Source organism: Mustela putorius, unplaced genomic scaffold, assembly GCF_011764305.1.
Source record: "Mustela putorius furo isolate JIRA1106 unplaced genomic scaffold, ASM1176430v1.1 tig00003863_pilon_pilon_pilon, whole genome shotgun sequence".
NCBI lineage: Eukaryota > Metazoa > Chordata > Mammalia > Carnivora > Mustelidae > Mustela > Mustela putorius.
The window spans coordinates 6,321,762-6,444,979 of NW_025422015.1; the positions used below are offsets into that span (position 1 = coordinate 6,321,762).

The 123,218-nt window shown below is 37.4% G+C and overlaps 1 protein-coding gene and 1 pseudogene across 6 annotated transcripts; one reads left to right on the forward strand and one right to left on the reverse strand.

Annotated features, from left to right (window-relative positions):
* Positions 1–9,246: 9,246 nt before the first annotated feature.
* On the reverse strand, positions 9,247–100,569 carry TAB2 (TGF-beta activated kinase 1 (MAP3K7) binding protein 2). Of its 6 annotated transcripts, none has more exons than XM_013056261.2 (8): positions 100,439–100,569; positions 75,265–75,413; positions 56,467–56,657; positions 44,326–45,841; positions 23,052–23,212; positions 22,753–22,846; positions 21,284–21,364; positions 9,247–11,274 (listed from the first exon to the last, which is right to left on the reverse strand). In XM_013056261.2, exons 3-8 carry the CDS (start codon positions 56,566–56,568, stop codon positions 11,132–11,134), a joined length of 2,097 nt encoding a protein of 698 aa, XP_012911715.1. In that variant the 5' UTR covers positions 56,569–56,657; positions 75,265–75,413; positions 100,439–100,569; the 3' UTR covers positions 9,247–11,131. The 6 variants fall into 6 exon arrangements, with proteins under 6 accessions (XP_012911715.1, XP_012911714.1, XP_004752830.1 ...); XM_013056260.2 differs by lacking the exon at positions 100,439–100,569 and adding an exon at positions 81,581–83,254; XM_004752773.3 differs by lacking the exon at positions 100,439–100,569 and adding an exon at positions 81,581–82,330 and having other exon boundaries at positions 44,341–45,841.
* On the forward strand, positions 60,929–61,319 carry LOC123387836 (annotated as a pseudogene).
* Positions 100,570–123,218: the final 22,649 nt, after the last annotated feature.

Here is a 123,218-nt window from a genome sequence, read left to right on the forward strand (position 1 = left end):
GAGCTCCTGAGGAGACCAAGATGACAACACAATGCTCCTCAACACAGACTGATCTCATGCACTTGTCTTAATTCCACAGTGTTACAGTTTGAGAAGAAAGCCGACCAAATATATTTGCCACCAGATATATAATGGTGAAAGAGAGGACTTGGTATATACACTACTAATAGGCAGTTGTAAGTCAAATATGAGTTAGCAGGAGTGTGGATAATGGAAATTCCCCAGTAGGATGACTTCTGGGAGTCTTTAGCTTTAGCTATGACAAGGTTTTACCTTATACCAGAAAATTACTAAGGAAGCATCTAGTTGGTCATTTGTTTTGTGTTTCTTCTTTTCCACTTACCTGACTTTCTCATGGTGTTCGTTCATCAGAGTGGCGGAAAGGTATTGGAATATATATCAGATGATTCCCCTTCCAAAGCTTCTTTTAAAACAAATTTATTATTTTAACTTATATACTATAAAATACACTCATATAAATTGTATGGTTTTTATGTAGCAAATGCATCCATTTTTTTAAAATCTAAATTTTGTTAGTTAAAATATAGTGCAAAATTGGTTTCTGGAGTAGAATTCAGGGATTCATCACTTACATGCAACACCCAGTGCTCATGACATCAAGTGCCCTCCGTAATCCCTGTCCCCCATCTAGTCCATCCCCAACCACTTCCCTCTATCGACCCTCAGTGTGTTCTCTATCATTAAGAGTCACTTACAGCTTGTTTCCCTCTTTCCTTTTTTTCTTTTCTCCCTTTCTATATGTTCATCTCCTTTTTTTCTTCCTTTCCTTTTTTAAAAAAAGATTTATCCATTCATTTCAGAGAGAGCGAGTACACAAGTAGGGGGAGGGGCAGAGGGAGAGGGGAGGCAGACCCCCCACTGAGTGTGGAACCCCATGCAGGCTTGACTGGAGAATCCAGAGATCATGACCTGAGCCCAAACCAAGAGTCGGATGCTTAACTGACTGAGGCACCCAGGAACCCCATGTTTTCTTTCTTAAATTCCACATACAAGTGAGATCAGATGGTATTTGTCTTTCCCTGACTGTCTTATTTCACTTAGCCTAATACCCTCTAGCTCCACCCATGTCATTGCAAACGGCAAGATGTCATTCTTTTTGATGGCTGAGTAATATTCCAGTACACAAACAAACACACACACACACACACCCCACGTCTTCTTTATACATTCGTCAGTCTATGGACCTCTGGGCTCTTTCCATAGTTCAGCTATTGTTGACAATGCTGCTATAAACATCGGGGTGCATGTACCCCTTTGAATCTGTATTTTTATGTCCTTTGGGTAAATACCCAGTAGTGCAATTGCTGGATCATAGGGTAGCTTTATTGAACCTCCAGGCTGTGCTCGAGAGTGGCAAAATGCATCCACTTTTAAAAATTAATTAACTAATTAATTAATTAATTTTTAGGGACAGCAAGAGCACATGAGAGTGGGCGGGGCAGGGGGGTAGGAGGAGAGGGAGAAAAATCCCAAGTAGGTTTCACACTCAGTGCAGAGCCTGACACATGGTTCGATCTCACGACCCTGAGATCATGATCTGAGCTGCCATCAAGAGTGGGATGCTTAACTGACTGAGCCACCCAGGCACCCTCAAAATCACCCATTTTTAAGTGCTCTGACAAACGCATACACCCATGGAGGCTTGCCGTCGTCAGGATGTGGAATGTACGTATCACCCCAAGAAAGTTCCCTTGTGCCCCTTTTCAGGGAATCCTGGCCCACTGCTTCTGCTGGCCCTATAGCTTCACTCTTTCTATAATGTTATATAAATGAAATCATGCAGATGTACTCCTGTGTCTGGCTTCTTTCACTCAGCATAAGGCATTGAGATTCACTGATATCATCGCACAGTACTTGTTGCTTTTTAATGCTGAGTATTTCCAACAGAGAGGCCGTAATCTGCTTGTCCCTTCACTTGTTCGTGGGTATGTGGGTTGTCTCCACCATTTGGCTGCTGTGAATTCAGCCGCTATCAACATTCATGGATTTACATTTTCATTTCTCTTGGGCCTGTTACCCAGATTATTTTCATGGCTCTTTTTACCTATCAAATCAAGTACAGTCTCGACCTTGTTTCACGGACTGGTTCAAATAACCTTTTGCTCCTGTGCTCCCCTCTCAGCCAAGTGAGATTACCTGCAGATCTCCTTGGAACCCCTGTGGTTTCTGGCTCTGCCTGGGCTCACTCTGTTTTCTGCACTGTGGAACATCTTCCCCTGCTCTCGATTCTCCCCTATCATCTGAGACCCCTCTCAGATGCCTCCCTTGCATAAATTGTCCGGGACTCCACCATTAGAAGTCATCTCTCACTCCACGGAGATTGGGCCCTCTGTGTTTATCCCTTGCCTTAATGTTCTGTAAGTCCCATGAAGTCCTATAAAGTCATCACAGTGAAAAATGCCCAGATGCATAGAGAAGGATTAATTTAGGATGGATTGTTAATACTGAGAGGGAAATTAATGCTTAATCTCAAACATTAGAAAAAATGGTTCTAGAAAAACCAAATTACCAAGTTCTAAGCCATTGCTCCTTGGGCAAAGACAGGGTGAGGTTCCCACAGCCTCTGGTCATGTTTCCAACAGATCCATACATGACCTTGCTTTATATGTGTTTCTGTTTAATACATATTATTGGTTCACCAACACTGAACTCACTGGCCACAGCACTAGGATTTTACCTGAGCAAAGTACGTTTTCTCTGGAAGACACACTTGCTCGGGGATCCTTTTCAACAGCTAAATCACCAACAAAAAGCGCTCCAGTGTGAAAAACGTGGCTCTGACCAGACCGTCAATATGCACCATTGTTTACAGCAGGAAAAGCTGAAGCAAGAAGGCAGAGCGTTGGCACTTGGTCTGACCTTGGCCAGGAGTGTGAGTGGCGGGGGACTCGGATGTGGCACTGCTTGGCACACGTCCAGTCAGGGCTGTAGCGAGCAGGCAAATTCCCAAGCACCGGACTCTAAGAATAGTGAGGATTGACTATGCATGCACACCTGTGTCCCCTTTGTAAGCCCCAAGGTGGCCAGTTTCCCTCCCGGGTTAGGTAACATGTGGCCGGCCGATGGCCGGAATGCACTACCGAGAAGCATTTGAGGGCAATAACAGAAAGATACAGTTACACTGGGTTACCGAACTTATAAGGCGAACTTGAAACTTACTGCGTGTCTGCCACATGCCATGTGCCACGTCCACGTTGGGGGCAGGGTGCACGATGATGAACACGGAACGAGACCTTGGCCTCACACATCAGGAAGAGATTAGGAAGATTGGCAAATGAGGGAGAAATGTAAAGTGTTTCTTGAAATAGGAAGATGATTCTGGAGCCCGAGAGCTGATCGCTCACTGTAGCCACCTTGGAATAAGTAGGAATAAACATCAGTTTGGTTAAAAGCAAGACTGGAGTGAGAGTGCCTGATGTGGAATTCTGGTCCCGAATTCTTACCCGCTGTGTGACCCTGGGCAAGCCGCTTACTCTCTCTGTGCTTCAGGTCCTCGCTTGTGAAACGGGGACACCAGAACATCTACCATCTGGGCTCTTCGGAGGGTCACCCTTGGGAGTGTGTCCCCTGTGGTAAGTGCGTGTTGGTAGTATCTAAAAAGATGCATGGCATCTGATTTATTTGCTGAAGAAGTAGATCCTGTCAGATCAACTTGATTATGTTTGTGAGAGAAGCGGAGAAGTGGAACGTGAGGTAGTTACTGCTATGTGGCTAGGAAAGCGCAGTTTGGCCACTCAAGGATGTGCCGAGAAGAGATGTTCTGACCCTACAAGAATGAACCGTGGTTGGTCCCAAGGCTGAGAATCAGCATGGCCATCCTGCTCAGCCCCTGCTGAGTGGCATACGAACCTACTGGAAAAAAATTGTCCAGAAATGAAGAGAAGAGTTGGTTTAGGATGGATTGTTACTGCTGAAAGAGAAATTAAAGTTAATAAAAGTTTAAGTTTATTTAGGTTTTTATAGAACTATTAGAAAAAATGGTTCTATAAAAACAACATAAAGTCAACAGTCAGGGGATACAACCACTGAATGATTGGAAATGGACAAGAGCAGAGAGCAGGGGGAATGACTGGAGAGGACCCTCCCAAGGTCAGCGAGGTTCCATGGAATCAGTCTGAAATGCGCAGGCAGGGTGCTGTGCTGAGTACCACAGTGGGAAACTTCCCACATGCCCCCCCAACACATACAGGAAAGCGCACATACTTTCCTGTATGTGTATTCACATACATACATGAAGCCCATTCTGTATGTGAATCAGGATGCCAAGGGGCCCACGTCCACCCTAATTCTTAAAACATGGTTAGAGGAAGGTCGCCCCTACCTGGACATGTCTGAGGAACGGCGGGAGGTAGTTATTCTGTCTAGAGAAGACAAAGCCGAAATGCTACTAAATTGCACTTTCTGGCAATGACGGGAAGAGTTTCTTTCTCGGTATCATGCCTGTAGAAAACTGAGAAGCTGGAATCAGTGAGAGTCATTACAGTAACAAAATCCATTTCCTTGTGGATGGATGAGTCTGTCAAAATGCTATGAAAATGAGAGCCTTGTACAATTCCAAGGGGGTCTCAAGATCTCTGCACTGCGGCAAATGTACATTCCACAGCACAGATGCTCAGAGGGAAAAAAAAATGACAGTTGGTCTAAAGTTTTCAGTGTTCCTGCTTATTCTTTATTTCACTTGCCTTAGAATGTGGGGGCCATTTGTTTCATGTAATGTGAACCCATTGCATTTAACTGTAGGTTATTGATGGTTATGAATGGTAGGAGAGAGGTTGTGGTGGAGGGAGAAATAAAAGTGGCAAAGTTCAGAAACTTTGCTATATGTTCCTGCCATTTGATATTCAATATACTTTGGGATGCTTCACAATCTTAACAGAAAACACCTATTATCATTCACTGCAATGAGGTTGCACGTCTTGCTTCTAAGTAGCCTTCTAAGATGTGTAGACTGTTCTATGATAAGGAGCTGGTTCTTCAGCATATGGGTTTGTGAAATAATTCTATTAAAAGCTGAAAAGGTACTCATCAGTAAGCTCCAAGCCAATTTGTGTAAAATGTGCGCTAGTCTCATGGTGTGCATGATACAGGCAGTCTTGGTGCCACATACCCAATTCACAAATACACTCTCTGCTAGTATTCCTTTAGTCAGAACGCTGCCTTCTCCCCGTTCTTGGGAAAGGGGAGAAGGTTATTACATCGTGTTCATTCAATTGTCTTTATTCCTTTTCTTCTTGACCAGTTTTCTAAGGAAAAAATACTCTTCCATGTCCCTCTGCTTCAGCTGTGATATTAAAAAAATTTCAGAGGTGCCTGGGTGGCTCAGTCAGTTAAGCGTCTGCCTTCAGCTCAGGTCCTGGGATCAAGCCCTGCAAAGGGTTTCCTGCTCAGCGGGGAGTCTGCTTCTCCCTCAGCCCCTCTCTCCCACTCATGCTCTCTCTCTCTCAAATAAATAAGGTCTTTTTTTTTTTTTTTAAATCTTCATGTCTAAAAACATGAAGCCACTCACAGATCTGGATCCAAGAAAAGAAAAAAATTTAAGCTTTGAAGTAAAATTGGATATACTGGAACCAGGAGCCTCCATTTCAAATGTCAATTCTGTATTTCCCAGAATATCTACAATGGTCCCTACTTCTCCACACTCTTGCAGAGCCACACAGAAGATAATTGAAACATCCTATTCATTAGTTACATGTACACATCCCAGTAGTATTGTGCTATATCCCAGCATTTCAAATGCAAAGCATTCCTGTTAGTTACTGGGCTGGGCTGGGAATCTTCAAATTATGATGTTGTTCCAATGGGAAAATACGTAAAAAGTTCAAGAGGGCCATGGCCATCCATTAACTTGGGAGTTCAATGTTAGAAATGGCCCTCAAGAATCATCATCACCATCAACAACGACGGACTTTTTACTCTGCATAGGGTTATCTACTGTGGAGACACAGAGGGGTGAGTATTAACACCTTCCCCGTCAGTGTATGAATGGACAGGTCAGAGCAGCAGTAAATGCCACGAGGGCACAAGGTCTAGCAAGTGCTGCAGAAAGGCACAGTTTGGGAATGCCTCCTAACCTGGACCCGTGTCCTGGTCCTTGAACGTTTAAACTTAAGCAGACAGAGGAAGAGGGATGGACAAAGGTACACAGTGGTGGGGATGTGCAGGATTAAGGGAAGAGACTAGGCCGATTTAGTTGGAAGAGTGTTCTGTTGGAAAGCAACAAACCATCCTGAAGACCTAGGCGACACGGGCTACAGAATCTTACAAGTAAGGCCTGGTCAGCAAAGGGGAGATGATGGGATCTCTCAACAGGAGAGCATGGGCATGGGGTTCTCTCTAATCCCGGCTGCCCCATGCCAGGACAGGGAAGAAGCCGAGGCGGGAAAACCAATGAGAGCAGTGTGAGAAAGGCGCTAAGCACCAAGAAATGATGGGTGGACTCACAGGTGGGCGCGAAAGTCCGTTTTCCCCATTAGAAGTCTCTGGAAAGCATTTCCATGGTGAAAATACTACAGTATTTGTTCATTGTGCTATGGGGATCAATAAACTTTTGTCGCATGTAGTTGGGGGTCAGAGGAAGGATGTATTCCTGCCCTAAGGGGGGGAAAGGGAAGTTAAAAGAAAGGGATTGGTAGAGAGGCTCGAATGAAGTTCACCTTGAGCCAATTTTAGGCTTAAAACAAATATGCAAATGTGCAAACACTGGAGTAAGTCCTTTGAAGAAATTATTTTCCTGGAGAAATAATTTGTTGTACTCCATCATAAAACATACATTCTTTAGATAGCTAGACATACAACAGAAAGATAAACACGTCTGATCTTCAGGCCAGCCCCTGGATAACTTTATAATCTTCGCCAAGCAACGTACCTTTTGACGTTAAAAGGCAAGAATTTAATCGTAGTGACGGAAATACCAAATTCTGGTCCATCGAGATGTCCCTAGACCAAGTTAGAGAACTAACAGCAAATTTACCGTTTCATTCACTGATACTGTTGAGAAAACTGCATCAAATCCCATTCATTCAAAAACATGGCTCGGTTTGAGGACAATGAACTTGCCAGTGAGAAGGGGTTGGCTCAGCTAGTTTCACATTCAGCGCCCCAGTGAGGCGGGTTGAACATAATTCATATAGTTCTCTTCATTTAACAGGGCTGAGAAATAAAAGCAAAGAACTATCTTAGGGTTACAGGGCCTATCTTGTCCTGATTCTTAAGAATTGAGTGGTCTCTCTAGGGAACCAGGTGCCACGGTGTTAGAAAGGCAAACACACTGAATATAGAACTGATGAATCACTGTATTAGACATCTGAAACTCATGGAACACTGTATGTTAATGCCACCGGAATTTAAAAAATTAATAAAAGAATGCTAATGCTTTCATAAACTTTCTAAATAACTAGGCAAGTTGGTGAACTATTACAATGTAACATGGCAGTTCTATTTTTGAACGTGTAATATAGGAAAAAATTTATAGTTGCAAAGACAACACATTTCCAAGCATTTTTGCATGATTACATTCCCTTAAAAACCAAAACCACCAAAACATACTGGGGTGGGGGTGGGGGTAGAAATCCCCCTTTAACAAACATAAAGCTACCAAATTCTGTTTTCTTTAAAAGTCTTTTCTTTCAAGTTGCCTTATTTTCAGATGGAAGTAATAATAGATTAAACTGCAGCCCTAAACCATTTCATCTTCAAATAATATGGCTATAATAATTGTGGTTTCTAAACACGAGCCAAAAATATGTTCATTTGTCACAGAGAAATATAAGTATTTTGTAACATTATGAGGGAAACTATGCTAACACCCAGCATGAAGATATTAAATCTGGGATGGCCCTTGGTGCCAGTACAGATCGAACAGCATTTTCTAAGGCAATACAGCCAACTTCAATTCCTCATTACCGGACATTATTATATCTTACACCATTCGCTTCTTAAACCCATCACTGCTCACTGAACTGCCCATCATTTAGCTGGGATAGAGGTAACTGATGAAATGTTGGTGAAGTCTTTTTATAATGCTTTGACTGAAATATGCTTGAAGTTAACAGCCTATAGTTTCAACTGTCCATGGATTTTTCTGCACAACTTCAATTCTCCAATATAAGGTCAATATTAGGTTGCAGATTGACCTAGATCAGTCATTTAAAAAAGTAACTGGAAATTATGGAGTGCCTGGATGGCTCAGTGGGTTAAAGCCTCTGCCTTCAGCTCAGGTCATGGTCCCAGGGTCCTGGGATCCAGCCTTGAGTTGGGCTCTCGGCTCGGCAGGGAGCCTGCTTCCTTCTCTCTCTCTGCCTACGTGTGATCTGTCAAATAAATTAAATCTTGAAAAAAAAAAAGTAACTGGAAATTATAACAGAAAAATTAGATTTCGTTATCTCCCACCAGAATCCGCAATTTAACATGCATCTTTGCGTGACGTGTCACTGTGATAGCACATATTGGCCCCTGTTCGGTTAATATAAAAGTTTCCTGAGACGTTCAGGTTACATGAACTAATTTCCCATCCCTTTAAATAGAGCGAATATCTGCACCCAAGGATTTTTAGTGATAAGAAACAGAAGTCCATCCTTCGATCTGAGGTTCTTGGACCCTGAAATTCTATTTTAGTGCAATGATTCCGGAAGGTGGTTTCCAGACCACCAGCCTCAAATTCCTTGGCAAATAATATTTCTGTTCCACCAAATTTAGAAGACCAATGGAGGCAAAGGAGGGCTTTCTACAGTTACGACAGAGAGAGGTCAGTGAATGCTACTTGGCCTTTTTCAAGCTCAGAAAAGCCAAGTGATGTTTTTGAAAACTCTTAATATAAAGGTTCTCTCCAAGAGGAGCACCACAGCACCTACACATTATGGAATAAATCAGATCTTAACTGAATGACTCCTCAGGCCAAATGGCCCAAGGTATCCCGGTTTCAATAAGATAAACTTAAAAAATTCAAAAAGAAACTAAAGGAAAAGTAGTAACTATGAAAAAGCAATATTCGTTGTTTTTTTGTTTTTGTTTTTTGGCTCAGTTGAAACGTGGTCACTCTCTTTCATTAGTTAAAAAGCTTGGGGGAACTGAGAACAACAATCCAAGAAAAGCAGCTGAATGCTAGGATGTCACAAGAAGACTCTAGAGGATGAGTTTTCTCTGATTTCAATAGCTATCAAGTGTTCTGCTGGGGTATAACTTGTCTTCTAGCCCACAAACTTTTAAAAACAAGTCACAAAATCCACATTAGAATATAAGTTTTTTTAATTTTTATAAATAACTTATCTGTTACAAAGATAGTTTACCCAGCTAAATCACAAAACCATCAACTCAAGATATCCAAATTACGTTTTATTAATAAAACAAGTAAAAACTGATTTATCAATCTTCACATAGAACTGCAGATGAAGCTGAAAAACAAGGCCTAGTTTTAAAACAAAATGCATCAAATGTAAGGGCTTTGGGTCTATGGTCTAATTAACTAGGATTGTCGTATTTCTTCCCATATACAAGATGCAAAGCCTGGAAGTCAAGGCTCTGTATAGATCACCTGTAATAATCCTGCTTATTGAAAAAAATATCCATTTGCAGACATTTACAATGGGTGACAGTCAACATTATCTCCTCCCTTTTGCTACGTTTCAGCACTTCCCTTAGCCCCATTCTAAGCACTGACATATAATTTCAGAATTCTGTTTTTAAAAGGCATACTGTTCTTTCTTTTTCTCGATTTCATATACATTCCCGATCATCTGAATATTTATTTTCCTTATAAAAATATATCATCAAAATAAAGAGATGCTTGAGGTTGCTTCAGTGTTCAAGTTTGCTTGTTTTTCTTTTTTCCAGCTTTCCTTCAGTTGTCCTAAATACGACTAGCCTCATTTCATAAATACACATGATACTGCCACCAAGTCAGGTTTAGAGACGGACTGCCCCGACGGGAAAGCGCTTCAACTTCTCCCGGCATCAGGGCGGTAGGTACCGCGGCTGTTGCTGGTTTTTGAGAACCGTACTTTCCCCATAGTGATCTCTTGCGGAGGCTCTGTGGGACACCAGGCAGACGAAGCAAGCTTAACCTCGGTGCTCTGTCAGTGGGTTAAAAATGCCTTTTGTGTCAAGCTTCCCTGTGGAAGGTCAGTGTGCTGCGCCCCCCACTGCTGAAGTCGGCAACGGAGCGGGACGGAGAGACCTACGGCCCGTAGCACTTGCTGCCGGTCAGCGTGCAGCGTCTGCACGTCTTCACAGAACATGGGCACTCAGGAGGGCGAAGTACAGAGTGAGCGGAGGAGAGTTCTTTTGGGCACAGTTTCATTAATGCTTTTTTATTTTAAGGCACTGCTTCTCTCAGGTAAGGCTTAAAAAGGGACATGATCGTGCTTAATCACTAACAGGAGAAAAGAAAATTAGTTAACAAAAGACTATTACGCTATACATATAGAAATATAAGAAAATAATAAGAAAAGAAATCACTTAAAGCAGACTCGAGAGATCTGTACAGTAGGAAAAGCTTTGGGACATTTCACTGCATGTTTGTACAGACAATGCAGGCTGCCTTCCTTTTCATCTTTAGCCCCCAGATGCTGGCTTCACAGAGTGGAGACGTCTTCAGGGAAGACAAGGACGAGGCCAAGAGTACCACAGATCAACGAAGTTCTTCCCCTATCCGCTGGCACCGTGCGGCAGCAAACAGTTTTGCAATAGTTAAACCTTGTTCCTTTTCTTCATGTTTGTAGTGTTTCACCGAAAGCTTTAAAAAAAAAAGCCATCGTTCTATTCCTTCCTCCTGTCAAAATTCAGTAGTGACATGAGGGGAAAAGGTACTGGGCACACCTGGGCATGAATATACTGAGAATCATCTTCAATGGGCTACTGGTAACACTGTACATGGTTAGGCAGCGGGCAACCGAGTCTCTCAGCAGATCCCCTTTCATGTGATGAATTTCAACTGCCCATGACATTAGACTGAGGTATTATTAGCTCTGTGGGTTGACATTTAACATTAGCACAACACCATCTCGTCACACCTTCAATTTGACAAAAATCCTACGTAGCAGTGAAACTTTTCCCCTGATGACAGACTAGTTTCTGGAACTTCTGATGTGGTTTTAGAGCTAAAGGGCCTTTTGGCTCAGAAATGCCTTGGCATCTCACACTGTTCACAGCGGATTAAGGCTGGATGGTTTAAAAAAGTACAGGCAGTACAATTCCACTGAGCCCCCTCATCATCTTCTGTGTCTTGAGTCTTTGGTGTTTTGATGGTGGTCCTTTGATCTGTACGGAGGCAAAAGAATTGTCTTAGAAGCAAACAACTGCAAAATTGTAAATTACTGGCAACTTGAAGCACCATTTGGACTGCACAGCACTAAGCAGCCTGTTGACCAATGAGTGTCTAGTCGGTCACTGACACCCACACCTGATCCGCACCCGCCCCCAGCAAGCTGGTGTTTCTCTGCTGGGGAACACAGACCAGACACGATGGGGTCACCTAACTGCTTCCTTCGGGGGGAAAAGAGCATCATTTTCTCCAATTGGTAGCAGGAGAAAAGGGAAATCAACTCATGGGAACCAACAGCAAAGATTCCCATAATGTCACCTTAGGACTGTGAAAAGGTGTCCTACCACCATACTGACAGTAAGTCTGGGTCTCATTAAAGTTAGATTTTCGTTCCCCACTGATGAAGAACATATTATTTCTGCTTTCTACCAGGAGTGGACATTTTTGTTAAATATTCTCTATTTGCTAAAAATGTAAGCTGTGAACAACACAAATAAAAATAGAAAGGTGAGCCAATTTCTGAAATTTTAACTCTATCTCAACAATAGATTTGGAGAAGTTTATCAGTGTAAAAATTCTACCTTTGTTTCTCATTTTATTTTAAAATCATATTCATTACAGAACAGTTAGAAAGAACCCTAGATTGAGGTTTGTGAGAATGGAGTTCTGCTCCTGACTCTGCTACTCACTTTCACACTTTTCTCTTCTGTGATCTTAGATAAACCACATACCCTTCAGGTCTAATTATTTCCCAGGAAGTAAAGCTACTGCAGCTTTAAGACGCTGAAGTTCCAGAGTGTTTGAAAGGATTAATGTATCTTAAATTTAAGGAATGATTACATTCCTCCAAGGTTGTATCTAAAATGAAATTACATTTATGAAACTGCTTTTTTGGAGGGAGGATCCCATTAGAAATTCAGGATATTATTCCTACAAATTAGTTTGGGGAGGTTTAAAGTAAAAGGAACATGCTCTGTTGGAGCTCTCAAGGTTTACAAGTAAAGACTCAAACTATGTTAAGGCACTGTATACTAATTTGCAAATTCCACCTACTCTACTGAGTTGGTAACTAAATTATATCTTTTCTGATAATTTAAAAGAAACTCACTGTATCTAGCAGGCAAAATAGAGGAAGTCAAGCTTTTATAACAAATGTAAAATAATTCAGAGATGTTTGGTATTCTGTCCCATTATTTTTTAAAAAAATGTGTATTTTAAAATTATTGGAAAGCGAGAGAAGGTAGACTCCCTGCTGAGTAGGAAACCCAACGTAGGGCTCAATCCCAGGACCTAATCCCCGGACCTAGAAATCAATGACCTGAAATGAAGGCGGATGCTTAACTGACTGAGCCATCCAGGCACCCTTCTGTCCCCCTTTAGCAGCATCTTATTTACTGATTAGTCTTAAGGAACACTTCATTGCAAAACTTTCAACTTTCGGCACTGCTCACAATTTTTAGGGATCATGACACTTTTTGCCACATTCAAGAGCAACTTGAGAATGCTATTTATAAAATAATTATTTTTTTGAGTAATATAATTGAGTAATAAGAAAATATCTAAGGCATATCTAAGTAAAAATATTGGAAAAATCGAGACTCTGACAATACTAGTTAATATTTCTTAAACCATATTAAAATAGTTAAAATTTTGTTTTGACTTTTTACCATATAAAATGTTTTTACACTTCATACCTGGGAAGCATTTTATGGACCGACCGTTTTAATTTGGGGCTCCATCCTACTTCCTAGAATTTTGGTCTCACTTAAGTGTTAGAAAATATTCCTACCTGGCACATTTAAAAAACTGTCTACCTTTTCTACTCAACTACAAAGGTTTTTAGGAAGGTGGACTATTTCTATTAATACTTTAATCTATTATTAAATATCAGCACCTTCTTCATTATTGAAGTAATATCCAGGGCAATCAATAGGGAACATATACTTTTTTTTTTTTTTAAATGAGAAATCTCCAATGGTTTTCTTATACCTGCACAATCTCATTTGCTGGTTAAACTTACAAATCTTTTTATTAGAGGTATCTGGAAACCAGAATTTAAGAGGAAGTTAGACTGCAAAGGTTGGCTTGTGATTTCCGCAGTAATTTTAGCTATTTTAAAAATACAAAACACTGCAGTGTAAAGCAGAAATGCACAATCAGTTCTAATTAAATAAATCTCTATAAATGAAACTAGTGATTCTTTATTTTAGTTGAAGGCAAAATGTTTGATTCTATATTTCTCCAAAATAGCATAAATAGATAGAAGCACACAAAAGCTTCTATCTTTTGTGGAAAAGCTTTTAATATATTTTTTTCTTCTTTTCCTTTTTTGGGTAATAATTACTATATTTCAAATTTGACATGTTATAAACTTCTTAAGTATAGTTGACATACAATGTTATATTAGTTTCAGGGGTACAGCAGAGTGATCCAACAATTTTATACACTATACGATGCTCACCATGATGTAGTTACCATCTGTCACTGTACAGAGTTATTACAATTTTATTGACTATATTCTTTCTCTATGCTGTACTTTTTAATCCCTGTGACTTAATCTATTTTATAACTGGAAGTGTGTACTATTTAATCCCTTTCACCTACTTTGCTCATCCCTCCCCACCCTACCCCAGTGACCATTAGATTGTTCTCTGTATTTATGAGTCTGAATCTAAAACAGATGTTGTTGTGTTGTTGCTGTTGATTTTCTGGATTACACATATAAGTGAACTTATATGGTATATTATCTCTGTCTTATTTCACTTAGCATAATACTGTCTAGGTTCATTCATGCTGTTGTGAATGGGAAGATTTCATTCTTCTTTATGGCTGAATAATATTCCACTGTGCACACGTGAGCACACACACACACACACCCACACACACACACCATCTTCTTTATTCATTCATCTATCAATGGACACTTAGGTTCCTTCCGTATTTTGGTTATTATAAATAATGCTGCAAAAAACATAGGCATGCATGTATCTTTTCAAGCTACTGTTTTCATTTTCTTTGGGTAAATATCCAGCAATGGAATTACTGCACTGCATGGGATTTCTAATTTTTGAGGAACTTCCATACTGTTTTCCACAGTAGCTACACAAATTTAAGTTCCCAGCAACACTGCACAAGGGCTCCCTTTTCTCTACATCCTCATCAGTACTTTGTTATTTCTTGTCTTTTTTTTTTAAATTGTTTAAAAATTTTTTTTTGTCTTTTTGATGTTAGCCGCTCCTGACTGATGTGAGGTGTTATCTCAGTGTACTTTTGATTGGCATTTCCCTTTATGATGGGTGATATGAGCATCTTTTCATGTGTCTGTTGGCCATCTGCATGTCTTTGTTGGAAAAATGTCTATTTAAATCCTCTGCCCATTTTAAAATTGGATTATTTGGGGGGTTTTTTGGTGTTGAGTTGTAGTAGTTCTTTATATATTTTAAATATTACTCTCTTATCAGATATATCATTTGTGAATATCTTCTCCCATTTAGTAGTTGCCTGTTTGTTTTGCAGGTGATTTTCTAGCTATGCAAAACCTTTTTAGTTTGACAACTTTTTTTTTTTGTTTTGTTTTGTTTTCCTTGCCTGAGGAGACATATCTAGAAAAATGTTGCTAAGGCCAATATACAAGATATTACTGCCTATGTTTTAAGAGTTTATGATTTCAGGTCTTACCTATAGGTCTTTAATCCATTTTGAGCTTATTTTTATATATGATATATGTGGTCCAGTTTCATTCTTTTGCACAAAGCAGTCTAATATTCTCAATTAATTGAAGAGATTGTCCCCCCCCCCCCCGACTTACTTTGTTGTAGATTAACTGATGATTTAAGTGTGGGTTTACTCCTGGGCACTCTATTCTGTTTCATTGGTCTATGTGTCTATTTTTGTGCTAGCACCATATCTTGAAATCTGGGATTGTGATACTTCCAGCTTTGTTCTTTCTCCAGGTTACTTTGGCTATTTGGGGTCTTTTGGGTTCCATACAAATTTTAGGCTTATTTGCTCTAGCTCTGTGAAAAATATCATTGGTATTTTGGTAGAGACTACACTGACTCTTGGTGTAGACTGCTTTGGTAGAAAATACATTTAACAGGGTCAGTTCTTCCAATTCATGAGCATGGTATATCTTTCCATTTGTTTGTGTTGTCTTCAATTTCTGTCATCAATGTCTTACAGTTTTCGGAGTACAGGTATTTTTTCCTCACTGGTTAAATTTATTTATAGGTATTTTAGTTTTCTTTGATGCAACTATGAATGGGATTGTTCTCTTAATTTCTCTTCTGCTACATTGTTGTTAGTGTATAGAAATGCAACAGATTTCTGCATATTAATTTTTATGTCCTGCAACTTTACTAAATTCATTTATTAGTTCTAATAGTTTTTTTGGTGGAGTCTTCTATATATAGTTATCATGTCATCTGCAAATAGTGACAATTTTACTCCTTCCTTATCAACTTGGATACTTTACTTTTTCTTTTCTGATTGCTGCAGCTAGGAACTTACAGTTGAATAAATGTTGAATAAAAATGGCAAAAGTGGGGATCCTTGTCTGCTTCCTGATTTTAGAGGAAAAGCTTTCAGTTTTTCACCAGTGATTATCATGTTAGCTACAGGTTTACCATATATGGCCTTTATTTTGTTGAGGTCTGTTCCCTACAAACCCACTTTGTTGAGTTTTTATCATGAAGTAATGTTGAGTTTTGTCAAATACTTTTTCTGCATCACTTTGTTAATGTGGTGGTGTATCATGCTGATTGCAGTCAAATGCTCTACCCCTGAGCTATACCCCCTGTATCATGCTGACTGATTTGGAGATATTAAACCATCCTCGCGTCCCTGAAATGAGTCCCACTTGATTGTGGCAGATGATCCTTTCCCTGTTTTGTTGAAATGCATTTGGTAATATTTTGTTGACGATTTTTTGCATCTATGTCCATCTGGGATTCTGGCCTATAATTCTCTTTTTTTGGTAGTATCTTTGTCGGTTTTGTTTATCAGGACAATGCTGGCCTCGCAGAATAAATATGGAAGTCTTCCTTCCTCTTTTATTTTTTGTAATAGCTTGAGAAGGATAGATACTAACTCTTCTTTAAATGTTGGCAGAATTCACCTGTGGAGCCATCTGTACTTTTGTTTGGTTTTTTTTTGATTCTGGATTCAATTTTGTTACTAGTAATCGGTCTGTTCAGATTTTCTATTTCTTCCTGATTTGGTCCTGGAACAGTGTTTATTTCTAGGAATTTATCCATTTCTTCTAGGTTGTTAAAATCTTGGCATAAAACTTTCTATAGTTATCCCTTATAATCCTTTGTATTTCTGTAGTATTGGTTATTATTTCTCCTGTTTCATCTTTTATTTTATTTATTTGAGCCCTCTCTTTTTTCCTGATGTGTCTGGTTAAAGGTTTATCAATTCTGTTTATGTTTCTGTTTTATGTTTATGTTTATGGTTTCATTGCTCTTTTCTATTCTTCTTAGCCCTATTTTTGTTTATTTCTACTCTGATCTTTACTATTTCCTTTCTTCTACTAACTTTGGGCTTTGCTTGTTCTTTTTCTAGTTCCTGTAGGTATAAAGTTAGATTGTCTGAGATTTTTCTTGTTTCTTGAGGTATGCCTCTATTACCATAAACCTCCCTCTTAGAACTGGTTTTGCTACATTCCAGAGAATGTGAACCTGTGCTTCCATTTTCATTTGTCTCCAGGTATTTTTTGATATCCTCTGTGATTTATTCACTGATGTACTGATTGTTAAATATGTTGTTCAGCCTCCACATATTTTTTCCCCCCAATTGTTCCCTTGTAATTGACTTCTAGTTTTATAGCACTGTGGTTGGAAAGATGCTTGACATGATTTCAGTCTTCTTAAGTTCATCAAGACCTGTTTTGTGGCCTAACATGTGAACTCTCCTGGAGAATGTTCCATGTGTACTTGACATTATATATTCTGTTGTTTTTGGATGAAATGCTCTTTATCTATCTGTTAAGTCCATGTGTTCTAATGGGTTGTTCATAAGACACTGTTTTCTTATTTTCTGTTTGGAAAACCTCTTCATTCATCAATGAGTGTACAGTTCAAGTTCCCTACTATTATTGTATCACTATCAATTTTTCTCTTTATGTCTGTTAATATTTGCTTCATATATGTAGGTGCTCCTTTGCTGGGTGCATAGAGATTTACAATTGTCATATCCTTTTGTTGATCTCCTTCCTTATCATTACATAATGCCCTCTTTTGTTTCATTACAGTCTTTGCTTTAAAGTCTACTTTGTCTGATGTAAATACTGCTACCCCAGTTTGTTTGCTTCAATCTGCATGGAGTATCTTTTTCCATCCCTTTTTTCCAGTATCTTTAGGTCTGAATTGAGTCTCTTGTAGGGAGCATATAGATGAGCCTTGTTATTTTACCATCCAGTCACCCTATCTCTATGACTGGAGGATTCAGACCATTTACATTTAAAGTAATTACTGATAGGTATGTACTTATTGCCATTTTGTTGTTTTCTGGTTGTTTCTGTAGTTCTTCTATGTTCCTTTCTTGTGTTGATGGCTTTCTTTAACGTTATGCTTGGATTCCTTTCTCTTTATTTTTTGTGTATCTATTGTAGGCTTTTGGTTGGTGGTTACCATGAAGTTTGTATGTAACATCCAAAGTATATAGCAGTCCCTATGAAGTAGATGATCACTGCAGTTCAAACATACTCTAAAAGTACTACATTTTTACTTTCTCCTCTGTGTTTTATGTAAATGTCCTATTTATGTCTTTTTATTTTGTGAGTCCCTTAATTTTTTTTAAGATATAGTTGAGTTTACCACTTTTGTCTTCATACTAAGCTTTATAAGCAATTGATCAACTATCTTTACTATATGTTTGGTCTCACCTGGAAAATTTTTTCATTTCATTATTTTCTTATTTCTAGTTATGGCCTTTTCTTGTCCCTTTAACATTTCTTATGAGGCTGGATTAGTGATGATGGACTCTAACTTTTGTTTATCTGGGAAACTCTAGCTTTCTAATTCTAAATGATAACCTTGCTGAACAGTATCTTGGTTGTAGGTTTTTTTCCTTTCAGAACTTTGAGTATATCATGCCACCCCCTCTGGCTGCAGCTTCTGTTGCAAAATCAGCTGATAGTCTTGTGGGGTTTTTCTTTATATAAAACTAGTTCCTGTTCTCTTCGACATTTTAAGTCTGTGTCTTGGTGTGAACTTCTTTGGGCTCATCTTTTTTGAGACTCTCTGTGCTTCCTGAACCTGGATTTATGTTTCCTTCCCCAGGTTAGGGAAGTTTTCAACTATCACCTCTTAAAATAAGTTTTCTGCCCCTTCCCCTCTCTCTCTCTCTCCTCCTTCTGGGACCTCAGTAATGTGAATGTTATTATTCTTGATGCCCCAGAGACTCTTAACCTGTCCTCGTTTGTTAACATTCTTTTTTCTTTTTGCTGTTCAGCTTGGGTGCTTTCGATTACCCTGGCTCTAGATAATTGATCGGTTCCTCTGCATCCTCTAATCTGCAGCTGATTCCCTCCAGTGTATTTTTTATTTCACTACTTGTATTCTTCAAATCTGATTCTTTTTATATTTTTTTATCTCTTTGTTGAAGTTCTCAGTGAACTCAACCACTCTTCTCTCAAGTTTGATGAGCATCTTTATGATCATTACTTTTAAATTCTTTATCAAGTAGATTGTTTATTTGTTTCATTTAGCTCCTTTTCTGAATTTGTTTGTAGGACATTCCTCTGTCTCATTTTGTTTGACTTTCTGTGTTTGTTTCTATGAATGAGGCAACGGAGCTACCTCTCCCAGTCAGGAAGGAGAGGCTCTGTGTAGGAAGGTCCCTGTATAGACTGCATGTGCCTGGCAGTTTTGGCTGGCGGGTGGTAGCTGTCGGAAGTGTGAGCTGAGTCTGATGGTACTCCATGAAGGGATGCCCTGGTAGGATGGCTGGAGCTGCACTGGGTATAGGCTGAGGGTGCACTAGTGTGCACTAGTGCACTGTGGGCCACCTTGGTGGGATGGCAAGAGCTCAGGTGGGCATGGGTACAAGGGGCTATTTTGGAAGGATGGCTGGAGCTAATGGGGCGGGGGTGGGGGGGAGAAAGAGGCATAAGTCCTGCTGAGAGGGTAGGCTGGCTACAGTGACTAGACTCTGCTCCCATTTATGTTATCAAGGAGGTGGGAGAAGGCAAACATGATGCTTGCTTGCACTTCTGACTCCAGAGTAAGTTCCAGCAGTTCTCCACCATTTGGTAGAAGCTCTAGAGTTGGTATATGGGTTTTCTTCACTAATACGTCTCCCTTTATTTTATTTTAAAAAAAAAAAATATATATATATATATTTATTTATTTGAGAGAAAGAGCACAAGTGGAGGTGGGGCAGAGGGAGAGGGAGAAGACTCCCCACTGAGCAGGGAGCCTGATGTGGGATCCTTAGACCCTAGGACCATGACTGAACTAAAGGCAGACACTTAACTGACTGTGCCACCCAGGTGCCCCTCTAGTTGCCCTTTAAATCACAGCTTTTTTTTGGTGTGTGTGGGGGGAAGGTGGGCAGATCTGTGCATGGGTCCCTCAGTGCTCTCTCTCTGACTGCAGTTCACAGTGTAGGGGTTGGGGTTCCCATGGTTACTGTGATTCCATCTCTTCTTCCAATGGCTATGTGGTCCTTCCACCCTTTATTATGCAGAAGCTGTTTAATCAGCCTTAGTTCTTCAGGAGGAACTGTTCTATATGGAGGTGTAGATATGGTATGTCCATGGGAAGAGGTGGGTTTAGGTTCTTCATATGACACCATCTTGGATCCCTCCCCTTGACATATTATAAATTTAAGGAAAGGCTTCCATCTGTGCTTTCTACTGTTCTAGCTTTCCTTACTTTTCATAACCATGAAAAACTTCACACTTATAAATAGAGCATAGTGAAATAAACCCTCATGTTCTTATCCTGCTTCAATTGTCAAGACCAATCTTATTTCATCTATTTTCCACGTATCCTCCATATACTTTTTCCTACACTCAACACGTAAGTAGTGGATTATGCCAAAGCAGAACAGGAAATCTTTTCATAAGAAAAAATCTAGTTAATTTTTGAGAGAGTGAAAAGATCATAAAGTAACTCTCATTCAGAGTCTGGAAATACCCACTTTGCCTATTTTAAGGAGCTAGGTTATGCCACTGTTCTCTTTATCCCTTTCTTCAATTAAAGTCCAACAGGCATTTAGTATTTTAACCACTGCTTACTGTGACAAAATAATCTTACTTTCGCTCTTCTGTAATAATAGTTCACTGCATTCCACCTATCTATGTTTAGAAATACTAAACAAACAAACAAACACACCATGAAGATACGGCTAATCCTAATTGAATTATATTTAAACAAAAATGAGGGAGTGGAGAGAACAGGATATTGAATGAGACTGCGAAAAGTCTTGTAACAAACCAAAGAGTTAGTAACATGCCTATTCTTTCTCATTTCTCTATTTTAATTCCTAGAGTAAAAAAATCCACACACATATTTTGACATACCTTCATTACATGTGTATACAAATCTGATTACCAATGATATAAAATGATAGTAGGTGATAATTTTCAATAATAATCATTCATTTGAAATTCAGAGTATTGTGATTATACAGAATTATGCATAAACAAAATACTCATGAAAAAAAAACTTCCCTAAAGTATTGTTCTCATCAGTTATCTAAAATTTTAAAGAGTACAAATTTTACTGATTTTTTTTTCCCCAAGACTTGCTATTTTAGGAGTATATAATGAATCCTAAGGACATGAATATTACTTTTAAAGAGCTAAGTACATTACACTTCTGCATGCTCCCCCATCCCCAACATGTAAATGAAAATAAGCAAGTATCTTCCTAATGAATTCATCCACGAATGCCAAAGTTTGAAGCACTTATAGAATGGAAGGCTGCTAAGAACAAAATTTTCTAAAATCTTGGATTTCAAAATGTAATGGTTTTCACACATAATGAATACACTAACCTTTGGGTTTTGGTGGCACAGGACCTACAAATCCAATATTGTCATAAAAGTTATGAATAGCGCTGGGATTAAAATGTGGTCCTGAAATATATAAAAAGTAAATGTATCAATGTTTATAGCTCAAAAATATTTAATTTTATTTTCCAAAAAAGCAAGTATTTTCTTTCTAAAAAACGTCACAGTATAAACAGAAGAAATGCTTTCATTTATTTTGCACCTCTAATCTCAAATTACATGTAAGGATGTCAAAACAGCCAAGGAAGGTATAATACAGTACTCACAACAGATGTTTAAGTGGTAAATGGGGGAAGAAGTCAAACTTAACTGTTAGTAAGACAGTAATAAAATTACAACTAGACCACTATTTTATGTGCCAAGTTAAAATAACTTACAATTTAACAATTTAAAATATAATTTCAAATGATCAAACATGATCTTAAGCAACTAAATAAATAGCTTGGCCCCAAATAAGTATTAAAAACCTTGCACTAATTAAATATAATGGTTCAGATGACAAAAGGAGTAAGTTAAGAACTATGGTTGCTAGATCAGCACTAAATTCCTTTTTCTCGCTTTTTAAACTACGGCATCTTCATAGAGTATTTCAAGATACATGACTTATGGAGGTTTTAAAAGAAAATACAACATTATCATCTTTCAACTTGATGGATTTTCAGCACACATTTAAAAAGAGTAACTAAGGACTTCTTTTTTGTTGGTTTCCTTCTCTTATCCTGTCTTTTCCATTTCATATATTTCTATTATTTCCCTAACTTCAGCTTTAGGTTTAAGTTATAAAATTTCCTGTTAGTTGCCTAAGGAACTGACTTAAATTGTCAATATTTTTTGCTATAATAACCAACTATTGCTTATCAGGAATAGCTCAAGTTTTCATAATAAGCTTTCATAATAAGCTATCCTTGTTCTAAAAATGTGTAAGCCACATTTTTATTCCCTTTTCTGTTTTGTCAATTAAGAAAGTGCCATTAGGGTGGAGATGCCTTTTTAACTATGTTCTTAAAAGCACGATTCTAAAAAAACGAAAAAAACAAAAAAAACCCAAAAAACATGATAAAGCATGATTCTCAAAAGATAAAAGGAAAAAAGGAAATAGGAAAAAGACACGAGTACCTATATTTTAACCTTATTAAATATTATAAAAATATTATAAATATTATACATTCTACTAATATTTAATAGCAATACTTTTGACAACATAGCCATAATCACTGTCTTCCCTTAACATGAGAATAGAGTAGGTTTGAATAATACAAATCTTATCAAATTATTCATAAGCCAAATACATAATTTATTCTGGAAGAAAAACAGAATAGTTTTTAGTACTATCTGGCTCCAAAGTCAAACCTGAGACAATTGAAGATTATAACTGCTAAGTTTGTATTCAGCCACAGGAAAAGAGTTGGCAAATTAATACAATGAATTTCAGTTGAATATGCACTGAACTTTACCTCGGGCTTGAAAAAGATCAATTTCTTTGGTTAAGCAGTCAATGTCAATCTGGAGTTGTCTATTACAACTTCTCAACTGCTGCATTTCTTCGAGCTGAAAAATAAGTCCGTGTGAGAAGGATCTGCATTGAATTCTCTTGTCATTAGTTAAGAGTGGAGTTTGGCAGGGGAGGGCGAGAGCAAAGAAACAAGTATGAATTGAGAGCACTTCTAAAAAAACCAGATCAGCTTTTTTACACCTATGGCAGATCGCAGATTCTCATGTTCAAGCACAGAGGTCACAAGAGTTACAGACTTACTGAAGGTATTTGGGATATGGAATTTGATCTTTTCAGGCGCCTTCTAGTTAGATTATTTTCCATTTCATTGACCTCAGATTTTAATTTATCCAGCTTTTTCTTTTGAATCTCAAGTTCTCTTTGAAGTCGTTCCATTCTGGCCTTCTGGTGTACCAACAGAGCTGCAACACATATTAGTAAACATGAGGACCCACCCACTTTAGTCAGTTAACCTTTAAGCTGCCTTGGGAAAACAAAACAAGTAAATATTTCTGCAACAAACAAGAGTATGCCAAGATACCTTAAAAAAACTATTCTGAGTTTAAATGTTTAAAATTTCAAAAATTTTAACCCGCAAATTATTTTAATTATTTAAGCAGACAAACATTACTACTTGTTTAAAATTTTTTTAAAAAAGTGTTTGGATAAACCCCCTTTCTGGCTAAGGATAGTACTTTTAGTAGCTATTACTTCTCTAAATGCTCCAGTCTAGTCAACTACTCTAGTAACTGCTATTTAATTAACATCTGACCCCCTGAAAGGTTAAGACCTTCAACTCTAAGAAGCCTGATGTGTTGGGACTCTGCTAAGGTATTCTAATATGAACACTTTGCAGACATTTTAAAAGGGAATGTGGGTTAAGCTAAATCCATTTTGATGTATGCAATAAATAAAACAAAGCAATTTCAATACATATAAATGTTATCATTAAATTGTTATTTTTTTTTTAAGAGAGAGTGCAACCATGTGAGCAAGGGTGGGGAATAGGGGACAAAGGGAGACAGATAATCTAAGTAGGTTCCACTATTCAGTGCAGAGCCTGATACGGGACTCAATCTCAAGACCCTAAGACCATGACCCTAGCTGAAATCAAGAGTTGGACACTTAACCAACTAAGCTACCAAGGCAGCTCCAAATTGAGACACATTAGTATTAAATTATTCAAGTCACAAAGTAAAAATGATACCACATAGAGAAATCACTCATATTTTGTGAAAATATTTTCCTAAGGTTTGTTTTTTTTTTTGAGAGAGAGAGTGTGCGTACAGGCACAGGTTAGGGAGGGGGCAGAGGGGGAGAGAGAATCTTAAGCAGGCTCCATGCTCTACACAGAGCATGACAAGGGGCTCGATCTCATGACCCTGAGGATCATGATCCAAGCTGAAATCAAGAGTTGGATACTTAACTGACACCCACGTTCCTTTATTTTCCTAAGATTTTTAAAGAAAGAAATTATGTAAATCAGACTTGTAGCATGAATGATAAACTGCATGGGAAACTTTCTTAAGTCATAAAAATCAGTGTATGTTCTTATGATTAATCCTTGGACAATGTAAGCCTCCTTTTTAGGGTACTGGACTGGAAGTAAAGATAACCTGTGGCCACTTTTGTAAAAAGTCAGCTTGGGATGATTCTATCATGAGAAAACAGGTGGATTTAGAAAAGTACAGTTAACAACCTTTAAAAAGGAAAATTATTAAAATGAAAAACTCAAGTAGATTAAACAGAAGATTAGATTAATGCTGAATAGTCATCTTCAATTAATCTCAAATTTTATGAATCTAAAAAATAAGAAAAAGACTATGGCACATTTGGGCTATTCAATCTAGCAGTGTATTCTAGAGCCAGAATTGGGGTATGGAAAGGGGGAGGCTATTAGGCTCAAGTACTTCAAAATTAACCTTAAATGGTAGGTAATCCCACCCCCCCCACCCCCGCCAAAATCTGACACTGTTCTAATCCATAGATGCTTCGTCTGTAATTCTCCTTTCTTATTTATTGGAAGAAATAAATACTTGGGCATAATGTTTCATGTTTTAAAAACCATGGCTGATTCTTTTTTGATAAACACTAAAACACTGTTAACCTTCCTCCCATTTTAATACATATTTTGTGACTTCAGGGAGGTGTTTTTGGAGATAAACATGTTCTTGGTTGAAAACTTGCTGTGTCTTTGTTACTTTCCTATCAAGCTTGTTTTGTCAGACTTTTATTCAAATTGGCTTATTTATGTGAACTGCAGTTTTATCCATCTATTTCCAAAATATAATTCTAAATAAGGGTTTGTTCATTCTCCTAAAAGAAGACGAGGGTGTAGGTTGTTATTTTTTGACTGGGACACAAAGAGAAGAAAAGCTGGAAGCAGGACTATAGTGAGAATGAAGGACAAGGCAAAGGAAGATGAGGAATAATATACTTTCCTTCATTTCTAAACTCCAACCATCTACTGATACTGTGTCTCAAGTGGCATTATTTAGAAATTTGTTCAAATTTGTCATTATTTATAAGTAGCATTTCTTAAAATTAATACTCAAAAATTTTTCCCTAATGACTAAATCCTTCAATTTCTCTAATGACTAAATGATGGTTTATATTTACGCTGAAATTATAAAACAAGATATATATTTGTGATACTCTTCAATATTATATTATGAGTGGGGATGAGAACAGATTTCCTAAGAAACTGAAACCCAACTTATAACACATTTGAGTGATCAAAATTTATATTGTAAGGGCAGAGAGTGAACCACAGGGTGAGAAATTATTATGACAATTTAACCCAGGCTAGTGATTTCTTTGGAGTGTCTGCTAGAAGCAAATGCAAACTGATTGTCAGCAATCCACTTCTACTACCAGTGAGCTATTACTAAGGGATCCATACGGAAAAATTGAAGAGAAGCTCTCAATAGAAAACTATGACCAAACAAGAAAATGATCTACCATGAGAATCAATGGCCCAGAAAGAGCCCCCACACTCAAAAGACAGGTTAAAGAATAGGAAAAGATATTTACAAATGATGTAAAGGGTTAGCATCCGAAAACTACAAAGAACTTATAAAACTCACCATCCCAAAACCAAATAATCTATCCAGTTAAGAAATGGGCAGAAGACATGAATAGACATTCTTCCAAAGACATCCAATGGGTAACAGATACACGAAAAGATGCTCAACGTCACTCACCATCAGGGAAATACAAATCAAAACCACAATGAGATATCACCCCACACATGTCAGAATGGCTAAAGTTAACAAGGGAAACAGATGTTGGGGAGGATGCAAAGAAAGGGGAACCCTCTTACACTCTGGTGGAAATGCAAACTGGTGTAGCCACTCTGGAAGACAGTGTGGAAGTTCCTTAAAAGGGGAGACTGCACTACTAGGTATTTACCCAAAGGATACAAAAATACAGATTCAAAGGGGGTATGTGCACCCTGATGTTTAAAGCAGCCTTATCAAGAATAGCCAAACTATGGAAAGAGCCCAAGTGTCCATCAACTAATGAATGGATAAAGAAGCTGTGGTGCACACGTACACACACACACACACACACACACACCCCACACACAATGGAATATTCCTCAGCCATAAAAAAGAATGAAATCTTGCTTTTACAACAATTTGGATAGAGCTAGGGTACATATGCTAAATAAAATAAGTCAGTCAGAGACCAGTATCTTATTTTACTTAAATGTGGGATATAGGAAACAAATAGATGAACATATGAGAGAAAGAAGTGGATAGCAAAAAAAGAAAGAGGGTGGCAAACCATAAGAGACCCTTAAACAGAGGGTCAGAGGGTCAGAGACCCACTTAAACAGAGAACAAACAGGCTTAATTGAGGTAGGTGGGGGATGAGCTAAGTGGGTGATGGGCATTAAGGAGGGCACTTGGGATGAGCACTGGGTCTTCTATGTAAGTGATGAACCACTAAATTCTACTCCTGAAACCAATATTACACTATGTGTTAAACTAACAGAATTTAAATAAAAATCTGGAAAGAAAAAAAAAAGGAAAAGTACCATAAACAACTCTAGAAATTAGAAATATAGTCAGTGAAATGAAAAAATCAAACAAATGAAACAGCAGATTAGACAAAGTAAAAGACAGTTAGTGACCTGGAAGATAAATCTAAGATCATTACCCAGACACAGAGATAAAGTGACAGCAAACATTAAAGGGGTTAAAAAATCTCATGTAAGTCTAAAAAGGAGTTCCAGAAGAAGATAACAGAAAGAATGGAGGAGAGGCAAAATTTAATGAAGAGATGCTTGCTGAAAATGTTCCAAAACTAAAGAAATAACAGAATCTAGAAGATAATGCAATAATTTGATCCTCTAGATTATCAGAGCATGGATGAATAAATACATTTTTAGATAAAGTTTAGGGGAATTTACCAACCACAGATTGCGGCTGAAAGAACTACTAATGTTTTTTGATAAGACGGAAATTAATACAAAAGGAAAGAACAGATGAATAAATTCAAATAAAGTTCTAACTCTAAAACAATGGAGAAGGACCATGGCAGTGGGTGGGGTAGCATAAATTGCTTAGAAAAAAATAAAACTAGAACATTAGAAAATAACAAGAAATTGGAAATGTGAAGACCAGACAAGCATTCTAAAGTCTTAAAAGTATTTAGGAATACTCTCAAATGTTGCTAAACCAAATACACATGTTGGGGCACCTGGCGGGCTCAGTAAGTAGAGCATGTGATTCTTGACCTTGGGGTCACTGACCTTAAGCCCCATATTGGGTGTGAAGCCTACTTAAAAAAAAATACACACACATGTTAACTAGCTAGGGATCATTAGTAGAGAAAGCTAAATAGAATGCAGTTTCTAAATTAAAAGACCAAATAAAAGGAGAAATTATTATTATTATCTGGTTAAACTTAGATGGCAGGAAAGAAGGAAAAAAGAAAAAAAAATAAAAAAATCATGACAAGAATAATTCCAAATATATCAGTAATCACAACTCTAATTTAATTAAATGTATTTGTTTAGATACAAGAGATCTGCACATTAGATTCTTTAAAATTTGGGTATATGCTGTTCATAAGAACACATTTAAAACAATTCATTCACACATTTAATATATTGAGAGTCTACTTATGAAATCAATGAACAGGAAAAATTCCTGCCCTTGTGGAGCTTACACTATAGAGGTAGGAGAGATGTGTGTGTGTGTGTGTGTGTGTGTGTGTGGTGTGTGTGTGTGCAAGAACAAGGCCCTAAAGAAGTGGTCAACAAACTGGACCAATGGACAAAAAACGGCCCACTGCCTGTTCTGCGGAAAAAAAGTTTTACCAGAGTACAGCCACGCTTACTTGTTTACTTACTGTCTGTAGCTGTTTTTGTGTTACAACAGCAGAAGTGAAGAGCTATGACAGAAATTGCACGGCTTGCAAAATCATACACAGTTTATTTACTATTTGGCCCTTTATCAGATCATGTGGAGACTTGATCATATTAGGAAGTTTGAGTAGAAGGGGACTCATCATAGCACAGAAAGGTCAGGAGTAAAAGGACTAAAGTAAAATAAATATTTTGTGCTTTGGGTACCACTCGAAGAGACACAAAATAAAAGGAGTCAATTGCTGGGGATATTCAAAGTCTGTGGTACGCTAAAGGCAACATCAACACCCAAACCCAGCTCCGCACCTCATTGAACTGACTCAGCCCTTTAATAACCCACAGAAAAGAGAGGTGTTCTTGTTTCTGGGTGTAAATACTACTTATCTAGTCTCTTCTCTCTCTCTTTTTTTTTTTACACACAACATTTGGCATTTAACAAGAAATTATGAGACACACAGAAAGCAAGAGAAAAACCCAACATCACCAAGAGATAAGGCAATCAACAGAACCACACTAAAAGATGACCCAGATGCTAGAACTACCTGATGGAATTTAAAAATAACTGTGATTAATATGTTAAAGGATCTAGTTAAAAAGGTGGACAACAGGCAAGAACGAAGAGATAATCTAAGAAATGTAAATTATAAAAAAAGGGCAAATGCTGGAAATTAAATATGGCATCAGAGAAAACAGATTCCTTCAACAGGGGCACCTGGGTGGCTCAGTCATTAAGCGTCTGTGTTAGGCTCCAGTCATGATCCCAAGGTTCTGGGACCAAGCCCCGCTACGGGCTCCTTCCTCAGTGGGAAGCCTGCTCTCCCCTCTCCTGCTGTCTCTCCCCTTTGTTGGGTTCCCCCTCCAGCTCTCTGTCAAATAAATAAAATCTTTAAAAAAAAGATTCCTTCAACAGACTTACCAGCACACTGGACACAGAAGAATCAGTGAACTTGAGAGACAGAAATTACCCAAACACAAATTAAAAATTGAAAAAAAGAACAAAGCATCCAAGAGATGCAGGAAATATCAAACAGTCTAATAATACACATATAATCAGTGAAAAACAAGTCTGAAGAAATATTTGAAGAGATAATGGGAAAATATCTTCTAAAATTAAGGAAAGACAACATATCACAGATTAAAGAAGCCCAGAGATCTCCAAGCAGTATTAAAACAAAACAAACCAGACATACCATAATCAAACTACTGAAAACCAAAGATATAGAGAAAATCTTGGCCAGTAGAGAAGTGTTTTTTTTTTTTCCCCTTAAGAGATTTATTTATTTACTTCGGAAAGATAGGGCATGTATGGGAGTGGAGGTTGGGGGAGCGGCAGAGGGAGAGAATTCTCGAGCAGACTCCCTGCTGAGCGCAAAGCCTGACAGGGAGCTTGATCCCCGGGCACCAAGATCCAAGATCATGAAGGGTACCAAGATCCAAGATCATGAAGTAGGCCAAAATCGAAAGCTAGTTGCCCTTGGTTGGGCAGGTGCCCCCACTAGAAAAGTTTTGAAAGTGACCAGATGAGTATAAAATCAAAATAAACCAAGTGTAGTAATACCCACTTCAGAAAAAAAAGAAGTTTTGAAAGTGACCAAATGAGTATAAAATCAAAATAACCCAAGTGTAGCAATACCCACTTCAGAAAAAAAAAAAAATTGACTTTAGGGCAAAGTATGCTATGAGATAAAGAGGTTTCTTAATGATAAAATTCGGGGAGGGGGGTAGCTAGCATCCAACTTTGTTTCGAAAACTTATAGAAGAACATTCAAATTTATTTTCCAACCAGTGTATCTCAGAACATACATTCCAGGACAGGGGCTGAACACTCTTCCAGTCAGAGAGAGCTCCATTAGTAATCCCCAATATGATAGTTTTTGTTTCTATCAAAATACAAAAGTAAACTACAGAGTTGAGAGCTAGACAGAAGACCAATGTTAGCAGGAGATACCCTTTAACAACAGCCAGAAATATGATTCAAAAAAGATTTAGAAAAATGAAGGAGCCAGAGCTGCTGAAGGTTGTGGGGGTATTTTGAAGTTAAAGAGTAAATTCTTCAGAATGTTTCTGAAATAGAAAAAAATATTACATTCATAAAGAGAGACGTTTTTACAATGGCTAATGACATGACTTGCCTTTGGGGAAAATGGCAAGATATATCCTATGATTAGCCTGAAGCCCTAAAGTAAAATATTGTGAATCCACAGTCTGAGAATTTATGAGAGATTTCTTTCCAGTGAAAACAAAAACTTAGAGCAGAGTTATAATGACTATATTACTTAGAAGTGACAAATGTAGATTATAGACTATTCGGGATTTCTTAAGTATGTCTGTCAATTATAAACAAAATAAAAAGTGCTCTGAAGATAGCAGGAGAGATATATGACTCTTTCTTAGCAATTCTTTCTTCTAAGGGCCTGGATTTTTATGTGTCTAGTTCACTTTCATTTGTTGCTTGGGATTTTTAGATAGAAATCTGGGAAAGATGAATGACAAAGAAAAGAGGGGTGTCAAGGTAAATCATGAAAATTCAGCTAAAGCCAATGAACTCCTGTTCTCTAGTTGTGGTCTGTCTCCTAATTTTAACTTCTACCATATAAACCATTATACAGTACATATACATTAAGAGCCGTTATCAGACTCGTAATGAAGAAAATTAATTACAGTCATTTAAAAAAAATTATTTGAAAGACTGAGTGAGAGAAAGCATGAGTTGGGGAGCAGGAGAGCCAGGTTGGGCAGAGGGAGAGGGAGAGGGATAAGCAGACCAGGGAGCTTGATATGGGGCTGGATCCCAGGACCTTGAGATAGTCACCTGATCTGAAGGCAGATGCTTAACCAACTGAGTCACCTGGGCGCCCCAATTACAGTATTTTTATAAATAAGACCCTTTTGGTCTGAATCAGGCTCTACCTAAGGAAGTTAGCTTTCACAGTCCTTCATTCTTATATATAAACCAACAGCCATGGATCACCACATATTTCAGTAACATTTGACATGTAAAAGACCTAGATAAAGAGAAAGATTAAACCCAGATTAAGCAGAGATAATTCAGGAGCTAGACAAAAACTTAAATCCTAATTAGCATCATTAAGTGATCTGTGATATTCACATACCCATAAAACAATCTGCTGTGAGAAAAGAATTAGATAACTAGCTCTTAGAAATTAAAAACAGCATTTGCCGAAATGAAAATGTCCTATCTGGGTTGGAACAAAAATTAAGGAAGTATACTCAATTACAGAACAGGAAAGATAAGGAGGTAGAATATTTGAGGACTAACGATGAGAAAGAGAAGGCTGTCTAGGAAGTCAAATTGTTGTATAAGAGAAGTTCTAGAAAGAAACAGTGGAAACAGGAATCAGGAGGGGATTTTCAGAACTGAAAGAAAACACTAGCCTTCAAACTGAAGGAGTTCACTGAATGTGGAACAAGGATAATTTAAAGATAAACCTAAACCCAGATACATAATTGTGTCTATATATATTAGATACATATTTATATTTTATAACTATATTTATAAGATACTATAGTATACTATAGGTATACAGATACTATAACTATACTATATTTATAAGATACTATAAAATATATATAAATGTATATAAGCATGCATACCTTGGTAAAATAATATCCAGTCATACATGAGTAGTTACTATAATAAGGCATTGGTAAAGACTGTGCTTTAGTTTTATCTGTGACGTTTGCATTGTAACAGTATTTCATTCAGCCAAAAACACATTAATTACATTTTTACTATTCTGGAATCTGAGATTTTCTGGATTGGATGTGGAGCCCAGTGCAGGGCTTGAATTTATAACCCTGAGCTGAAGACCTGGACTGAAGAGTCAGATGCTTAACCAACCGAGCCACCCAGGCACCCCCAAGATAATTTTAATAGTTAAGGAATTTAAGTCAATTTCTATACTCCTTGTTCAAAGGACATTACCATGAGTAAAATGTCAAGGAAGGAAACAAAGTTAAACTAGTTCAAGAGCTTAAATATTATTACTTTGTATTTATAAATCAATATCCCACTATAGGAGAAACTTGCTTTTTTTGTTAGTTCATTTCATTTTACACTTGGAAAAATGCAGCATTTTTGAGTTTTCATTATTAAGTACATGTCTCAACTAAACCTCAAGCTCCTTGAGAGTAAACACTGAATTCAGTTTTGTACCACGGGGTATCTATATTAAACCTTGACAACTGTAGGCACTTGATAAATATCTGTTAACTGTAAAATAATGACAATTTGACTTTCAATGAATGACAGAGTAAAATACTAATTTTTGGTCTAAGAGATAGAAATATTAATAAAATAAAAACATGAAATTTATTTTAGAGTTTCCTTGAATGTTTATCTTTAGTATTTATCACAGTGCAACTGAATACATTTTGAAATATGGCAAGACTTCTAGGTTGCTCACAATGCGGAAAGGTAGCTTTTTTTATATGCTAGTTCTACCAAGAAAATAAAATAACTTATGTATTTAACATCTTGATCACACATTGACTTTGTTTTCTAAACCTATAATCTGATATATATATATAGTTATATATATATAACTATTTGAAACACAAAAAAAGGGGAAGATAAGTAACAGAGAAAAAAAATTCAGTACCTTTTGAAATCCTCTTTCAGTCAAAATTACATTTTAGTAGATAAAGGTAATTTAAGTATGCAACTCCCTCTTGTGGTTGTTAAAATAACTATTAGTTAATTCAAATACTAGGGCCCGTAAGCCACCCCTCTAGGCATCTCTTTTAAGCAGCAGTTTTAGAAAGCTTAGTCTTTACCCAGCTTTTGTCAACTTTCAGGGAGCGATGGAAACAATTTCTTACTCAACTTTATTTGTAATTAGAAAAACACACCTCAAGTTTCAGATGATGTTAGCTTTACTAATTTTAGGTATTTAATATTGTAAATAACATAATTTCTCCAAAAGTAAAAAAAAAGGGGGGGTATGCAGTGCACATATTAAAAGAATCCCTTTGCCACTGGAAAATATAACAGGTATTTATGGATACAAAGATCTTGGGCTTATTATAAAAGAGAGAGAGAGAGGAGAGAGAGAAATTTGCCATTGGAAACACAATAGATATTTACAATAGATATTTATTCCTAATGTCTTTTATACTTTTGTCTGTCATAATGATTTTATATGCCTAAACCAGGTACATGCCTAAGTGACTGTACCAAGCAAGGTACAATGTCAGCTTCTAAAATAAATCAAGACTTTTCTAGACTCTAACTGTTGACAGCAGGGGTATTCGTTTTATATGCTAATGTGTAATTATTATCACTTGTTTAGTGATGGAGTCACAAAGGATTCAAAGATGGCAATTACTCATTAAAATAAACATCTTGATGTTTTCATCTACTTTCCCATTTTTAAGGAGACTCTGAAATCAGATCTTTCAACAGTGCTGCAACTAGGCCTGTAATCTGGGTAACAGAAATAACAAAACTATGAGGAATGATGCTTAAGTCCTGTAATTATTTTTAAGAATCTTAAATTACTTATACTTCATATTAATAATAGAGGAGTATGAGATTTCTGCTTGATAACACTTTTTTGGCCTAATTTGTACATAAGTAAGATTCTAATGCAATCTTACAGCATTAAGATACAGATACTATCTAAAATTTTTGTTTTAGAGAAAAATAAAACCAGGCCTTAGAGAAGCCAAAAGAGCCTCCAAGAAATACAAATGGATGAACCATTAAAGAAACTGGGGACATTTACAGTTTAAAAAGGCTTACCCTTTTAAAGAGGGAATATGAAATATGAAAATAACTATTTTCAAGTTTTTGAAGGGTTGCCACAGGTAAGAGAAATGAGGCCAATTCTATATAGTTTCAAAGACTATCACTATAATTTATGAGAAGGTATGTGCAAGATTTCTGATCTTTTGAAATACTGGAATGTTGTGAAGGGCTAGTTTCTTTCTTTCTTTCTTTTTTTTTCCCAAGATTTTATTTATTTATTTGACAGAGATCACAAGTAGGCAGAGAGAGAGGGAGGAAGCAGACTCCCTGCTGAGCAGAGAGCCCCATGGCCCAATCCCAGGACCCTGAGACCATGACCTCAGCTGAAGGCAAAGGCTTTAACCCACTGAGCCACCCAGGTGCCCCGAAGGGCTAGTTTCTAAATAAGACATAAACCCCAGAAACCAGAAAGGAAAAAAAGATTGGCAAATTTGAACATACAAAATTAAAGAAAATTATAAAACAAAAAAATTTATTGATCAAGTTAAAAGTAATCATGTATTAGAAAAAAACAGACCAGGTATCCAACAAAAACAGGCAAGTTCACAAAATATAAATGGCTTAAAAATTAATACAGGAAAAGATGCTCAAACTCACTCATATTTAAAAGATGCAATTTTAAAAAATCCCAAACAATACATTTTAGCTTGCTAGATTGACAAAGATATATACATACTTTTCAATCACCTACATAGTGATGGGTAGGGGAGGGAAGAAAGGAACATCCTTATAAATGTTGCCAAAAGGGGCACCTGGGTGGCTCAGTGGGTTAAAGGCTCTGCCTTCGGCTCAGGTCATGATCCCAGGGTCCTGGGATTGAGCCCCGCATCGTGCTCTCTGCTCAGCAGGGAGCCTGCTTCCTTCTCTCTCTCTCTGCCTGCCTCTCTGCCTTCTTGTGATCTGTCAAATAAATAAATAAAAATTTTAAAAAAAAGTTGCCCCCCAAAAATTGTTGCCATAATTACAAATATGAGAGTATAAATTGGTAGATAGAGTCTTGAAATTGGCAACATGTTCTGTGGTAGTCATTGGTGTCCTTCACCAAGTATTTCTGGCTCTCTGCCTTCTGGGTATGTATAGTAGAATTATGCCTCTCCATTCTCTAGCAATCAGATGTGCTTAGATGTGGCTCAGTAACTTGCTTTACTAAAGAGTAATATGTCTGGGTAGAAGCTTAAGGAATCAGTACCGATTTGTTGTATTCCTTTTGTCTTGCCTGACCACTCATGGAGGCATGGAATGGAGCTTCCCTCAACCTGGGTCCTTAAGTGAGGATGATACAGAACAGAGCCCACCAGCTAATCTATGGTGGCAAGTGAGCTAGAGATAAACCTTGGTTGTTAAAGCCAGTTTGTTACTGAAGCATAACCAAGGCTAAATGATATATCTATCAAAATTAAAAATACACATATCCTTTGACACAGCAGTTCCACTCCTGGTAATCTAATCTCTTCTGCCAACATACTTGGACACGGGCATAAATATGTACGTACAGGATTTTTACTGCAGCAGTTTGTAAAAACAAGACCTTAAGGTCTATCTATCAAGAAAGGCCTGGTTATGGATTATGGTACAAAATACTACGCAGCCGTTTTTTAAGAAAAGAGATCTGCACCTGCTGACATGGAATAATTTCAAAGAGACAGAGACAAAAAAATGACAAAGACAAAAAGCAACATGCTGTATTTGTACAAAAAGAGGTGTAAATATGTGTGTATATATGTATATAAATATGTTTATATACATATATATGCTTGGTAGACAGTTTCAATTTTTAGAAAAATACAAAATGAAATATTTGTGAATAGCTATTGGTTGTCTCTGGTGAGGGGAACTTTTCAGTACATACCCTTTTATTTTGATTGTATTTATTTTTAAATCAAGTATATGTAGAAAAATATTTCAGTGCAATTCCTATAAGAATCCCAGCTGACTTATCTGTAGAAATTGACAAGTTGATTCTAAAATTTATATGGAACAAGAGGCCACAAATAACCAAAATAATCCAGAAAAAGAACAATGCAGAATTTACATGTCTCAATTTCAAAACTTACCACAAAGTAACAATAATTAATCAGTATAGTACTGACATAAAGATAGACAGATAGATCAATGAAAAATAATTAAGAGTCTAGAAATAAACCCATGTGCTTAAGGTCAACTGATTTTCTATGAGGGTGCCAAGACCATTCAGTGAGGAAAGAAAAGTCTTTTCAACAGATGGGTGCAGGGATATCTGGATAAGCCACATGTGAAAGAATGAAGTTAGGCCCTTACCTCATACTAGTATATAGAAATTAACTCAAAATACATTAAAGATCAAAATATGAGCATTAAAACTATAAAACTGTTGGGAGAAAACATAGGAGTAATTCTCATGACCTCTGATTTAGCAACTGATTCTTAGATATGACACCAAAAACATGTGCAATGAAAGGAGAAACAGCAAAATAAATAAGTTGGACTGTAGCTAAATTAAAAACTTCTGTGCTGCAGAGAACACTATTAAGAAAAATAGAAAGACGGGATGCCTGGCTGGCTTAGTTGGTAGAGCATGCAATTCTTTTTTTAAAGATTTTATTTATTTGACAGACAGAGATCACAAGTAGGCAGAGAGACAGAGGGAAGCAGGCTCCCCACTGAGCAAAGAGCCCAATATGGGGCTCGATCCCAGAACTCTGGGAGTCATGACCTGAGCAGAAGGCAGAGGCTTTAACACACTGAGCCACCCAGGTGCCCCAGAGCATGCAACTCTTGATTGCGGGGGTCATAAGTTCAAGCCCCATGTTGGGTGTAGAGCTTACTTAAAAAAAAGGAAAAAAGAAAATTCACAGAATAGGAAAAAATAATTACAAATCATGTAAGAGACTTACATTTAGAAAGCACAAAGAATTCACATAACTCAGTAGAAAAAGACAAATTACCCAATTTAAATGGGGACACAGGATATAAATAGGCATTTCTCCAAAGAAAATAGACAAATGGCCAATAAACACCTGTAGTAACCTTCAATGTCATTAGCCATCAGAGAAATGCAACTCAAAACCACAAGGAGATATGACTTTACAGTTATTGGGATGGCAAGCTTCAAAGTCAAACAATGGCAAATATTGTTGACGATGTAGAGAAATCAAAATCCTCTTAATCAGCTGGTGGAATCTGCCAAATGGTGCAGTCACTTTGGAAAGCAGTCTGGCAGTTCCTCAGTGGTTAAACAGAGAATTACCATGTGGATGAGGAATTCCACTCCCAGTATATGTCCAAGAGATATAAAAACAAATGTCCACAAAAAAGTGTACATGAATGTTTACAGTAGCATTATTTGTAATAGCTGAAAGATGGAAACAACCAAATGTCCATCAACTGATGAACGAACAAACAAAAGTGTAGTGTATCTCTCTACACTAGTGCATTATTTGGCTATAAAAAGGAATGAAGTACTAACACATGCTACAGCATGGATGAACTTCTAAAACATTATGCTAGGTGAAAAAAGCCAGTCACAGAAAACTATGTATTATATAATTTCATTTATATGAAGTATCCAGAAGATGTAAATCTAGAAGTAGATGACTGGTTGCTTAGGACTAGGGCTGGAGGTAATGGGACAGGCGGGTGATGGCTAAAGGGTGTGGAGTTTCTTCCAGAGGGGAGAAGAATGTTTAACATTGGTTGTTGTTTCTGGTGGCATATAAGTGACTATACCAAAAATCATTGATTTGTACACTGTAAGTAAGTGAACTTCATGGGATTAACTCTATTTTAATAAAGCTATTAAAATAATAACTAAACCTTTTAACTGACTGAGCTGCCGAGGTGCCCCAGGACTGATTTTAAGGAAGAATGAGATAAATTTGTACATGCCAAAATGCAATGATCTTAAGGTGTTAAGCAAAAACCGTGTTGTCTCTCTCTACAATGTTTGTTATATATACCATAGGGTATGTACAGATGATAAAATCCTGCATATGTGTATTCATGTATACACACCCCATATGGATAGTGTATCCCCATTACAGATGGGGTGTGTGTGCGCCTGTGATTATGAAGCCAAGGAGGATAAAGATGGCTAACGGAGGTTACCTCTGAGAGTTAAGTGCTGGGAGGGCTGGTGGAAGGATTAAGGCAGGGGCTGAAAGAAGACCCATTTTTATTCTACCTTTCTTTTTTGGGGGGTTGAAATTTCTTTTATCATATGTGTACGTTGCATAATACTTTTTAAAAAGATCAGTTTAATATAGGAAATAACTTGCTAGAAGAGTGCAGTGTTCTTTAGCTATGCAAGCATGTACAGAATGGATTCATACTTACTGGGGACTTTGTAGGATTAAGGTGTTGGATAAGCAAATGGATTAGATAACCTTTGAAGAATGTGAGATGAATTTTAAAGTCTCTTCCAACCCTGAGATTTATTTCAAATTTAAAAAGGTAGTTAGTCTCAAGATTGGGAAGAAACTATGAAAATTCTGTACAGGTTGATGTCAATTAAGCTTCACTTTGATTTAATTACCTAACATAATCTCAAGGTCAACATAGTAAGTCAAAAAAGGCATTTCTAATCGGTAGGCGCATAAAGGCAAAAGGCAAAATAAAAAAATCTGAACTAATTGAAGTTATATCTCCTCTTGGAAAGAATACTTAGCTCTCTCAATTTTTGTCATGATTAAGCATTTTTATGAAATCTTATTAAACAGAAAGGTGTTGTGATTTGGAGAGAAGCATTGATAAAAAAGAAAATGACAAGGAATAAGAAATACAAAGTCCAAGAAGCTCATTTTCATGTTGTAAGTTTTCTTATTTGTTTTTCTATTTTAGGTTCAAAGTCAAGGCTACTGCTTAACAATATGACAGGACTATAAATATAACTGGAAGGAAAGTACTGAAGTATCATTAAAAATGTTTATGACCTTATATATGTAACTTTTAACACCGCACAGATGGATTTCTGTAGAAATAACAGAGAAGAAATTATTTTTTGGCAGCAGTGGTAGTTTGTAAGAGCTTCTAGCATAGAAAGCAGCCCTTCTTCCCCTGACCATGAAAACTGGCTTGAATGAGTGAAGCATTTGTTCTCCACATCATAGCAGTTGCCAGTGTTACTAAGAGCATACTTCTATGAACAGAAAACACGAGAAAGCCTCAGAATACAGTGAATAATCAGGTATTTCTGGTACTTTCAGAAGTCAGGTAGAGTCAGGTAGTATAACTGAAGGGGGGTAAATGTAACCATTTGGCCACACAGTAATCTTACTGCTGCTGAGCAATTTTCGCTGCAATCTTTGTTCTTCTTAGCAGGTAAAATAAGAGTCTTCTTCACATCCATAGACTATGAAATGGAACTTCTCTCAAACCTGAATTTGTCTTTACTATTGGGCAGTCATTTGTGTCCCTGGTTCCTGTGGTAGTTTAAAGACTCAAGTGCAATTTATTTCCTTTAGCAGTAGCAGTGGGAGATTTGGTGGAGAAATAAGTAGGATTGTGATAGAAGTTTCATTAATTTACATCTTTTTCTTCTGCTCATTCTATAGCAGAGGGCATATCCAACAAAGTATCTTTTTAAAACATAAATTCTCTTTTTTGAAATGTTTTATTGTAGATTTAAAACGTTATATGAAATACAAATGAAAAAAATAATGCATTTTGTTTACCAAATATATTTATGTGTATATTCCCTCCTCAGTCTGAGAAAAATATTTTCCTATGACTCTAGTACCTGGCTCAGCTTTTTTTCCTACTTGGAAACAGTCATGTTCCAGGAACTATAGAAAGATCAATTTCACTGCAGGAGGGAGAGAGATTGCTTTTCTCTGTATTGCCAACCCCACAGAAATCAGAGTTGAGGAAAGATGCTTGCTTAAGATCAGTATTATCTGGTAGTATGGTAGTGAGCGCTGCAGGAACGGCAGAGCATCATGCACATGTAAGGTACCATCATAAAAGATGCATTTTTGGGGCACCTGGGTGGCTGAGTGGGTGAAGCCTCTTCCTTCGGCTCGGGTCGTGATCTCAGGGTCCTGGGATTGAGCCCCATATGGGGCTCTCTGCTCAGTGGGGAGCCTGGTTCTCTCCCCCCCCATCAGCTGTCTGCCTCTGTCTACTTGTGATCTCTCTTGTTATCAAATAAATAAAATCTTTAAAAAAAAAAAAAGATGTATTTTCAGAAAAGAACAATCCTTTGATACTAATAGAACAGAGTCAGAAAAAAAACACTCAATCAAAACTTTGTCAGTGGATATGCATAAATCTGGGTCAACAACAGCAGTTCCATATGAAACAGAAGGAAATGAGATGGAAGGCTGCAGAACAGTATCTCCCCAATATGGTGTGCACGCACAGAGAAAATACAAGGGTGCGTGGCCACACAGATGTTATGAAATTCAGAATTTCACACGTAGATATGTTTAAAGAACGTGAGCATGGTTGTTTAAATGTTCTGAAGGCTGTTAGTGAAGAGAAGTAATCTGAGTGGCAGAGTCTAAGGAACCCTGCTATTTGCTATTTGGGTAGATTTTGAGCTCTCAGACCAGAGCCTGCACTCATCAGCAATTTTTTAAATCTTTTTTTTTTAAACCTTTAGGTGCCTTTAGAAGGTGTTCCCTATACAACTCCAGGGTATTTATTTTTCAAATTGTTTTCCTAATTACAACTGTATGTTGTGATTTCTTTCCCTACAGCTGCCTGTTTTTGTTTTACTTCTCATTGAGTGATCTTTTAGCTTCACACTTCTTAAACCGGGGCACATGTGGTCCCCACAATGACGTACCAGGGGTTACGTGATGCTACAAGACAAACTTGAAGCATCTTTCCAAAGGGTTTATTTTGAAAATGTGGAAAGATATTACAATGCCATTGATTCTGTTACTTGTCCTTTGGCAAGGTTCTTACTTACTCAGTATATTCATAAATTAAATAAATAAGAGAGAAGATAATTCAGAGTGGGCTCCATGTTCAGTATGGAGGCCAATGTGGGGCTCGATCTTGTGACCCTGAGATCATGACCGGAGTCAAAATCAAAATCTGGACGCTTAACTGACTGAGTCATGCAGGTGGCCCCTGTTCCTAAGTGTTTTAATCTGAAAATAGGAATAGTACTAGTGTCTACTTTATACTTGGTTGTGAGAAATGAATGGGCATTCAGAAAACTGCCTAGCACATAGTAAACTTTCAGCAGGTATTAGCTATTGTGTCTTAATATTCTTCATTCACCCCGCCCCCCCAAGTAAATATAAGCAAGGAAGGAGACAGGAAATGCTGGGTGGAGATTAAGATAGGAAGATCAAAGATAATCTCATGGAAAGGGTGAAGGTGACATTTGAGTAAAGATCTGAAGGGAGATAAGCATGGATTCTGGGAGAAGAGAATCTGAGACAGAGAAAACAGACAAATATGAAGAGCCTAAGGCATGCCTACCATGCTTAAGGAATGCCAACAGGGCTGGAACAGTGAGTGAAGTGGTAAGCAGAAGGAAAAGAGATGAGGGATGGGTAGTGGGTCATGTGAGGCTTCATAGCTTTTACTCTGAATGAAACAGCCATCATCTGCAGAGGAGTGAGATAATCTCATTCATGTTTTTTAACAGAGTCTCTCTGGCTGCTGAGCTGAAAAAAGACCACAAGGAAGCAAGAGTGAAAGCAGGTAGGCTACTGCAATAATCCACTTGAGAGATGATGGTAGCTCAGATCATAATGGTGACATGGGGTAGTAAGAAGAGAGAAAACTTCTGATACACTTTAAAGGTTAGAGTTGACATATTTTACTGTCAAATTAAATGTGAAATACGAAAGAAAGAAGGAGTCAAGGGTGTTTTTGAAGTATCTGGCCTAAGCACTAAAAAATTTAAGTTGCCACTAACTGAGATGGGAGGACTGATCACAGGAAGAGTACGCTGGGGAAATGTCAGAAGGTATTGCAGATACAGAAATTTTGAGATGCCTAGTAAACATTCAAATGGAGACACTAAATAACTAGTTCAATCAACTGGCTTGAAATTCGGGGAATAAGTTCAGGTTAGAGTTACAAATTTGGGAATCACTAGCACATGATATTTATTTATTTTTATTATTTTAAAAAGATTTTATTTATCTGGAGAGAGAGGGAGTGTGTGCACATGCCAACAGGGGAGGGATAGAGGAAGAAAGAGAATCCTAGGTAGACTGCGCTGAGCACGGAGTCCAACGTGGGGTTTGACCCCATGACCTTGAGATCACAACCTGAGCAGAAATCAAGAGTGGGACGCTTAACTGAGCCACCCGGGCGCTCCAGCATTAGCACATAATATTTAGAATCATGATACTGAATGAGATCACCTAGGGAATGGTACAGACAGAAAAGAGAAAGGCCTAAGGATTAAGCTTTGAGGTTTTGATCTCGTTTCTTTGAGAAGTGGAAGGAGAGATAAGAGATGAGGGAGGGAGAATCATCGAAGAATAAAAAGAGCGGAGGAAATTCTAAAGTAGTATCCTGGAAGCTGAATGAACAAAATGTTTCACAGTGAAGAGGGTGCTTGACTGGTAAATGCTGCTGATACATACATCAAGGAAGTTGAGGGCTCAAAGGAGACCATGGGCTTTGTAACAATGCTGTCACTCATGACCCTGACAGCATTCTGGGTGACTATAGTGGGCAAAATCCTGCCTGGAGTAGATTCAAAAGACAATGAGAGAAACTGGAGGTAACAAGTTTAAGCAACACTTTATATTCACACTCTAGTTAAATGTGATTATGTCCATTTCAGTGGAAAATTCCTTTTATCAAGTTATCTTCACACAACAATTTATTCTCCATTTAAGAAACAGCAAGTATCTAAATACAGGAAAGCTGCTATTTTGATGGAAGGAGAGAAAGAGAAGAGTACTGTGGGAGAACAGGAATTAAATTTCAGGAAAATTAATAATGGTGTATTAAAATTCATGTACTGACTGAAGCTAAACAAAAATGCGTCCAGTTTTAGCACAATTTCTAGTGCAATCAGAAGCACCCATGGAGGGGCACTTAGGTGGCTCAGTGGAAGCCTCTGCCTTCAGCTCAGGTCATGATCCCAGGGTCCTGGGATCGAGCCCCACATCGGGCTCTCTGCTAGGCAGGGAGCCTACTTCCCTTCCTCTCTCTGCCTACTTGTTCTCTCTCTCTGTCAAATAAATAAATTCTTAAAAAAAAAAAAAAAAAAAGAATCACCCATGGACCTTTAAAACATGCCTGCACACCTACACTTCATTTTTCAGAGATTCTAACTGAGCAAGTCTGGGATGAGCCTTGGGCATCCTTATTGAAAAGCTCCACAGGTGTTTATGAAATCTGAAAGCATCACAGCCCAGCTTGAGTTGAGAATCACAAGAATATAGTAGTTTAAAACACAAAATAAGGCCAAACAATTAGGCTCCTCCGAGAAGCTCAGCAGTAAAACCACTATTTTCAAAAGATTTTAAAAGGACAAGTGATACTAGTGGTCGTATGGGGCTGCATGTTGCAAAGGGGTGATAACCTAGTATTTTCCAACCTACAATACTTTTTCTTATATTTTGGGATCCAAAAATGATCACGATATGTTGTTGCTCTAAAGGACTCCCAGCTAATCTACAAAACCGCATCAATAGTCAAGAAAACACACAATGAACCACCACTTTCTTATCTGAAGGAGTTTAATGGTTTCCTACTGAAGATGAAGTAACTTAGAGTCATATAAAATATATGACAAAAATTGTCTCTACTTGAATTAAGTGATATAATTTAGTATTATGCCAATATCAACTAGCTTATTTCAGAAAAGGATTATCAAGTGAGATAGACTAACCAATGTTTTTATCCATGGTTCCAAATAAAAAGAAAGGCTGCTTTAGTTGATGTTTAAGGGAGGCTGAAAGAAACACATACTGCAAACAGAATTCAAAATCTCTCTTAAAGGTAAATTATTCTAGGACTTTCAAGAAGTTAGATTTTGATATAAAATAAGACTAACAATGTTATATTAGAAAAATGAAAATACTGGAATAACAGAGAAATTGCCTGGTCAAAGCAGGCAGATTTACTGACTATCCAAGGCCCCTAAATCTCTTACTAAAATGTGTTTTTATGTATTTTTATCTGTAGAAATTTTCAAGGCAAGTCAACAACACCACAGAGAAGAGAATTCACTGAAAAGCAAGTCTTAAGATATTAAGAAAGTAAGCAAACCAGGGGGTGGATTATGCTGAAGATGTGACAACCTTATCCTTCAAACTTTAAGTTATATGGCAGTAAAAATGAAATTCACAATTGGTCCGAATACTTTCAGAGGTTTTATAAGTAGTATGATTTGACACTTACAAAAGATCAACTAATAACACTGATAGTCATTTCTACATGTGAAATCAAACGGATACCAAAAAGCCCAGCATGGAACGTGACCCCACCTTCAGTGTCATTACCTTGAGTGTAGGCAGCATCATCAGATCCCATACTCAACTTCCGTGCTTCACTTATTCTATCCACATGTGCTAATGCAGGGTCCGTGAGGTGCTGCATATTCTCTGTTTCTACATAATGATCAGGATGGTTTAGAAGATTTGTAAGTTCAAAGGTAGGGGACACCACCCCCGGTGAAACTGCAGGGGGTTTATTAGGAGAAACTGTAATTTTGAAAGTATATTTTGTATTGGGTTGAGTGACCACGACTCGAGGAGAAGTTGCAGAGTTACTGCCTATTGCTCGACTTTTGGGAGGGTGGTGATGAATAAAGGCAGGACCCATGCTCACTTGCCCAGACATATTCCTGGAGGCAGCAGATGCTCCAGAGTTTGTGGATATGAAGAGAGTGGGCTGATTCCGCATGATCTGTTCATCTCCTGGGGCAGCATTAGCTGAAATATAGACCTTGGGTTGACTACGGGACATCACCTCATCAGTATTTGGGGGACTGGCAGCTATGTAAACAGTGGGCTGATTTCTATTTAAGGTCTGGCTGTTGACTGAAGACGAACTGCTGGAGGTTCGAGGTCCAGAAGAACGCAATTTTGAAGAGCTGTTTCTTTGTGGGGGTTCAAGTTTGATTTCAATCTGGTTTTTTCGAGGTCCTGTTGAAATATTCTGAATGTTATATTGGCTATGGGCAGAAGACTGGGAGCTACCAGATGAATGAATTGTTGGTGGCTGTGGAGTAGTAGGTGAGCTGATAGGCATGTAGACATGAGAGGTCTGGTGGCCTTGCTGGTTTGGCTGCTGGGCTGAGGTATGTGACATAGGATTCGATGCAGGGTAAGTAGTCCAGGGACCAGGTTGTGAAGGCTGATAGGCTTGTTGAGGGTTCAGAGGATTAAACTGAGATACCCAGCCAGAATGCTGTTGCGTCTGTCGAGTTGTACCACTAGGAGTTGTAATATAAGGCCTAATATAGATAGAATTTCCCTGTGGACTGTTAAGTACAGGTGGAGGTACACCATGTATGTGCAAAGATGTGGGAGTGTTACGACCAGTCTGGATATTTGGGGCTAAAGTTACCATAATGGGATTAAATCTGGGAGTTTGTTGAGAAAGGTTAGATGTTCCTTTGCTGCCTAACTGAAATCCAAGATGTGGTGCTGAATTTGAAGCACCAGATGTACTAGACATTCCAAAAACATTAAAGCCTTGCGGAACTTGAGCTGGTGCTGTCTGTGGCTCCTGTTGAAAGAGTTCATTATTGGACTGACCACCTTGAAGTTGTCCATCACTAATGCTGTGCGTTAGAGTCCTGCTTCCATTCATTCTAGTTCCTTCTCTTCCATGGTGGTAAACATTCTGTGACTGCAAGTCCAAGTTGAGAGAAGTCATGTGATTTCGTAGGCCAGAAATTCCAGAGTCATCCGAGAAATTCAAGTCTCCTTCACCATAAAGATACCTTGTACTCTCCTGAGAGAGAACGGCACAGCAAGCATCCAGGTTATTATTATTCTATAAAACAAAATAAAAAGTTTTATGTTAAGAACCAGAAGGTAATGCCTACACGCTCACCACTACTAAAATATTACGTGATTAACAAGTGATTAGTTAATACAATTCTAACAGACCTTACACTCTCACCACTACTAAAATACTGTGATTAACAACTGATTAGTTAATACAATTCTAACAGACCTTTGAACCTTTTATTTGAGAAGAACTATTTTTCTGTGTAAATGCTTGAATTACAAATCCTCACTACTAACATGATGGAAAAGCTCTAACTAGCAATAGCTGACAGCAAACCAAGTCACTGTTCCTAATGTTTTAGGAGCTTTTTTACAGTAAAATGGATTCATGCAAATATAGTAAAATTATAACATAATTAAAAACACGATTTGAATGCTGAACAAAATAAAACCATTCAAGTATCATATTCATTAGGCATATAATACTATATAATTAAATGTTTTGCACATTCAAGTGCTATATGAGTTGTTCTAAACTAATGACTGTCTAAAAAATTATACATGGTGCCTGGGTGGCTCAGTCAGTTAAGCCTCTGACTCTTGATTTCACCTCAGGTCATAATCTCAGGATCGTGAGATCAGGCCCTGTGTCAGGCTCCATGCTCAGCACAGCATCTGCTTAGGATTCTCTCTCCCTCTCCTGCTCTTCCACCTGTTTGCAAACGCTCTCTCCAAATGAATAAATAAGCTCTTTCAAAAATTATATTATGCAGTATTTCAATAGAAAAAGTCCTAAAATAACACAACAAAGTCATCTCAATTCCTTATACGCTTCCTTTTAACTTGTGTAAAAAAATCTCCCACACCTATGAAATAGAAACTCAAGGTAGCACCTAGAGCAACTGAGCTCTAGAGAGCACTATACAAATCTACTCCACAGAAATGAAAACAAAACCAAAAAAGCAACCAGATTATTTCTAAAGAATCCTCAAGAGACTGACCAATCACTACTCATAACTCATCCATAAAAATATTTACTGAACACCTAAAATATACACAGTACTCCGAGACCGTAGAAAACTCAATAATGACATACAAAACCAAAATTTTCCCTAGAAGCTTGCAACTCAATTAGAGAGACAAACCATGGATTTATGAAAAAGTAACATTATTAAAACAAGACAATGTGCCAACAGTAAGTGGTTTTTAAGTTCAACAGAGAATCGGTATTGTAGACAACTGTACAGAGAAATGTGTTAGTAACGGACGCTTAGTCTGATGGGCTTCATATGTAGTATATGCAGGACTTGCATAGGAAAAAACGAATTCCTGGGGAAGGAAAAGGCATGAGTGAAGACAGACATTAGTGTGATAATAACTAAAAGCATATTCTAAACAAGGTTAACTACAAGAGACTTAGAGTTAAAGATTTGTACTGGAGATTTGGTGGAACAAATATTAAGAAAAACAGATTGGGATTAAATACAGGCATACCTCCTTTTATTGTGCTTTGCAGATACTGTTGTTTTTTACAAATTTAAAATCTGTGACAACCCTGTATTAAGCGAATTTATCGGCACCATTTTTTCAAGAGCATTTGCTAACTTCATGTCTCTGCCACATTTTAGTAACTGTTAGAATATTTCAAACTATCATTACTATTATATTTGTTAGGGCAATCCCTGATCCACTGATTTTTTTTTTTTTTTTTTAAGATTTACTTGTTTATATTAGAGAGAGAGAGAGAGAGTGCATGTGGGAGCATGTGGAGTGGGGGAGGGGCAGAGGGTGAGAAAGAGAATCTCAAGCAGGATCTGTGCTGAGCGCAGAGCTCCACCCAGGACTTGATCCCACGACTCCTGGGATCATAATCTGAGCTGAAACCGAAAAGCTGGATGCTCAACAGACTGAGGAATCTAGGCGTTGAATCCAGTGATTTTTGATGTTACTACTCTAATTGTTTTGGAGTGTTATGAATCATACCCATGTGACATGGTGAAGTTCACTGATAAATGTGTGTGTGTTCTGACTATTCCACTGACTGTTTCCCTCTTTCCCTCTCCTTGGATTTCCCTATTCTCTGTGACACAACAATACTGAAATTACTCTAATTAATAGTAATAATAACCCTACAATGGCTTCTAAGTGTTCAAGTGAAAAGGAAGAGCTGCATATATCTCAATTTTCAATCAAACGCTAGGACTAAGCTTAGTAAGCATGGTGCCAAACAGCAAAGTTGTAAATGCAAAGGATTTTAAGTTCTTGAAAGAAATTAAAAGTGCTACTCCAGTGAGCACATTAATGATAAGAAACCAAAACTGTCTTATCACTGATATGAGAAAGTTTTAGTGGTCTGGATAGGACAGCAAAATAGTTTCCCCATTCCCTTGAGCCAGAACCTAATCCAGAGAAAGGCTCTAACCTCTCTTCAATGCTGTGAAGGCTGAGACAGGTGAGGGAGCTGCAGAAGAGAAGGCTAAAGCTAGCAGAGGTTGGTTCATGAGGTTTAAAGAGAGAAGCTGTTTCCATAACATCAAGTGCAGGGTGAAGCAGCAGGGGCTGATATGGAAGCAGCAGCAAGTTCTCCATGAGATCCAGCTAAGAGAATTAATGACAGGGGCTACACTAAACAACAAATCTTCAATATAGATGAAACAGCCTTATACTGGAAGAAGATTCTATGACTTTCTTAACTCTAGAGGAGAAGTCAATGCCTGGCTTCAAAGGACAGGCTCACTCTCTTGCTAGAAGGTAATGCAGCTGGAGACTAAGTTGAAGCCAATGCTCATTTACTATTCCAAAGACCATAGGGCCCTTAACGATAATGCTGAATCCACTGTTTTTGCTCTATAAAGGGAACAACAAAGGCTGGATGACAGCACATCTGTTTGCAACATGATCCACTGAATATTTTAAGCCCACTGTTAAGAACTACTACTCAGAAAAAAGATTCCTTTCAAAATATTATTGCTTACTGACAATGCACCTGGTCACCCAAGGAGCTCTGATGGAGATGTACTATGAGATTTATGTCATTTTTACGCCTGCTAACACAATTTCCATTCTACAGTCCATGGATCAAGGGGTAATTAGACTTTCAGGCTTTATTATTTAAGAACTATACCTTTGTAAGATTATAGCTGCCATGGACAGTGATTCCTGTTATAGATCCAAGCAAAGTAAACTGAAAACCTTGAGAGCATTTGATTCATGGGAAGAGGTCAAAGTAGCAACATTAACAGAAGTGAGGAAGAAGCTGATCCCAACCCTCATGCATCACTTTGAGGGGTTCAAGACTTTAGTGCAGGAAGTAACTGCAGATGTGGTGGAAAGAGCAAGAGAATTAGAAGTGGAGCCTTAAGACTGAGTTGTATAATCTTATGATAAAAGTTCAACAAGTGAGGAGTTACTTCTAATGAATGAAAAAAAGTGGTCCTTTGGAGATGGAATCTACTTCTGAAGATGCTGTGAAGATTGTTGGCATGACAACAAAGGATTCAGAATATTACATAAACTTAGTTGAGAAAGCAGTGGCAGGATTTGACTGATTCCCATCTAGAAAGAAGTTCTTTCTCCTATGGGTAAAATGCCATCAAACAGCACAGCATGCTATAGAGAACTGTTTGTGAAAGAGGCAATTGATTTAGCAAATTTCACTGTTGTCTTAAGAAACTGCCACAGCCACCCCGACAGCAACTATCACCCTCATCAGTCAGCAGCCATCAACAAGGAGGCAAGACCCTCCACCAGCAAGAAGAGTGCTACTCACTGAAAGCTCCATGATGGTTAGCATTTTTTAACAATAAAGTCTGTTTTAATTAAGGTATGTTCACTGTCTTTTTAGACATAATGCTACTGCACAGTAAACAGACTATAGTATAGTGTAAACATAATTTTTGTATGTATCGGGAAACCAACAAAAAATTTGCTTGACTTGCTTTGTTACGACATTTGCTTTGTTGTGGTGGTCTGGAACCAAACCCACAATATTTTCAAGGTATGCTATAATTAAGAATTTTGAAAAATGAGTCTAAAGACACTAAAGTCTGTACTCTGATATAGGTAATGGGGAGAGCCACTGAATATGAATGAATGGAGAAGTAAAGACACAAGAGTAGTTTGGGTAGGTAGTCTGTTGATAATCGACATGAATAGGAGAGGGAAAATTTCTCGACAAGACCACTACTGGAAGATGTGAAATAATGACTGTTTGACAGTGGACACAAATTATGAAAGACTACAAATAAGCAGTCAATAACAATTTGGCTATAAGAGAGAAAATGACTTCAAAGAGGACTGGAAGATTAGAAGCCTGACAGAAAGAGGTCAGTTTTAGACATAAAAAAGATGAATAACCAAGTTAAAATGTCTATAGGTGGTTTGATAGAAGATAAAATCTAATTAAAGGAAACTGAACTACAAACTGAGGTACTGTTAAGAAAGGATGGTCCACAGTTTGAATGGGTAATGCCAAAACAAAGTGAGCAAGGTTTGACTTTTTTTCCTCCCAACTTAACAGTTCAAATCTCTCATTCTACAAAAATTCTTTTACCCTATTCCTAACTCTGAGTAGATAGACATTAGTTTTTCAAATAAAATTTAAAACTTCATCTTTATCAACCAATTACTGTCATTATAGTTAGATCGCATCTTTTGCCAAACCTAATTGGTGCTTTTTGCTTCAAGCTAACTTTACTGCTATTCCTGTAAATTCTCCCCACTAAACCAAAGCTTACAAAGACCCCATCTTCTCATCTCTTCTCTACCTACATCCCCAAAGTAAAATGAGTATTGTCTACTTAATCCAATCCCACACTTCCTTTTTGAAAGTGGATACTCATTATTTACAAAGTCTTCCTCCTTAATTCTCTTGAGTTCTCAAAAATCCCTTCAATCCTTTATTAAATCTGATTATTCAACATGTTCTAGTCCCAGTAATATGCCAGTAACTCAGACACCCTTAGGTTTCTTAAGAAAGACATCACTTTCTTATTAGCATAATACTGGTAAGTAGTATACGTACAGGGATTTTATAAAGCCACAATAGGATAAAAGAAAATGTACTTTTAACTAAATTCATTTTAAAAATTTAAAACATATTAAGAAATAAAGGGTAAATATGATAAACTCATCTATATTCATCCAGCTTTAACAATATCAACATATGGCAAATATTTTTTCATCTAATAGATGTGCTCCAGCTTTTCCCCCGACCAAGCTAGATCAAGTCTCTGACATTATTTCACTTTTATCTGTAAATACTTCAGTATCTTTTTTTTTTTTTAAGATTTTATTTATTTGACAGAGAGAGAGAGAGAGAGAGAGACAGCGAAAGGGAACACAAGCAGGGCAGTGGGAGAGGGAGAAGCAACCTTCCTGCTGAGCAGGGAGCCCAATGCAGGTCTCGATCCCAGACCCCGGGGATCATGACCTGAGATGAAGGCAGACGCTTAACGACTGAGCAACCCAGGCGTCCCCAGTATGTATCTTTTAAAAATAGGGACCTATAAAAACAAAACCACAATGACAATATCATAAAATATTCAATACTTAATATCACTTAAAAAACTTAATATCTAAATAGTGTCAAAATCCCGATTTGTGTCATAAACGTCTTTTTAGTTAGTCTGAATGAGGATCTAAGGGAGATCCACATATTTAATTTGGCTGATATGCTTCCTAAATTTCTAATAATTAATTTTCTCCTCTTCTAAAAACTTTCTAGTCATTTGTTTGTTGAAAAACTTGATCATTTCTGCGGGAGAATTTTCCATCTAGACTGGATGGGTGCACTCTATGGTGTCAAAACCTATATTTCATTGTGAACTAGTAGTTGTAACTCCATGTATAAGCAGGTGCATGTGCAAATTTTTGGCAAGACTCTTTATTGGGTCTGTTTCTTACTGCATCACACGGAGATAAAATAATGTCCATCTGTCCTTTTGTGATCTTAAAGCTGCCTGGCAGATACGGATTTTATTAGCCTAATCCAGCTAATGATTTCTAGCAGTTACTGACAATCCCTGTTTAGAATCTTTATCTCATTCAGGGTTGCAAAATGGTGATACTGGTGATATGCCAATTATAAGATTGTTCTTTATGTATTAGCTGCAGTTCTTCCTCAGAGAACTTGTTCTCTTCAATTATTTAGTACTCTTTGCACAGAAGAAACAGGATAAGTAAATTCTCTGTCTACTGGTTTTTAGAATAATGAATTGATACCCTCAGCAACGTCTGAAGGTTACTAAGATTTATTTTCAGTATTGTCATAAACTTCAGTATATTTTTAAAAGAAACAAAAAAACTTCAGTATGTTTAATGTTCTGATGTGCATCGATTTTTTTTACGATTTTATTTATCTGAGGGAGTGAGTGAGAGAGAGCACACACAAGTAGGGAGAGGGGCAAGAAGGAGAAGCAGATTGCCCACTGAGCAAGGAGCCTGATGTGCGGCTCGGTGAACTGAGTCACAGGCAGATACTTAACCGAGTGAGACATCCAGGTGCTCCGATGTATATCAACTGATTGCGGTCATTGTATCCTACCTTTAGGCTAGTGGGAATGATATCATGTTGGCTCATGTGTATACAGCATGAACCTAGTAGTCTTTCATAGCTTCTTTCTGATATGACAAGAAGTCCAAAATCATCTTGTATACACCCCAGTTACTTTCAGTGAGACTTCCTTTAAGCATAACAAAAGGCGTGGGATGAGTTTCCAAAGGCTGAAAATCATTGCTCTTTTGTATATATGCAAACCTGCACTTATTTTCTTCAAAGCTACAGAAGCTCTGACTCATTATTTCCAGTTCCTCTTTCATTTTCCCTAAGCTTCTTGAACAGAGACGAAGATTACAGATAGTATCAAGATATCTATGAACGTCCTTCTCTAACTCTGATTCATTCACTCCTTCAACCAATTTACCTAACTTCCATTAGGCGAGTAGAAAGGAATACGACGACTGCGGAGGATATCACGGTCTAGTAGAGGATATTAATGTGTTCACAAATAAATATAATATAGAATGACAAGTATTTTAATAAGAATTTGTATAAGGACTATGGGTGGAGGTCATCTGAAAAGTCTTCAACTAAGGATATGGTACTTAAATACTAAGTATTACAAATACTGAATGAACACAACTATTGCATTGCTTTGAAGAGAAACAGCATATTTTAAACTTATAAATTCAATTGTCACTTTAAAAGAATTGAAAAATTCAGTTAAAAAAAGGAAAAAAATCAGTGTCAACTATGCAATATTTTTACACTACCCTAAGATTTAATTATCAAATAGAAACAACATTTAAAGATATGAGTAACACCTGCTAATATTATTGCCATCTTAGAGAATCCACAGCACAAGGAAATGCTATAAGTAGCTCCAAACAGACGGATCTGAGCAGTAAATAAAGTCAAGAAGAGAAAAGAGGATAGACACTTCTGTTCTCTTAAGAAGCAAGTATTTAAGCGCAAATATACAAAGTGGCAGCATAGCATGATCCTTTGATGACTAATTTCTTATATCTTCTTCACCATGTTTTTTTCATCTAGTTAAGTTCTGAACCAGTATTTATAGGGCGGCTCTCCCAAGAGAAAAGACAGAAGCCCACCCAATTGAGAAAGGGATAGCAGCTCCCAAAAGAAAAGGCTGTCACCAAATAAGAGATGTTTAGAAATACATTTACAGGTACCTAAATGTACCTTTACTTTAAAAATATCTCCCCAAATTTGGAAAGGTGTATGTCCTAGCCATATTGCCAGAGGAGCCTTCCCCATTCCTTTCTTTAACATTTCTTGTTATATCAGCTGAAACCCACATTACTTGGATGCCCAGAATGATTACCAACTCAATTTAAAAGAATGTGGTCTCACAGGTAATTTGCAAGCAAAACAGATTTCATTTTGGTTATCATTAGATACTGGGAAGCATGCCCTAAGGAAGTTTGTCCTTGTAAAACCAGCTAAACACGGTAAAAGTGTTATTACCGGGTGACCAAAAGAAATAAAAAATCATTTCTTTTCTTTTTTTGGTAAAATTGAATACATACTTACTTATTACATTTAAAAAAACAGGTAATTCATGTATACAGATCAAAACAATAGAGAGAGAGAGATATATGTTGAGATGTCTCACTTCTACTTCCATCCCCATCTGGCCTGTTCCCTCTTGCTCACTATGGGTGACTATCTTTTATTAATTCTGTTTTTAATCCTTCCAGTATTTCTTTATGGAAACAAGGGCAAATAAATGTGTGTCTATATATTCCCCTATTCTCATTTATTTTTATTTTTAAAAGATTTTACTTCAAAGAGAGAGAGCCTGTGTGCGTGTGCACACGCAAGGGGCTGTGCAGAGGGAGAGGGAGAGGGAGAAGCAGACTCCTCACTGAGCAGGGAGCCCCTTGTGAGTCTTGATCCCAGGACCCTGGGATCGGGACCTGAGGTGAACGTAGACCCTTAACTGACTGAGTCACCCAGGCACACCCAATCCTCCTTTATACATACTATCCTGCATTCTGTTTTAATACACCCTGAAAACCATACCGTAGCATTCTCTATTTTTTTGAAAATATTTTCAATAATTCTACAAAATGCTCCCAGTTAAGGTTCTTCAAAATCTCTACAGCTGTGTTCTGGGCAGTTCTTTCGTATCAAGTCATAACATTTTATTGAAGAACCTATATTATTTTTCTATTTTTCAATGACTCACTGAACTCTCTCGGTATAATGTTATTTTATTATAACATTAAAAGTTAGAAAAGTTAGAAAGAGGTACCTGGGTTCTACGGGGAAACACCTCTTCCCCCAACCCTCCTCCCGCATCATCTCTGCTCCTCTGCATACTTTAACTTCTGACTCTACTCTTACTACTTTTTCCCCCAACTTTACATTTTTTTCTTTTACATACTAACTATATCAACTAATGTGGACTACTGATTCATTCACCAAATATTACTATAGGTCTTCTACTACTATTATTATTACTAGTAATGGCTGCTAACATTTATTGAGCACTCATGAATCAGGTATCCTACCAGTTGTTTTACCTGCCATCATCATATTTAATTCACTATGGAATTTTTTTATTCCAACTACACAGGTGAGGAAAATGAGGGTAGAGAGGGTAATTAAATTACTGTTAGTAACTGTTAAAACTTGAACACAAGTCTGCTTATCACCAAAACATACACTATTTACTTACTATTTACTTTTAAATTTTATTTTTACTTATTTATTTCTCCCCAATTTTACTAGGTATGATTGAGAAATAAAAATGGTACATATTTAGGCTGTACATGTGATTTTTTTACAAGTAAATATAATATGATTTAATATACTTCTACAGTGTGAAATGATCACCACAATCAAGTTACTCAAAGCACCCACCACTTCACAGTCTTCCCCCACCCCATGTGTTTTTTCAGTGATGGTGAGAATACTTAAGATCCACTTTTTGTGAATTTCAAGGACACAATACAGTATTATTATATATTATCAAAACATATGCTCTTAAACACTATACTATAGAAAAAGCCAGGCGTGTTCAGAGAATTCCAATCAGTTGAAGACGTCTGCAGCATGGGGTGTGAAGAGGAAGGACGAGGCAAGACAGCAGGCTGCAGAAAAAGGCAGGATTCCAGATCACAGACCTAGTACGCCCTAGTCACGACATATGAACTTTATTCTGAAAGGTACGGGAAACAATCATGAGGTTTTTAAGCAGGTAAATACATGACAAAACCTGCATTTAGAAAGACACTTTGTCAGAAGTGAGGTGGATGGACTGGAGAAACCCAAACCGGATCAGACTAAAGGCAAGTAATTAAATGTACAGATAAAAGCTGATGAGGGTATGAACAAAATGTAGTCACTTGGCATCAAATACAGATGTTGAGCCTTTAAAAATTTCATGCAACATCAACCTTTAAAAATAATTTGTCAAGTAAATACATCTGAGCCAAAATTATTTTTTATAGCTCTATTTTTAACAAGCTGAAAGATTTCTAGTTTATCAAATGAGAAGACACAACTATCACTAAATATTTAGAATTATGGATTTCTAAAATTGTACATACAAGAAAAATGTAAAAATTTATTACATGGTTAGTGATATTAATTAGAAAGCCTACAGTTCAAATTAAAAATATATAAAAACTTGTTTTGTTTTTATATATTTTTGACCTGAGGCATTGTTGAAGTCCAATTCCTTTGCTTTACAGACAAGCAAACTAGAGGATAAAGAAGGCATATTACTTACAAGATTGGCTTGGGGTGCTCATCTGGGATTAGAACCCATGTTTCCTGACTCCTTATTTAATGACTTTCTCACTTTTATATGGAGATGTGGAATTAAAAACATTTTGCCAAAACAGATGGGGTGTTGGGGGCAGGGGGAGAGTGAAGCAAGCTCACAGTAAGTACGGACCACATACCAATGCTTTCTACGGGGCTCCAGTTTAGTCCTCACGCCTACTTTACAAGGTAGGTATCATCTGTATGCCAGAGCTGAAACACCTATTAAAGACGACCTGAAGATCAGATACCAAAGTTTGTTTCTTTTCATCACAGCACACTAATGCGAACAAGAGGTAAGAGCTTTCTTCCAATGTTAAAAAAACAACCACCCAGGTTTGTATGAATGAGTTCAGAAATCAATGCACACTGACCTGTAACATGCACCTGGATACAACAACTTCAGGTACTTCAGGGAATTTTTGTCGCAGGTCATTTAAAACCTGAAAATCAATTTGGTGGCTTCCTTGGGCCATTCGTATATTGCCTGATCAGGACTATTTGTACAGTAGGCAATTCTAGGCCTTAGTGGAAATAGTACTCATCTCTTCTGTCCAAGCATTTTCTGTGAAAGAAAGAAAAAAAATTTTAATGACAACTGATTAGAGAATGAATATTGTTGTGGATTTAAAATTTCGATACATAGGGTACGTGCTTTAGTACCGAACATTTAATATAAGTTATCAAAATATTAATCAGTCCTATAATGCTTTCCATATAGTTGTATTGTCTTTTCAATTTGTAACTCTTGCTGGAAAACTTTTAGACTAATTCCTATCTATTTGTATGCTTTATGACGGCTGTTCCAAAAGCTTTTAAGAAACTATTGTCAAGGATGTCTTCCCTCATTCTTCTAAAAGGGGAAAATGAGTAACTTCCCTAGCATTTTTCTTAATAATCTGAGGACAGCCTAAGGTGCATAATCTTATTTACTCTACCTATTATTTTTAAAGTTTGGATCCTGATAAAGTCTGATTCTACAAACGACTTTGCATGCTTTGTCTAAAAATGATCTATAACCCAGTATGTTTGATATCTTAATTTTCAGATATATTTAATCCTTAAATGTGCAATGAGTTAGTAGCATTTTACTCCATTTCTAATAAAATTAGTATTTAAAAAATACTAATGCTTGAGCCTCAACCCCAAAGGTCCTGATTTAACTGGTGGGGAGTAGCCTGGGCATAGGGATTTTTAAAACTTCCCCAAGTAATTCTCATGTGTGGCCAAAGCCAAGACCTACCTACCTTGTTTTTATTCTTAATGCAAACCATGCTTAATCTTGAAAAACTCTTTGGGATATAAATAGTATGTAAGTATATTTAACCTAAATAACATATTAAAATATTTAAATATCATGCTATTTTCTTAATCATTTCAGTTTATGATAAACTTAACAAACAAGACCATCTCTCTAAAACAGATTTCTTATCTGTAGTATTTCTCTTTTAATTTTCTCTTTTAACATAAGCTTAAAAAAAAATACAGACCCTTAAGCCCCACGAATATAGGAATCAGGTCTCTTTTGTCCCTTTTTGCGTAGCTAGCACTGTGTAGGTGTTCAGTGTTCAGTGGAACAATAGATATTAAAGTATTTTTTATTAAATTTAGTTATGGAAGAACTCCTGAGTCCTCAATAGAATATAAGCTCATTTAGATATACATAGTAAAAAGCCTTTCAGCTTTTTATTATTTAATTAAATTCCTTAATTCTTTTGTCTATGTGACGTTTCATAAATAAAAGCTATAGTGGGTTACAGAAGAAAAGAGAAATACTGAAAATTAGTAAATGATACTTAAAAGTAAATTAAAGTGTGATTAACAGTATTGCTCAACCTGAAAAGGCCATCCTGGACTTCCCTTCAGCTATCAGCTCATTTCTCTGCCCTTTCCTCCTTCTAGGGGAAAACTACTTGAAAGGAATGTTTATACGTGTATCTTCCTTTCCTCCCTTCTAATCTCTTTGAAACCTTTGAACCCCAAACAGGCTTTCCCAGTTTTTCGCCACCGAAACTATACTTATCAAAGCTGGGGGAGAACTTCAGCTCTCAGACCGAACCAGCAGTCCTCAGTCCTCATCCAGCTTAGGACTCAGTCAACCAATCCCTCTTTAAACAAGGGCTTCACTTGGCTTGCGAGAGTTATACTCTTCTGGTGTTTCTCCTACCCACTGCCAGCTCCTTCTCAGTTTTGTCAGATCTTCTTCCTTTTCTGGACATCTAATGTTGGCTGACAATGGAATTCAGATCTAGGGTTTCTTTTCAACGATACTGATATTCCTCTGCAGGGTAATCTCATCCAAATCTACTGCTTTCCACACAGAGTCTTTGCTACTTTATTTCTGATTTAATAAATAAATAAATAATAAATTAAAAAATTTATTTATTTTTGCTCTCCCTTGAGTTCCACACTAATAGAGCCAGTTAGATACCTGCCTCATGTCTCCTACTGGACATCTAAAACTCACTTTTCTGAGTAAGCCCAAAACTAAACTCTTAACTCTCCCCATCCAACCAATCCTTCCAGTCTTTTTCATCCCAGTAAATGGTACCATCATATATCCAGGTGATCCTTCTTTCATATCCCATATCTAATCTAGTATCAAGTCTTGTTGGTTTTATCTGTAAACAGTATTTCGAATCGGACCACTTTCCCTAACCTGTTACTGCTCTCGTCTGAGCCCCCTATAAGTCACCTAGACCGCCTAGACTGCCACAGCAAAGGTCCCTTAACTGGTTTCCTCCCTGCCTTCACTTTCTGCTCTACCCCTGCCCCTCACTCTATTGAGCGAAGTGATCTCTGTGAAAAGTAAATCAGGGCAAACTCCCTTGCTCGAGATCCTCCAACACAAGGCCCCCAGCTAACTCCCACCACTCAGACTTCACTTCTATCAATCTCCCGGTTCCCTCAATTCTGGTTAGTTCTCAAAAAAGCCATTCTTTCTTCCCTCAGGAATTTTGTACTTGCTGCGCCCTCTACCTGGAACATTTTACCCTCAGACACTAGCACGGTCCCTCTACTACTTCATTACTATCTCTGATCAAATGTCACTTTTCTCAGAAACAGTTTCTTTGACCCACCTCTCCAAAATAATGCCACAACTGTCTCCCACCCTGCCCCATCACATCCTCACACCCTGCTTTTCTTCATAGCATTTGTCAATACCTGATATGTATTTATTCATTACCTATCTGTTCCCACAACGTTAACTCCACAGGATTAAGAACTTTCAAGTTCACTGCTACATCCTCAGGATGCAGATCAAATGCAACATTCGTTGGATGAAAGAAGGTTTTACTGTATAGTTTTTTCACATTATTTTACTTCTTTTAAAACACATTTAAAAGATTAAACACATTTAAAATGATCTAGATTTGGAAATTTTTACACAATTTGAGGAGAGGCAAATAAATTTTTATTCTAATTGAGTTAGACCACCTTTATTAAAAGAGGATGAATCATGAATATAACTTTTGACTGATTCCATTATTAAAATATACATTTCCAAGATTCTTTGAAAAACTCTTAATCAAACCTGCTTTTCTTATAAAAACCATCAAGTGCACAAACAGGAAAATTGTTCAAATGTACAACTGTATTTTAGTGATTCCACTTCCTGTAATGGTCAGTAGCTCCTACTAGATCAACTCTTTCATAAACAACTATAAACACTAAACAAAGTATAAAATCTGCTACTTGAAGGCAAAAAGCATCAATAACTATAGAAGGATGGTGGGGAGAAGGAAGTCAGTATTTTGAAGGTAACAGCATGGGGTGATTTTCCCTTTTTTAAAGGAATTGAGCCAGAGAACCGGTCCCAGCTTGTTTGGGTAGCTGAAACCTAGACAGAAAACCTACAGGCCTACTTGTTTAATGAACCAAAGGATAGACTCTGGCATAACCACAACAGCTGAAAACCTAGTAAGTAAATCACAGAAAGAGAGGAGCACCCAATCCTGTCTCTGACCCACAAACTACACACATGTGGGATCCAAGCAGCCTGGCCAAAGCTAAAATAACTGAGATTTCAGAGTCTCTAGTTGGGAGTTCAGCAAAGTTAATTGCCTACTAATGCAAGCAAGCAAGCAAGCAAGCAAACCAACCAAACATCAATACTCACAACTGGACGAACACAATAGAACCTAGCGTCTTTATACGTCATTTTCATAAAAACACGTAAAGAACAGGAAAAACTGACCCATACTTAAGAAAGTAGGCAACCCAGGGAGACCAAGCCCAAAACAACCAAGACACTAGAATTATTAGCACATAAGGATTCTAAAGCAGCTGCTCTTACTATGCTTAAAGATATGAGGGCAAATATGCTTGGATCTCAGTTAAAGGAAAAAAAAAAACACACACACACACAAAAAAACACAACCCCCAAATCAGAAACTGTATTTAAAAAAAAAAAAAAGAGAGAGAGAGAACCAAACTCAATGTCTGAGATAAAAAATTCACTGGATGGATTTAACCACATACTGGAAATGACAGAATAGTCAGTGAACTTCAAGACAAAGCAAAAGAAATTGTCCCAAACTGAAGGATTGTGGGGTAAAAAAAAAAGGGCTGGCGGTAGGGTGGGTAGGGGAAGAAGAGAATCTCAGGGACCTATGGGAAAACATCACAAAGTGTAAGGTACATGTAACCGGATATCCAGAAGGATAGGGGAGAGATAATGGGGTAGAAAAGAACTATTTGAAGAAATACTGGCTAAAAATTTCCCCAAGTTAGTAAAAGATATAAACTTACAGATCAGGAAGATCTTAATCACCTCCCCAGACACCCTGGTGGCTGTTTTTGGTCGGGGGGGTCATCTCACACATAAGGCAGAAGATGGTGGCTACAAAGACAACAAAAAAAAAGTTGCCGGAGTCCATCAATTCTAGGCTCCAGATCAACTCTAGGCTCTAACTCCTCATGAAAAGTGGAAAGTGCTTGCGGGGGCAGGAGCAGACTGTAAAGATGATCAGACAAGGCCAAGAAAAACTGGTCACCCTCTCCAACAACTGCCCAGCTTTGAGGAAATCTGAAACAGTATTATGCCACACAGGCCAAAAACGGTGTCTGTCACTACAGTGGAAACAGTACTGTATTGGGCCTAGCATTTGGAAAATTTTGCCAAGTATGGACTGGTTACCACTGATCCAGGGGATTCTGATATCACTAGAAGCATGTTAGAACACACTGGTGAAAAGTAAATCATGCAAAATGTTTTATAAAACCGACCAGAGCCTGTTTGAATCAACAACAACAACAACACAAAAACAAACAAAAAGAAGATCCTACTCAAGAATATCAAAGCCTGAACAGGTTAGACTCAAACCTTAAACAGGAAAAGCCCAGGAAAACCACACAAAGGCATAACTGTCCAACTGCTGAAAATCAAGGAAAAATGTTGAAAGCGGCAAAAGAAATGACAGAGAGGGGAAGAGTAATTCCGGTGATGTCGACTTGTCATCAGAAACTTGGAGGCCAGGAGACAGTCAAATGACGTCATATAAGTGCTGAAAGAAAAAACACCAACCCACATTCTATATCCAGCAAGAGTAAACTTTAAGGACAAGGCAAGATTAACGGTTTTTAATGTAGTCTTTGTGGTGAGTAAATAAATTTAAAAACTAAATTCATTACTGAAACAAACAACAGGTGGTATTTAATTTTAAAAGGAAAGTCATGCAATATAACTTAATCTGGAAAATTATTTCTAATAATAAATGGAAATATATTTTCCATGGTTAAGATGCAACATGACTGTCTTTTGAGAAAATAAAGAAACCATACTTTCTAGAAATGTTTCTGGTGCAAAAATTTGGCACCAAACTGTCACCACCTCAAATGATCTAGGACGATTTTCTTAAGGATTCTATATTGTAACAGAAAATATACAGTACTACAGAATCTAACAGTAAATATACTGGAAAGCCTTATAAAATGTGCCTTATTCTTTCCTTTCTTAAAGAATATGTGAACAATTTATTTCTGACCCCTCAATTATTATCACGAGCGTGCAGAGAGCCAAGAATGAGAACAGGGCTCACCGACACCTCAAGCCATGATAGTTAGCAAGTCTTCACATTCACCATCACTTGTCACAGTGATTTTTTCCAGGACTCTAAGAGTAGGCAGCATGACTAACTTTTTAACTGTACCCACAAGAAGAGACCATGGTCCCCAATTAAAAAAACAACAAAGAGAAAAGCAACAGGACTTACAGATCTGATCAAAATTCGGGCATTTATGAGGGAATGAGATCCAAAGAATGTTTAAAACTGGACAATCATTCTCTAATTATCTTAATTACACTTAAGGAGTGCCCAGAATGAAGCAGATACTGTGCTGAAGATACAAGTAGTAGTCTGTGCCCTGGCTCTCCAGGTCAAAGAAATTCCTGGATTATAGGCACACAGACACAGGTTTATAATTCAGATAGTTATTTGAACTGGTGCACTATTTTACCTTCTATCTGCCTCCTGTTATCAGTCTAGGTTGTTGCTACCATATTTGTTCCACCTCTTTCATATTCAAAAAGAGACTGAAAAGGAGCAATGTACATGAGGAAAAACTGCAGAGAGCGGAGAGCAAGAAAAATGTATGGCCCTAGTCCTGATGTGCCTTAGAGGCCATTAAAATTTGGAAGTCTTATTATCTTCAGAGTAATGGGAAGCCACTGAAGATTTAAGCTCAGAGACAGGGAGGGAGACCTGATCAAGAAATCATGTATGTATGAAGAATGGCTATAGAATAGAGAAAAGGGTAAAATATAGAAGCCCCATTGGCAAACCACTGCTGGAGGCTAGCCAGGAAATGCTAATAGCTTGTCCCTGCAAAAACAGCAGTGGAGGCTGAGAAGGAAAAACTGAAGGGATATTTAGGAAATAAAATTAATAGAACTTGTTGATGAATTAAACATTGGGGTGAAGAAGTAGGTGTCAAGGTCAGTTTCTGATCTATGAATGATAGAAGAGGACCAAGAAAACAAAGGGTAGATTACAGGTTTGGTGTTGAACATGTTAAGTCTCGGGCAACTTAAAATACCCAAAGAGATATAACACAGAACGAGTAGAGATCGATGGGTCTAGGGCTCAGAGAGCAAGTCTGGGCTACAGAGAAACACGAGAGAGGTATCTCCGGTGCTGGCATTAAATTAAAACCTGAGTGTAGATAATCCTAACATATAACTGAAGAAAAAGATTCTTGGTTATATTATGTATAAAACATTATACAATCATTATTAATTTTTCCTTAAAGGCCAACATTCCTTCCAGCATAAAAACCTGAACAGTAGATACAAAAAAATGATTTTAAAAAATCTTACTATTTATTTGTCCAGGAAATATTTTAACATATATATATATAAGACATATCTTATATTGAAAATTTTAAATAAAATTGTAAAAACAAAACCATGTACACAGTTTAAGAGCCAAAAGAGTACTACAAAACTTACCAGGTAAACCAGCAACTTCCCTACCTCATGTCTTTCTACTCTTATTCTATCGAGTAACCACTGTCAACACTGGGCTTTTTCTCCACAATCTTACACAAAGTGATTATGGGGTTATTGATTTTTCCAACTTCACACATTATCTATGGATTTCCTACTGTGGAAAATGAAGACTTAGCATTGTAATTCAGTTCCCGAATATACACATACACCATGCTTCTCAATTCCTATGCCCATCGGCCCAATTACTCATTTCAGAATTTTTGCTTAAACCTGTATTCAGTGCTTATATTTCCTTTTTTTTTTTTTTTTTTTTTTGTAAATACTGTTAGCCTAGCCACTTGGTCTGTTATGGGGGATGAGATCTATCTCCAAGGTGCTTTCCTATACTAGCATTTGGGGAAGAAAAGTTTGAATGTTCTTAATTAAAAAACTGTAGAATATTAATCATATCTGATCAAAAGCTAGTTTTCCATCAAGTACAATGAACAAAGCCTTTGCAATTCTCACTCTACAGGACATGAGGAAAAGAGGCATGAAATGCGTGAAGGGTTGTAAAGGGGAGACACTACCATTCTACTAAGTTACAGATTTAGATGAGACATGTTACTTTTCCAAGCAAACTGCCTAGATAAGATAAAAAACAAAACAAAACAAAAAAACCCTAAAACAATGACTATGGAGATATGTAAAAGTATATCAAAGACTGCTGCTGACCAGAAGGTACCATACAAAGTAAATGAAGGAGCAAACTTTTTTTTTTTTTAAAGATTTTATTTATTTATTGACAGAGAGAAATCACAAGTAGATGGAGAGACAGGCAGAGAGAGAGAGAGAGAGAGAGGGAAGCAGGCTCCCTGCTGAGCAGAGAGCCCGATGTGGGACTCGATCCCAGGACCCTAAGATCATGACCTGAGCTGAAGGCAGCGGCTTAACCCACTGAGCCACCCAGGCGCCCAAGGAGCAAACTTTTAATATGAAAGGAAAAAATGGCAAGATCCAACTTTTAAAATAAAGGGAGTAGCTAGTTATGTACTTTGTATAATTTAAGCTTGACAATCAAAGTATTGGCTTTTACTATTAAAGTCTTACCAAAAAAAGAAATCAGTGAATAAATTAAATGCCACTCTGAGATAGGCTTAAAATTTTCCCAAAGAACAGAATTTCAAGAAACAGCAATCTACGCTTTAGCCATTTGTTTCTAAAGTTTTCTGGTGAAGGAGCATGTCAATGGTTAAAAGCAGAGATAACACTGCTAAATATTTCAACCTCAATTCTGTATTAGTGGGCATTGTCTCATTTAATGAGATAAATAAATGAGATAATGTATATAAAGTATACAGTAATTGACACATAGTGGTGGCTGCTTAAGTATAAATTCCAGGATTCTATAATTTTCTCACTTATGAAATTGACTCTGCCTCTTACTTACAGTATCTTCTTGGGCAAATCATTTAACTTCTCTGTGCCTCAGTCTATAAAATGGTGATGATTGAATAGCTATCTCATATATTATTGTGAAATTAAATGAGTAATACATACAAAATAATTAAAAAGAGCACAGAGTAAGTACACAAATAAGGTAGCTTATGTAAGTGCAAGTCACTAAACTACCATTCGTTGTAAAATGGAGAGAAGAGCTCAAGGAACTTCAAGGATTAGTGATAACATAGTAAAAGTGAATTGCATTGCGTCTGCCTGCCCTGTAGCAAAACATATACACTGGTAGTAATATTATTTATTCTAAATACCATGAATTCCCACGAAGTACAAAGGAGCAAAACCTTAGCAGAAAACAGGGCTGCAGGCTACCCTAGCTGTAGAATACAGAGACAGCTGACTGAAATTCTGTAGCCTTTGCTTTCCAGGTATATGGACAAATAACCCAAGTAACGAGGAAACTCGGGCTCCCTGTGAAAGCAGTCAGTCAGTCCCAGGCCATCCGTGAGGGCCAGATGAGTGGTATAAACTGCGCTGTATGTGTTTAAAGGTCCCTCTGGGCTGAGGGAGAGACTGGGAGGCTCTGAATCATGGGTACTTAGCAAGTTTAAGAATATAAAAAAGAATGAAATCTTGCCATTGGCAACAACATGGACGGATCTGGACGGTATAATACTAAGTGAAATAAGTCAGTCAGAGAAAGACAAACCAAATGATTTCTCTCGAATGTGTTCATTAAGAAACAAAAGAACAAAGAAAAAAAGGAGAGAAACCAAAAAACAGACTTACCGATACAGAACAAACTGGTAATTACCAGAAGGGCAGTGGCTGGGGTGGCGTGAAATAGGTGAAGGGAGCGAGTGCACTGTGATGAGCACTGAGTAATGTACAGAACTGCTCAATCACTACATTGTACACCTGAAACCAATGCAACTGTAATATTAACTAAACTTAAACTCACATTAAAAATAAAGGTTTAAGTATGAGGCAAGACGACCAAATGAGAGGCAGATTCTGGAGACAGTGAATCAGTCATCTGTCTGGCTAGAAAAAAGGAGGGACAGAAGGAAGGAAGGGGATTATGAAGCAGGAGTTTGGGGTGGGGAGTAGTTACAGGAGAAGATGAGAAAGGCCATTATTACAGAAAACCTTCCTTGAGATATAATAACACTATAAAGTTTTAATATTATTATGTAAAACTATATACATATTTTATCTTTGCCCCATTCTTACATGATTTTTATTGGAATAAATGTAATTATTCTAACAAAGGAATATACAGTTCAAGTTGAATATCAAAAAGAAACAATGAAATATATACAACTATAATTCACTTCTCAATTAGCACTAGGGTTCTCCTTTAGCTTATGGACCAGAAGGTGAAATCTTCCCATTTTAACATATATACCATCTCAAAATTAAATTAATAAATACATTAATTAATTTCTCAGAGACAGACAGAGAGAGTACAAGCAGGGTGAGCAGCAGGCAGAGGGAGAAGCAGATTCCCCACTGAGCAGAGAGCCCGAACCCTGGGATCATGATCTGAGCTGAAGGCAGACACTTAAGTGAATGAACTATCCTAGTGTCCCGTCATCCCAAAATTTAATTCCGGCTAATAACCTCAAGAGATGATTTTTTTTTTCCTGTAAACAATGGAATCTTGAGTGGGACAGGATCCTAGGTAATTATCTTGTGAAAGTATATAATTTAAAAGGTTAGAGAAAAGCCTGTTGCCCAGTATACTCCATTGTGAGACTTCTCTTCCATCTATCTGATTTTATTTCATAAAACCAACCCCTGATGACAAACAAAATTCTTTATGCAAGTCCTCTTAGTCCCAAATGTAAAGACTATCTTGATCACTGCTGTATCCTAAATACTTAAACAGAGTATGCCAAATATTAGACGCTCAGTAAATATGTGCTCCAGTAAACTCCATGCATCAGAAAATGCCTAGATTCTGAAGACTACTATAAAAAGTGGAATCTATCTATCCAAACAAGTGTTTCCCTTACCCTGAGCTGTTAAGTCAGTGCTGCTAGAGTACTTGTTTTGAAACTGTTAAGTTTGTTCTAATGCAACTGACACAACAGGGAACAATTTGAGCATTAAGTGAATTTTGCTGTGATTTTGCCAGCAGGAAACACTAGCTGAACACAAAACCACACTCAGCTGAAACAAGTTGTGTGAATACACAAAATGTAAATATGAACACACCTCAAACATCTGCTAGCCACCTCAGTTCACCATATCTGCGCATGGTCCCACCTTTCTACATCTTGTGTTACAACTTTCGTTCTGATTTCAGAAAACCCTTCTTTGGACCACTTAATTAACAAGCTGCCGCATCTATGCTCACTTCCACAAGCAAACTTCAGAACTTTTTCAAAGTACAATATTTGCTTGTATATTGTGTATGAGTACATATAATCATTTAACATGTGTAAAACTATACTGTCATTGTTTAAGGTTCCTATCTTTTTTTATTGTTCTCTGATAAAGTTTTTGAGTGTTTCATCCCAAATTCTGCTTTTTCCATAAGCCCTGTGGCTTTTTTTTTTCATGATTTGCATAGCACGATTTTTTTTGCATGATTTTTAGAAACACTATGTTAAATCTTAACGGAACTATCTGTGCTGCAAAGCCCCTCTGACCTCGGCAACTGTGAATACTAACTTCCCCAGGGTGACTACTAGGAAGACAGAATGTTTCAACTTATCTCTTTGTTGTCAAAATCATGTTAGTAGTTTCTCATAACTAATTACAATTTATGTGTCTTCTGTGAATTGGCTGACATTATCAGACCATGCAGTGAGTTATTCTTAAAGAGTATCCTCATCAGAGAAAGAAGCATTGATATGCAGGAAGAATAGCTGAAAAATGCTATAATTGTTTTTAATTTTATTAACATATAATGTATTATTTGTTTCAGGGGTATAGGTCTGTGAATCATCAGTCTTACACAATTCACAGCACTCACCATAGCACATACCCTCCCCAATGTCCATAACCCACTCACCCTATCCCTTTCCACCCCCGAGCAACCCTGTTTGTTTCCTGAGATTAAGAGGCTCTTATGGTTTGTCTCCCTTCGGACCCCATCTTGTTTAATTTTTTCTCTCTCTACCCACCAGCGACCCCGACCCTGTCTCTCAAATTCTTTGTATCAGAGAGATCAGATAATTGTCTTTCTCTGATTGACTTATTTTGCTTAAGATGCTATAATTTTTAAAATTAAAGCAAACTTTGAAAGCTTTCAGCCTCAGTATGATTTCAGAATTAAACCTTAAAAAGAAAAGAAATATATTCCCTGTCTAATTACATACACTGTTTTAAATACCTTTTACTTTACTGATACATTATCTAAGCATCTCATCAAATGCTAATTAGGTAATAGTTGGTGCACTTAACATCTGCTTAACCTCAAAAGAATTTGCAAATGCCACTAACTGAACATGAAAAATTAAAAAAAATTTTAACAGCAAATTATTAGAATTTTAATTCTTGGAACATGATGTTACAACTTTACTAAGGCAAAACAAACCCTACCCCCACCAAATTTACAATATCAAGTCATTTTCCTAAGAATTAAAATGTGGGAATTATAGCTATGTAATTAGAAAATCTAAAATTCAAATACTATCACCAGTGAAGCCTCAAAACAAGATAATTATAATTCAACTTTAGCATAAATTTTAGCATGAAACAGTTGTAATATTGAATCACTTTACACAACCAGTTATTTACAAAAATAAAGTAACGGAAACATACCAAATCAGTCATCTAAATGTTACTATTTTAAATTAGCTATCATGTTCAAGCATTTTAAAAGCTTGAAAGGAGCAAAGGATTATGTTAGCAGAAAATCAAGTCCTCAACTTTATAACCCTGCAATAATTTACTTTGTAAAGGAAAAAAATAAACATCAAAGGCTGAAGTATGTAATGATCCATACTACCTCCTCCTAAAAAGAAAATGTCCCAATTTTTTCACTTAACACATTGCCTCAAGTCCATGAATACTGGCCATTTCTTATGGTTAAAAGGCTTACCAGTTAGAAGCTTTTCTAAAGGAATGTGCAAGTCAGCCACACTTAGCAATTTATGTACTGTGGTTTTGTGGCGAGTGCTACCATTTTCTAAGGATCAAGAAAAGCGCAATAAATCTAAGACAGAATGGTTATAATTCATCAAAACATATTATATAACTAACTACCTTGGGTGTATTTTCCAATTCGTATCTCACTATTTTTTTTCCAATACATTAGGGCTCTAAGATGGGACACACAAAGTTATCTTTCAGTGCCCCCTTTTACTGTACTTTTTGGATAATCCATCCTGTGTATAAATATCCTTAAAAGAAAACATGATATAAATAAATGATATGACAGTAAGTTCCTATTATGGATAGGAGGGGAAAAAGAGAGGATAAAAGAAAATGAGAGCACTCGGAAGGACGAGTTAGCATCTTCTATCAACCACAAACATTTGTAATGAACCAATGAACTCAATGGCATGTGAAAATTATAACAATCTGGTTAAAATATTAATCTAAAATGGCATCTTAATATGAAGGTGCAGATAAAGTTAGGAGAAGCTTCATCAACTAATCCCCATGCAGTTCCAAACACTTACTTGGTCCCATGTTTTTATGGTACATCTCACATAACTTTGTCCATATTCCTTCAAATGTCATGGTCCTCAACTGACTTTTCCCCAGAGTGGACTTCTGGCCACATGCTAGATGTAGTGTGTGAGTGTGTGTGTATATGTGTGTTACAGCACTGACTGTGTGTTAATTATGTTCATGAGTTACACATAGTTTAAATAGGTAGGTGTTATTGCTCTCTTATTAACAAAAAGCTTTAATAACTAACAAAAAATTAAACTGGCAATTTTAAAATTATACACCTATACTTGATTGGTAATACAACTGTGGTGAATGGAGACAGCTATGCCTGCTAATGAAGAAACCATATAAAAAATTATTTGTAAAGAACAGCATTTAAATAAAACATGTCATTACTGTAATAGCACCCAGAACCTTAAAAAGAAATTACAGAGAATTCAAAATGAGCAAAGGTGAAATTTGTAAAACAGTATTAAATTGAATCAAGTCTCTAAAATACAACACAATGCAATAATTTTGTTTAGTATGTGCCCATCTTTCAAATATTATAGTGTGAAACTGTTGTATATAATTGGCTATTAGTCTTGTTACAGTTATGGTGAATGAATTTTTTTATTAGATGGTCAAGAATAATCTCAGGGGGTGCCTGCAGGGGTCAGTCGGTTGAGCATCTGCATTTGGCTCAGGTCATAGTCTCAGGGTCCTGGGATCAAGTCCTGCATTGGGCCCCCTGCTCAGTGGGGAGCCTGCTTCCCCCTCTCCTCTCCCAGCCCCCCATGCCTCTCTCTCTCAAATAAATAAATCTTTAAAAAAACAAAACAAAAAAAATCTCAGAACTGTATGGAAACTTTCAACAGCACATTTATTATATATAAATCTATTCCACAATTCTCCAATTTAAATACTCTTAGAAAATATTCAATATTTTTAATTGTATAATGTAATCAAATAAAGAACCATAAATCTCATCCTACAAGTACCCATAAACCTACAGACTTTCCTAACAGGAAATCTGAACTGTAAAAATACATAGAAGTGACTATATCTACCTAACATTTTTATTTATGATAACCCATTTTCTAATTTATTTTTATATTTTTTCACATGTACTCTCTCTATATATTGCTTACTCAAACTTTGTTGAGTGCCTGCTACTACTCTACACTATAGTAGGTGCCAAAAATATTAAAATTAATAAAAGCACATTTGCCTAGGTTCAAGAAATTCACATTTTAGTAGGGGAAGATAAACATTCAATAAATAAATGTAATAACTGAGTTGTTACAGATATAAAGTGCAGTGAACAGGGGAGACAAAAGAGGGGCCAGTCAGTTTTGAGGGAAGGGGAGGATTTAAGGAAAGGATTCATTAAACAAGGGGATCCCTAAGCCGGGCCTTGGAAGATCAAACATGTTCACCAGGTAAGTGAGAAGGAAAGAGTATTTCAGGCATGGGTAGTCGCCTAGGGAAAGAGTTAAAGGAGTGAAACAGTGTGGTGAGTTCAGGAAGCCAGAGTTGCTAACTAACACTGAGGTGCAGGGAGAAAGATTCACAGTGAGACCGTGTGATGAAAGATGAGGCTGAAACAGCAGGGCAAGGCACACCACGCAAGATGTGAAGGGTCCTCCTCTGCATCATACGTGCTGCATCCCACAAGTCAGCAAAAACAACAGGCCTCTCATTTTCGCAATACAGAGGATTTCTCTCTGAAGTTCCAGGCCCTGCCATGCCCCAGTGGTGGGCATGCCTTCAGACAGCAGCAAACACTGTGCCATTTACAGGTGTATAAACTGTAGTGAAGGTTAAGAGGAAAAAGTACCTAAAATGTAGAAACTAAGGAAAAGGCAGGTGAAACGTCACAAAGAATGCTGTGCTTCAGTTTAGTCATTAGGAATAATAAAGGTCTTATGGGATATCCCTGACAACTGTTTGTATTGGGGGAAAGGCCATAAAGGAACATGATAAATTTTAAGAATTATGGCTGAGTGGGGCAGAGAAGTAAGATAAGGTTGAAAAGGTGGCAGTGAAAACTGTATAGATTCCTAATAATGTAGAAAATACATCTAAGAAAATTCTATAGGCCTGAACCACCTTCTGGTCACCTTCCTGTGTGGGACCCACTCTACAAATACTGCCCACCATATGCCAGACAATGCGCTCTAACCATTTAAAGGTGAATAAAATACAGCTCCTGCTTTTGCGAAGATTACAATCCAGTAGAATTCAGATTTATACTGGACTTCTACAAGCACATATCCATGACCTCTCTTTATCCTCCCCACTTGTGAAGCAGAGAGGACAACTGCTAATACCGCTCCTCTGAATGGAAGAGAATCATGGACAGACACACAGATCAGTGTTCTGTGCCAGCGGCTCCCAATGGTGGTGTCACCACCCAGTGCTACTGCCGTCAGCTGTGAGGTGGGCTGAATGCAATCTGTCATGAATAATAAAGCATGAGTGGTCTAGCTCTTTGTCTACATAAATTAAAGCGCCTAATCTAGAGAGAAACACAGGTATTTCAAGAGGGAAGGCACCTTAGTGTGTACTACTAAAAACAACCTCTATCGAGGCATGAATAAGTACATTATATAGTAATATGAGGGAATACCCTGCAGCTGTTTGTTTTTTTTTTTAAAGTGGAATAAGACATCCAAACAATTAAATGGAAAGACCTTTATGACTTTAATGAATGAAAAAAGAATCCATTATAAGAGTATACTTTGTTGTTAGAAAAAAAAAAGACATAAAAATAGATTTTAAAAATTATTGTTATATGAATGCATAGGAAAGGTTCTGAAAGAACACACACTAACTGGGGCGCCTGATGGCTCAGTCGATTCAGCATCTGCCTTCGGCTCAGGTCATGATGCCAGGGTCCTGGGATTAAGTCCCGAAACCTCAGGCTCTCTGCTCATCAGGGAGTCTGCTTCTCCATCTCCCTCTGCCCCTTCCCCCCACTCATGCTTTCTCTTGCCTTCCCAAATAAATTAACTAATTAAAAAAGAAAAAGAACACATGCTAATGATTTTGGAGAGGGAGCTAGGTAAAGGGACACATGGATGGAAGACGACCCATCAGAATACATTCTGGAACATGGATGGGAGAGTAAGAGTAGAATAGTTTCAAAGTACCTGTATTTAGCCAACTATATATACTTCCAAATAACTTAAAGCTAATTTATCTATATTAAAACTGTTACTGCTATAGTTAAGCTGCAACAATTACCACTTTTCCGGATGCTTGACAGTGGAGATCTATAGTCACATTTTGATTTAAATCTTATGTATGGGCTTTATGTTTAGGTGCATGACTATCTCTATGCTCAGTCCTGTTAAAACAAAAAGCCAGGTACCCCCCCACCCGCCTTTTTTTCAACGGAAGGCTAACTCAGTGTGAACTAATGTGCAGCTGTCCAACTGAAGTATTCATTCACTAATGGGATAGTTTAACTTAAAAGAAAGAGGCAAGGGGTATTAGAAAAAGAGGTTTATGTTACTTCTTCAATAAACACAATATTCTTATAGAAAGTTATCACACATAAAGGTGGACAAGAACACTTTTCTCTGAGTTTACAGTATAATCAATCGCCATGATTCAGCATTAATGATTCATCATTACTTTGGGCCAGGTCCTGTGCTAAATGCCTAGTATGTATTATTTCAGTTACCTCTCACATTCCCGTATTGAGGATTAAATGAGAAATTTCAGGTAAAACTCTTCACACATAGCGTGTGGTACATACAACAATAAATGTTGTCTTTAATTAGGTATTACTACCACCTACTCCGACTTCATCAAGTCAACCCTTATTCTACCTCAGTCAGCTTTTCAAAAGACTCACCTACTTAAGTACGCCAATGCTAAGAAATCTCCAATAATTCCCATTACCTACTACTGAAGTCCCAACTCTTTCACATGACATTTGAAAGCACGCACGACATAGATCCATCTTCTATCTTATCCCATACACTGTTGTCTAGGCACACTGGAATGCTCACAATCTAGGACATGTTATATACTTTCATTTCCACAACTTAGAAATATTCTTGCCATTCTCTCAAAAGAATTTTATCTGTTCTTCAAGGCGCAGTAGAAATGTTACCTTCCCCACAAAGCTGATTCTTTCTGGTACTCTCCAGTACACAATTCACACCCCTATTACAGTACTTTTTTGGTATTACTTGTCTGTAAGATCACTGAAAGCAAGGTTTATTCATTTCCACATACCTACTGTGCCTATTACAGTGTTTTATACAAAAATTGCATTTTAGGTAATGTAGAAAAATCTCATCATTACCAATAGCCCCAGTGATAACTAGTAAGACTTGAAATTCAAATGCACTTTCTCCCCTCCAATTCCTGTGACAGCAGTAATGATCCTATAGTAACTCTGGCAGCAGATCCCTTTCCAGTCCTAATTTTATAATGTCCTAACATTCCATGAGATACAATCCTTTCAATACCAAACAAATCATGTGGGACATAATCAGTGACCCAATGCTGAATACACCGGCTGACATTAAATTCATTATACATTAACAATGGAGGAGAGAATTTTTAAAGCACAAGTTAAGGATATTAGAATCATCTTGCAAAATCACAGTTGGGATATAAAATTCCTCTGTTCAATTCCTCTGACTTGAACTTTAAAAGCAAAAGATATGGAGGGTCGCCTGGGTGGCTCAGTTGGTTAAGTGTCCAACTCTTGGTTTTGGCTAGGTCATAATCTCAAATGTCATAGGACTGAGCCCCTGTTGGGGTCCACGCATGGTGGGGAGTCTGCTTGGAGATTCTGTCCTTTGGCTCCCCACCTCCAATAAATCTTTAGAAAAAAATAAAGAAATAAAAACAAAAGATATGTATGGCTATCTGCCCACTTAGTAAATAAAGTTACTTTTTATGGATTAATCCTGTTTCTAAATCTATACAAATGGGTAAAAGTAATAAAAGTCCTAAAAAGCTAATTGCCCTCTGCCCTCTAACCAACCATAAGTAGTTTTTACTCCATTAATATCTAAGGCAACAGGAAACCTCAGTTTTTGGTTGTGTTGTTATATTCCAGGACAATTCCAACTACTATGACTTTCTTATCTGATTTATTTTGAACAACTAAGTAAAAATACAGCAATATTATATACTTACATTTAAAATTCTTCAGGTTAAAAAGTACTATATAATACATTATCTGGTTCAATTCAGAAATCCTATGATTTCCAATTACTGAAGAATATATTAATTCTATGTGAAGACGTTTGTAGTATAGAATAGTTGTGAGAACTAAGATCACTTATTTAATTCCCTGTGCTACTTATACTATATGTGAACCTCTTAATGGAAGAGTTTTGTTGTGTTTACTTTTCAATGAAGACCAGAGTATCTTTTATACATGTACAGGGCCTAATTTCTAATTTATTTTTAACTGTTTTTGTATTAGTTTGCTACTACTAGCAAACAAGTTAAATTAGAAATATTCAGGCAAAGGGTATGTTAAAGTCAAGAGTAGCTGCATGTTATCTAGATGTTAGGCATGTTACTAAACTTGAAAGCAAGAGGACTACAGATGTTGAAAGTAAAGTTTTGGTTATTATAATTGTCATAGTAAAGCAGTTACGCAAGCTAAGCTTAACTGGTGCCATGGACTTTAGCATACCTGGAAATAGAAAAATTCAAATTGTAGCTGTTCTTGATTGGCCCATTGCCATTTTTGTAGCTTACAAATTTTTAATTAAGTAACTGCAGTGAGCTCATCTCTACTGGATACTTCTTTTCCAGGGCAGGTCCAGGAACTGGGTCTGGAGCCTTGAAAGCAGAAGAGAAACTGGAGTAAACTAGGGGTAGGCAGAATAAGAAACGTGACCAGATAACATTATGAGATCTAAAAGCAGTGAGTTAGTCCCCAGTGAGTCTCACATAAAATACTGAGATGGAAAAAGGATCTCTTAAGTTCCAAGTTCCCAAAAGATGCTATTTACATTAGTTAAGTCATTGTCTTACTTTACCCAATTCTACTCTACAGACTCCCAGTTCCAGATGTTCAAACAGTGGCCTATATGAAATCTATACAGGCTTTTTGCAACAGACTGTCCAATATGGGACCACAGAGTATAGCAGAAAGAGAAAAACAACAAATCTACTTTCAGTGGTAAAATTAAAATTGTAAAGTCCTCATCTTCCAGTCATTCTGCTCTTCTCTCACTATCTCATTTCCAGTCATCTTCTAACTTCTCCCCTAATTTCCTACAATCAATTCTCAGAGGTTTCTTAAGAAATGCATCCAAGCAATGAACTGAATTTCAGGTTCCAATTTTTTAAAAATACTTGGTAATCCTTAAAGTAGGAGGCAAAGAACAGCTCATAAGATGTGGTTCGTAACCACACTGGAAACTCTTTTTTCCATTACCAAAATAGACTGATTTTTTTTTTTTTTTTGGTATAAATTTGTTAGGTCCATAGGAAAAAAAAAAACAAACCCTGTAACTACAAAGGTTACAGAAATGTAGGATACTAAAAATGGTAGACTGTTGTACAAGGGCCTGGAAACGATGTCCTTATGCTTGATGAATTGGCACCTGCAGGAGTTTCTCTAAGGAACAAATGTCATAGCAGTCAAAATAAACTGAATGCTCTGCAACTGTCAAATGATGGCAGACTGTGAGAACTGTAACAGCAAAAAAACCAACAACAACAAAACACACACACACACACACACACAGTGAAGAGGAAGATTCAAAGAACTCCTTGCATTTCTTGTGACCAGCCAACACAGCAAAGTGAAACAGAATCAAAGCAGTTTTTAAGAAAATGTAAATTTCCCATCTTTTGTGACGGTATGTTGTTGGTGAAAAAATTCTGTAGAGACAGATCCAGGTTCAAATCTGGTTTCAGGATGGAATCACACTAAAACTCTGAACAAGTTTCTTTTCTATTAAGTGGGATACCACACCCTACCTCACTGGGCTGTCAAGAGGATTAACTGAAGTGTAGAAGAACCTGGCATACAGTGAGTATTCAATATATTTTTCTGTATTACTACAGAATGAAACAACATTTTTTTATTCTAAACATATGGGTATACTTAAGTTTCATTTTTATATAAGCTAAAGCAACAGCTATATGATAAGCTTTAGGTTTAAATATCTCAACCGCATCACATCGAAAGAGATATAACTGATTTATCAAACTGATTTCAGAACAGCTAGCTATAAAGGGAATGTGTGAGAGCCCAAGTCAGGAGCTAATGATGAATAAAAATAAAACAATTTACTTTTAGGATATAAACAAAATCAGTGGTAAAGAAGGAGACATGAATTCTTTTCCCTACAAATAAAGGAGAAAATACCTTTGTCCATATACTTTTGTTAAAAAGTTATAGATCTGGAAGATGCTATACTTTTAAAAAACAAAACTATTTCCATGCAAGATAGAACTTGGTCTTTGAGTCAGGAAATGCTTTAAGGGAAAAGAAAAGCCTTACATTTGGGCAATAATTTTCCTATCACTGATAGAACTGTGGGTTCTATACAAAATTATTATTTACCAAATATGGCTCAAAGATCAGATTACACCTTCCCTAGCATTACCAAGTAACACAGCAAGTATCAAAAGTAACAAGAATTTTAAAAAGATCTTAAAAATAACTATCCACTGCTACAAATTTATTTCAAAACAGTGTTTAAAAGTTAACACAGAGGAGCATCTGAGTGGCCCAGGCGGTTAAGCATCTGCCTTCAGCGGTTAAGCATCTGCCTTCAGCCAGGTCACGATCTCTGGGTCCTGGGATTGAGCCCCACATTGGGCTCCCTGCTCAGTGGGGGAAGTCTGTCTCTCTCTCTCCCCCTCTGTCCCTCCTCCCTGCTTGTTCTGTTTCAAATAAATAAAATCTTAAAAAAAAAAAAAGTTAACGTGGAAAGTGTCTCATTCAAAACACACGCAATTTACTTAGAGATGATAAGATTAAAGTCAGTCTGTGTATTCCCTAGAAGGCAAAAAAAAAAAAAAGTATTTAAGAATGAAGATTCCCATTTATTAATCCATATAGATGGACTTTCAAAGATCAAAAAAATACTTTAAATGATTTTTAAAATTTTATAACTACCTATAATGAAATCTCATTACTCACAGTAAAGTAGATTCTTTTCGTCTTTTCCAGACATACAATGTCATCTATAGATAAATTTGCCTTCTCCCTTTCAATAATTTTTTTGTTTTTTAGTCTGATTACATTGGGCAGTATTCCAAAGACAATATTATAGAATAGTTAATGCTGGCCAGACTTTTCTTGATTCATGACTTTTAAAAAGGAATTTAATATTTATTTCTAATAACAAAATGCAGACTTCTGGTCTGAGATATGTCAAATCTTAGGTATACTCATTTATTCCTGTTTTATGAAGGAATATTAGAAATAAATGTCGATCTCCCTTTTTTTTACGCTTCAAGATATTCATAACCCTCTCTCACCTACTAACATATGAATGAATGTATCATTTCTACATTCTACATTGCATTCTACTTCATTACAGTATTATTCTGTTAACATAATGGTAGTTTCCATTTGATAGTTTTATTAATCATTTTTTGCACCAACTGTTGTGAGATTGGTGTGCAATCTTTTACGCTCATATTTTATTATCATGTTACACTGGCTTTGTAAAAAGAACTGGGGAGTTTACCGTTTTCCTTCTACACTCTGAAATTGTTATCAAGGGCTTGAAGTTTTGGGGCGCCTGCGTGGTTCAGTGGGTTAAGCCGCTGCTTTCGGCTCAGGTCATGATCTCAGGGTCCTGAGATTGAGTCCCGCATCAGGCTCTCTGCTCAGCAGGGAGCCTGCTTCCCTATCTCTCTCTCTCTGGCTGCCCCTCCGTCTACTTGTGATTTCTCTCTGTCAAATTAATAAATAAAAGCTTTAAAAAAAAAAGGGGGCTTGAAGTTTTAAGAATTCAATAGTACAACCTCCTGGGTTTGGTGCATTTTGCAGCAAACAGTCTCTTACTAGGAAGACCAGCACTTTCATCCATGGCTCCAGATGCTATCCCCCACCCCCCTCTTGAGGAAACCAGCCACCTACCTTTCTTCTCATCTCTCCCTTCAACCTTTGAACATGTTTAAGTCTTAATCATCTTAAACATAATCCATGTATATACTCATACCAGAAAGTATTTCCTTATCAGTTAAGTCTTGTCCAGCAAGTATTTATTCACAAAACTATTTATGAAAATAGCTACTTTATTCAAGGCACTAAGCAAAGAGAATGGGTGTAGTTCCTGCCCTTTGCCTCCTCCTCATCACATGAGAAACACAAACATAAAAAAAACAACCTGCCATAGCAATGTAAGGAATGGATATGCTATGCTAGGCCATCTGTCTCTTACCATTCATGCCGTGCCAAACTTCTCTATTGAGTAGTAATACTGTGGCTTTGATTTTGTCTTAACCGACCTCGAAATTTCCCCCCTTGGTAAGAGTTTTATTCAGATCAAATACAATAACCTTTTCAGGATCCTCATCTACCATATTGCAATAACTAAACTTCTTAAAATATTTTGAGTTTTACTGGTTAATTTCTTTTTTTTTTTTTTAAGATTTTATTTATTTATTTGACAGACAGAGATCACAAGTAGGCAGAGAGGCAGGCAGAGAGAGAGGAGGAAGCAGGCTCCCCGAGAAGCAGAGAGCTCGATCCTAGGACCTTGGGATCATGACCTGAGCCGAAGGCAGAGGCTTTTACTGGCTACTTTCTAATTCATCATATCATTTGATCTTCATGAAAAACCACTGAGAAGGCTTGGTAGTCATTACTCTCATTTTGCAAGATTCAGAAAATTAAGTAGTATATTAATTATCAAAAACTTCAATCCGTGGTAGATTGAGGGCCAGAAATGTATTTGTGGCTTTCTAACTCCTGGTTCAGAGTTCCCTCTGGGCGATGCCTCAGACCTTACCAGGGATATTACATAGTATACAATAAAAATACCATGTTTTCTTTCTAAAATTCAAAAACATTTGAATTCCGAAACAGTTGGCCTTGGGTTACAGATAAAGTACTATGAACCTGTACAGTATTATTCCAGGAATCCCAATTAGGGACTATTCTTTTCCCTTATGCCACTCCATGCATTTTAGCTCCCATGTTTACCACCAAGCCCTTTAAGTTCTTAATAGCTCTTAGTTAGAATTGCCAATTCTACTCCACCCCTACCGCCACCACACTACCCCAGTCATCCCACATTTCAATGACCAGACCCACAGCTTACCTCCCTGCCACCAAAGTTTTCCTATTTGACCTATGAAGCCCAGTACAGCAGATTAAAAATGCTCCTATATAATCACTTTAATAAATATTTCACTCCTTTGCAGAAGAACTTAATAAACTGGAACAGATACATGAAGAGTATAAGGATAATGAATGTGGGATGACAGACAAGTTTTTGTTACCTTGTAAACTTTATAGCTGTGAAATAAAGAACTCCCTCTTTTTTAAACTTAACGAAATTAAAAATGTTTTCTAAGTTAACTTGCATTTATTCTGTAATCAAAACAAACAAAAAATTTATTAGACTCCTCCTCTACTTATCATTTCAACTAGAACTCTTTGGTATGGCTTTCAAGGCCTTTTCCCATCTGGTGTCACTGACCCCTTCGGCAGTCTGAAGGCTACAGATATCTTCTCATAATATTTTTAAATGCATTAAATACAGTATGTAGGATTACAAAGAGTCAGTTTTACTAAAAATATAATTTTAAAAAATGGATTTAAATGCATAAATGATTACAAAGAATGCATAATGAATACAAATGCAAAATGATTACAAAGAAATTAAAAAAAAAAAACTGAAAGTTACCAAGTTTCTTTTAAACCTGTATTTGTGATATGTTTATATGCTTCTTTACTAATACTCAATAAAATAAAATCTAGCAGAAGTCTAATAACCATAATTTTGAAGTAATCTGCATAAATTATATTAAGAAATATCAATAATTATAAAGTAATATGGAAATATCTGTGCTTTACCATTAGTAATAAAGTCACGGCCACTGCTAATACTACTGTGCTTTACTGTTTAAAATCCTAATACAGATCTTTCTTGAGTTATGATGGGGTTCCAACCATCATAACCCCATTGTAACCTGAAAACACTGTAAGTCAAAAATTCATTGGATACACCTAACCTACAGAACATCACAGGTTAGCTTAGCTACCTTAAATGTGCTCAGAACACTTACATAAGGGCAAAATCATCTAAACAAAGCCGATTTTATAATAAAGTGTTAACTATCTCATGTAATTTATTGAACAGTGTACTGAATGTGAAAAACACAATGGCTGTTTGGGAGCAGAAAGGTTCTGTAAGCAAACATTGGTTGTTCACCCTCACAGTTTCATGGCTGACTGGAGGCTGTGGGTTGCTGTGCTGCCCAGCACACAAAAGAATCCGGCAGTACATATTGCTAGCCAAGGAAAAGATGGAAATTCAAAATTCGAAGTATCATTTCTGCTGAACACATATCTCGTTTGCATCATCAGAAAGTTGAAAAATTTTAAGTTGAACCACTGTAAATGGGGACTGTCCATAGAAGGAAATACTGAATTTCATTTATAGGTTCCTGTTAGTGAAAACATAAAGATGTAGGGTTTTTTCCTCATCTAAACACAGGGATTCCTCTAAAGTCTATCCTCAGACCCCTTCCGGTTCATGGAGCTAGAGTAAAACTCACACTAAGTCCACCTACTTTCATTTCACACTAGTCCTTTTACCCATAGGAATCCAGTCAGGCTTGTCTGAACATGTTTAACCCAGCTTTCTTTCCTGTACACTACTGCCCGGACCTAAAATGTCATTTCTCCATCTTGATGCTTATCAAAATCTTAACTACTCCCCAAAACCAATTCAAGATTCATCTCCTTCTTGAATTCTTTTCTTACTGCTTCAGTCCACATGGATCTATTCCCAAAACTCCCACTGTACCTGTGGGTCAATGCTTCAAGATCCAACATTTAATTTTTCTCTTCTAGTTCCACTTCTGTGTCTCTTCATCTAGGTTATAAAATCCTTGAGGACATGGGCTGCATCCTTGTAAATAAGACACTGCTTACATATAATAAAGGCATACAGAATATACTCACAATAAGCAAACTACTCTCAATAAATTAGAAGATCATTTTTGGGACAACTTTAAAAACAATAAAACATCAAGAAGGCCAAAAATTCCACAAAGCACCTAAAAGGCAGCATAAATTAAGTTTAACAGTTCACTTCAATTAAAACCTAGATATTCCTACTATATTAAAAAATTCAGAAGCTTATTTACTAGGTAGTAATGAAGTCCAAGTAATAAATCAGGAAAGGAGTGGTAAAGTAGGCATAAAACAATGATTTGTTTCAAAAAATATTTGCTAAGCACCTACTACATGCCAGGCACTATACTAGATTCCACAGATTCAATGATTAAAAAAAACAAAGTATCTCACATAGGAATTTACTGTTAGACCTTGGACTAGAACCTAGGGCTCCTGACACTCATTCCGAAGCTCTGAAACAGGATAGCTATTTCTATCCTTCAGGACGGGTTAAGTGTGGAGCACGGGGAATGCTCCCGACTACTTATTACTACTTACTTGAAGGTAGTAAATCATATAAAACATTATAAAAAAACTATTTGGAGCTATTAAAGGTATATATACACATATACACATTAAGTAAAACCTACATAGTGTTATTATTAAACATCATATAAAAACCTCTATACATAAAATCTATTAAAAAAACCATTTTGGGATAAGTTTCAATTATCTTATGCAGCATTATTTATTACCTAATGAAACCAGATGAATGAGGGGTTACTCTATTCATTGACTGATGTTTTAATCACAAACACTTCATAAAGTTTTTTCTTCAAAGATCTCTATCCAGTTGAATCACTTATTTCAAAAAATACAAAAAACTTACATACCATATCTCAGAGGTTGGGTGGGTATGGCATGAGGTGGTAAGAGTGATGGTGGTAAATACCATTCTAAGTAATCTTTCTTTTTTTTTTTTTTCTAAGTAATCTTTCTTGTTGGAGGGAAGGGTCAAAAGATGAGGATAATGGGAATGTGGGTAGGAAACAAGGAATTGCTTTTCACATATTACAATTTCTACTGTTGATCATAACCACAAAGAAATTAATTTTCCTAAAAGGAAGTTCTTAGACCAATAGTAATGGAATACAGTGAGTGAGGGAGGCAAGGGCCAGGTGTGGAGGGACGAGTAAAACTAATAGCCTGACAATGCCATGCTAGGGACCCAAAGTTACCCTGTCCAAAACTTATCTCACTACCTCCCACCCAAAAATGTACCTCTATGTCAATTATTAATAACAGCATGATTCTGAAGCTGGCAATTTCAGGGTCTTCAACTGTTTTCCTTGCTACACACAATCAACAGCAAAGTTCCACTGATTATTCCCCACAAATATTTCTTGCATACATCCCCCTCTTTATATCCACAATGTCCTTGATCAGGTATCTGATACCTGGACAAACACAGTAACACAAGTCTCTTATCTGATGGTTTATTCTAACCTTAGACCTTCCTAAGCTGTATTTTGGAGTGGTAACAAACCTCTTAGCTCTTTTTTTTTTTTTTTTAAGATTTTATTTATTTATTTGACAGACAGAGATCACAAGTAGGCAGAGAGGCAGGCAGAGAGGAGGAAGCAGGCTTCCTGCTGAGCAGAGAGCCTGATGTGGGGCTTGATCCTAGGACCGTGGGATCATGACCTGAGCTGAAGGCAGAGGTTTTAACCCACAGAGCCACCCAGGTGCCCCGAACCTCCTAGCTCTTAAAATGTAACTGGATTACTCACATTCCTCCCTAACAGAGGTTAACAGATTTTGTAGAATTATACAGTACTGAGTATCCGTAGAAGGTGGTAACACTCATCTAGGGAATTATGGAAAAGGTGCTAAGCAGGAAAAGAGACTTGAAGACCAAGAACTTAGAGCAAAAGAGTCAGAAGAATTAGATAAAATTCAGGAAGGAGTGGGGTCAAGAAAGCCAAATGAAAATAAGCATAACAATAATGATTATAGAGTTTTATTATTTTGGTAATAATTTTATAGCTAATTTAGAATATAATAATTTTCTATAAACTAACATTTTTAAGATTTTATTACTGCATCAACAATATCAGAGAAAGCTTCTTCCAATAAACCTTATTAATCTGTTATAGAATCACATGACATAAATATGTGTATACAGATATATACATACACACACATATACACATACGTGTATAAACAAACTATATGGATCTGGAAATAAAATACATGGCTGCAAAAATAAATGTTCTCAGGTACTTAAATCTGCACTGGAACAATAAAGGCTCAGGGTATTTTTGTTTTGTAAAGCTCAAAGGAATAAAGGTTTATGAAAATGCTTTTGAAAGTATAATTATTACGAAAGAGAAAGTTGGCCTATAACTCTACCATCTACCTGGATATGGGAAGGACGAGTAAAAGATTTTTAAAATGTGCGCAGGAAATTTCTTATGAGACATGCTACTACGGGCTAAATTCTAAGCTCAGCCTACTATTTGCAATGTATGCCCCTTTCACTACAAGAGTCTGGGCTAAAGTTGTGATGATTTTTGCATAAATCCATTACCACAAGGAAAAAAAGAACAAATAACAATAGGCAAAATGTGTGCCTCACTAACTTTGGTTAGTATTGTTGCTATGTGCATTCTGTAGGAATATAATGTTTGTCTGAAAGCATCAACTCAAAATGTGGTACTCAGAAGAGACATATGGCCATAACCCATACTCTGGAATCTCAAAAATTCATTTACTTTCAAAAGCAAGCAAGGTTACTAGCTTTAAACTTTAGCAGTGTATATATGTGTGTTCACTCATTTACTCACAAATACTTACAGAGAGCTTAAGTGCCAAGGCATAGTACAAATGCTGTGAAAACTTACATTTAATGGGAGAAACTGCAAAGTAAACAGACTATTATAACACAATAAAGTAAATCCTACAACAGAAGAACTAAAACAAAGTGCTAGAAATATAGAAATTATCAATCAGAAAATATTACTAGAGTTAATTAGTTACAACAGAAAAGACTGTGGTATTTAAAAAGTATTTTCTGAAATACCTTTATATGAAGTAAACATATCTTAATGGAACTCAGAAGATCTGTCTTTTTACCAGTTCTGTAAATTGAGGCTCACCCTCTCCCTTCACCAATTTATTTTGGGGTCTAAGTCAGAAATTGAGGTCTCTTCCTTGCTAGATATTTTGCATACGTATTTTCAATTTTTGTTTTTGATCTGTCTCTCTGGCTGTTCTGTTTTTTCCTACAAGAGAAATATTGCCACAGAAAGCCTATAAGGCATTTAAATAATAGTGCCAAACCTTTTTCACAATACACATAGAAGTACTTCCTTTTAATAAAGGTTCAGGAGAAACCTCTGAAAATATAGACACATGTGTCTATACTACTATTATAGTCATCTTCCTGTCAAATTAGCATGGTTAAATACATTATTACAGAAAATACATATCCCCCAATCACATTTCTGGTGCATTTTTTTTTTTAAAGATTTTATTTATTTTATTTGACAGAGAGAGAGATCACAAGTAGGTAGAGAGGCAGGCAAAGACAGAGTGGGAAACAGGCTCCCTGCTGAGCAGAGAGCCCGATGTGGGGCTCGATCCCAGGACACTGAGATCATGACCTGAGCCAAAGGCAGCGGCTTAATCCACTGAGCCACCCAGGCGCCCCTCTGGTGCACTTTTAACATCAGATACACAACAGTAGGTTGATAAATAGAACCAATCCAAACTGGAACTTGGTAAAGTTCTTTATGTGGTAGGAAAATATGGCATTTTGCTAATAAACCTTAGATAAGATACAGTAAAAAGAAAAAGGTTACAGGGTATAGTTTTTAATAAATATTGCTAGACTATAAATTTCTCATATACCAACTCAATTGTTAACTCTCAAATTTCCATTTCTAGCCTGGATCTCTTGCTGGAATTCTATTTTGTATACCAAATCACCTACTTGATATTTATAAATCTAATGGGCCTTTCAAAGTTAACATGTCCAAAAACAAATCTTGACTGCCCAGCCGAAGCCTGCTACTTCAATGTCTCCTCCAATTCAATAAACAGCGACTCCACAGTTCCAACTGCTTGGGCCAAAAATTTTAGGAGTCATCTACGACTTCTCTTTTATGCCTCAGATCCAATTCATCAGCAATTCCTGCCCACACAAGGTTTGACACATATCCAAAATCTGACCTCTTCTCACCCTTTCCTGTTACTACCCTGGTCCAAGCCACTATCATCTTTCATTTGGACTACTGTAATAATTTCCAATATGATTTCCCTGCTTATAACTTTGCCCCACTCCCACAGTTTATTCCACATAGCAGCCTCAGTGAATCTTAAAAAGAAAAGTTACCGTCAGTTTAAAAGTTTAATGAAGAAAAATATGATCCTATTAATTGATGTAGAAAGAGTACTTTATAAAATTTAATACCCAATCATGATAAAAATTCTTGAAATTGAAAGGGAACTTTCTTAATCTGATAAACAACATCTACAAAAAACCTACAGCTAACATATACTTAATGCTGAAAGACTGAATGCTTACTCCTAAGATCAGGCACAAGACAAGCTTGTTTGATCTCACCACTCCTATTAAACACAGTACTGGAAGTACTAGCCAGTGCAGTAAGACAAGAAAAACAAATAAAAGGCACACAGATTGGAAAGAAGAAAGAAAACTATCTCTATTCACAGACATATTAGAAAACTCACAGGATCTACAAAAAAACTCCTAAAAATTGTTCAGCTTATCAAGGTCTAAGGAAACAAGGTCAGTTAACAGAAATCAATCCTAAACTAGCAATGAACAACTAGAAACCAAAATTTAAAACACAGTATCATTTACAAGTGTTTGGTATAAGTCTAACAAAACATGTACAAGGTTTGTGTACTGGAAACTAAACAATGCTGGTGAAAGAAATCAAAGACCACCTAGATGTAAGAAGAGATATAGTGTTCACAGACTGAAAGACTCAGCAAGGTAAAAATACAGATTTTCTTCAAATTGATCTATAGATTTAATGGAGTTCCTACCAAAATCCATGATTTTTATAAAATTTTATAAATTTTACATGGAAAAGAACTGGAATAGTTAAGAAAAAAATCTGAAAAAAGGCAAATTAAACTGGAGGAATTTTACCATCTGGTTTTAAGACTTAACTATATATAGTGACAATAATCAAGATCGTTACTAATGGAGGGAAAGACACAAAGATCAGTGGAACTTAACAGAGAACCCAGAAACAGACCCTTACAAATACAACCATTTGATCTGTGACACAGGTACAAAAGCAATTCAATGGAGGAAGGATATAATTTCCAACAAATTGTGTTCAAACAATCTAGACATCCACAGACAAAAATGATCCTGAATCTAAACTTTACATCTCAGGGGTGCCTGGAAGGCACAGTTGGTTAAGTGTCTGTCTTTGGCTCAGGTCATGATCCTGGGTCCTGGGATCAAGTACCACAATGGGCTTCCTGCTCAGCAGGAAGTCTGCTTCTCCCTCTGCCCTTACCTCTCCCCCAGCTTGTGTGAGCTCTCTCTAATAAAATCTTTTTTAAAAAATAAAATCTTACGGGCGCCTGGGTGGCTCAGTGGGTTGAGGCCTCTGCCTTCGGCTCAGGTTATGATCCCAGGAGCCTGGGATGGAGTTCCACATCGGGCCCTCTGCACAGCAGGGAGCCTGCTTCCTCCTCTCTCTCTCTCTGCCTGCCTCTCTGCCTGCTTGTGATCTCTGTCAGGTAAATAAATAAAATTTATTTAAAATTTATTTTTTTTTAAATCTTAAAAAAACAAAACAAAACACCCAACTTAAAAAAATAAAATAAAATCTTAAAGAAACAAACCACATCTTAAATAAAAATTAAGTCAAAAGGATCATATCTCTATATATCCAAAATGTAAAGGTTTCGGAAAACTTACAGAAGAAAATTTGGGATCTAAGGTTATATAGTGAGTTCTTAGACTTGACAACAAAGGCACAATCCACAAAAGGAAAAATGGGTAAGTTCAACTTCATCAAGATTAAATTTTTTTGCTCTGCAAAGGACAATCAAAAAAATAGACAGATAAGCCACAGACCAGGAGAAAATATTTACAAATCACATACTTGACAAAGCATTTGTATCCAGTATATTTAAAGAACTCACTAGACTAAACAAGAAGAAAAAAAAAATCCCATTAAAATATGAGCAAAAGACTTAACACACACTTTACTATATAGGATATACAGAGAGCAAAGCACATGAAAATATACTCAAAATCATTAACCATTAAGGAGATGCAAATGGATACTTTGATAAGATGCCACTACAAACCTAGCAGAATTTCTGAAATAAAAAATACTGACAACACCAAAGGCTGGTTAAGGATGTGGAGAAACTGGATCTTTCATATATTGCTGGTGGGAATGTAAAATGGTATAGCCACTGTGGAAAAGTGGTAATTTTTATAAACATGTATTTATCATACAACACAGCAAATGTACTCCTGGGGACTTACTGTAGAAATGAAAATGTATTTTCACAAAAACCTGTAGAGTTTTATTTTTATAGAAGACTAGAAACTCAAAAGTCCTTCTGTCAGTCAATGGTTAAACAAACTGTGGTAGATCCATACAATGGTATACTTCTTTGACATTAAAATAGAATCAACTACTGATAGAGGCATTAACTTGGATGAATCAAGAGCATAATGCTGAGTAAAATAAACCAATCTCAAAAAGTAACATAATGGGTGGTGATTCCATTCAGACAATACTCTTGAAGCACCAAAATTATACTGACAGAGAACAGATCTGTGGTTGTCAGGGGTTAAGGTTGGGGAAAAAACACAAAGGAGTTTCTTTGTGGTGATGAAACAGTTCTAGTTCTATATCCTGACTGTGATGGTTACAAGAATCTTACATATGTATGATGAATGATATATAGCCATACACACATAAAGTGAACAAACATGTTCTAAAAAACGAGGGGAAAAAAGGCAAATAGATCATGTCTTAAAACCCTTCAGGGCTTCTTATCACATCCTGAATAAAATCTAAAGTCTTTACTACGATCTAAAGACACTACATGAAATACATACTTGGATCTCATCACCTTTCCCCCCTCTCTCAGCTCCAACTACAGTGGCCTTCTTGCTCTTAGAACATGGCTAGCAGACCCCCACCTAAAGGCCTCTGGACGTGTTATTGCCTCTATTTGGAAAGCTCGTTTCCTTTATCACTTCATCAGGTACGTATTCAAATGTCATCTAATCAGAGAAGGCTTCCCAGTCTTTCCCCAATAAAGTGGTATCTTCCTACTCTCTCTTTAGGAACCTTGAAATGAACAGAAAGAACTCAAATATATTCCTCACACGTTATTGCCCTGGTATGTTCTTATGCTGGTAAATGGCAGGCATTACACTAGGCACTCTGGTACTCAAGCCAGGGCATGTGGACCATTACCTTGTTTTATTTCACACTCAGTATTCTCTTCTCAAATTCATTACGTACTCTTCTCTTTAATCATTGCCTTAATTCATTAGTCCAGTTCCTTATCCAAATACATGGCTGTAAGGCCTGCCCGTTCCTTCCAACCCTGGCTCTTTTCTAAATATTCTGTACACTACAGCCAGAAAGATCTTTTTTTTTTTTTAATTTATTTATTTGACAGACCAAGATATCATAAGTAGGCAGAGAGGCAAGCAGAGGGGGAAGAGGAAGCAGGCTCTCCGGTAAGCAGAGAGCTTGATGTGGGGTTCCATCCCAGAACACTGAGATCACGACCTGAGCCAAAGGCAGAGGCTTTAACCCACTGAGCCACCCAGGTGCCCCCAGAAATCTTTTTAGAATGTTAATTTAAGCACTTGCCTTTCATCATTTATAGACTAAGGCAAATCTACCTTACAGAGCATAGAGGTATTTTCATGCTCTGTCTTCTAATTTTCCACCTCATTTCCTATTGACCCCTCACTAGTGCCTATGCATGATGAAACTACAGTTACTTAAGGTGTGTGGACTTTCCTTCTTCCATCCTTCACACATATTGTTTTCTCGGACAGAAATGGCCTCTCTTCTCCCAGCTACACTCCTGGTCTGACATACACTCAGATTAAGCATCATCTCTCCTATGAAGATTTCTGTCGTATCCCTTCATCCCTCACTGAGTCAGACACTCCTTCTATAGAGTCCTTAAGGGTTTTACGTTTTACCACTACCACAGCATTTGTTACAGAATAGCACACCAGTTTTTATACATGTCTGCTGAAGGCAAGACCTAGATCTTATTCATTTCCATCTCTGTCACCAGCAAAGTACCTAGCACACAGCAAAAACTCAAAAACAACTCAGAACTATTAGGTAAGTGAATTAGGTTGACTAATAAAGAATGTAGAAATAAGACACAGTGGAAGATTGAGTCAGGCAAGATTCCCTGGGTTAGCCAACTATTTCACACAGGTGTGTCACAGAAGGCATCTGAAACAAATTCTGTGGAGTTTCTGTCTACTCTTTTGATCACGTGACAGTCCATGAAAGTTGAAGTACTAATCCTGTAGCTTGGTTTGGCTAAGATCACCAGTTCAATTTTCCCATGAACCAGCTACCTTCCCCCCAAAGTACTTCCTGTTCCATTTGCTGATATATGGGAATGGCTCTGAACAGTAATCCTGTAAATTCATGCCATTGTTCACAAGGGGAAAATCTCCTGAAGAGAATGAAGATGTCTCACTCAGGCTGACCAACTACTTCATCTACAAAAGCCCTGAAAAAGAAAACGAAAAACAAAAAAATGAAACCTCCAAGTAAGGAAGGAAGGAAGAGAGGAAGGGAGGAAGGAAAAAAAAGGCAGGCTGGCAAGCTCAACCGCACAGGTCAATACATTTTCCTATGTAAAAAAGCAGAACTGTGGAAATGGAAATTTATTTTTCCATTTCCTTAGAAAATCATCATAAAGTGGCAAACAGTACTTAACTTAAGTACCATTCAGGTAAATGTTAGCTACAAGGTAAATAGCAAGTTGCTCTCAATGCAAATACACAGTACCTGTATCTCCACAACTTTTGTTTGACAATGATATCTTAGATATCTCTGTGAAGTACTTTTTCTTTTCAATTCTAGCAGCTACTTAACTGTGATGCCTACATACAACTGCTTCAGTTCCAAAGAGTAAATGTCCATGTTTATGAGGTCACTAATTGCAACTATACAAGCTGTGCTTAATAGATTAAAATGGAACATACATTGTATGTCGAATTCCTTTCAAAAAACCACTGAGGTTTTTTTGTTTGCTTCTGCCTATATTACTGTCTTCACTAGAACTATTTTCTAGGGATGACTTAGCACCAATAAAAACCTATGATCAGGAAATGCTAGTATAAAAGACAGGACAGCCTACAGAAAGTTAAGAATATGGAAGCAAGTATCTATCTTATTTTTATACCATAGATTTGAATGTAATTAATTTCTTTTTTTTTTTTAATTTATCTGATACAGAGAGAGAGAGATCACAAGTAGGCAGAGAAGCAGGCAGAGAGAGAGGGGGAAGCAGGCTCTCCACTGAGCAGAGTGCCCGATGCGGGGCTCAATCCTAGGACCCCAGGATCATGACCTGAGCGGAAGGCAGAGGCATTAACCCTCTGAGCCACCCAGGTGCCCCTGAATGTAATTAATTTTTAAAGCAGACTTCCTCAATTTAAATCCTTATGTAATTGATTACTGATCTGTTACATATAAGATGAACTCTGCTGCAAAGGACAAAAAAGCAAAAATTTGCTGACTTAATTATTATTGGCATTAAGTGACCCATCTGAAAAGTTCTGAAAATACATTAAGTTTTTAAAATAATGGCATTTGAGGAAAACAAAAATTACATAAATAATCCTACAAACTACATACTGACTTTGCTAAAAGAAAAACTATTCAGCTATTAGAAACAACACTAAAAAGACCAATGTAGATTTCATAATCCTCTCTGCAATATTATTATTTATCTAATGATTAATGACTAAACTTCCAATGCCTCATGGCTTTATTTTACAGACTGTACACAAACCACACGTGTTAAGAGTAAAGTGTATTTATTACCTCTAGGGTTAGAGATTTCATATACACACTACAAAATGTTCTAAACATACTTTTTATTCATTCATTCATTCATTTATACTGTTTAGCAGTAACCACAGTAATTGGATTTATATTTTAGTAATAAATTACTTGTATTACTTATAATGCAGGGAAAGTTCTGAAATTTACTGGATGATAAACTAATGGTATTTGTTAATATATTAAAATACTATTTATGCAGATAGCACTTATGCTAATTAGTAGAGTAAAATATCCTACAACAATCACATTAATTCACTCAATAGATTAAGATTAAAAAACTTAGGAAAGATCAAAGCACAAAATCATAGTTAATCCAGTAATAAACATTGGGAAAATCAGCACTATATTCCTTTTAAATGTGAAATAGACACAGAAGAGTATTACTGAAATAACTTACAAAATATTAACTAGTAACTTAAAACAGAAAAGGTACAAATCATTTTATATAAAGTAGCACAAGTTTTATGGTATTATATTTAACCTCATATTTAAGGTGTTTTCAAATATGATCCGTGGCAATTTTCTAATTAGAAAGAACTTAATTATGAGCATGGACTACTTTCAAATTGAAAATAAAGGCTTCTTCACAGGAAAGGGTAAGGAAAATACAAAGAAGTCACACATTTATTTTGTTGATTAAAAAATAATGATGATGCTTTGTTTATTTCATCCTTGGTCCAAAGAGTAAGAGTAAATTAGTAGAGAAATTATTTTCTTTTCATTCTATTTTTTGAGGAAAAATAAGGTACCCTGAAGGAAAAACCTAACAAAATTCCAAATGTAAAATTACTTCTAATTATTTAAGCTATATGTCTTATGTAACTACAAGAATTTGCCTTGTTCTATTTGAAAGATTAATACTTTAAAAAATTAAACTTGACTAAATAGAAGGCACTCAATATGAAGCTGACATGAAAAAGTTACAGGGAAGAAAAGATGCCTTGAAAAGCACAAGATTATCATAGGATATATTCTCCATTTTGACTATTTATTGATGCCTATTAGGTTCAAAGTCAGTACAGTACTAAGTAACATAAGAAATACAGATAATGTAGTTAAAACTACCATTCAAGGTAAGTATTAGTATGCATTATTTTTCTGAAGAGAAGTCCTAGGCTCAAAGAGTTTGAGAGGTCAATCTAAGGCCACATACTTAGAGCCAGCAATACAACCCAGGAGTTGAACTTGTGCTCATTGACTTCAAAGCCCAGGTCTTTTCTTATTAACCCTGAGTGAATCCCCCATGATAAACTTAAGATATTTAGTTAAAGGGGTAGAGATTGACAAGTTGACAAGAGAGACCAACTCAAAATCAAAAGTAATATTCTCTTCAGTTGTTGACAGAACCAAAACTAAGTAAACTCCCCTCATCTCTTATCTCTCCAGTTTATATCAGAATTACTGTTTTTGTTGATTTGTCTAACTAAGCAAAACTTGCCTGGTGTGAGAATCCTCTTCTACAAGGTCAAGTTGCTGATTTCAAGTTTTCGTTTGTATTGGCAAGTATTTTCTCTCATTGATAGGGAATGGAAAATCATTCCACTGAACAGTCATTGGCTCTATATTGATGAAACAAGCCTGCCCAGCTGGCAAGATGACAAGCAGCAAACCTGTGATGTGCTCAGTTTTGCTGACACCAAAACAGTTAACATTAAGATAGGCCCAAAGAAATTTTCCTTAATATAAATGTTAAGAGTAAAACTTCAAACTAAAACTCAAAATAATAGTATTATCTATTAATTCAAATAGAAGTATGGTTAATAAACCAGGGAGTAAGTAGATTTTAGTAATTAAAAGGACTCTTTTACACACTTTTGGGGAAGGGGCAATAATTTGCTGTCATTCTCCCAGAACACGTCTTCTGCACCAGCCAAACAGGCAAGTTAAACGGTCAGAATTACCCCCCAGAAATGTTCACAACTTTGCTGGTAGCACTAATCTCTCTAATATATCTAGGAATGTGGCATTGCTTTGACTTACTGTTTTGGCAAGGTTGGGTGGAGGGATCGGATGCAGGGATCACACGGTTTGATAAACTAATTCTTTTGAATAATATTTTAGTAACAACCAACATTCATTTATTTCCACCAAAATCTTCGTTAAATTTTAAACTACTCTTGCTTCTCTCCTGTCTCTTTCTCTGCAGGACCTTCCCAACCTGTATTATTTGACTTCTTTGACTTTTGCTAGGACTGTTTTTGTTTTTCTTAAGTGAAACAAGAATGCCATTTTCTTTAACAATGCAATTAAAATATTACAAATTCTTACCATGCTCTCATCTATGTCCTACCTGTTTGTGGATAAATCAGACTTTCCTTCTGAAGCCAAACTGTGGGAATATTCCTTTTTAGTGGTAGGTTGTTACAGTTCAAAACAAGTCAACAAAAGACCGTAAGAATATCAAAATATTAAATTGTATTCCTATCTCATTTCTAAAACAGTATGGGAATACATCAAATTTGAATATAAAACAATTTGCTCCTATATACCTTTGAAGAACATTTTCTTAAAACCTAAGAAATATTTTGTATAAACGACTAAATATCTTAGAAGTTGAGGAAATCTTGGGTTTTAAGAAAGCTAAAATTACGGGTGCCTGGGTGGCTCAGTGGGTTAAAGCCTCTGCCTTCGGCTCAAGTCATGATTCCAGGGTCCTGGGATCGAGCCCCCGCATTGGGCTCTCTGCTCAGCAGGGAGCCTGCTTCCCCCTCTCTCTCTGCCTGCCTCTCTGCCTACTTTCTCTCTGTCAAATAAATAAAATCTTAAAAAAAGAAAGAAAGCAAGCAAGCAAGCAAGCAAGCTAAAATTACTATACATTAGGCAGAGGATAACTTGCCACAGAACAGGAAAAAGTTGGCTGATGTTAAGATTTAAACACAAGAAAAACGGTTACTGTTGAAGTAGGGTGGGGTGGGATGATTTTCTGTGAAAACACGAATATTCCCCACATTATAAGATTGTAACAACGTGACTGATCCCAGTTAATTCATAAAGCCAGTATAAATCTATAGTTTCATTGAAAGTTCTTTAAAAAGAAAGATAAACTTATCTTTTAACAGTTAAGAGCATGTAAGTATGTGTGAATTATTTTTTCTATTCTTATAAACACTGCTATTCACTTTTTCACTTGAATGTCAACAACTTCATAGGAATAGGTTAATAAATGCCAATCTAGCTGCAAATTACTGATTTCTTCCTTTCAATTTCTGTGGTATACTTCAAATTTTCGGCTAGATTTTTAAAAAATGACTTTCAGGAGACCTTGCCTGACACCTCAGTCTGTGCTTAAACTAGAGATTCAAAGTAGTCACTTTTCAAACTCAAAAGTGGCTTACCACCAAAATGAGTTGTGATACACAGAAAAACTAAGAACCATTCAACATTTAACACACAGTATTTCTTGAGCTCTTAAGCAGAGGCCAACCACTGAAGATATGGTGAAGTCAAAACTGAAATGAAAATAAACCATGGTCTGTCCCTAAGAAGCTCAGTTAGTGATCTTCCAGAATAAAAATGAAAAACAAATACTTCAATTTAACTGGCTATTCCACTTTCCCCTCAAAAAAACTCATCAACAATTCGTACTTTTTTATCTCTGTAAAAGTTTTCCTTAATATTTTGTGAATTCTTTGGATTAACCCCTTCACACAATAAAGGAGTAATAAATAATGAAAAGAGCAAACATTTATCAAATGCTTTACCGTATGCCACGCTATACTAAATGTTTCACAACTATTGCATAAATTGGAACCTTAACACACTATTTGTATTTGTCAAAATGCTGAGATCCAGCTTGTCAATCTTAATAAGCTATGTCACAATGTTCTGTCACCAGAAAAACACTGTATACCTGATATCACATTGACTAGGCAACTGTACCAATTTCCCAGACAGTGCTAGTGACTGTAAGTTATAGGTGCATTTTAATTAACCTTTGCTATCAGACAAGAATGCTTTAGTTGCTCAAATGAAATATATATTAAACAATGCCCCACAGTGTTACCAGAGCTTCTTGGAAGGGTCACCAACTTCAACTATATTTGTTTGACAGAACTTTCTGGTAAGCAGCAAACAAAAATGTTACAACTTACCTAGCCCCTTCTATATAGCAGATAATTGACACAAAATGTATAATTTATAATCACATCAACCTTAGTGATATACACTACTTTTAGACAGAAGAGAACAAGTTCAGAGAGGCTACAAAATTGTAATCCTCTCTGAATCACAAAGCTAATCAGTGGCAAAACGAGGACAGCAGACTCTAGATTTTCTATTGAGCAACAAAGCAGTTTTCTGAAGTATGCACAATAGGAAACTGCTATCAATGGAAACTATAAAGTACAGACATAATTGCATTTCAAAAGTTATAAAATATATTCCTAAAGAAAAAAACTGCAAGTTTTTGTTTTTGAAATCAAGGATAATAATTGAGCATACAGTTCTGAAAAGAGCCAATAAACAATGTCCATTCTCAACAAATTTTTCTGTTTTATTTTCTCCACAGGACTTTTTCACCCAAGACATATTAATTTTACTCATTTGTTTTTCACTACCAAAATGTAAACTATGTGAGAACAGAAATTCTATGTCAGTCACTGCTGCTACCTCCAACATCGCAAAGGTTCCTGGCACACAGTAAGTGCTCAATAAATATTTGTGAAGCAAATGAAAGTTTGGCACCCAGTAGGCATTTAGTAAATATTACTGTCTTTTTCTTTCCTTTCCTATGAAAGAAACACTAAAAAGATATTAAATTTTTAAAGGTCAAAAAAATTTCATGATTCCCTTGATAACGAAATTTTGAACTGGAACAGATTAGAAATGCAACAGATTTATTAAAATTTAACATTAAAAATATTACAAAGCAAATAAAAAAGACATTCAGCAATTTACCACGCAGCAAGAGAGAAGGGGGAGTCTACATAAATTGTATTTTGAAAAAATGCTCTTTTAAGTGCCAAACTTTAATTGATTTTCATAGGTATGTTTTGTGACATTAGTATCTATGATTTTAGTTTGTGGCAATTCTGGCTTGGATCTCCTGAAATATCAACTTGTCACCTGACACTTTTTACTGTGCTTTTAACAGTAGCTCATTCCTCTTCTGAGGATTAAGAAATGAGAAACTAAGCATATTCTATAAAGTGACTATATAGAAATCAGAGTGAAAGGCTAAATGAAATGCTTAACTTTAATGCCAGAAGGTTACCTGGTACTAAACATTGTGTTTTTAGGGATGGAATGAATACTTAGAAAACAAAGAAAAAGCCATTCTTATCTATGACTTTATCAAAATCACAGTCAGGTTTAGTGGTCAACAAAAGAGAATGCTGAAAGTACAATACTAGCTACCCCATAAGAGTACTTCCTCAGGTTTTTTAGCTTTCTGATTAATCAAGTGTCCTTGATTTTATAGGACCAGAATCACAAGAAATGAAATGTCAAACTACTGTGTTTTCAAAATATGAGCCAGAGGTAAGTAATATAAATAAATTCCCATAATTTAAATGTCTCCAAATTCTTACCACTTTGATACAGTTTTATTTCATTTTTTATAAAGATTTTATTTATTTATTTGTCAGAGAAGAGTACAAGCAGGCGGAGTGGCAGGCAGAGGGAGAGGCAGGCTACAACCTGAGCAAGGAGTCCAAAACAGATTTGATCCCAGCACCCTGGGATTTCTACCCGAGCTGAAGGCATAAGCTTAATCAACTGAAGGTTTAAAATAAGATGACATACATATGGTCAGAGTCTATCAAAAGATTCAGAGCAAATACCCTTAGTACAGTTCAGCATGATCATTTTCCTATGCTTGGTAGCCACCACTACCCACATCTACATATTTATAGCTACCCAAAACTGTTCATCTAATAATCCCTTATCTTCTCCTCATTACTATTTTGCCTCAGTCTTCGCATTGTGAAGACCTCATAAGCTTTCTATTACAGACAGTCCCAATTCAGATGGATCAAATAAAGATGGCATAAGTGAAACAAAGGAAAAGTGCTACTACTGTTCTCTGGGTCATAGGAGCCTGGCCAGGTAGAGATATAATGGAATTGAAGCCTTTCTGATTTACAGTTTAATTTACAAACTTTACATGTTGGGAAGATTATCAGACACTTTTTTCTAAACGATCTATAAAAGACAAAAATTCCCACTTCAAGTATGTTGATGATTGTTAAAAAAAAAATAAACTTTTAGTCTTCATCAATTTATGTTTCTTAAAAAATGTTCAGAAAATTCAGACATCCCTCAAGGAATTTGTGGCAAGAAATGTATAGTTTCATGTAAATGATCTACATTACACCTATTTTTCAAAATGTGGTGTGTTCAGATATATGTGTACATTTCATCCTGAACAGTATTGAGAAAAGAATTTTCCTTACAGAGAAAATGACAGAAATAGAATAAACTTTTACTTGTATAATGTTAAGATAATTACCCACGTTACTAATACTAAAGAAGGAATACTCATTAACATAATTGGGGATCTGGATAATGTCTACCGAACTGAAGTTTAAAAACCTCATTTCATTAGATATAATAACTGTATGCAAGTCTTAAAACAATCCTTAGTTGAAGCCAAGTACTTCTTCCCACTAAAGAGAGGACCAAATATAGATGTTATTTCAATCAAACAGGACTGGTTTAAGTCAAAATATATTTTTCAGGAAACTGGTATCAGATGAGATGCCCATCATTTACCGAGTTCTTAATGAGTTAAAAGAGCACAGGCTCTACTATTTAATCAGTTCACCAAAGAGGGGTGAATAACTACAGTTCATCAGTGTCCTGTGAGAATACTTTTAAACTCAGAAAGTCATTACCACGTACCCAAAAGAAAAAAATGAAATAATGGAGTATATTCAGTGGATGACTTATCTAATTAACACATTCAACTTTCAGTTGATCCTTTAAAGATTTAAGTCGTAAGACCTTATATTAGAAACTGATTAGATAAAAAGGAGGAAAAAAAAAAACCCAAAACAAAAGAAAAAACCAAAAAAACCCCAACAGAAGTTCTGAATCACTGGAATTTTTGTTCTATTTCCTGTTAACACACTGATGGTACCATCACTCAATATATTTATTCCATATATGTTTTTAAATGCTTAAGGATCCCTTTTAAACTAACTTGGCCCTAATTTAATTTGTAGCTCATTTATCTGACAATTCCTTCCATTGTTTCTAATTTAAGTGCTCAGCCAAAACATACACTAAGATGAAAAGCATGCCCTCTTTTATTAGAAAATGCAATGGTTTCAAAACTAAAGTTCCAAACTGCAGGGTTTATTAAAACCAATCACGATTTCACTGTCACGCAAAAAGGGGGCCAATACTTTGCTACTTGTGGCAACCAGTTAAGTGTGGCAACCAATTAGCAGTGTAAAAACTGAAAGCAAAAATTCTATTCCATGCCCACCAAAATTCCCAGCCAACTCTGATATTGCATAATGAGCAAGATTTTCTGAGTGAGCTAAAGCACAGATCAGTTCTTTATAAAAAAGTGAATCAACCTGACCCTAAAATTTGACACTTTGAAATCTTACCTAAAACAGACAAAATGGATGCAAAATTATACTGCCTCACTGTTGTCTCCAATACGACCTTAGTGTTCAAGAACTTTCCAGTGAATAAAATGCTCTTGAAAACAGCCTCGAACTGGGGACCTGAATTTCATGAACTACTGAGAAACCCCTGTGAAGCTGCAAACTCCCTCCGCTCTCCTGGAAACCCCTCTTATCAGAAACATTTGAAGAATTTCTCCACAACAATTAAGCGGACTTGAAGAATGGAAACCTAACATCTCAAATATACTATATATGGAATGAAACGTAGCCAAACACATAAATACAAACACACGTTCTCTGAAACCTTGATATACAACTCTGCCGGAGCAATTCGACAGCATCACCAACAGAAAGATACACCTGTCACCTGTTCAGCAATACCCAGGTCCTTTCAGCCTCCCAGCTACAACCACAATCTTAGGGTTGGAGTTCGTATGGACAGAACACTAGAATTACCCAGTGAAATTAGGGGGCCACATATTCACAGCGGGGCTTGCTCCCCACTTCAAGAAGGCTGCAGAAAACCAACGCTGCAAAGGGAACGAAGTTCTCCCCCACCCCCGTCCCCCCACATCTCTTTCACTCTCTCCCCCCACCACCCTCGCTAAGTCATCTTTATCCGGACCATGGCTCCCCAAAAAGGAGTTTTCCTTTCCCCCTCCCCCATCTCACACATGCCTGAGGGGCGGGCCGGGGGCAGCGGTGCAGGCAGGGGCCCTCCCCACCCCCTGGCACCCTCCCCTACCCGGGGCTCTCCCCGGCTCCCGACTCCAATGAATGCCCCCCTCCCCCTACACACATACTCCCCGGAGCCCAGGCCCGGCCCGAGGCTCCCCACCCCCACTCGGTCGGGAGGACTTTGGGGGGCCTCCCACTCTGCCTCGCCACTGGGGGAGGAAGGAGGCGGAGGGAGGAAGAGTGAGAGGAAGAAGCGGGCGCCCCGCAAGGGCCCTGCGAGTCAGCAGAGCCCCTTCCAAACGAAGGGGGGGTGCGGGGAGTTGAGGGGAGAGCCGGGACTGGGGATCCCGCCGAGGCCCGGCAGTGCTGTCCGTTTACCCTTCGCCGCCGCCGCTTCCCCCTCCTCCTCCTCGGCCGCCGCCGCCGCCTCTCCCACTAGGGCAGCCGTCTCCACCGTCGCCGCTGCCGCCTCCACCACCACGGCTGCCGCCAGCGCCGCCGCCGCCGCCTCCGATTCCACCCGGCAGGGGGGACACCTCAGCCCTCCCTCCCTCCCCGCTCAGCCCCTCCGATCGGCCGCCGCCGCCAACTCCCTCCGGCCGCTGCCGCCGCTGCTCGTGGCTGAGGGGGAGGGGAGGAGAGGGGGTCGGGCTGGGTCGCCCCGCCGGCGGCTGCTGCAGATCAAAAACGCTGGCTGGGTGGCGTCGCCGCTCCCCGCTCCTCGGCTCCGGCTCGCTCGGCCTCCCCACCTCCCTCTGCCCCCACCCCCCTCGCGCTCGCCTGCCCTCCCCCCACCCCCCCAGCTCTCGCTAGCTCTCGCCGCGGCTCCGCCAGCCCAGTGCAAATCAAAATACTGTCACACAATATGGCGGCTGCGCCGCCGGCAAACACCGCGAGATCTGCGGCCGCTGCTGAGGCGGCGGCTGTGACGAGGCCTCCCCCAGCCGGCCGGCGGCGGCGGCGGCTGCAGCGGCGGCGTGGGGATGCTCTTTCTCCGCCCTGCACCCCTCCCCCGACACTCGCAGCCTCCACGCCCGCTTAGCGAAAGCCGGAGCGAGAGCCCGGCTCCGCGACGCGAACTGGCGCTGGCCGCCGCCGGGGCCGTGCCAGAGGGGCAGCCGGCGCAAAGAGCTTGGGGAGGGCCCGGGAGCCTACGTTTTCAAATCCCGACCTCTCATACTTTGGAGGGCTGTGTGTGTGTGTGTGTGTGTGTGTGTGCGCGCGCGCGCGCGCGTGCGCGGGTGTGTGTGGAGAAAGTGCAAGTTCCCCCACCCCACGGGGGCCGGTAGCAGTTCGCGCTGAAATCTGTCCGGAAGCGGGCGGCGGGACCTGCCCCGGATCGACCGAGCCCGCGGGTGGGGGCCTAGTGCTCGGGGCTGGGGGCGGCCCCGCCGCGGGCCGGGGCCGCGGGGGGCAGCAGGTGGGCACGCGGCGGAGGCTGTGTCTGGCAGCGGTGGGGCCGGGACACACCCCCTTGGAGCCCGGAGCGACGGGGCCGAAGCCCGGAGTCTCAAGAATGTATGTGGGAGAAGTCCTGGAAGCCACCACGCTCCCACCGATGAGACTTGGGAGTCGGACTTTGAGTTTTCTAGAGCGCTTGGGAGAAAAAAGAAAAAAAATTAAATGCTTCAAGAGTTTTGTTGTTCCGATTTTATTTTAATTGCACGTTCCTAGAAGTCCTAGAAGCAGAGCCAAAGACACTTTAACTTGGGAGGGGGGGAGAAGGGGAGACTTGTTTCTATCATCTTAAAGAAATATTTGTTTAATTTCCCCTGGGGGGGGGGGAATACGAGTTTAACATTCAGACATTTCTCACAATGTAAGATATTTATTTAAAGATTCTAGTGCTTTTATGGTGTCCAAAACACTCCGGCATTTTTCTGTCCCCGTCCAAAATGTCCACATCGCTGCCAGTTTCTTCCTTGAAACCATTCTTATTCCCCAGAAAAATCCTGAAGGACCATTTTTATATTTGTTCCCAGAATGAGCGCTATAGCTATACTGAATTTTAAAAAAAATATCTTTTAAGAATTACAGGTTTCTATACAGTTAAGGGACTTTTCGCAGTTCCTTTTTCCGCACTCATCATTTAAAAATAGCTGTAATCTTGGAATAAAGAACCAACTCAAAACCTTTACCATTTCAAAAGCCAAAAGTACTTGTTATTTACAACATCAGAATTTAAGTATTTTCTCTCCTACTGATATCATTAACAGATGTAGACGGAAGTTAAAAAATGGAAATGTTATAGTCTTAATTTCTTCACTGGTGAGTAATAAAAAATCAATAAAAAACCTTGATACTTTTAGTAGTTCTGTTTGATGAATTATTTCCATACTTTAAGTAATTGAATAAATGAGTTTAGAGGAATTGGATCTATTATTAAGTAAATTGCAACTGGTCTTTGAAACCACTAAAAAGCACAAAACCAACAATGTCTTGAAATGGTAGAAGTGTCTATTTTATACAAAAATATTTTTAGAAACTTATTTAATGAAGTAAATGTGTATTTTAATAGAAACAGAATCCTTATAAACTTATGAGTATGATAGGTGCGAACATACATTGAAGAGCTTTAACCTGGATCTAATTATGAAGAAGAATCAGACAAACCCAAAAAGAAGAAAAGTTTTATAAAATAACTGACCTGTATTCTTTTTTTTCCTTTTTTTAAAAGATTTTATTTATTTGACAGACAGAGATCACAAGTAGGCAGAGAGGCAGGCAGAGAGAGAGAAAGGGAAGCAGGCTTCCCACTGAGCAGAGAGCCCCGATGTGGGGCTTGATCCCAGAACTCTGAGATCATGGCCTGAGCCTAAGGCAGAGGCTTTCACCAGCCCAGGTGCCCCACTGACCTGTATTCTTAAAACAGTATCATAAAAGACAAAACAAAGTCACAGATTAAATGAAACTAAATAAACATGACAATTAAATGCAAAATGTGACCTGAACTGAATCTTTTACTGGAGCAGAAAATCGCTATCAAGGACATTACGGGGATAACTGATGCAATTGGAATATGGACTGCTGAGTAGATAAAACTACTGTTATCAATGTTAAATTTCCTGAATAGGATATGTCCAAGAATATCCTTATTCATGAGAAAACAACACTGAAATATTAAAGGGTAAGTGGACATTAAGTATGGGATTTTCTCCCAGATGGTTCAGAAAAAATAAATTGCATACACACACAAACATATACATGCACACATACACATCTCTCATGTCTCTCATACACATGTAGACAGTGATTGATAAAATTTAAAAATTGGTGAATCTAAGTTATTATTATTTTTATTAAAGAACCAATTTTATTTCTATTGAGGGTGGAATATGGATGAAAAAGGGGTTCCCTTTTAAAATACGGAATTTAAAATTAGCCATAAGGAAGAACTTTTAAAATGCGAGGATTTGCAAATACAAGAACAGATTGATTTCTGGAAGAATAATTCAGAGGATAAAAGAAAAGATATTTTCTTTTTTGGAGTCTATAATAGAATTATAACTTGTTTTTCAAAGATGGTTTAACTGTTCTGGTGCTGGAAGGTGGTATGCATTTTGTGTGTGTGTGTTAAAAAAAAAGTAACATAAAACTTACCATCTTAACCATTTTTAAGTGTGCAGTTCAATAGTGTTAAGTATATTCACATTATTGTAAAATAGAGTTGTAAACTTTTTTGCCTTGCAACATTGAAACTCTATACCCAGCTCAACACTAATTCCCTCTCCCCTCCCCCAACCCTTGGCAACTACAGTATTATTTTTAAATTCTAAGATATGTTTAAGTATTTTAAAAACCTGATAAACATGGAAATTTCTGTGCTGTTCTTACAATTTCTCAGTAAGTTTGAAATTATTGCAAAATTAGAAGTTTTAAAAAACAAAGAACTTTAAACTGCAGAATTCTGCTTGACTAAGAGAATATAGTTGTAAGGTAGACAGGTCAAAAAAAAATTCTTTTAATATGGACTAGCCATTGTGTCTCAGTAACAGGGGAGTTTTGTCCATTCAGCTTACCCTTCTCCCCCATTTAATCTACTTGAATTTGGAACAAAAATATCTTGGAGCCCTTACTTATATACTGTATTTGGTAAATGTGATTTCCAAATTTAATGATCCAATAAATATTCAGTGTCTATTGGCCACAAGATTCTGTGGAGAAAATAAGAGAGAATAAAACATACCGTGCCTTTCCAGTGCTCTTTGTAGTGATTACAGACATAAAAGAGATAAAATCCCTCTGCTACATTCAAGAGCCTTTTAGTCTAGGACTATGCTGTCTGATACAGTGGCCACTACCTACTTGTCGTTATTTATATTCAAATTAATTAATTGAAACAAAATGAAAAATTCAGGCCACCAGTTGCACTAACCACATTTCAAGTGCTCATTAACCATCTTCACAGAAAATTCCATGGCATAGCACTGGTAGTAGAAGAGATCATGCTATATAAATAATATATTTTATTATTATTATTTATTCATGGTAGTAATAAAGACCAAAGACGTTTAGGGGAAGAGTTGACTTGGTAGAAGAGTTTACTTTGCAGGGTGTGGCAGTAGGGAAGGGATAGCTTCAAGAAGAAAATTGTATATGGACAGGAGTAGGTAGAGCAAGAATACTCTCGGGAGAGAAAACCTGAAAAAAATCAGGAAAGGGAGAGGTGCATTTGAGGGATAGCACTTAACTTTGTGTAACTGTTACATGAGGTATGAAAAGCATAAAACCCACAAATGCTGAGTGGCTGAGTCTGAACTATTCTCTAGGCAATAGGAAGTTACCAAAAGTCTTTGGATGAAACCAAAGACATGATCAAATAGTTCATAGGAAGGATAATCCAGCAGCAAGTATATGAAATAGATTAGGTTTGAAGGCATACAGATCACATAGCCCTGCAATTGCCCAAATGAGAGATCATGAAGAACTGATATAAAGTAGTCTTTCAGTAAGGATGTTCTCACAGGCATGTAACAAACCTCAATTTCAAATAGATTAAGCAATAATGAGATTTTGATGTCATAAATTTGGATATTGTAAACTACAGTGGACTTCAGATTTAAAAGATCCTGAAGGCTGATAATATCATCAAGCACCAAGTTCTTTCCTTCTCTGTTCTGATGTCTTAGGTGTAGGCATCATTGTCTGGCTAATAGTAAGATGGTAATGGTGGTTCCAATGATTGTATCTCCAAGTCATAATGTCCAGAGGAAGTAGAAGGGTCTTCTTAAAAGAGGGAAAATGTTTCCCACAACCACTTCCCCATCCCAGAACCCAGACCCCATCTTCTAGGCCATAATTGAATCACATGCCCATTAATGAAACAGTTCCTGATTTATATCATGGAACAAGCATTGAGGAGTCAAAGACAGAGAGATGCGAGTCAAAGACGACTCAGGGTTTAAGCCTAAATGACTGCAGTACATAGGAAGAGGAAAAGTTGTGGAAGGAAAGAGAATGATTGTTGTGATAGTCCTTCTAATTTGAGATGTCAAAGAGATATCTAGATGGAGATGATTAGCATCTGAAAACATGAGACTGGAGTCCAGAAAGAAGATCAAAGTTGGGGATATACACTGGATGTCATCTGCAGAGAGAGAATAAATGAAACCATGTGATTGTCAAAGGAAAAGAGGAGTGGAGAGGATCTATAACACAACCCTGGAGGATGAAGTAGAAATAGGGAAAGCAAGAGAAGTAGGCAAAGTTGGGCTATATATAGGACAGAAATGAAGGAGAAGGGATGGAGTTTCAAAAAGGCAAACAGTTGCATTTCTCTACACCAACAGCAAGACAGAAGAAAGAGATATTAAGGAGTCAATCCCATTTACAATTGCATCCAAAACCATAAGATACCTAGGAATAAACCTAACCAAAGAGACACAGAATCTATACTCAGAAAACTATAAAGTACTCATGAAAGAAATTGAGGAAGACACAAAGAAATGGAAAAATGTTCCATGCTCCTGGATTGGAAGAATAAATATTGTGAAAAATGTCTATGCTACCTAAAGCAATCTACACATTTAATGCAATTCCTATCAAAGTACCATCCATCTTTTTCAAAGAAATGGAACAAATAATTCTAAAATTTATATGGAACCAGAAAAAGACCTCGAATAGCCCAAAGGGATATTGAAAAAGAAAGCCAACGTTGGTGGCATCACAATTCCGGACTTCAAGCTCTATTACAAAGCTGTCATCATCAAGACAGCATGGTACTGGCACAAAAACAGACACATAGATCAATGGAACAGAATAGAGAGAGCCCAGAAATAGACCCTCAACTCTATGGTCAACTAATCTTCGACAAAGCAGGAAAGAATGTCCAATGGAAAAAGAGACAGCCTTTTCAATAAATGGTGCTGGGGAAAATTGGACAGCCACATGCAGAAAAATGAAATTGGACCATTTCCTTACACCACACACAAAAATAGACTCAAAATGGATGAAGGACCTCAATGTACGAAAGGAATCCATCAAAATCCTTGAGGAGAACACGGGCAGCAACCTCTTCGACCTCTGCCGCAGCAACATCTTCCTAGGAACAACGCAAAAGGCAAGGGAAGCAAGGGAAAAATGAACTACTGGGATTTCATCAAGATCAAAAGCTTTTGCACAGCAAAGGAAACAGTTAACAAAATCAAAAGACAACTGACAGAATGGGAGAAGATATTTGCAAACGACATATCAGATAAAGGACTAGTGTCCAGAATCTATAAAGAACTTAGCAAACTCAACACCCAAAGAACAAATAATCCAATCAAGAAATGGGCAGAAGACATGAACAGACATTTCTGCAAAGAAGACATCCAGATGGCCAACAGACACATGAAAAAGTGCTCCATATCACTTGGCATCAGGGAAATACAAATCAAAACCACAATGAGATATCACCTCACACCAGTCAGAATGGCTAAAATCAACAAGTCAGGAAATGACAGATGCTGGCGAGGATGCGGAGAAAGGGGAACCCTCCTACACTGTTGGTGGGAATGCAAGCTGGTGCAGCCACTCTGGAAAACAGCATGGAGGTTCCTCAAAATGTTGAAAATAGAACTGCCCTATGACCCAGCAATTGCACTATTGGGTATTTACCCTAAAGATACAAATGTAGTGATCCAAAGGGACACATGCACCCGAATGTTTTATAGCAGCAATGTCCACAATAGCCAAACTATGGAAAGAACCTAGATGTCCATCAACAGATGAATGGATCAAGAAGATGTGGTATATATACACAATGGAATACTATGCAGCCATCAAAAGAAATGAAATCTTGCCATTTGCAACAACATGGATGGAACTAGAGCGTATCATGCTTAGCGAAATAAGTCAAGCAGAGAAAGACAACTATCATATGATCTCCCTGATATGAGGAAGTGGTGATGCAACATGGAGGCTTAAGTGGGTAGAAGAATAAATGAAACAAGATGGGATTGGGAGGGAGACAAACCATAAGTGACTCTTAATCTCACAAAACAAACTGAGGGTTGCCGGGGGGAGGGGGCTGGGGAGAAGGGGGTGGGATTATGGACATTGGGGAGGGTATGTGATTTGGTGAGTGCTGTGAAGTGTGTAAACCTGGTGATTCACAGACCTGGGGATAAAAATATATGTATATAAAAAATATATGTTTATAAAAAATAAAAAATAAAAAAAAAAAAAAAAAAAAAAAAAAAAAAAAAAAAAAAAAAAAAAAAGGCAAACAGTGTTTAGTGCTATGAAGAGATTCAGGATGATGTAGCCTTAGAGGCATTGGGTTGCTGACTGGAAGGTCATTGTGACCTTTAATAGAGTTTTTTTGTTTTGTTTTTTGTTTGTTTTTTAATAGTAATGTAGGATCAGGTAAATTTTAGGAGTTAAGGAATGAGCAGATAGGTAGGGTAGGAAGAAGTATGAAATACAGACTATTCTTTCCAAAGGTTTGGTAGTCATGAAAGGGAAAACTACATGAATGAGGATGTTTATAGCAATATTTACTTACATGACTAAAAATTGGAAGGAACAAAGATTTCTGAACATACTGCTATTTTAAGAATTAGGATTTGTGTAATCAATTGTGTGTGACACAGTTATTTAAAATAATTATTAAGATTATGGAGCAGTATGGAAAAAAATTTTGTAATATTAAGTGGAGGAAGAAGATAGAAAACTTTTAAAAAACACACACAGATTACAACACCAAAAAGTATACATGCATGTGTATACAAAGATACTATGAAATAACCATAATTGTCTTGGAGTGGCTGAACAATGAATTTTCCAAATTTTGTGTAATGTTATAACAACTTTATAATTAAAAATGTATATGTATGTATTTAAAAAATAAAAGACAGAGTACATAACTGGGGGAAAGGTAAGGCTGAAAAACATTTGTTTTTGCTTGTTTGTTTGCTTTAGCAGGAAATAAGAGACATTTAGCTGTGTTTATCTGCTGAGGGGAACAAGTCAAAGGACAGTAAAAGACGAAAGGTGCAAGAATGAGGTGATGATGCTTGAGCATGCAAGAGAAGCCTCGGGGATTAACACTGAAGGCACAAAAGGAGAGTTTGAACTTTTTAGGAGAAGGGATATTTTCTGAGACAAAGATAAATAAGAAGGGAAGAAAATTTCCCCCAAAGTGTGTGTGTATGTGCATGTGCATGCAAATTGAGTTGATTCTAATATTTATATAGAAATATAAGGGCCTAGAATAACCAAGATAAATTTCAAGGAGGAACAAAGTTAAAAGACTTATACTACCAAATTTAAAGACTTATTAAAAGACTCAGTAATTAAGACAGTGTGGTATTGGCACCAGGATACATGAATACACCAAAGGAACATAATAGAGAATCCAGAAATAGAACTTGATTTATGACAAAGGCACTGCTGCAATTCAGTGAGGAAAGGGTAATGTTTTCAACAAATGGTGCTGGAGCAACTGGCGACTCAAGTCCTACCTCACACCATATATAAAAATTAATTCAAGATGGATCATAGACCTAAATGAGAAATAAAAACAAACAAACAAAAAGCATCTGTTAATCAAAGGAAACTATCAAGAGTGTGGTAAGGAAGAGAGAATATATTTCAGTTCATATATTGACAATGGATTCACATTTAGACTGTGTAAAAGAAAAACAAAATCTTCTGTAAATCATTAAGAAAAACCAAACAATACTGTTTTTTAAAGGAGGAAAATCTCTTGAAGGAGTATACTATAAAAATGACCTCCAAATGGCCAATAGGGTCATAGGGAAGTGTTTTACATAATTTCTTATTGGGAAAATGCAAATTATAAACACAATGACAAATCATTAAATACCTCCAGAATGGCTAGCATTTAAAAAACTGTCAGTGCCCAAATGTTGACCAAGAAAGACAGAGAGCAGCCCGAACTCTCATGTGCTACAGATGAGAGTGTAAATTGGTTTATCCTTGTCAGAAAATTATTTGGCAGGAACTGCTAACGCTAAGCATATGCCCACTCTATGACCCAACTCGGTTAGTGTACTTTTTGTGTCAACTTGTCTGAGTCAAACATTATTCTGTGTTTCTCAGATTGTCCTACATTATGTGGATGGGCCTCATTCAATCACTAACTCCTGAACAGAATGAAAGACCAACATACTCACCCCTGCCAAGTGGGAGAAATCCTCCAGCAGATGGCTTTCTGACTTGAACTGGAACATCAGCTCTTCCTGGTTCTCCAGCCTAATGGCGTTTGAACTGAAACTGTGGCATTGGCTCTTCCTGGGTCTTCAGCCTGCCAGCTCATCCTATAGATTTTGAACTTGACAGCCCCCATAATCACTGTTATTTCTTTTGTCAATTATAAAAAACAGGTAAATTGGGCTTCGTAAAAAACAGAAACTTAAGATTATATTCAAGAGAAATGAAAACTTATGTCCACACAAAAACATGTACATAAATATTTATAGCAGGATTATTTATAATAGCCAAAAAGTGGAAACAACTCTAAAGTCTGTAAATGGATAAAAAAGATGTGGTATTTCGGTCAGTGGAATAGCATTTGGCAATGAAAAGGGATGAAGTACTGATACATGCTGCTGTGTGGATTAACCTTGAATGTGTTATGCTAACTGACAGAAGCCATTCACAAAAGATTCTATACCATACGATCCTGTTTATATGAATAGTCCACTATAGGCAAATACATAGAAAGCAGATTAATGGTTGCCTGGGGCTAGAGAAAGTGGAGGAATCTGGAGTGACTTAACTGGTATAAGATTTCTTTTGGGGATGATAAAGATGTTCTAAAATTATATATTGTGAAGGTCTCATAATTGTGAATATGCCAAAACACACTGGATTTTGTACTTTGAAAGGGTGAATTTTATGGCATATGAATTATATTTAATAGAGCTGTTACAGAGCTGTAAAAAGAATGAATTACTGATTAACAAAATAGATGAATATCATAGATATTCTGAGAAGAGAAAAGAGCTAGACACAAGAGTATACATTGTAGGGGGCGCCTGGGTGGCTCAGTGGGTTAAAGCCTCTGCCTTCGGCTCAGGTCGTGATCCCAGGGTCCTGGGATCGAGCCCCACATCAGGCTCTCTGCTCAGCAGGGAGCCTGCTTCCTCCTCTCTCTCTGCCTTCCTCTCTGCCTACTTGTGATCTCTGTCTGTCAAATAAATAAATAAAATCTTTAAAAAAACTATTAAAAAAAAAGAGTATACATTGTATGATTCTGTACACATGAAGTTTAAGAAAAGGCAAAAGTAACTGATGGCAATATAAATCAGAACAGTGGTTACCTCTAGAGAATATTGGGTAAGGAATTTGATTATGGAGAGTCATGAAGAAGCCTATCGGGATATAAGAAATGTTCCACATCTTGATCTAGGTGATGGTTGTTTGGATTCAAAAATATGTAAAAATCTATTGAGCTATACAACTAAAATTAAGTATGAGTTTGTCACTTTACTGAAAATGTTTTTTACTTCAATTAAAAGATTTACAAAAATGAAGATATATGGATGACAATGTAGAGAACTTAAGCTCAGAGAGAGAGACAGAGGCGCCTGGGTGGTGCAGTTGGTTAAGTGTCCGATTCTTGTTTTCTGCTCAGATCATGCTCTCAGGGGCCTGAGATCAAGCCCTATGTTGGCCTCTATGCTCAGTGTGAAGTTCACTTTGGATTCCTTTTCCCTCTACCCCTCCCATTCATGGTCTCTCTCTTTCTAAAATAAATAAATAAATCTTAAAAAAAGAGAGAGAGAGGGATGGTAGAAAGGTTGTGGGGTCCTCCAACCTTTCAGATATGTGGAAAGCAAGGTCTTTTTCTCAGAATAAGGATGTTGGATAAGGGATTACAAATTCATGGAAAGAAGATAGTGATATGAAGGGAGAGAGTCACTCATCCATTTTTGTCTTGTCTCTTTTAGGATAGGGAAGGTGGTTTACGTGCACATGCTCTTAGGTGTAGGAAATGTGGTGTGTATGTGTTGTGTGATGCCATTGTGAGGAGAAGCACCAGACGTTGCTATTATGAATAATTTAAAAACTTCTTTCAGGACAATAATAACAATGAAGTTCATGGGATATCAATAGTCTTCTTCATTTGCTCAGCTACCCTTTGCCTCAGGACTAGACCTGAAAACAGGAGTTAGAGCAGCTAATCTCATCTTTATCTCTCCCTGTCAACATATATCATAAACTCTTCAATAGAAATGTGTTTCATTCAGAAAGATTTCTGTAAGCATGATTAGCAATTGTCTACAGTCTGTAACAACGTCACCTGTTTTTAACATGGGCATGGGTGTTCAGTATTTTTAAGGCTCTTCTTTACCTTTAATAAAAAAGTTTTGTTTTTTTTTTTTTTTTAAAGATTTTTACCTATTCATTTGACAGACAGAGATGACAAGTAGGCAGAGAGGCAGGCAGAGAGAGAGGAAGAAGCAGGATTCCTGCTGAGCAGGGAGCCCAATGTGGGGCTTTATCCCAAGATCTCAGGATTATCACTGAGCTGAAGGCAGACCTTTGACGACTGAGCCACCCAGCAGCCCTGTGATGCAAAATCTTATTAAAAATGATTGCTACTGCCTTATATGGAATATGGCACCTTAATACAATGGTGAATGTGCAAACAAACAGGTAGGAACTCAAGGTGCACTAAATGTATCAATTCTAAGCCAATATTTATTATACAGTGCTTTACAATTCTCAGTTTTTTTTCCACATATGTTATTATCTTCTTTGTTCTCCACAGCTTCTTTTGTTATACATATTATTACTATCCTTAACAACTCACTACTAAAGATCTTAAGGTAAGAGGTTAAATGACATACCCAGTCTAAAACAATTAGTAAGTGAGCAGTGGGGCTTTCAACAGATCCTCTGACCACATATCCCAGAATTTTTTTCATCATACCATCATATAAGACATATTCTCTTTACTTAAGCAATTTATAGTGGTGATAATAATAGGGTGAGAGGTTTAAGAGAAACAAAGTTACTCTGGGAGTTCAAAAGAGCTGGAGATCACAGGAAAGTTTTCTTGGTGATGATGTTTCAGATGAGCCTTGAGGAAACCATAGGTTTGCAAAAGGAAACAAACAAATGAACAACAACAACAAAAAAAAAAAAAAAAAAAAAAAAAAAAAAAAAAAAAAAAAAAGAAAGAAAGAAGGAAAAGGAGAAAAGGAGAGCATTCCAGACACATATGATAGAGGAAGAATAAGTAAAGTCAGATAATCATAGAGAATATTTTGGGACTATAACCTAGTTTGGTTTTGCTAAGCTGTAGGAAAAAAGTAAGATAGTGGTAGGAGACAAACTTAGGAGGCAGTGGTGTACTGTTTAAATTTTATGAACAATGTAATATAAATGGGTCTGCCGTCCATCTATCCGCTCTCAGGTGCAGAAGGAAGAGACAGAGGTGGGGAGACCAGAAAACTGACTATTTCTGGGCAAAGGGATGGACAGCCTGAACAAACTTGTGATGAAAAGGCAGAGTCAGAACAAGAGAAATTGCAATAGAAGATTATTAAAAATCACTTTAGGCAAATGAGATAAAGTAGGGGGTGAAGGAAACAAAGTTATCAAAGAAGACAATGTGATTCTGAGCCCGAGTAATGGGGAATTGTTTTTCCCTTTAACAGAATTGTTATCCCCATACTAACAGAAACAAAAGAAAGGTGGAGAAATTGCTCTTGTGGGAATGGTGCATTAAAATTTTAATGTGTTGAACAATGATCTTATTTGTCCTGGAGACCCTCTCAAGCCTTCTCCACCATTCAGATGGATAAGGATGAGAAGTGCAATTTACAGGGACTATAATGATCAATAAATATATGAAAATGTATTACTTCATTGGTAATAATGTAAGCACAAGTTAAAGAAACAAAGGAGACACTTTTTTCCTAGCCTAGCAGATAAAAATTGAAAAGACCAACTATTCAGAAACAAACTTAAGAAATATATAGGATTTATAAGAAAATTTAAAAATACTGAAGGACACAAAAGAAAGAAAAAAACAAATAATATATTCTTGAGGGAGAAAACAATATTTTAAAGATGAAAATTGTCCCTAAGCTCATAAATTTAACTCAATCATAATCTAAAGTTGAAAAAGTAGTTTTATTTTACTTTTTTTATTTATCATTTTTAGTAATCTCTATACCCAACATGGGGCTCAAACTCATGACCCGAAGATCAAGAGTTCCATGTTCTTCCGACACAGCCAGTCAGGTGCCTGACAAAGTGATTTTATTTTATTTATTTATTTATTTTTAAAAGATTTTATTTACTTACTTGACAAAGATCACAAGTAGGCAGAGAGGTAGGTAGAGAGAGGGGGGGAAGCAGGCTCCCTACTGAGCAGAAAGCCCAATGTGGGGCTTGATCCCAGGACCCTGAGATCATGACCTGAGCTGAAGGCAGAGGCTTAACCCACTGAGCCACCCAGGCGCCCTGACAAAATGACTTTAAAGAGCATTTTGACATTTTATTAATGAATTTGAATATTTGAACAAATTGATGAATTTGTTAATTTTCTTAAATTATTATTAATTTATTTGTTTTAGGAATCAAATAACCAGGATGCAGAATGGTGTGTGTATCATGCTACAATTTGTGTAAAGGAAAGAGAAAGACACACACACAATGGGAAGGAGAATGAGGGCAGCTGAGGTAAAGGGGAGAGAGTAAGAAATCTACTTTTGTCCCTCCTCCTTCTTTTGATTTAGAAAATATGAAAGCATTGCTTGTTAAAATTAATGAGATCAATTGAGAAGAATAGCTAGAATAGTTTTTGCAAGGAGGAGTAATTGGGGGGCAGACTCGGACATACTTTCCTGACAAAAGACTTGTTCTAAGGATTAAATGAATGAGTATATGTAAAATACTTGCAACAGTTGTTGACACATGTAGTGTGTATAATAATGTTTGTTGTTATTTTTATAATCTTCATATGAGAAATATAGGACTCAATGTTTATCTATCATAAGGAATATATCAATAGATTTTTACTATATGAAGCTTAAAGACTTTTGGGTAGAAGAGACATTTTTTAAGAAAATATGACAAGAAACATAAAGCGGGAGAATTTACTTACAACATATACGATGGGCAGGGTCTGTCCTGTGTCAGGGGTCACACTACAGGCTGGCTGTGTGGTCCTGAAGAAGATGGTCTTGGCCCTCTGAACTGAACAGAGTTCAGTTTCTACAGACTAATGTTACTACCTCTAACATATAGAAGGTTATTAAAAATTGTAAGGTTAAAACCCCACAGGAAATGGACAAAGGTCATAAACAGATTACTTTTAGAAGTCTTGCTAATAGTCGATAAGTGCAAGAAAATAAATTCATTCTCAAGAGTCAGTTTCACTCAAAACCCATGAGATTTATTTCTTTTTTTTTGTGAACTAATCCTAAAGTTTAGAGAAAGAGACACCTCAGCCTTGGCACAGTAGAGACAGAGGAATTCTTATATACTAGGAGTATGAGTAGAATCAGTGTAAGCGTTTCCCAACTCTGTTTAACAACGTGTATTGGAATTTTAAATATGCAAACTGTTTGACCTAGCAATTCTGCTCAGAGGAAGAAATAATTGGACATATATTTGAAAGTGTGTCTTCAAAGATATTTACTTCAACCTTCCTTATGATAATAAAAAAATGGAAAACAACCCAAGTACATGTTAATAAGTAAGGAGCTAAATTATGGTGCTTTGATACAATCGAATATAATGGGATGATTAAAAGGATAATGTAGGGACGCCTGGGTGGCTCAGTTGGTTGGACGACTGCCTTCGGCTCAGGTCATGATCCTGGAGTCCCGGGATCGAGTCCCGCATCGGGCTCCCAGCTCCACGGGGAGTCTGCTTCTCCCTCTGACCTTCTCCTCGCTCATGTTCTCTCTCACTGTCTGTCTCTCAAATAAATAAATAAAATCTTTAAAAAAAATAAAAATAAAAAGGATAATGTAGATGTAGAAAATGTAGAATGTAGAAAAAAATCTGGAAAGATAGACTTCAAAAGTAACATTGGGTGGTGATATTAGACATAATCTTCATTTTATTCTTCACATTTTTTGGTGGTATTTTTCTGAATTTTTAACAATGAATATGTTACTTATATACATACAAACAAAATAAAGCTTTTCAATAAAAATAAACAAATTAAACTTTGTTTCTTAAGTATTTTCTTTCAAAAGTCCTTCAGGAATAATCTTTGTTTAACTAAAGCCGTGACAATTGAAGTTTTTATGATGGGACTCTCAGGGTTTGCACATTCATATTTTTTCCTGTCCTAAGTCAGTAGGGAAATCTTTTGTAAATAATAAAATATTTCAAGAATTTGGAACAAAATGATGATCGCAGAGTACTGACCTCATTCCACGATGGTGAAAAAGAATTGAAAAAGGAACCTTGACAGGGCATCAGACAAAAAGTCTGAGCAGCAATGGCCTGCCATTTCCAGTAGGTTCTTTGGCTGGCCTGGGGTGGGTAGTGGAATAGGAGAGAGGTGGGGAGTTGCCTCCTCCTGCGTTTGCCCTCCTGCCTCAATCTTGCCCAACTGTGTGTAAATTTTCACGTCAACCAGGTGTTAAGGTGCCATAGAGTTCCTCCTGGCCCCTGTCTCCCATCCTTGCTGAACCTGATCTTATTTGCCCTAATGTCTGGACATTAAGTCCTCTCCACTTTGCTGCCATTCTTGCACGAAGGTGACTGAAAATCCTTAATTTAACCCTTTTAAAGTTAAAGGAGACTTTAACTTTTGGGAGACTCAGGGCCCTAATGCTTACCGTATTTGCAACAGAATTGCGCTGTGACTCACAATGCTTTTCATCAAGGAACAGAAAAGAACTCTGTCTGTGCTTCAGAGCTTGGAGCAGGAGGAGGGACCTCCTGCCTGTGGGGACTGTGGGGTGATGGTACAGTCAGTGATTTCAAACAGGTCCCAAGTAGTCTGAAAACAAGACAGACAAAACTGTAATTGCTACTGTGTAGGGAGCCACCTTTTAAGACACTTTGATTAAAAAGGAGTTCCTATTCTCAAAAAGTTTACAAATGAAAAAATTCAGATCATAAACTTGGTGTGGTCTCTCCAGGCTTCCTACGTCCGTGTACATGCAGGGTGGACATTTCCTTTCTGCTTCCTTGTCCTGGTGAGCCCGGCAGAAACATGATACTGAGCACACAGTAAGTTTTCAGTAAGATGATTTCGTCCAGATTTTATAGACCTATAGAAGAGTACCCCCTCTTCTTTCCCTTCCGCTTACCTTCTCATTGAGCAAAATGCCTATATAAATTCAGAAGAAGAAAGAAAACTAACTTGGACATTTCGGAGGGGGGTTGGACAAGGGGAGGCACTAAAGGGGAACGCTGCCTGTTCCTAGACCTAAGGGTTGGTTTACTTACTAGAAAAATCCATGACATTTTCTAAGCATTTTTTTTCCCCAAAATAAACGTTGAAATGCTTGCTATTATAAAATGGAAAACCTTATGAATGCTGAAGAACTTTTATAATAATAAGCCTATATATCGGAATTGGAGGAAAAAATGACATGTTAAGGAAATACTTGTAGACTTCAGTTTCAGCTACTACAGCAGTTCTTTAAATAAAATCTAAAAGAATGTTACCTCAGATTTATGAATAACTGCTTTGTCTATGTTACACTCAAAGTCAGCATTTCACCGAAGAACTTTGTGTTCTATTGTTTTTTCTTCGAACTACTTTCCTTTCCACGTGATGGTGTCAGGATTCTTTGTTCCTAACAGCTCATCTATTAACAACAGAGAACAGACGGGACATTGGAGATAAGGAAGTGATTAGGAGGTGCTTTTATGGGGTTTACTGGTTCCGAGTCTGAACAGTCTAGTGAGATTTGGATACGAGCCTTAAAAAAAGGAAACACATTCAAAGGGACAAGCGATTGCACTATGTGAATTGCAAACTTGCGGTGAGCCAAAGGGACATTATAGGCTCAGGTAGCAGAAGTTGATGCTGGATGGTGTTAGTAATGCACATTCCTGCCCAAACTCCACCCCACTTATACTAATCATCAACATTTCAGAGCTACATTTGATCAGAAAGAAAGATGTCCTGTTCATGACAAAATAATTTTTGACATTTTTAAGGCATGTTTCCGAAGCTGGAAAGACTGCTGTACTAAGCCACTTCTAAACAAATGAGTCTAGGGCTTTAGGTGAAATGCTGAGATGTCTGCGGAGCTCCGGATCATATTAAAGTTTTCCATAGAGAAACCAGGTGCGCGTTATTAATTTGTAAAGTCGACTGCTCCCATGAATTGAAGGCAGAGCATCGGGACCTAGCCATTTACTGTTGTGCCCACCATTCCCCCCCAGCTTTACTTACCAAATGTGACCTGTCTTATACCATCTGCCTCTGGTGTGCGAGGACATGCCCAACTAACTACTGAAGTTCCAAAAAGAGAGTTCATCCAACTGAAACAGACTCTTGAAGATTGGATGCCCCGACTTCTGTTACTGAAGGAATAGGAGAAACCAGCAAGAAACTAGGCTGTCTGGTGAAACCCACTGGGCCCATTGGTATAAATGGAAAAGTGATCCCTTTTTTATAAAAAACAAAAGCAGCTTTAGAATTAATGAGATCTTGGAGCACCTGGATGGCTCAGTGGGTAAAGCATCTGACTCTTGATCTCAGCTCGGGTCTTGATCTCAGGGTCATGAGTTCAAGCCCCATGTTTTGCTCCACTCTGGGCGTGGAGCCTACTTAAAAAAATTAGATTAAATTAAATTAGATTAAATTAATAAGATCTTCTTTAAGCTGAGAGATGAATTTGAAGAAACCATAATGGCTGGCCAGAAAACCAAGAGTATAGTAGCCTTGGATAATGACTCTTTGATTCCGGGGCAGGCCTGGGCTGGCGAGGAGACTCCCTAGGAGGAGAAAGTTGGTGGATAAGAAAATGGGGGTGGGAAGCACCATGAACCATGTTACCTGCATCAGGATATATGAGAGAATATAAAACACTTTGAAGCACTCCCGAAGCATGATCCCAACGCTTGAGGCTCTTTTAATAAAATTCCGAAGTAAAAGGAAAAAAGTTATCTTTTTTTCCCTCCAGGGCTAAGATGAAATGCCACCTCACACCAATCTGGTACTCTGGACAGGGGTCCTTTTTTCACCTTCCTAACACTTGCTTTGTGTCGCTGTCCAGGCACTTCCCAAGATCCACCTGTCTGCTTTCAGATTCCCCCTTCCTGCACTTCACAGATTCCTCTCTTTTTTTGTTTTTTTTTTTTTTTTTAAAAGATTTTATTTATTTATTTGACAGACAGGCAAAGAGAGAGGAGGAAGCAGGCTCCCCACTGAGCAGAGAGCCCAATGCAGGGCTCCATCCAGGGTCCCAGGACCCTGGGACCATTACCTGAGCCGAAGGCAGAGGCCTTAACCCACTGTGCCACCCAGGCGCTCCCTTGGATTTCTCTCGCACAGAGCTAGCCTAGCGCAGGTTTCTGTGAAGAAATGAATGAATGGATAGATTCTTTAAGCAATCTGGTAAAGTGTAAAATTAGATATAAATGACTCTGTCACAGATTCAACTAAATTACTAACATGTAGCAGTTTACTTTTTTATATTACACAGTAATAGCTACTTATTGTAGAAATTTAAGAATATCCAGATAAGTAAAAAATGGCCTATATATACCCTTTTTATTCCAAGAGAGCCCCTCATCCTACTTTTTTCTATTTGTAAATATACCTAGATATATGTGTATCTATGTAGTTTATATACATATGCACGCACATAAACATATATGCACATGTGTATTTTTTTCTCCAAAATATAACAATGTGTTATATCCCTTTGTAGCCTGTGTTATTTCAGGTTCTTCTGGAAGTAGACACCAAGATAGGATGTTTTAAAAAAGATTTTATTTATTTATTTGAGAGCGAGAGAGAGCAAGCATAAGTAGGAGGAAAGGCAGAAGGAAAAGCAGAATCCCTGCTGAGCAGGGAGCCCAGTGTGGGACTTGATCCCAGGACCCTGAGATCATGACCTGACCTGAAGGCAGATGCTTAACCCACTGAGTCACCCCGGCACCCCAGACACCAAGATAGGATTTAATACACCTGAATTTCATTGGAAAACACCTCTGAGAGGAAATGGGGAAGGAGCTGGGAGGAGCTGGGCAAGGCATCCGACCATGAGCAGAGTCTGGCCCCAGTGAAGGAGAGAGGGACAGTGTCATGTAGACTGTCATGTAGTCTAGGGAAAGTTCAGCCAGTATCTGGGGGAGTCCTTGCATAAAAATTGGCCATCAGAGGAGTCCCACGTTGCTCAGGATGGGGCCTGTCTTAGTGCCCCTGTCAGGCTGGCTGGGAACAGACATGGGGAGAGTGGCCTTGGCACAAATGTTACGCTCTTTCAGAGCACAGGTGGTGAGACCTTTCATCATTATACTTCCTGAAGTTGAAAGTTGGCTGTCAGAACAGTCACCCTTTATTATGAACATGTTTCCAAACCACAACATATTCATCTAGAGTGCTTTAATAAATATTTCTATTTCACAAGTAGTACCTGGCTCTTTTGGAAAACTGGAAAATAAGCTGAAAGAACCTAAAATTTACTAAATACTTCTAAACCTACAATTAGCCACTATGAGCATTTTGATATATGTCTTTTCAGATTAAAAAATCTGTGTTCATGTTTATATGTTTATATACATAATATGTGTTTATATGTTTGTGTGTATAATATAATATATATATGTGTATAATATAATATATATATGTTTATATGTTTGTGTGTATAATATAATATATATGTTATATATATAATATAATATATTATAATATATGTGTATAATATATATATATACACACACACCAACAAAATATGCATTTACACATATGATCATAATTTTCTAGCATTAATAATGGTATTTGTTCCTGAGCCTGTCTTGGGAAAGTCTTTGAGCGGCTGTGTGACATAGAATAGTCTGCAAATTCAGAGACACTGATTGAGGCGTTAACCAGAATGATTTCCTTCTTGGATTTGAAAAAAAATTCCCTTTTACACCTCTCAAAACTGTTTTACAAATGGCACTTACAGCTTTGTATTAAGTTATATATAAATATAATGGGAAAATACTCCTTAATCCTTTTTTTTTTTAAGATTTTTTTTTTAAGATTTTATTTATTTATTTGACAGAGAGAAATCACAAGTAGGCAGAGAGGCAGGCAGAGAGAGAGAGAGAGGAGGAAGCAGGCTCCCTGCTGAGCAGAGAGCCCGATGCGGGACTCGATCCCAGGACCCTGAGATCATGACCCGAGCCGAAGGCAGCGGCCCAACCACTGAACCACTCAGGCGCCCCAATACCCCTTAATCCTTGAAGACTTCTTTCTATTTTTCCAAAAAGTGACCCAGTGACTACTTCATATAATAGCTTTATAAAAGTGATTTGGTTTGAAATCGTAAAAATAAGATTTTAAAGAATGTTAACATGTTCAGTATAGTGTTTGTTGACAAGTATCCCTCAAATAGTGACTCTTTTTAGTCACTATATGCATGAGTGAAGATGGAATATTACCTGGAAATATTCAGATAAAGATAGAGTTCTTAGGGGTGCCTGGGTGGCTCAGTTGGTTGAGTGACTGCCTTCAGCTCAGGTCATGATCCCGGACTTCCAGGATCCAGTCTCACATCGGGCACGCAGCTCCTTGGGGAGTCTGTTTCTCCCTCTGACCTTTTCCTCTCTCATGCTCTCTCTCACTCATTCTCTCTCAAATAAATAAATAAAATCTTAAAAAAAAAGATATAGTTTTTAGGACACAGAACAAATTTCAGGTGGTAAAGCACATAAATAAAAGGAGATTTTTAAAATGTGGACTGGCGTTCACGGAGTTAGGATTCTTAAAAGAACATGGCTTCTTATTTCTTCTATGTTTTCTTGATAAATATTTAAGGGTAATATGCAGAGATAACCATTTTGTCCTCTTATTAACTTCCTGCTGGCCTTCATTATAAGATATTTCAAAAGCTAAAAACATAATCTATATAGCGCAGACTTCAACGACCTCAATGTATAAGTAAGATTACAATTACCTTAATACTCTAAATTATAATGGTCCTAAGAGCCTGTAACTCCATTAGCAGCCTTCTCCCACTGCGCATCCCCCACCCCCAGATTACTGTAGTTTCCCTGTTACTGTCCACTAGCAGAGAGAAAACTCAGTTGCCCTGTGGGGTTAAACTGTAACTGCTGGCTTCTTGCCATGCCTTCCGGTTTTGGTTGTCTCAAGTGCCAGAGATTTTTTTCACCGGTGTTTTTGGTAATTTTCTATGGCTGCTGACCACCCTGTCAAGAGTCCCCATTGTCCCACAGAGAGGTGCTCTGGCCAACCCACTGTGGACCCTTGCCAATTAACCCTGTTCATGATGAATTCGGGAGTGAGGGGAGGGTGGCCTCTTGTCCTTATTCAGTCTCTACCTTGGTTAGTTCATAGCAAATCTCCCCAAGCCTGGGTTTAATTTTGCCAAGGTGCATCCAGTGTACTTGGGTGACTAAGGCAGGATCTTTCCTTTTCATGAAGAAGGTTGCAAAGTCTGGAACATTCCACGTCCATACCAAATGATGTAGACCTTGAAGCTAAGGATCCTGGATCTTGATTCCTTCCACCCTCTTTCAGCCTTCCACCAACTTCTCCCTGTCATCGTCTCCCTAATTCCTTGCCAGAGTCCCTGGTCTGACATTGGATCTGACTTTTAACTGTGGTGGATTGTGACCGGAGTGTGGAGTGGGAGGTGGGTGACATGGGGTGGATGTGGTAGTTGGGAGAGACATAGTTTAAGACTTGAGACTGACAAACTGTTCTGTTGTATAACACAAAACTATTCTTAAGATCTAACATTCAGTCAGGAAAAGGTTGAAGGAAAAAAAGGATCCTAAAAAAAGTCACATTCAGTCCTGTGTTGAATTTTAGAATAATCCACGGATCTGCAAAATATTATAACTGGAAAGGATTTTAATAACCATTTTATACAACTTCCTCATTTTACCTATGTGGAAACTAAGCAATTTGCTCAAGGTCAGAGTTATTGGTAAAACCAGTTCTACAGTCAAGATTATCTGACACTAGTCAATCTTGTGTCCATGATTCAGCCAACATGGTTTACTGATCAAAGCTGTCTGTCTGATTTTTCCCAACATGTGATGGAAATAGGACACTTTAGTTCTCTTAAATCAAACATATATTAACACATAGACATATTAGAATGGATTCTTCTTTCTTGATTCATTCACAAATTATCACGATTACAGGATCTATATTCAATTCATTCTCTTCCTATTTCTGTACAAGATAGTATTCCTATAATGTTAATATATAGAGAACAACATTTTTCAACAGTAAAAAAAAAAATTCCTGTCTTCATCCAGAAGTTTCATCTTTATCTAACAAAGACGTTATCTAGTTTATCCAGCTTCATTTTTATCTAGCAAAAACTTGGGTATAGGAGAAATAATTTCTCCTTAATTTATACTGCATCATCAGGCTTATTAACTTCCTTTCAGATGTGAATTATACTGGCAGCTAACAATAGATACCAGTGTGATTACTCTAGCCTCTTTACCGGAATTAAATATTTCAAATCAATGCTATATTCATAGATGAGAATTTCCACACTAAATCAGACAGTCTTAACATAGT

Bases quoted from the DNA above. Each gene is read 5' to 3' on its own strand.
- TAB2 (XM_013056261.2), bottom strand. From the start codon at position 56,568: ATGGCCCAAGGAAGCCACCAAATTGATTTTCAGGTTTTAAATGACCTG. The intron at 45,842-56,466 runs GTCAGTGTGCAT...TTTGTTTTATAG, and splicing joins TATCCAGGTGCATGTTACAG to AATAATAATAACCTGGATGC. The intron at 23,213-44,325 runs GTGGGGTCACGT...TATGTGTTGCAG, and splicing joins TCAAGGTAATGACACTGAAG to CTCTGTTGGTACACCAGAAG.